This window comes from Eschscholzia californica, unplaced genomic scaffold, assembly GCF_041429995.1.
Source record: "Eschscholzia californica isolate CP2 unplaced genomic scaffold, dmEscCali1.0.p SCAF_4, whole genome shotgun sequence".
Classification (NCBI taxonomy): domain Eukaryota; kingdom Viridiplantae; phylum Streptophyta; class Magnoliopsida; order Ranunculales; family Papaveraceae; genus Eschscholzia; species Eschscholzia californica.
In genome coordinates this window covers 12,474,358-12,618,536 of record NW_028238461.1, presented here as the reverse complement: position 1 = coordinate 12,618,536, position 144,179 = coordinate 12,474,358, and the positions used below count along the sequence as shown (strand labels likewise).

Sequence of the window (144,179 nt, the reverse complement as noted above, 5' to 3'; positions counted from 1 at the left end):
TCTAAGATTTAGAGTTTGAGTGTTGCATTGGAGATGCTCTAAGTTATAGTCACAAAGTTGAAGCACATTTCTAATTTTTTGTCATTTTGGGCTTTTGTTAATTAATTCAACTGAACAATCAAACTAAACCGAACCAAGTTAAACTTGGCCAATTGGCTTTTTTATTAGCTCGGCTTTGTCCGAAGATTAATCAAATTATCACTTATTGGCTTGACTTCACCTTAATCCAAGATTATCTGCAACCCATCATGGTTCCGTAGTGCCCCTAGTCTTGGTTTCCACATTGGTTGTCATGAAAATCAAAATCCAGAGCATTTTACCACGACATAATACAATAAACAGAAAGGTAAGACATGACAAACAAATACATCATGGAACTCATTAGAAACAATAAATCAAACCAAGGATGAGTAAATTGAATCTAAAATTTTGAGGTATCTAATTACATCAACTAATGACAAACTAGATATAACAAGGATCTAGGAAACTCAAATAACTACGTATCTCGAAAGTAAAAATTACGAACGAAACTCTGAGCTAACGACGAGGATCAATGTGACAACTCCCGGTTTTTTTTCACCTAAACAAAGAATAGGTTGGGTTAGAATCCAAAGATTTCCAAATACCTATTTTTTCCAATAAACCACCAACAAAAAAGTAAAGAATCGAACTGAAGAAACACAATATCATAGTCAAATGATATCAACACACGTTAATCAACAGAATCAAATCAAATCCGTTACACAATTGAAGAGATTCATGCAATTCAATCTCCCTTCATAGGTTATAACCAATTTTGAGGTTTACTGGATAATTTCACTCAGGCATCCATGTTAGCGTCGACTTTATCTTCTTCAATAATTACGGGACTCTTTCAATTACGTACCCGAACAAGTCGTGCAAACCCATTAGTCACTGTACATCATTTATGAACAGGAGCTATTCCAACCTCAACCTCTAGTTGATAAATTATCCCTAAACGTTCATGTATGTGGTCTAAATGATAGTATAAGAATATTTAAATGAATATTGTGTTTGCAACGATCACCAGATCGAGCCAACCACCAATTGATACTAGATTATAATCGTTAATCCATATAAACATTCAAGACAATGGTTCACTACGTATTCTAATATCACATCAACTTTATTTGCATCGAGACACATATCGAACCAACCATTTGTAGTTCCGTGTTTTTATGTTAACACCTAACTCCGACTTCCAATAAATAGCCTAATTGTGTGGCTAATTTGTGTTTGCTAGCTTTTAGGTTAACATCTAACCATTTCTACCACTACCCTTTGGTGTAGTGGTAGCCTGGTAGGACATCCCTCTTAATCCCATGAGGTCTTGGAATCGAGTCTCGGAGGAAGCAATTTATCACCAAGATTTATCCCATGTAATTTAGGCACTAAATAAAGTATATTTTGTCGGGCTTTAGGCTTTTTGTTGTCGGACTCTAGGCCTTTTTAATTATTGGTTTAACTTAGGCGGTTATCGTCTTTATCACATCTTAATGATGTATCAATGCCTTGTATTGACTGAAGTAGATCGTAGTCGATTTCTCAAAAAAAAAGACTTTCCATATTTATCATTGCTATATTCTAGATTCCCTAATTTTTGGTATTCTACTTTATTGTTTATTTTCTTTTGTTTCATTTTTTTTCTTAAATTAATTATTTTATTGAGATAGATTTCATTTTCCTTCTTTTTAACCCTTCCAATTTCTTTTGTTTTTTTTCGCCTTAAATTAGTTATTTTATTTTTAAGGACACAAATTTTTTTTTAAATAGGATATTTTATTTGTAAGGACTATATTTTAAATTTTAGGAAGGGTTTCTAGACAATATCCTATATTAAAAATGATGTTTGTCCCACTTAGCATTTTTTCTCTTTTGTTTTATTATATAGATTTAACTATTCTATATATCATAACTAGTTTTAGTTTTCTTGGTTGATAAATTTGAACGCTAATTCTTTTTTTTGAACTCGACATGGCTTGACCCATTTCATACTAACGGAATTGGGATTTAATGATTAAGATAATCTCAATATGGGGTATGTATGGTAATAAAATATCTACCTCCATCAATTATTGAGACATATATGATAAAATCCTGACATATGGAATTGGGAAGGATATGACCCGTCTCAAATTAGCCTCATCGACATCCCACATTACCATAATCAAATCCCAAAATTGAAGGAATCCCATTAGTGAGGTTTAAGTCCATGAACCCCCAATTTTCTTTTGAGTTATTTCCCAAATAATCTCTAACTTTGTGATCAGCTTCCTGCCTAGCCCCTTACTTTATCAAAAATACTCAGAGGACCCCCTTTTTCAGTTACCGTTATAACTCCGTTTACTAGTCATCATTTCTCTCTCTTCCATCTCATCACCTCTCTCTACCACCTCATCGTCTTCACCGACGACCTTCAAACATTAAGAAAAGAATTTTTTTTTCCTCTCTTCTTCTCTCTCTCTCTAAAAAAATAATTTTTTTAACCTCTCTCTCTCTCTACAGATCTAGAGAGAGAAGACCATTGAAGGTCTTCACAGACCTTCAATGGTCTGTGAACAGATCCTTTCAAGGTCTGTTCACATACCTTCAAAGGGTCTGTTCGCAGACCTTCAATGGTCTTCTTTCTCTCTCTCTCTAGATCTGTAGAGAGAGAGAGTTTATCAAAAATGTTTTATTTTAGAGAGAGAGAGAGGAAGAGAGAAAAAAAATAATTTAATGTTTGAAGGTCGCCGACCGAAAGATTGGCCGGCCGACGACCTTTGCCGGTGAAGATGATGAGGTGGCGAGAGGATGCTGTGGTAGAGAGAGGCGATGAGTTGGATGAGAGAGAGGTGATGACTAGTTAACGGTGTTATAACGGAATCTGAAAAAGGGAGCCATCTGGATATTTTTGATAAAGTAGGGAGTTAGGCAGAAAGCTGGTCACAGAGTTAGGAGCTATTTGGGAAATAATCCTTTTCTTTTTGTTGCAACACTTACGTCTATTTCAAAGAGTTATTACCATGAACCCTCAATTTAGAGTCTACAAGTAGGGGCGGATCCATTAGGGTGCGGCCGCACCCCCTCGATCCTCCCAAAAAAATGTAGTAGTATATATGTAGGTATATATAATTTTGTATATAATGATGTGTACAAATGACATGAAAAAGGCTTTGGCTTAGTGGTTAAGACACAGGGTACATCATCTTGACATTAAGGTCATGAGTTCAAGTCCCATAAGCATTTTAATTTTTTTTTGAAATGCATGTGTCTTTAAGTGTATATCAAACTGAGCGTGAACGAATATATTATAAATCCTATAAAATTCAATTCATCTACCCTAAACTCTATAAACTTTAACATTTGATGAAGCTTTTGTTGCGTATAACAAATGAATTGTCACGAGTATTACAAAGAAAATACCAAGATATTGTGACTGCCATGAATTTTGTTGAGTCATCAAAAGCTAGAATCCAATATGCACGAGACCATGAGTGGTCATCATTGGTCTAGAATGTCTCTACTTTTTGTGAAAAAGATAATATTGAAGTTGTTGATTTTAATGGTTCGTACATAGTTCAATGGAGAAGCAGAAGGAATGCACAACAAATTACAAACTTTTATCACTATCAAGTGGAGATTTTCAATACCGTTATTGATATGTAACTTCAAGAATTAAATGCCCGTTTCACTGAGAAGAATACCGAGTTGCTCTGTTGTATGGCATGTTTGAGTCCATCTAGAGATTTTGCCATTTTCAACAAAAGTAAGTTGATGCGTCTTGCTGAATTTTATCCGTCAGATTTCAGTAGTGTTGACACTATGCTACTTAGTTCTCAACTTGATAATTACATTTACGATATCAGGCAAAATGATGATTTCTCAAAATTAGATGTAATTGGAGCTCTGCTAGAACATTGGTGGAAACTAGGAGGGATAAAGCATATCATTTAGTTTATTTGCTTATCACTTTAGCACTAACTTTGTCGTTTGTAACTGCCTCCGTTGAAAGAGTTTTTTCAGATATGAAGCTAGTTACACGCTTAAGAAACATGATGAGTGATGCGTGGCTAAATGATAGTTTAGTAGTCTTTATTGAACAAAACGTTTTTAGTGAAATTGACAATGAGTCGATTATGCAAACATTTCAAAATATAAACTCTCGTAGAGGTCAATTGCGTTTGTATCGTTGATGTATCAATATAATTAATGAATATAAGTATTTTATTAATTATTGCGTTTCAAAAAAAAAATTATGGAGGTATATAAATCCACACCCCCTAACTGAAAATCCTGGATCCGTCCTTGTCTACAAGAGAAAGATTTTTCTAGTTATAATTGTTCCTATTTTGTTAATAATTGTACAATTTTCTTCTAAAGAAATCTTTCTCTTAAATAATTTGAATTTGTTAAAGAATTAATGGTTTTCCTAAGAAATATCTTTTCCAAAATAAAAAATTATTAAATAATATATTTTTCCTATTATAATTATTCTAACTTTATAAAAATAATGATTATAATTATTCTTAATTTGTTATTGTTTTTTCTATTAGAATGATTCTTACATCTTAAACATCATATTTTTTCTTAATTTGCTAATTTGTTGAGACATAAGATCTCTCATCTTTTTATCTCATGTATTAAAGTAATTCAAAAAAATTTAAGTTTAAAATATTTTCCTATAATGTACCCCATTAAGAATATTTTTTTATGTTTGATTATTTTTCAATTGGTATAATTAGGGAAGAAATAAAGTTTTGATTTCTTCAAAGTAGAACGAATTTATTATTTAATAATTCTAAGATTTAGAAAAATCATCACAAAATCAACCTTAGGTTATGTTTGTTATCTCTCACTTTCCGACTCTCACACATCTAAATCAAAATCTGAAGTTGAATCGTCTGACTTAAATTGACATAAAATCAACCTAAATCAGTCATTCATAGAAATCAGACATGATAAGCCAACAAAAACAAATACTCCAGCTTGCTACTCGTGTCAATTCAGACGGTGAGTCAGACTTCACATCTGACTTTGAAAATCACAGACAAACACTACCTTATTTTACTCGTCTTTGACTGATTCATTTTTAAATTATTCTCTACCTTTCCGCCAGTATTTAAACGTTCACTTAGGCACCAAGAAATCTCTCTCTTTTTTTCGCACTGAAATGAACCTTCTCTACTTTCTCCTCAACCCTATCCGCACCAAGAAATTCTAGGGTTTCTTAATCAAATTAGGGCTTAAAAGATCTCTCCAGTGGACGTAATTTCATCATCTTAGCTTCCGATTCGTTAATGATCAAACAGAACAACTAAAACGGGTATGATTTTCATCTCACTTCAATTTTCTCTATCCAGATTAACTGATACGAAATTGTAGGATAAGTGTTTGTTGATTTAATTAGTTTGGTTTATATATTTGAAAATTGGTGATTGTTAGGGTTATTCTGAAAAAAAAAAGAGAAATTTTATTTATTAGATATTTGTGTTTTTTTTCTTGGTTTGGTTGTTTGGAAATTGATTTAGTTTCTATTTCCCCTATTAAAAGTTAAAACCCTAATTTTGTTGTTGTTATTCATGGGTAGGGTAAGAAAGAAGAGGAGGATGAATAAGATTAGTTGTAGTGGAGATGATGATGGTCATGTTAATGGAACCCCTAGTTTTAATATTCTTGGTGATGATATAGTGAGTGAGATACTAAGTAGACTATCATTGAATAATCTCATGGAAGTCATGTTGGTATGTAAAAGATGGAAATCCTTGATTAGAGATGATTCTGAATTTGGGCGTTTACATTTCGGCCGATCGGAAACTCCAGCAAGTATTAGCACCCTACTTTTTACTTCAATTCCGTTGAGAAATACTGTCTTCTTCAAATTCGGAGATGAATCAGCTGTGGTTCCTAGAGAATTGGATTTGGGTCTGACTGATCTTCAAAATATATCGATGTTGAAACCCATAAATGGGTTGACGTGTTTTGTTCGTAATGATGAAGGGTCTGTTCTCATTTACAATTTCACGACAGGGGTAAGAACATCGTGGATCAACACAATTACAACAGCACCTATTGATTGTAAAGCAATTGAATGGTCTTACGGATTTGGGTTCGATCCAACAACTAACAAACACAAGGTTCTCTGTATCTGCAAGAAATATAGAAAAGGAAGCCCTTCTAATCCTTTCCTGACGGAGTTTGATTTCGTTTGTGAGGTATTGACTGTAGGTGACAATGTGTGGAGAAAAATTGATGAAATTCCACCACTTGAAATCGCTGGCGAGTCTCTTTATGCGAATGGTTCGATATATTGGACAATTAATGATCATGACCATCCCCGTCCAAAATTCATGTTATCTTTTGTTGTTGGAAGTGAAAAATTCAGGGTGATCAATTTCCCTAATTCCGCTGGTTGGCCTTTACAGTGTTTTCATTTGGTGGAGATTGATGGGTGTGTAGCTCTCTTAAACCGGCCATCTCGACATGATTCTGAGAATTGGATCACCTTGTGGATTTTTAATGATGATAACAATGACGATGAGGAGAGGAGCAATAAGGCTATCAGTCGTCGATGTTGGAAAAGAGAGTCGATAAAATTGCCTTTTTCTTGGAAAGGAAAACGCTATTTTGCTTTTCAAGCCATTTCGGGTACAAACCAGATAATCCTGAAATCCTTTGATGTGCCGGTAAAACTTGACTCTTTTCATATTTATGAAAGGAACAGTAGGACTAACGAAAACGTTGAAGTTACTGGAGTCCCTGAATTGGAGGCACCTTGCTTTGGTTATAATATTACAACTTTCAGGCAAAGCCTTTTGCCTGTTAAGAACAAGCAGATACAGATGCCTGAAGTCAGCCAACCGCAGGAGATGGAGTCAGTAGGAGATATTGAAAACCTTGCTATCAGTTGCTAGATATGGTAAACTTTTGATCATCTTTTCTTTTCTGATCTACATTTTTGAGGTTGATATAGGTTATATGAATAATTCTAGTCATCCATCTTTCCTATTTTATGTGGCGAAATGTTATATAAACTTAACTATTACTTTTGAATGCCAAACGTTATATGTTTTAATTTCAGTTTGGTGTATTTTCGGTATATACTAGTCCACCGTATTTACTTGCAATCATTGGAGACATATATTAGAATAATACAATGCCCTTTAAATGAAACTATAAGTTTTATACTTTATTACTTATTCAATAGGTGTGGCTTCTAACAGTACTTCTAAGTGGAACAAGGACACACGAAGATCTAAGTGCTAATTCTTTTTTAGCATTCCCAATTCAAATAGTAATCTGAATAATCTTCATGTCTAATTTACTTGTTAAACTTTGCTATTGAAATCGTTTAATCCCTTGGTGTTTTATAACTCTTCAACCTGTTGACAACAATGTTCAAGTTCTTCCTTTGTTTTCTTCTTTTTTTCTACTCTCCTTTCCTTTATCTCTAACTTCTTTGTTGACACGAGATTATCCGTTTTGGACTTCGATTATAGTAAGTTCAAACTGATTGGTCTCGTTTAAGAACAAAACATATGATATATTTTGTAAAATGCAGAAAAATAAACGAATGTGATTGGACCAGGAAGTATTTTGTTTTTAGCTCTTTTTTCTACTTTTGAGTGCAGGTACCTGGCAGTGGTTCGGTTCGGTTCGTTTCGTAGGTAACCGGACATATCTGATATACAATCTTAGTTTTAGATTTTGAAGGAAGAATGTTGTCTGTTCAGAATAGGAAGCAGGAAATAGAAGCAGATTTAGTCATTTTCGCTGATGATTACAGTTCGGAATCAGTTCCGGTAAGTAGCAAATGATTCAGTACTCCTTTTTTAGGTTAGGTAGGAGTAAATGAGTCTCTTTGAAGACTCTATTATTGCTGCACTATTCATACATTTTGAAAACATAAAAATATAGCATACTTGGTACATTCAAAGGTGAAAACAGAGAACCCTAATTGGAGTTGTGGAAGCTTTACTCTCTCTCTCTCTCTCTCTGCAAACAATTTCTTTTCCCGAATTTAAGACTAAATATGGGAAGCTCTCTTTTGGATTATATGTTGGTAATACCTTTTGAGATTTGATACTTGGTATTTTTCTTTTGATTAAAGAATTTTATGGTTTTAAATAATCCTCTGTGAATTATATTGATGCTCTGTTTCTTGGCTTACCGGCCGAGTGTTTATTATTACACTCTGCTAAATTGGTGGATCTGAGACAGATCATCCATAGCAAGTCAGCAATGACTTAGATGGTGTTTGCTTTTTTATTATTCCATCTGATTTGGTTGAGTCTCACTAGTTATGGTCAGGGGTACAATAGTCATTTAAATTACTTCCGATAATAGACTGCTATATTGAGACTTATTTACGTCTGATTCGAATAAACCCAAAATCAGTCTGAACGGCCATTCATATTGGTCAGCACTTCAGATGCATGAATCATTTGAAGCTAATTAAATTGAAGTTGGGCTTAATTGGTCCGTTCAGCTAAGTCAGATCTGAATTTTACAAAATAAAAACCACCTTGTTGATATGATAATCTTTTCATACTGAAAGGTAAGTTAGCATCTGAATAGGTACTTAAAAGATTGACAACCTATTTACAGTAGTATATAAACCCAATTTGAAATAATAGCTATCAGCTCTTCTTGATCTTCTAAAATGTGCCTGTTTCTGAGAAATACGTACTCTGAATTCCGCTGCTATTCTCACGAGCTTCCGTATTTGAAAGCTCAATCCCCTGCAAACCCATGATTAGCAGCCATACATCAGAAGCTTAGATTAAAAACCTAGATCTGTGCTGAGAGAGAGAGAGAGATGCTCACTTGGACGGGTGTAAATGCTAGGCTCTGAAAGCAATCCTGAGGTAGTATTACCACTTCAATAGTGCTTCTTCCCCTTGAACCTGAAAGCAGTAAAGGGTGAGGATTTGGTTAACGACCGATGCTAGATGTCCATAGTTGTGAACTTAGTAACTCTAGCAAACAGATGTCGGAAGGCATGAAATAGGTTATTTGAAAAATCAGAACGTCCTTGATTAAGAAATCAGATAGACTAAAAAGAAGAAAAGTCGAGAGTAAGAAGAAAAATAGTTTTTTAATCGAGGCGAGGTATTCTTCTTTCCTTAAGACAATTGACGCCCTGTATAGTACCAAACAATTACCGGCTCTGGAAAAAACAGAATTCCTTTTGGAGTTCATTTGGGTCCTATAAATAGGTTTCGAATAGACACATACATTAGAGACATGGTTGTTGGTTTTAGGGACGCATCTGTTGAAAAAGCAAAGTGATGGTTCACTTATTTAGCAATAAATCATGTCGGCTGCGATTTGGGCGATCAGATCACGCTCAAAAGCACGGAGGAAACACCTTCCATTAGATCGATCATACATATGCCGAAACTAGCCCGAAATCTGAAGGAAATCAGCCGTTGGATGGAGATTCGGGATGATGCAACTCCATGCCTAAAACGAGCTTGACGCGATCCGTTGGATCTGGTGCGTTTGCACGGAGCAAACGCGAGCCGTCCGATCTGGACGTGTTCGCTTGTCCTTATTGCGATTTAGTCCCTTAATTAATCAATCTTCGTCCAAACTTCAGACTTAAATATCTCATTCATCCGGAATCGGATTCGAGTGACTCTTAGCTCAAAACTTAAGAGCTCGACGAGATGAACGTAATGTCGCGCTTCGTTTCTAAGTTTGACGATTTGAACCGGTCTGAAATCGGCTACGATTCCAACAATCCCCCACATGAATGAGTATTCGAGAATTCCTATCATGCAGACTTACTAGACTGACACACTGACACTAACAGAGGTTAGAGGCGGAATTTCGCTGCATCGGGATAGATAGTTTGCGGCTTTGAATCTTTTGTAGTGAGTAGCCATCGGGTTTACAAAGACCTTAGTGAACTATGTCTTGAACTGGGTCCCATGAGTTGGAAACCAACGAGTAATTATCACAAAACTAGCTCCTTACTTTCAAAAGTTCTTGGTTGTGTTCATTTCGGCCCTGAACAACTTGGTTTTCATGTGTGTTCTAGAAAAGTCGGTCGTTACGACCTTCTCATAGAACCGACATCAGTTCGCACACATATAGGTCATCCGTAATAAAGTATCATTACCTCACGTTAGAATCAAGTCTAAGTTTTCGGATTCATTAAAAGCTTAACGCTTAACCTCTCAATGCATACAACACTGATTTCATCCTTGGAATGGGTAATAGATAAATCTGTTTCGGTGTTACGATGGAGTCAGTATATAACTTTAATTTTCCCGTTGAACCTACATCTTGATATCTCCAGTCACATACATAGGTTGGGTTTCCGTTATGAATTTACTCATTTATTTTAGGCAAAAGTCTCATTCCCCTTGATGCAATTACTAACTCTCTAGGTAACCTTTATGTAAATGGATCTGCTAGGTTATCCTTAGATTTGACATAATCCATTGTTATGACTCCTTCTGAGAGTAATTGCTCTACGGTGTTATGTCGTCGACGGATGTGTCGTGACTTACCGTTATACATTTTACTACGTGTTATTGCAATAACTGCCTTATTACCGCAGTGTATATTTATTGCAGGCACCGACTTAGTCCATATAGGAATATCTTCTAGGAAGTGTCGCAACCACTTTGCCTCTTCTCCTGCTTTATCCAGAGCAATGAGTTCTGAATCCATTGTCGATCGAGCTATGCATGTTTGTTTTTAGGATTTCCATGATATGGCCGCCCCGCACAGTGTGAATACATATCCACTGGTTGACTTGGTATCATTAGTATCTGAGATTCAGTTGGCATCTGCATATCCTTCTAATACTTCAGGATATTTGGTACTCCGTCCGTCCCATTTTGTTTGTAGTTTTGGGGAAATCAACTTATTAAGGATTGTTATTTATTGTTGACAAATATAAAGACTTTTTCTAAACTACCCACACGTAATATAGAGTATTTCATTAAATATATCATTGGTAGAAATGTAGAACCAAATAGAACCTTTGAATGTTATTCAAACTAAAGGGTAGTTTTGGAAGTTTCATCATTTTAATAATTAAATGAATGTTATAAAAGGAAAGTGAACAAACATTTTGGGACATCCATAAAAAGAATAACAACCAAACAAAATGGGAGAGAGGGAGTATAGAATAGCCCATACTCTTTAGACTGTCTCAAATGCTTGAGTACCCTTACTATAGCAGTCCAATGTTCTTTACTCGGATTGCTAGTAAAACTACTCCTTGACCACGGTTTTTCATCAAATGCACGGTCGGATCTATCGGCGTCCGAGCCAAACTCTTATCATTCTTGCTAAATTTTTCTAGAATTTTCTCAACGTAGTGAGACTGAGATAATTTTATTCCAGAAGAGCTTCTAGAGATTTTTATTCCGAGAATGACTTCAGCTCGACCTGAGTCTTTCATGTCGAAATTCTTCGAAAATATTTGCTTAGTTGTTTTTATGACATCTTTATTATCTCCCATAATAAGCATGTCATCTACATACAAACATAGGATTACACATCCTTTCGAAGTGACCTTAGTGTAGACGCACTTGTCACACTTATTTATTTTGAACCATTTTGATAACATTGCTTGATTAAATTTCAAGTGCCACTGTCTAAGAGTCTACTTTAAACCATATAGCGATTTTACCAGCTTACAAACTTTCTTCCCTTGGCCGGGTACCACAAACCCTTCTAGTTGAGTCATTGTAGGGATCTCTCTATATGTATCTAATACATCTAGTTGCTAGTGATGTTAGCGGAATCTCAAACATCTATATCTTTAACACTAGGTTACCGGGATCTATACATGAACATATCAATGAACTAGAATAGAAAGAAGATTACCTTAATCGCTTTCCCACGAACTAAATCCCGACTAGTGTTCGGAAGATAAGAGCCCCAATTGTTGCTCCTCTACTTGAGACACCGAGTGTATAACTTGAACTCCCTCCTTTCAGTCAGCTAGGACCTTCTTGAAGGTTGAGACGAAGAACTCCTTCTTCTTGACTAGATAGTAGAGAAAACTTATATTATCTCTCTCTCTCTGAGATGTGAATACTGAACTCTTTTCAGTTGACTTTTTTCTCCTCAAAAACCACACACACACACACACACACACACACACACACACACACACACACACACACACCTTGTTGTATGTTCTTCTTCTTTAGGTTGTCTAATTAGGTCCTTATATAGAAATCCCTAGAATAGGTAATAGACCCAAACTAGGATTACTAAAGTCCAATTATAAGTATTTTCCCAAAACACCCTGTACCCCTTGCTTAGGTCGGCCATCACATGGCCGGCCCACCTAAAGCCTCCCCGGGTCTTCTTTTAAGACCCGGATGTGTTCGGACTCCTCCGAACTAATTGGTCTTACCTATAATGGATCCAATCCACTCATATGTCATCCAGTCACTAGTTAATTCTCTCAGTTCAACCCATCACTCTTATGCGTAATTAAAATTAATCAAATTATTTTAGTATTAAATTAAAGATGTAATTTAAAAATATCAAACTAAATTTAACATTTCTTTTCAAATAAAATTATGAAATTTATTTAAAATTTAAGATGTAATTTAAATATTAAATTGAAGATGTTCATTTCAAAAGTAGCGAAGTAAATATGTTATATAAAAATATTAATGTAATTGTGTTTATTCAAAATTCATTAAAAATGTGAAACTGAAATTAAATTTATTGCTAAATTTACGATAAATAGAAGTTTTTTTTAGATAAAAATAAGTTAAATGAGATAGGAGACTCATGAGAGCATTTCTAGATGTTAATTTAAAAAGTATCAAAGTAAATATTTATTTACAGGGGTAGTTTGGTCTTATTAATAATAAATATATTTGTAATACTAAATTAAAGATGTTAATTAAAAAGTATCAGAGTAAATATTTATTTACAAATATTAAACTAACTGTGTTTATCTAAAATTAATTGAAAATCTAAAATTAAATTTAATGTATTGACAAATAAAAATTAAATAATATAAAAATAAATCTTACAGAATTAAGTTAAGATGACATTAAATTTAATATTATTTGACAGTCATGTGATGTCGAATATTGAATGTAGTAGTTAACATTAAATATTAACAGTTTAATTCAAAGTATCAAAGTTTAATTAAAATTGAGCATACATTTTTAATATTAAATATTAATTCATAGTATCGAAGTATTAATTCAAGATAGTTTTTTAAAAATTATTAATTCGTAGTATCAAAGTGTAATTAAAATTGATCATATATTTTTAATATTAAATTAAAGATGTTAATTTCAAAAGTAGCAAAGTAAATATTTTATTTAAAATATTAAAAGTAATTGTGTTTATCTAAAATTTATTAAAAAATGTGAAATTGAAATTTAATATGTTGGTAACAAAATCTGAATAATATAAATATAAAACTTACAAAATTAAGTTACGATGACCTAAAATTAATATTATTTGACCTTCATGTGATGTCGAATACTAAATATATTAGTAAAAATTAAATATAACAGTTTAATTTATAGTATCAAATTTTAATTAAAATTAAGCATGTATTTTTAATATTAAATATTAATTCAAAGTATCAAAGTATTAAATCAAGATAGTTATTTAAAAATACTAATTCAAAGTATCAAAGTTTAATTAAAATTGATAATATACTTTTAATATTAAATTAAAGACGTTATTTAAAAATAACGAAATGCAAACTAGAACAATGGTGAGTCTCAACATAATATAGAGGGGAGGGTAAAATGATAATTTCCGTCATTTTCCCACTCCAGACCTAAATAGAGATGATAAGTGAATAGACCTAACCCACAACTCCCCCTTCATACAACTCTCTCAAAAAAGCATCATAAATTTTCCATAGACCAAAAAAGCAACACGAATGAATATTGAATGACTTTATCAAAAAAAAAATGAATACTGAATGGAGACTATGACAATTTCAACAAAAAAAAGAATGGAGACTATAATTTTTGTACACAATCCTTTATTATGAAGCATATGAAATGGTATAAGATGTCGTAGTGTATACGAGTCATTTGTTTAATTTGTTACCATAAATGTGTTGTAATTCATTGAATAAGAAAGAGAGAGAGAGAGGGAGAGGGAGAGAGAGAGAGAGGGAAACCATTTAGAGAGAAAGCGATAGTTTTGTTTTTATTCGTAACTAAATGACCAGGGGGTGGTTTAGTTTGTCAAAGTAACCAAATGTCAGAGGTGAGGATAATTTGGCCCATCTTCCCACTCGAGACAGTATAAATAGAGATATAACTTAACAATTACCTAACCCACAACTTCATATAACAACTCTTACTCTCTCTCAGTCTCTCTCTCTTTTATCAATTACAATGTCGGTTAACGAGGATGGAAAGTTTATTTGTAAGAAATGTGAGTTTGAGAATAATAAAAAAAAATTTGAGGGTAAGGTGGTAGTGGAAGAGGTTGTAGAACATGCTAGGGCTCATGTTGAAGCAGAGAAGGAGGAAAAGGCTAAAGAAGAAGAAAAGAAGAAGATGCGAGCTCTAGTGGCAGTGGTAAAGGTGACATATATGTTTATTTTATTTAGTGATGGTTTTATGGTTTTATGTAATAAGGAGGTATATAAATTTCCGGTTCACCAAAGAAAAAGAATATATAGATTTCAAGGGGAAAAAAAGGTATATAGATTTCAAGAAAAAAAAAGTAGTAGATTTCAATATTAAATGGTTATATAGTTTTATTATTACTCTATATATATATATATATATATATATATATATATATATAGTTATTAAATGGTTATATAGTTTTCAAGAAAAAAATATATAGATTTCAAGGGGAAAAAAAGGTATATAGATTTCAAGAAAAAAAAAAATGTAGTAGATTTCAATATTAAATGGTTATATAGTTTTATTATTACTCTCTCTCTCTCTCTCTCTCTATATATATATATATATATATATATATTTTCGAGACTCTCTTGAGTCTGTATACTATAAAGGTATCTGCCCCCTGTTCCACAACTACGAATTTGATTCCCCATCCGATTATCCAATCTAACCCAAAACTCACTATATATATATATATATATATATATTATATATATATATATAGTTATTTTCCTAATAGCCCCTAATTTTGTGACCAGCTTCCTGCCTAGTCCCTAACTTTAGCAATAATTTCCGTATGACCACCTTTTCCGTTATCTTTAACTTTCTGTTACTCTCTCTCCTCCATCTCATTTTCTCTCTATGCCACATCATTTGAGCACGCCACATCATCATCATCATCTTCTCCGGCATGGGTCGCCGGTCGGCCAAATTCCGGCCGGCGACCTTCAAATTTTTTATTTTTAAACTCTCTCTCTACAGAGAGAGAGCAGACACATTAAAGGTCCGTTCACAGACCTCCAATGGGTCTGCAAACAGATCCATTGAAGGTCTGCGAACAAACCTTCAATGGGTCTGCTCTCTCTCTCTCTCTTTCTAAATCTGTAAAGAAAGAGAATTTTTTTTTTTTTAATTATTTTTTAGAGAGAGAGAGAATAAAAAAAAAATTTGAAGGTCGCCGACCGGAATTTGGCCAGTCGGCGACCCATGCCGGAGAAGATGATGATGTGGCGTGCTCAAATGATGTGGTAGAGAGAGAGGAAATGAGATGGAGGAGAGGGAGTAACGGAAAGTATAACGGAAAAAGGTGGCCATACGGGAATTATTGTTAAAGTTAGGGGCTATTAGGGAAATAACCCAATATATATATAGGGTTATTTCCCTAATGGCCCCCAACTTTGTGACCAGCTTCCCGCTTGGCCCCCTACTTTACGAAAAATACCCATATGGCCCCCTTCTGTTATAACACCGTCACTCTCTCTCCTCCATCATGTTTTCTCTCTCTGCCAAGTCACGCCACATCATCTGTTACGCCACCTCATCATCTTCTCCGGCATGGGTCGCCGGCCGACGACCTTAAAATTTTTTTTCTCTCTCTCTCTAAATTTTTTTTTTTAGAGAGAGAAAAAAAATTTTGAAGGTCGCCGGCCGGAAATTTGGCCGGCCGGCGACCCATGCCGGAGAAGATGATGAGGTGGCGTAAAAGATGATGTGGCGTGACTTGACAGAGAGAGAAAACATGATGGAGGAGAGAGAGTGACGGTGTTATAACGGAAGGGGCCATATGGGTATTTTTCGTAAAGTAGGGGGCCAGGCGGGAAGCTGGTCACAAAGTTGGGGGCCATTAGGGAAATAACCCATATATATATATACATATGATTAGGGTCCGTTCATGTTACTGTTCTTGTTCATAATCTTTAGCGGGTGTCCTACTTTTGTACTTTGGCACGTTCATGTTACTGTTCTTGTTATATAGTTTTATTTATATATAATTAGGGTTCGTTTATGTTACTGTTCTTGTTCATAAACTTTGGCGGGTGTCCTACTTTTGAACTTTGGCATGTTCATGTTACTGTCCTTGTTATATAGTTTTATTATTATTATTATTATTCTCTCTCTTTCTCTCTCTCTATATATATATATATGGTTAGGGTTCGTTCATGTTACTGTTCTTGTTCATAAACTTTGGCGGGTGTCCTACTTTTGTACCTTGGCATGTTCAGAGGATGATCCACTGCGTTTACGAAAGTGGTCTTCCGTTTATGAGAGTCAATTAAGCTTTTATTGTAGAATGACCATTACTAGAAGATTTTACCTTATTTGAAGTTGGGTCTCTTGTGTAATTTTTAGATTATAATATTATATGTTTGTTTTTTGGGTCCTGATAGTTAGTGGTACTAGGAGACCTGGGCGAGAAACAGCGAAGAAAGTGAAGCTATGACCATCTTACTTGGTCTTGAATGGGCGAAAGAACAGAACCACAAGTCAATAATTATAGAAAGCGACAGCATAAACTTTATCAAGCACATTAAAATGAAGTTCATGATGAGCGTTACCTAGATAAATTTACAGATTTCTTTCCGCAACATTTAGATTGATCCCTAGAAAGCAAACAAAATTGTTTGTGAAATGAGGCTAAAATACTTTGGCAGAAAATAAATCTATTGTTTTCTTCTCATTAAAGAGAAGGACTAATTCACTTCTACGCCAACAAAAAACAATTGATGTTGTTTTTCCATTGCTTGTCAAATTTATTTCTGGCCAAAGAGCAAGTTGTGACTAATTCAACCACAGACGAATCTAGTCTATCACAGAGAAGAAATCCGAAAGACATGTTCGCCATTAGCATCTTAACTACAACCTTCACAAAGATTGCAAATGAACATATCAGTTAAAATATTTATGAAAACTCAAAGTTCAATGATATAGTATTTTTGTGCACTTTTTGAGGCATGAGTTATTAGTCACACATCTCTAAATATTTTTCTAAGAACCAATGGGTCAAATAGAGTAGAAGGAACAACTTTTGATCCTTTGTAAAGCGACCATTATTGCTGCACGTCCAATTTATTCAACATATACGAACAAAACAACAAAACTTAATAAAGCATACACAACCTAAGATGATACCATTAATAATCATCAATGGTAGAAACACATGAGGTGCTAATTATTGTTTCTATAAAATATTGCTTACCATTTGAGGGAAATAATGTTGGACAAAAGTATAAAGTATCAATGCATAGGACAAGACTTTTTCATCAATATCTTAAGAACCCATGAATTATAAAAGCTGGTAGCATAGCATGCACATCAAGCTCAAGAGAAAATTGAAGCTACTTTTCATGAACGTATTAGGGTGTTGTAGACCGAATTATATCTCAAACATTAATAAAATTAAACAACTAAGAATCGTGTACCTAAAGCCTTCGCTGAACAAGTAAAAATGATTAGAAAAGTCCGGATTAACAAAATAACAGATTCAGAATAAGTGCATAATCGGAAAAAAAACTTACTTCAGAAGATATCTAGATGATGGTTAAATCAGTATAAGGTGTACTTTATAGATATCTGTAGTTGAAATAATTTATTTGATGAGGACGAGCAAATATAACTGAAATGATTTCGTTGTAGGAATTTGAAGAGTCAACGAAGATAAGGAAAGATATTATAAATTGAATCGTAATTTAAGAATTTGTAACTGAAATCATTCTTTTCCAGAATTTATATCCAAAATTGAATTACCATAAATCTTAGTAATGAATATTGAATTAGTGGGACGTTGATAAATTCAAAGGTCATGATTTGAGCTGAGATGAAACCAACGACCAAAATTTATCATTTGAAGAGTCAATAAAGATTAAGAAATATATTATACATTGAATCCGAATTTAAGAATTTGTAACTAAAATTATTCTTTTATGGAATTGGTATAGAAAATTGAATTGAAAAATTAATTACCATAAATCTCACTGGTTAATGAGACGTTAATAAGAATGACCATGATTTGAGCTCACATGAAACAAACGACCAAGATTTATCACCTTTTCTTACATTATTTCATTGAGAGAGTGAACAAATTTCCAGTTTTTTAGGCAGGTAATAAATCCAAAAGTCGAGATTTGACAAAAAACACAACGAACGACCGGATTTATCTTTCGACTTGTCCCAGTCAGCACAAAACTTTGCGTTTTAAAATTATTCTTTTGTGGAAATGATATAGAAAATTGAATTAAAAAATTAATTACCATAAATCTCACTGATTAATGAGTTAATAAATTGAATGACCATGATTTGAGCTGAGATGAAACAAACGACCAAGATTTATCACCTTTTCTTACATTATTTCATTGAGAGGGTGAACAAATTTCCAGTTTTTTAGGTAGGTAATAAATCCAAGAAATATATTATACATTGAGTTCTTTTCTAGCATTGTCGGTGGTTTCTTCCATTAATTGCAGCAACTTGAGTCTTCTACTACAATATGTTATGAAGAGAACCAAAAACCACAACGTGTATAGTTTACGGATTGAACTTCGTGGGGTGAATTTTGGGCTATGACTAGTTCTGGTGCATCGGTGAAGAGAATTGTAAGTTGTTGAAGAAACTCCCAATGGTTTTCCATGGCCACACACTCGATCTTGAATACGAAAAGAAGACAACAAAAGGATCTTAAAGATCAACAAAACATGCCTTAAAATACCAACAAACAAACAACCTTTATTAGAAACGAAAAGGGAATCCGGCGAAGGGAAGACCCTACGCCAGAGAAGCAAAAACTATTTTAGATCTCTATTGGGTTATGGGGAGAGAGAGAGAGAGAGGGGGAGCGGTTTTTTGACCAGGTATCTCCTGCTCTCTCACTTTATATTAAAATAAGTAAAGACCCAATGTTGAAAATTTACGAAATTATAATTTTGTAAATTTCTTTGTGTTTAGCTTTTCATGTGTGATTTTATGTAACTGTATTTTTTTTGTAACATGTAGAAGACAATAATGTTGGAGTTCCTGAAGTGGTAGGGTAATTGACAATAAGGTAGGAGTTCTCGAAGATAGTGAACCAAACATTGAACCACCAACCTTACCAACTAGTGCCCCTAGTAAAGAGCCCGTGAAGGCTCCTGAGTCTGAAAACCCACTCATTGTGCCTGAGTCATATGTTCCTAGAGCCCCGTACCTTCAGCGTTTGATAGAACCAAAGAAGAAGACTCAGTTTGAGGAGATAATGGAAATGTTCAAACAAGTTAGTATTAACATTCCATTATTAGATGATATTAAACAGATCTCAGCTTACGCTAAGTTCCTTAAAGACCTATGTACTAGAACGCGTAAGATGAACGTGCATAAAAAAGTCTTCTTGACTAATCAAGTGAGCTCTATTATCCAACAAACCCTATAAGTACAAAGACCCGGGAAGTCCTATATTACCATGCACCATAGGGGAACATGAGATCGAACGAGCATTATTAGATCTAGGTGCTAGTGGTAACCTTCTTCCTTACTCGGTGTACTTACAGTTAGGTTTAGGAGAAATGAAACCCACTTCTGTAGTTCTCCAGTTGGCAGATCGGTTTATTAGGCGACCACATGGAATAGTGGAAGATGTTTTGATAAAAGTTGGTGAATTCATCTTTCCTGTAGATTTCGTCATCTTGGATACCGAACTAGTTCGTGATACCTAAAGTCAAATTACCATCATTTTAGGACGACCATTCTTAGCTACATCTGATGCTGTCATATACTATAGGAGTGGACTCTTAAGATTGTCTTTTGAAAACATGATTGTAGAGATGAACATCTTTAAATCTAGACTTTTCCATGATGATGTTGATGATTTTAGCTAGCTGAATCTGATAGATATGTTCGTTCAGGATTCTTTACCTGAGACTTTATCCGGGGATCCTTTAGAAACATTGTTGGCTCATTTTGGCTTAGACTTTGATGAGGATGGAAGTATCAATGAGGTAAATACTTTGTTGGATTCTACCCCATTACTGGATACTGATAAGTGGAAAGCGAAAGCTGAACCCCTCATTTTGTCCGAGCCAATTGACTCACCATCTTTCGAGACAAATCAACTACCATCCACCAATGAATCCAGTGGTCCTTCTACCCTAGAGTTGTCTCCATCCACAAAAAAACCACCTTCCTAAGAATTGAAACCCTTGCCTGATAACTTAAAGTATTCGTTTCTAGGCCCATCTGAAACTTTACCTGTCATTATTGCTTCTGAGTTAGAAAAAGAACAGGAAATTAGACTGCCAGATGTCCTTAGAACCCACAAAGAGGCCTTAGGGTGGTTAATAGCTGATTTAAAGGGTATAAGTCCTTCTGCTTGCATGCACCATATCTACCTAGAGGAAGATGCTAAACCGTCAAGGGAAACGCAACGTAGACTTAACCCTCACATGAAGGAGGTTGTTAGAGTTGAAGTCCTAAAATTATTAGGTGCGGGTATTATATACCCTATTACAGATAGGACTTGGGTCAGTCCTGTTAAACTGCACCCAAGAAATCAAACATTACTGTTGTCAAGAACGAGTCAAATGAGTTAATACCCACCAGGATGACCATTGGGTGGCGTGTTTGTGTTGACTAAAGGAAATTGAACACGGTCACGAGGAAAAACCATTATCCTCTTCCTTTCATTGATCAGATGCTAGAGAGACTAGCTTCGCGTAGCTACTACTATTTCTTAGATGGCTATTCTGGCTATAATTAGATTCCAATAGCCCCTGAAGACCAAGAGAAAACCACTTTTACCTGTCTATTTGGAACTTATGGTTATCGTTGGATGCCTTTTGGGTTGTGTAAATGCACCCGCCACTTTTCAACGATGTATGATGAGCATATTTTGAGATATGGTAGAGAGGTTTCTCGAGGTCTTTATGGATGATTTTTCAGTCTTTGGCTCGTCATTCGATCAATGTCTGCATCACCACACTTGTGTTGGTTCGATGCAAAGAGAAGAACCTAGTTCTCAATTGGGAGAAATGTCACTTTATGGTTCGCTCAGGAATAGTCCTAGGGCATGTAGTTCTCAATTGGGAGACATGTCACTTTCTGAAAAGGGCATTGAAGTAGATAAAGCAAAAGTTGAGTTGATAAAAAGCCTCCCAGACCCTAAAACAGTCAAAGATATTCGGTCGTTCTTAGGACATGGTGGATTTTATCGACGATTTATTAAAGTTTTCAGCAAGATATCTAGACTTCTTTGTAATCTTTTGGCAAAAGAGAACAAATTTGTCTTCGATAGTCCTTGCTTAGAAGCCTTTTAGAAACTCAAGCTTCTGCTTACTTCAACCCCTATTGTCCAACCTCCCAATTGGAGTACTCCATTTGAGATCATGTGCGATGCATCTGATTATGCTATTAGAGTCGTGTTAGGTCAACGTGAGAATAAACTTCTTCATGTTATATACTATGCCAGTAAGACGTTGAATGATGCACAACTAAACTACTCTACCACTGAAAAAGAATTGTTAGCTGTAGTGTATGCCCTAGAGAAGTTCAGATCATATATCGTTGGGTCTAAGGTCATCATATTCTCTGATCATGCTGCATTAAAATATCTCCTTTCTAAAAAGGATGCAAAACCTAGGCTGATTAGATGGATACTACTGCTACAAGAATTTGACATAGAGATTCGGGACAAAAAGGGTTCCAAAAATTTAGTAGCAGACCACTTGTCTAGAATTGTAGTCGAGACTGTAAAAGACAAGTTACCCATGGGAGAGAGTTTTCCTGATGAGCAACTCTTTAGTGTCTCCAAATTACCTTGGTTTGTTGATATAATAAACTATCTTGCTATTGGTCAAATAACCAAACACTAAACCAAGCAAGATCGTGATAAATTTTTATCTGAGGTAAAACGGTTCTTCTGGGACGACCCATACTTATTCAAGTATTGTCCCGACCAGATCATTAGGAGATGTGTTCCTGATGAGGAACAATCGAAAATCATTTCTTTTTGTCATGATCATGCATGTGGAGGGCATTTTAGTAGTAAAAAGACGGTTGCCAAAATTCTACAATGTGGTTTTTACTGGCCGTATATATTTAAGGATACCCATGCATATATTTTTGGCATGTGAACGATGCCAAAAGTTGGGAAGCATTTCACGTAGGAACATGATGCCCCTTAATCCTATTTTGGTAGTTGAGGTCTTCGATGTGTGGGGCATCGATTTCATGGGTCCCTTTCCAAATTCATTTGGAAATCTGTACGTCCTAGTTTCAGTTGACTATGTGTCTAAATGGATAGAGGCGGTTGCCTGCAAAACGAATGATCACAAAGTTGTGATCACTTTCTTAAATATGGTATTACCCATAAAGTGTCTACCCCATATCATCCACAGACTAGTGGTCAAGTCGAGGTGTCGAATAGGGAGATTAAACACATTCTGGAGAAAACGGTTAACACCAGTAGGAAGGATTGGTCTTTACGACTAACCGATGCACTATGGGCTTACCTTACAACGTTTAAGACCCCTATTGGAATGTTCCATGTAGACTAGTTTATGGCAGAGCATGCCACTTACCTGTTGAGTTAGAGCATTAGAGCATATTGGGCTATCAAGCAATTGAATTTTTCGCTTGACAAGACGGGTAGAGAGAGAAAGTTGCAACTCAGTGAGTTGGAGGAGTGGAGAAATGATGCATATGAGAGTGTTAGGTTATATAAGCATAAGATGAAAATGTTACATGATAAAATTATTTTAAGAAAAACATTTTCACCGGGTCAGAAAGTTTTATTATATAACTCACGTTTGCATTTATTTCCTGGTAAACTCCGTTGTAGATGGTTAGGGCCTTTCACGGTCAAGTTTGTGTATCCTTATGGCGCGGTAGACATTGAAGACAAAAATAGTAGTGTGTTCAAAGTGAATGGACAACGACTAAAACCATTTTTAGAGATGTTGACCGATACAGAGGATGTTCTTATCGAAGATCCTGTCTATCCAAACTTATCCGCTATGATCAGTTTCGTCTGGCTGAAGACGTTAAACTTAGCGCTTTCTGGGAGGCAAACCATGCATAGGACTTCTGAATCTGGTAACATCTTTCCTTAATCATGTTATTTTGCATAGTTTTCCGAACATTGAGGACAATGTTCGGTTTAAGTTTGGGGATAGGGGATTGATGAAATTTCTGCTAAGTCCTTATTATAAAAACTTGAAAGGGTTTAAAGTTTTTAAATTTTTGGACTGAAAAAGTAAGTCTAGTTGTTTTTGTTTGTTAATGGTCATAGAGTCTAGTTGGTTGTACTATGCTTTTACTAAAGGTTTTTCCATAAATTCCGAGTCTTAAAGTTGTCTGTGCACTAGCCATGTGAGTGTTAAATAGGTGAAGAGTTGACTCTTTTGAGAAAACTTAATCGATCATTAGTGGAGAATTAACCTATGTGAGATTCTGAGCCTTTCTTGTTGTTTTGAGTGATCTCTTCTGAGCTAATTCCGAGTAGAGTGAAGAGCTACTCAACCTCGCAATATTCATTAGAGCTCAGTTGATCTCTTGAGTTTAAATTTAACAACCACCATGGATGTCATCAGGAATGCAAACCTTCTCTTGTAGCCTGAGAAACTTGAAAACAGTGTCAACTCGAGAGAGATAGAAAACTCATCCATCATTTAGAACCTTGGGAATAAGGCATGAAGCAAAGTGAATAGAATTTTACCCAAGGAAAGAATAATGTAAAGGAAGTCATTTTTGTGTGTTTTGAGTTTTATTACCAGAAGCGTATCGAAAAAAAACAAAAAAAGGAAAAAAAGAAGAAAGTGTTTGATTAGTTTTGTTTAAGTGTTTATCCCCTTAATTAGTTCTTGGAGATTTGAAGACGTCGAGTTCTCAGGAGTTCCGGTCACATCCTCACTAGTGTCTATCGACCTCTAGGAAGCATTGTTAGATAGTAGATCAGGTGAGAAGAGTTGGTTAGCTTCCCCATTCCATATTAGTGGTTGTTTCCTTCTTTGAGATCAGTCGTCCACAAAATTTTAGTCCATCTTTTTCATGTGTTGAGTTTTCCTTCATATTCATACCAACACATAGAGTGAACCATTCTTGAGTGATTTTAATTTTTGTGTGTATGACCGTGAGGCAGTAGTCGGGGCGAAAAGTATTGAGAAAGTAACCAAAGTCTTGTCTGTTCTGAACCGAAATGATACTCATATTGGCTGGTCACGTGCACTTCGAGTCTTGATTACTAGTTAAGGAATTTTTAGCATTTGTATGGTTCGGTCGACTTAGATTTCATTTCTATTAACCTTCGAAAATCTACCGGATAAACATTTTTAGTCCATATCATATTTAGACCCTTCTGGAGTTTTTTGAATTTTGTGGGTATATTCACTGCAAACCCTCACAAGACAAAACTCGTCCTCTTGGGTAACCTAGAGGTTTAACGGCTTGTTGCACGGGTTAAGTGCAATCGTGGTTCCTTACGAAAGTGGTGAATTGGGTTAAGTTGTATCTTTCTGTTTTGCTCGAGGACTAGCAAAATCTAAGTTTGGGGATGTTTGATGAGACATGAAAATGTCCCAACTGAATCTCTTAACTCGGGTCAGTTAGTCCAATTCGAGCAGTTACTCTGATGAATTCTGTGTTTCTTTTGTCCAGGTGTCTTTTACAGAATTGAACTCGGAAAACGGATAAAATCAGGAGAAAGACAACTTGAGGGCATTTTGGTCATTTAGAAGTTAGGGTATTCTGGTCAATATTGATGCTTGGATGAGAAGCAGAGCCCAAGACGAACCTAGAGGTGAAAACGGAAGTCGAATCGGAGTCCGGATGAGAGAGTTAGCTCAAGTCAAAATTTTATTCAAAATCAGTTGACCAAGTCATCTAGAAAACACACATGGCGCCTATCTAGCAGCTGGATGGAAGCAGATTTGATGTTGCTGATGAAGGACGCGGTACACTTGTTGGTACATACGGGTGAGATTCGGGATGCTGACCTAGCAACAGTTGGGTGCGACATGGCACATGGTACTAGATTGCTCCCTTACACACGTCAGATTGATCCCGTGTATGTGGCTCCTGTCGTAGTTTCTGTTGGCTGCCGCGGGAAGCATCCTATCGTCGCCACTTGCCTGCAATAGTCAACCGATCAATACTCAAGATTCTTGGGTTGCTTCTCCCTTATCCTCTCCTTCTATTTTTCAAAAAGAGAAATTAAAACAGATAAGGGAATGAATAGAACGTAGACAGTAGAGAGAGAGGAGAAGATTTGAAAAGAGAGACTGAAGGGGAAGGGGATTTCATATTATCAATCCCAAAATTCGGTTGAGAGTTGAAACAGAAAGAAGGAAAGGGATAAAGAGAGATCTGACGAGTTTATCTTGGATTCGATTTGGAGATTCAATTTGTTTTTTTTTGTCTATAAAATAGAAGGAGAAGCAGAGAGAAGGGTATCACGTTTTGGGATAACAGAAAAGAGGGGGCCATTATGATCGAACTCTCGGTTTGAAAGAGAAGATTATCATTCATTTTCTTGATTTTTCTCTTTGAATTTTTTTTTTCTTTGTGAGCGAGAGATTACAGAGAAAGAGAGAGAGATTGTAAACAGTAGAGAGAAATTACAGAGAGAGATTTATATTAAGTTCATGTTATAAACTCATTTTCGATTGATTTCATTAAGATAATCACTCTACTCGGTTATATTAGATAAAAAAGAAGAGTTATAGTAGAAAAGAGAGGAACAGAAAGTTAGAGAGAGAAACAGAAAGATAGAGAGAGAAACAGAAAGTTAGAGAAGACGAGAAAATTATTTTCCTACAGAGAATTCAATTCTGAGAAGACGAGAAAATCATTTTCCCTTAGGGCGCGTTTGACGGTTAGACAGGAAAATCAGAAGCAAACCATTTCCAGCAAGAATAAAAAGTTATGTTTTCTCCTCCCTTTGCTTCTTACTTTATTTTCTGAATTTTATTATATTTTCCATGAGTAACTAATTTTTCTATCTAGGGTTTTAGATGAAGTCCATAATAATTAGTTTTACTGATATGATTTATACGTGAGTTAATCAATTCTTAGAACGAATTTCCTATATTTTAAATTCTTATTGCTTTTAAACGATGATATATTCCGGGTTTTATACCATTAATGTTATAAAACCCGAGTTAAATATAAAATTGATTAACTAATGCAAATACCTCATATTTAGAATTGATTACATGGATGGATTCGAAACCCTAGGTTCCCCTTTTCTGAACATCAACTTAATTGTTATTTAAAATTTATTTGCTATTTTTATATGAATCATCCTACCATCAATCCTCTTTTGAAATCTTACTAGTTTTAAGGTTAGAAATTGAATTTGACTAAGTCTCTGTGGATCGATCCCATCTTACCGGGAAATTACAACTTGACACCCGTGAACTTGCGGGTGTAGACCTATTTAGGAAAAAAATTAGGCCCATCACACAACCATGTCAACTGTGAAGAAGGAAACAACTAAGTCAATAAAGTATCATGGCATTCAGGAATGTTTCTTCTCCTAAAGGGTTGAACATCAAAAAAAAGATTGTCTCAATTCTAGTCACTACTAACTTCGCAAGCTCAAGAAAATCAATGTATAAACTAAAACTTGCATTCGACTAATGGTATTAAAGTTTAATCTATATACCTTAAGGTTAGTGGGAGCAAGTGTACATTTTTAGTCTTATATGTAGATGATGTTTACTTGCAAATAGTGATTTGAGTTTGCTACATCATACGCTATGAAGCAATATAGTAATGACACAAGCAATATAGTTGAGAAACTTCGTTTCTCGCCTCAAAATCGTCGATATTATAGAGAGACATTTATAGATCCTTTGTGATGATTCTGCTACGGTGTTCCTCTCATAAGGTAATAAGAGTGGGAGCAGGAATAAATGTATCGACATAAAGTATCTCTTGTCAGAGGAAAGTTAAAGAACATAAAGTGGCCACTAAGCATATAAGTAATAAGTTAATGATATTGCATTCCTGTAACTAAGACATTGCCGGCAAAATTTTTCTTAGATCATGTACTGCAGAAGGATCTTCTTAACTTATTTAATGTTTGACTATGTACTTTCCTCGACAATTTGAGATGTTTGGTTATTACGGATAGATCACCATATTTGTGCACATAAAGAATAACCATCTTATATCCAATGTGATAATAAAGGAGGACCTGAGTAATTTTGTCAGAAATTACTCATTCAGAAGTTTTGCTCATCAAGTGCTTAGTTTGAGAGCATAATGCATTGTAATACATGGAAGGGAGTATTCACTTATCAGAATGTGATCGCTATGATTCGTGTGATATGTTCTTTAATTAAGAATGAGTGGTATCCCAATCTAAGTGTTTGTTTGGCGATACAGTACATCACCCATGTACTTATGAAATATATCATGTGGGCTAAGTGGGAGAATATTGGACACGTCTCTTTGTTAGAGACTAAGGGTGGCCCACATTCCTAATTTTCCTCTTTCTTGGCTTGACCAATTTATTGATTTGAATTCAATAAATGCTTACATACATGGATATTAGGAACAAAGATTTGGGAGATAAAATTGGTTGCAATAACTAACTCACTACCCCCTTCTTCGATGAAAAAGAAGTGGAAATAATTGCAATAACTGAAAGTCCCTAACCCCTCCTATATTACTGACCCCTCCTATATTACTGCTTATGTCTCTCCATCATTAACACAACAACTTACGGAGAGGATTAGGGTTAGAATACTTTCAAACTTTTATCTTACAGTTTCAATTTTTGCTTAATCAACAATGGCTGAAGGTATGTAACTTCCGCAACTATATTTAGAATTTAATTTTCTAACAAATAACAGTTATTATATACATGACAAGTAAAATAATATGTATTTGTTATGAGATAGGAAAAGAAAGAATGCATGGAAAGCCCAAAATCTTGGCCCAAATAAGAAAAAAGTTACCCGCAAAATTAATGTAAAAAAACTCATTTTTAACATTTTTTAAGTTGTTGCCAACATTCATAGTTATGTTCTTAACAAGACAGTCATATTTTTCTATAACCCACATTTTATCTTTTTATCTTTTTATCTTTCTATGTTGACAATATGTATAAATATGTTGTTATAAACTCTTGACAACTTTTTATAAAATGTCGACAACATATATAATTGTCGTGAGTTGTTATAAAATGTTTACGTATATATAATTATGTTCTTAACAACATATATTATGCATTAACCAAAATATTATTTTTCAGCTAGTAGATTTGTCAAATACAAAATATAGTATGCATAACATTTTTTGCAAAAGAAAAATTAAAAAGTGGGTTAGTCTAAATTTTTGTGAAAGCACTACAAAAAATGCAAAAACCATTTCTTTTCACAAGAAAGATCGAAAAACGTTTTAGCCAAAGTGTTAATGTCAGTCAATGTGTTTGTCAAATAAAAAAGAAGAAAAACAAAATAATTTTTGAACAAAAGCGAATTTGTTCAGAAATTTACAAAATTGTTGAGAGCAAATAGAGATTTGTTCAAGAATTTTCAAAAATATTAACGTCGATTTGGGTGAAAATTTGCATTTCGGGGATAAAAGTGTACTTTTACGAAATAACTTTTCTTTACAATATTATTCAAGTTTTGGCTTAATTTCCTATTATCTCCCAAATTTTAGGTTTTATAATTATCCTCTCGTAGAAAAATGTCCCAACAACCAGTAATGATTATGAAACATAAACCAGAAAATCCGAAAACTTTCAACCACCACGGAAAATAGTATGAGATGGAGAAGTAGTACAACAATCAATTTCCTCTTACGTAAATTTATGTCTTGTTGTGATTGTTTTTGTTTGTTTTGAATGATCTATCGCGTTATGACAAAATTACATAAAATATTGAAAACTGATACAGTAGCTAACTGTTTGGGCAGACCTGAGACAGATTGCTGATGTGGTAGAGTCACGTCAGCAATCTTGCCCAGCTGGTCAGACCGCCAATTTCTTCATTGAAACTTTTTATATAAGCCTTTAATGTTTTTTCGATTCAGATTAGGTCCCTCAGTGATGTAAATCTCTCAAATCATAAAGGGAAAACTCTAGTTGAACCCACGCAAGCTCTTCCTGCTCATACCGCCACAAAAGCTCTTCTTGTTGTATCATTTTATTCAGCTTCTCCATAGTAATAATCTTGCCTAGTTGGTCAGGTTGTCAACTTATTCACTGCAATTTCTTGGTAAAGGCCGTTGATGTTTTCTCGATTCAAATTGGATCCGTCCGTCTAGAGCATCAAGGGCCTTTACCAAAAGTCGCAATGGAGAAACTTACAGTCTGCCCAACTGGACAAGATTGTCATCTAAAATGTTATATGATTTTCAGAAACGAACCAACGCTCTAAAGATCAAACCGACAATTATAATAAATTGAAAGAAATATAGTAAAAGAGAGCGAAAAAGGAAGTACACCGACCATATAACCTAACGGTCAAATGATAACCACCAAAACAAACTGAATTCTAGTCCCATAATGATGATTAGGAGTAATTAGTTGGAGACTAATTAAAGAAGTCAACCATCCCATATTTAGACCTTTAGGTATGAATTTCAAATCAAACAACACTTTCATTACTTCAATTCAAAATCATCACAATCTTTTTCCTTTAATATACCCTTACTCTTTTTTTCTTTTTTGGAGATCTTCAAGTTAATGAGCCAATTGTTGATTTTTTAAATGATTATTAAAAAGATATCTAACCTTGGGAAAACGCAAGATAAACGTGGGACCTCAAATTTCAGAAAGAGATTGCTTTTAGGTGAAAGGGTGGGGTTTTCATTGGCTTTTATGATGAGGAAAGAAAACTAATAATAAACAAGTACCCAGAAAGATTGGACCTTTCTGTTTCTTTCTTCACTTATTACTCTACTGAAACCAGAGAAGCACAAAATAAAGCATGAGTTCTGATTGAAATGATATTTTTCTGTTTCTGTTAATGGGTATTGGGTAGGATAAGAAGCCATTAAGAAGAGATTAAAAAAGGTGATAGTAGATACTTACTACAGAAGACATTTGAAGAAAAGGGTAGTACTTAATTTGCTGTTTTTTTTTTCAAATTTATTCATGAAGATGGATTTTTGGGGTTAGGGTTTTGATGAATGGTTGATTTGAGAATTTGGGTTTCTGAAGTTAGTGTTACAAGTTAGAGGTTTGGGGTTTGGAAGTTTGAAGGTAGAAGGAGAAGAAGAAAATGGAAGGTGGAGATGAGAGAGGGATTGTTGAAGAGAATGTTAGGTTAGTTCAAGTAGACTCAAGATGGGTAAATGGAAGTGAAGCAGATTCAGAGTCTCTCCCATGGTCATTAATGGGAGATGAAGATCTCAGAGAGGCACAGGGGTCTATAAGAAGGAGGCTTGTGAAGAAACCTAAAAGAGTTGATTCTTTTGATGTTGAAGCCATGGGTAGCTATGATGCTCATAGTCTTCATTCAAAGGTACTAATTTTACTTCTTCTAGTTTTAGTACTTCATTTTCTCTTATGGGTAAGTTTAGCTTGTGTTTAAGTAGATTTAATAGTTGATTATGATATAAAATTTGAGAATGTCTTTTGATTTTATAGTTGTTATATTTCTCAAATTGGGTATTTAAGTAACTTAGGTTTTGGTTAGCACTAATAGGAGGTTGGTTGGAATGGGCTAACAATTGGTTAGCAACCCTTTTCGGTTTCTTTTGAAGATCAAGGGGTTGGATCAAAGGAACCTAGGTATTTTTAAGATCAATAAAGATATGACTTTTGGTTCTTCTCGGCCGAAAAATAAAGTGTGTTGATATATTCAACTATAAAAGAAGTTACCCTGTAAAAATTCACACATGAAACCATTCCTAGATTTACAAATTGATCATAACTGTAGAAGAAAAGGAAGATAGCATAGAGCTTGAACATGTAAAGAAAACCTAAAATTTGGGTCAAGGTCTCCATCCGGGAGAATCAGTGTTCTTAGAAGCTCACACTTCATTTTATTATTTTTATCGACAACAAAGCCGTCAGAGGGGTTTACCATTTAACATTATTATGGGAGTGTCGAGTTTTATATAAAGAAAAGCTAAATTCCATAGTTAACACTGACTAGTTAATTGTAAACGAATTGGGGCATAAGGATGTTTATTTGCTCGTTTAACTCATCTTGAACTCGTAGTTCGCAAACAGATTTGCTTCTCCCTTATCTTTTGTTAAACCTTTCAACTCAGGACCTCTCTACTTGGAGCACTTTGGCAATGGCATTTCAAACACTCGGTGTGGTTTACGGGGACATGGGTACAAGTCCATTATATGTATTTAGTGATGTTTTCAGCAAAGTGGAGATAAAATCGGAGATTGATGTATTGGGAGCTCTATCACTAGTTATGTACACAATCGCTCTCCTTCCATTTGCAAAATACATTTTTATAGTCCTAAAAGCTAATGATAATGGCGAAGGTAAGATCCTCTTTATCCGAATGAATTTTGCTAACCTTCTTGTATTAACATAATCTTAAATATTGTTCTTTGTTATTTTCATTGTAGGTGGCACATTTGCTTTATATTCATTAATTTGCAGGTACGCGAAGGTAAATCTACTACCAAATCAACAACAAGCTGATGAACTGATCTCGAGTTTCAAGCTCAAACTACCAACCCCAGAGTTGGAGAGGGCACTATTCATAAAAGACAACTTGGAAAAGAAACAATCCTTGAAAACAATCTTATTGTTGTTAGTTCTGTTGGGAACTTCCCTGATTATAGGGGATGGTATTCTAACCCCAGCTATGTCAGGTGAGTTCACGCTTTAGGTATATGACTTATAAATCACATATATAAGAATCAAATATGAAAAATAAGATGAGGGTAGCTAGAGGTATACCAAGCAGAAAGTGTTTTCCTTGCCTATGTTTGGCTTGTTAGTTTAGTACGACTCTCCGTACTTTTAATGCTATATAATTTGCCATACACAAACCAAAAAGAGTTTCCCTTGCCTATTCTTGGTTTGTTAGTTTGATACTCCCCACTTTTAATGCTATATAACTTGCCGTATTGACTTAACGATTTGGATTTTAGGCTATGGATTCCATGGGATTTGAACTCTATATGAACTCTTTCAGCTACTTTCTGTGTAGCTACATAAATCCGTGCATTTGGGTGTCTGGGTGTAAGCAGGCACATTACAAATTAGCAAAAAGACATCTAGGTAGATATAGAAATAGGCATTCAGCATCAAAATGATATAGAAGATTATACAGCTAGGAAGAGTAAAGAATAGAATACGAGGTTTCCCTTGGTTGGAGTTTCATTTGTCTCAAATGTCTATTGTTCATTTCTACTGAAATCTCTCCATCTCTATTGCCCACCTTTTCTTTTCTCGTACTTCTTATTTTGTAGTCAGAAGAATCTTTTGTCAGTTTAACGTGTTCCATTTTTGTTTGCAGTCATGTCGGCTGTGAGTGGATTGCAAGGTCAAATTAAGGGATTCGATACAAGTGAGTAATCTCCTTTTTCTTTTTCTTTGAACAATCTACGACCTATGCCAATACTCTTTGTTGTGGATGAACATATGGAGTCTAGTGCGGTTAAGGATGTCTATTTCATTTCCTCGTTTATAGACATTCAAGTTCCCAATATATTCTAGACATCTTGTGAAAAGTTTCTTCTATATGATCCCTAAAATACGCAAGTCTACAAAAAATGTCCGCAAAGACGCGAAGTGTCCTTATGCTGATTTTCTCATTTGGATTAACTCCGATCTTAAACAACAAGGTCCAATTTCCTACAATATACTTATGTAAATACTATTGGTTGCAGATGAAGTGGTAGCTCTGTCGATTGTAATCCTAATTGGACTATTTAGCATTCAAAGGTTTGGAACCGGCAAAGTGGGTTTCTCGTTTGCTCCTGCATTAGCTCTTTGGTTCTTCTGTCTGGGGTCTATTGGGATATACAACATACTAAAGTATAACATTACAGTTGTGAAGGCGTTTAATCCTGCCTATATCTATTATTTCTTCCAAAGGAATGGTCGAAAGGCTTGGTCTGCTCTTGGTGGTTGTGTTCTTTGCATTACAGGTTCCTCTTACCGCGGAAACACCCACACTTTTTAGTTACATTTACCATTTGTTTCATTATGAGACTTTTCTAAACATTTTGGTTCTATGGTTATATATAGTTGTAAAACATAATCTTATTACTGATTTACTCTGCAGGAGCGGAAGCAATGTTTGCCGATCTAGGTCATTTCTCTGTAAGGTCAATTCAGGTATTCTTCTTCCCATGTTGCTTTCTTTCGGTCTTTTGAGGTATTTGTAGTTTTTCTTTACGATTATCACAAGATTAACAGATTATCCTTTTATTCTGAATCTATTCGTTTTCATTTTCAGATTGCCTTCACATGTGTAGTTTTTCCATGCCTTCTTCTAGCTTACATGGGTCAAGCTGCATTTCTTATCACAAACCCATCTTCGGCAGGAAGAATATTTTATGATTCCGTCCCAGGTTAAACTTCAACTCGAGTAAAGGATTGTCGTATTTGCTTCTTTATTGTTTTAATGTTTGAATTCTTGTCAAATATACAGCTGGTTTTTTCTGGCCGGTCCTTGTCATAGCAACACTTGCTGCAATGATTGCTAGTCAAGCGATGATATCTGCAACATTTTCGTGCGTCAAACAATCAATGGCTCTTGGTTGCTTCCCTAGGCTAAAGATAGTCCATACTTCCAGAAAATTCATGGGTCAAATCTACATCCCTGTTATCAATTGGTTTCTGATGGTCATGTGCATCATAGTTGTTGCCTCGTTTCGGAACACAACTGACATAGCCAACGCCTATGGTAATTATTTGTTCACCGAAAAAAGCATAAATATTTACACGTCAAGGTAGTTGAACAGGTTCCACTGTTTGGCGTATCTGACCATGTAAACGTCAGTTTGTGTAGCATTACGCTTTCTTCCAAAAAGGCAAGTGAAATGATGCAAATCGTCTTATTTTCGCAGGAATCGCCGAGGTTGGTGTCATGATGGTAAGTACCATCTTGGTAACACTAGTGATGCTTCTAATTTGGCAGACCAACTTGTTTCTAGCTCTATGTTTCCCGCTCGTGTTTGGGTCGATAGAGTTCATCTACTTATCTGCAGTCATAACGAAAATCAAGGAAGGGGGCTGGCTTCCACTAGCTTTAGCGTCATGTTTTCTATGTGTTATGTACATATGGAACTACGGAAGTGTTTTGAAGTATCGTAGTGAGGTAAGAGAAAAAATGTCGACGGATTTCATGCTCGAACTTGGATCGACTCTTGGAACTGTCAGAGTACCCGGGATTGGATTACTATACAATGAACTTGTTCAAGGTACTCCCTCAATTTTCGGGCAATTCTTACTAAGTCTTCCTGCAATTCATTCCGTAATCATATTTGTCTGTATAAAATACGTTCCGGTTCCTGTTGTTCCACAAGAAGAACGGTTTTTATTCAGACGGGTTTGCCCGAAAGACTACCATATGTTTCGTTGCATTGCCCGTTACGGGTATAAAGATGTTAGGAAGGAAAATCATCATTTCTTTGAGCAACTTTTAGTCGAAAGTTTGGAGAAGTTCTTGAGAAGAGAAGCTCAGGATCTAGCATTAGAGAATATCATAGAAGAGTCAGAACTAGATAGTGTTTCAGTTAGCTCAAAGGACAATGTTATCTCTGGAAATGAAGTTGAAGAGCTTCGAATTCCATTAATGGGTGGTCAAAGAAGAGAAGAAGGAGAAAGTTCTATCTCTAATGAAACTATTACGTCGTTATTACCTTCTAGTGTCATGTCATCCAATGAAGATCCGGCTCTTGAATACGAACTTTCAGCCCTTCGAGAAGCCATTGATTCAGGATTCACATATCTACTTGCCCATGGAGACGTGAGAGCGAGGAAGGACTCTTGGTTTGTTAAGAAGCTAGTTATAAACTATTTTTACGCATTCTTGAGGAAGAATTGTAGAGTCGGGGCAGCAAATTACAATGTGCCTCATATGAATATAATGCAGGTCGGTATGACATATATGGTTTAAGTATACAGTGAGCTTATGATCGCTCGTTCTTCAGGATATCTTCCGTCATTTGTGTCGGGTATGGACCTTTTCTGTAATACTTTTTACTATAGATAGAATGAAACTGAACATCATATTTACTGCAATATTAAGACCGAATTACTGTCATGTTTCAATTTTGTCCTTTCAAATATCATTTTTCGTTGAACTTCACTGGCATGTTGTTAGATGGCTTTGAAATCCATGAGATGATCTTGTATAAAATCCAAAATGATCCTAGAAAATGAACTCATTCATACCTTACCATGGAAATTTTATAGGCACTACCGACATTTCTAGGTCCAACCTCCATATAGCTTGGTGGAAAGAGAAATTGACAAGGAAGTGTTGGAAGTACCCCACAAGTATTATGTGGTTATATTCATATAGAATCACCAGAAAGGTTATGAGTAGAAATTTTATGTGGTTGGTCGTGCCAACAACCCTAGATTGGAGCGGTAAGAAGTATAGTCTTCCACCTAAGAGGTCAAGGGTTCCGAGGCACGCTGAACATTAAAAAAATGTGGTTTGTCGTGATTCGTAGAATCGCATTTCAATGGATAGAATCATGAGAAGCGTGAATCCGCAAGTCACACGTGATATTTTTTTAGAGTCTCTGGTTTTTCTTGTTCCCCAAAATTATGTGATTTATCGTGATTCGCGCTTCAATGAACCAAAACCATCAAAAGCACAAATTACGACAAACCACCTAAAAATCTTCTAGAGTCTGTACTTTTTTTTTTAGTTTCCCAGCACTTTTCAAGTGTCCAAAACACTTGAGGGGGTGGGTGTGGGGGCTTAGGTCAATAGTATTTCATTGTATCTGGCTTCTTATTGGAGTAAGATTGAGATAATAAACAAAATACCATCTTAACTAAAAATTTTCATGGGATTATATAAAGTCTATAGTACCAAAATTAGGAATTTGTCAACTTCATAAGAGAAATTGTTGCTGAAATCACCTTTAAGTGGATTGCATCATAGGCCATGCTTCCACTTAATTAACCACCAATTATATATTAAGAATGGCATTGCTTTTTATTCTTTTTTTTGTTTATTAAATGAGATCGTTCCTATTATTGGTATTATCATTAGCTGTCGCTTTTATTGCACGTAATTAATAGGAATTCTCAAACCCATTTGCCTTTTCTTGAACAAATTAAAGATGATGAAATCTTTTGAAGAAAAACATTAGTAATATATTTAATTAAGGAGTAAGTGAAATTAGTGGAAGCTTAATTCAAGGAAGAGTTACTTATTATTTAACAAAAAGAAAGATAGAAGTGATTTCTTTTTCCTAGGTTCTTTAGGGGAAAGTGGTCTCTCTAAAGTGATCATCAATACATACATGTATAGTAAGTAAATATGACATTCATTTACATATTCTATCTTTTAGAAGAATCCAAATGTTTCATTAATTTAGGATAAATATGAATCCTTTACCAATATCAATACTATTAGACGAAATCTAAAGAAGCATAAATTAAAGTTGGAAAAGTATTATTAGAGTCAGAGAAGCAACAAAAATTGCAAGAAGAGAAGAACCAAAGAAAAACGAAATTAAAGAGAAAGGAGATAAAGAGAGAGAAAGTTTAAGAGAATGCAACTTGTATAATGGCCCCCTACTTTGTGACCAGCTTCCCGCCTGGCCCCCTACTTTATGAAAAATACCCATATGGCCCCCTTCCGTTATAACACCGTCACTCTCTCTCCTCCATCTCTTTTTCTCTCTCTGCCATGTCACGCCACATCATCTGTTACGCCACCTCATCACCTTCTCCGGCAAAGGTCGCCGGCCGGCCAAATTTCCGGCCGGCGACCTTCAAATTAAAAAAAAAAAAAAAAAATTCTCTCTCCTCTCTCTCTCTCTAAAATTTTTCTTTTCTTTTTTTTTTTTTTTTTTTTTTTTTTTTTTTCTTTCCCCTCTCTCTCTCTAGATCTAGAGAGAGAGAGAGGGTTGATCCGTTCAAGGTCTGAACAGACCTTGAACGGATCTGTTCAAGGTCGTTCAGACCTTGAACGGATCTGTTCAAGGTCGTTCAGACCTTGAACAGGTCTGAACAGACCTTGAACAGGTCCGTTCAAGGTCCGAACAGACCTTGAACAGATCCGTTCAAGGTCTGTTCGGACCTTGAACGAGCTGTTCAAGGTCTGAACAGACCTTGAACAGGTCCGTTCAAGGTCGTTCAGACCTTGAACAGATCTGTTCAAGGTCTGAACGACCTTGAACGGATCAATCCTCTCTCTCTCTCTAGATCTAGAGAGAGAGAGGGGAAAGAAAAAGAAAAATTTTAGAGAGAGAGAGAGGAGAGAGAAAAAAAATTATTTTTAGTTTGAAGGTCGCCGGCCGGAAATTTGGCCGGCCGGCGACCTTTGCCGGAGAAGGTGATGAGGTGGCGTAACAGATGATGTGGCGTGACATGGCAGAGAGAGAAAAAGAGATGGAGGAGAGAGAGTGACGGTGTTATAACGGAAGGGGGCCATATAGGTATTTTTCATAAAGTAGGGGGCCAGGCGGGAAGCTGGTCACAAAGTAGGGGGCCATTAGGGAAATAACCCTTAGAAAAAAGGGTTATAACTGGATTCGAAAAGAGTTACAAAAATATTCCCCTTGCCTTTTAAATAATTTTAATATTTAACCAAATAAAATACAAATGCATATGCTTTCGACCAAACAAATGTAATTTGTCTTTTGAACAAAATAAAGACTTGAAATCCTAAATAAAAAAAATTAAAAAGATTGCACGATGAATAACTAATACTCCGTAACAAAGTAAAGAATTTGATTTCTCACTAGTTTTGAGTAGTAAACTCAAAGACTCGTTATTGTCTTTGGAAGCAGCATTTTTGTCTTTTACAGTTTAGAATTGGCTAATTCATCATTAAGTTATTTTTCATTTTATCTTTCAACAAAAAAAAAAATGAAAAGAACTATTTTCATTTTGTCATTGAAGTATGTGTGGATAATATCAAACGTTCTAAGATTACAGATCACTTTAACAACTAAAAAGAATCTAGTTTAACTTTATTGATACAAGTAGCTAATCAATTGTTGGAAATTATAAAAAATCCAATGCTTGTATTTGAAGATTAACTAAAATCTCATACCCCTTTATCCAAACATTTTTATTAGGTCAAATTTGAACAAAATTATAATTTAAAAGTGATGGTGTTTGATAATCTATGTCACACGTGTAATACGTGAAGTAGCCGTGTCATTCATAGGGAGCAATTTTGACCGTAATAAAAATAAAATCTTATTATTAGGTCATCAAGAGTCCACTTTTCCGCTTGTTTCTTTTTCTTTCTAACCCCAAAATTCTTGGGTAGGACTCGACGACTAGGTAGTATGGGACGAATTTGGGACCCACTAAACTTAGATTCTTCTAGCCACTAGATTCAAACTTCCATTCGAAAAGTCCAACCAGAGCTTGCATCCATTTACCGTGGTGTCGAGCTTGGGTGAAATTTTTTTGAATATTATTAGGTCATCAAGAGTCCACTTTTCCACTAGTTATCAAATTGCCATGGCCTCTAAGACAGTAAGTACTTTTAAATAATAATGAGTTAATTCCTATATGGCCCCCTACTTTGTGACCAGCTTCCTTTATGGCCCCTTTTTTTCGTAAATTCAAATATGGCCCCCTATTTTTAGATAAATGTCATTACTACCCTTCTTAATTCTAAATTTAAAACAATAAAAAAAATTATTTCCACCTCACCCCTCTCTCTCTCCACCTCATCTCTCCCTACACCTCATCTCTCCCTACACCTCATCTCTCCCTACACCTCACCCCTCTCTCTCTCTCCAATTCACCTCTCTCTCTCTCCAACTCTCCTCTCTCTCTCCTACTCACCCCTTTATTCTCCGGCAAGGTGACCGGCCGGAAAATTTTCCGGCCGGCCACCTTCAAACTTAAAAAAAAATATAAATAATTTCTCTCACCTCTCTCTCTAAATTTTTTTTAAAAAAAAAAAAATCTCTCCACTCTCTCTCTCTAAAACTCCGGCGAAGGGGGTTTCCCTTCGCCGGAGATCTGTTCACGAAAAATAAGAAAAATAAGAAGATGAAGAAAAACCCATCTTTTTGTATCCCCAAATGATGGCACAGGAAGAAATAAAAAAGTAATCTTTGAACCATTATAAGCATAAAGTTGTGATTTTGAAATCATCATCAGCATCAATATCATCCATTAATGGAAGATTTAGATCAAAGGGAAAGGGTTCACGAAACGAAGAAGAAAAGGAGATAACTTTCATATCCCCATCTATAACAGAAGAAGAAGAATCACAATCACTATGACATTCATCAGTATTAATCGGTGGAAGTCTTTGCCTTTTGTTAGTAATCGGTGGTGCTAGAGAAGAAAACCCAGGACCACTAAATGATTCAACAGTGCTACTTAAACTACTAACTGTTGGTCTTTGAATCTGAAGTTCTTGTTGATCGTTAAAAGGAAGATTAGGGTTAGGGTTAATAGAAGGTGGATTTAAAGAGGGGAAATTGATTTTAGCTTTAGGACCACGGAGATTTATTGCAGCTTGGTCGTAAGCAATAGCAGCTTCTTCAGCTGAATCAAAAGTACCAAGCCAAACCCTAGCTTTTTTCCATGGGTCTCTGATTTCAGCTGCGTATCTACCCCATGGTCGTTTCAATTTCTTCTACACATGACATGTGTTTGTGAACAGATCTCCGGCGAAGGGAAACCCCCTTCGCCGGAGTTTTAGAGAGAGAGAGAGTGGAAAGATTTTTTTTTTTTTTTTTTAAAAAAAATTAGAGAGAGAGAGGAGAGAGAAATTTTTTTTTTTTTTTTTAAGTTTGAAGGTGGCCGGCCGGAAAATTTTCCGGCCGGTCACCTTGCCGGAGAATAAAGGGGTGAGTAGGAGAGAGAGAGAGGAGAGTTGGAGAGAGAGAGAGGTGAATTGGAGAGAGAGAGAGGGGTGAGGTGTAGGGAGAGAGGGGTGAGGTGTAGGGAGAGATGAGGTGGAGAGAGAGAGAGGGGTGAGGTGGAAATAATTTTTTTTATTGTTTTAAATTTAGAATTAAGAAGGGTAGTAATGACATTTATCTAAAAATAGGGGATCATATTTGAATTTACGAAAAAAAGGGGGCCATAAAGGAAGCTGGTCACAAAGTAGGGGGCCATATAGGAATTAACTCAATAATAATTCAGATATGTTTTTTCTCTTTCCATCACCACCATAACCACTTAGTACTCCTGACATTTCTCTTTCCCTTTCCATCATTTATCTCCTTTTCATTGTTCCGATAGAGAGATAGATTCTCTTCAACATAAACTCTCATTGCGTATGGTAAGGTTTCTTTGAATCCCTCTTTGAAGATTTGAGGGTTTTTTTCGAAGGTTTTAGAGTTTCACTGAAAACTCTCCTTGAAGATTTTAAGATTTCGCCTGAAGATCCTCTTCGAGAGTTGTATGGTTTCTCTGAAATTTTTTCCCTTCGTCTGAGACGAAAAGGGTTCCGGCGAAGATAGCTCTGCTTCACGCCGAATAGTGAGAGAGAGAAAGATGGTTGTGATGGTCGGAGGTGGTGTCGGGAGGGAAGAGAAAACCTGAATGTTTTTTAAAAGGTTAACGACGACCCTTTATAACATGAAAGAAGAAAAAGTGGTGGGAGTTGGGTGGCATCCAAAATTTTTCCATTCAAAAACCTTGGATGCGCATTTTCAAGATGTCCTGAAATTACGACTCTTTATTTTATGTTGGGTTTAAAATTAAAATGAAGCAAAAATCAATTCGAAACAGCTATCCGGAAAAATTAGACATACGGTCCGGATAAAAAATAAACAATTTGAAGTATGATTCAAGTTCCATCCAAATTTGATCTCACAGAATTGCAAGTTTAACTTAAAAACAAATAGAACGTCATTATCTAAACTTTATTATTAACTGATTTCTAATGGTTCAACATCTTTTACGAATCTATTTTTATATTATTATATTATAATAAACCCTCGAACTTCAAGGGAACTTTGATCTTAGCAATGGTCGGTGAATGGGTGGTTATTTGGCCGATCTGTCAGAAATTATTTATATCGAGATTCTCATCTTTTCATATTAATGGAGTCTCCTGAAAAAATAATTAAAACAATAAAATTTGAAGAAGAGTCTTTCGTCGAAACAGCACAGATACTCTACCATTCTCTATGTTTTTGGCCTTTTGGGTAGTAAAATAATGTTTGTTTATTAAATTGTTTATTCACATATCTAATAAGTTATGAAAACCTAACCTAATTCTATGAAAAAATAGAGGACCATTCACTTAATAGTAGATTTTTTGTCTCCTGTGAACTTTTTTTTTTGGTGAAAGGTCTCCTGTGAACTTTGTCAAAAATTCAGTTTGGTGAAAACCATGGTTCTTTATTTAGAATAAACAAACTTTATATATCTTGCTCAAGAAAAAAGAACAAAGTTGTTACATTATTACTTTTTATTGTCATTTGAGTTCAATGTTAATTAAAACATTGCTTAAATCATGTTTTTTTAATGAGTTTTTGAAATTATAATGACATCAGACTAGCTAGTTGCATATATCATTTTCATGCCTGTATTTGTGATGCTTTTGCACTAGTTGTGATTCATCCACCCATTCAAAACATATATGTGGTCCAAATTGTGGGGAGTATATAGTTTCATGGTATTTATGTCTAAATTTATTAGTTTTATGGTTTTGAATTTGTTAGACCAACCAATTGAATATGATTTACTCTCAACAAAAAAAGCCAATTGAATATGACTGTCAACAAAAAAAACAAATTGAATATGACTGTATGAGTGGAAATAAATTGGTTGTTGGCTTTAGTGGGCAACCGTATCACTAGAGTTTATAGACAGACATTTGATAGCCCAAGTGGTTAATAGGATTAACATAAATTCTAAAATCATGTTTATTGAATCTGGGTCATTATTAAAAGTATAAATAAAGAAGTTTAATTGGACTTTAAACTCAATTTTGTAAGGGTTAAAGTCTACGGTGTATCATGTTTATCACATCTTATTTGATGTATCAATGTAATTGTAATGACTATTGTAGTCAATTTCCACAAAAGAAAGATAGATAGAATGAAATTTTAAATCTAATTGTGACCCAACCAAAAAAAGTATATTGACATTATATAGAAACAGTAAGTTATAATATTGTAACAAATGAAATTATAAATTTATAAGAAATCTATGACAATTTGGATAAACAACCATTCGTAAACTAGTGATAGTTTTAAGTGAAAACAAGGCTGGAGAAAAGTTTCATAAAACAAAAATTTGTTTAGGTTGAGATGACATTTTATATAGGTGTTAAAAAGAGAAGTTTATGTAGTCCATGATCTTTTTATGGCTTTCAACAAAAAAAATGATTTTATTTTGTTTCAACAAAAAGAAATGATCTTTTTAGGGTTTCAACAAAAAAAAAATGATCTTTTTATTGTTCTCACCCTTAGCATCTAGAGCAATTATTTTTTATACAAAGTATCTGAGGAATGTCCAAAATATGAATCCTAAACAATCAATCCATTATTTTTTTCGTACACATTAATAGCACAATAAGTCAACTATTACCACAAAATAGACTAAAAATCTAAAAGAATACAAAATTTGAAATGTATCAAATAAATCATTTTTGCATATACTATTTTTTGAGGTTCGTCAAGAAAACCATTTTTGCATGACATTGTTATCTAATTGCATTGAAGAAAACATAAATAACCTTATACATTTACTATTTACTAATGAATTTCAGGCAATTTGGTTTGTGCTACGTACAAAACAGACCTATTCGTACGCATATCTACACTTTCACTAAACAATCAACACATTAGTGATACATTTGTGTATTTGTACGAGCTAAAAACAAATATGAAAGAGAAATAGACTTTTTACTTATTTTATATTAAGTTTGGATCTTAAACCTAATTTAATTTTCGTTTTGGATTTTTTGCCTATGCGCCCTTTACTAATATAGGTGTTTGAATGGAGAAGTTAGAACTATAGACCGGCGACTACCAAAGTTGTTTTCTCTGATTTTGATTTCTAAGATGTCTGGTTGACAATTGATTTTAAGAACACAAAATTCTTTTTATGCTTTATCTTTTGCCATTTCTCTAATCTCAATTCACCGAGAAAAAAAAGTTGTACAAAAAGAGAATTTTGGACAATAGAGGAGTGCAAATGTCAATGTCAAATCTTCTCTTTTCCAAACCTTCTTTCTCTATGCATAATTTGGTCCCGTTTTTCTTCTCACTTAAACAAGAAATTAGTTTTCAACATGATTAATTTAATTTTATAGAAAGTAAATTATTGACAATTTGGTTCTCATGAATACGAACATAGTAACATATCATTCTTATACTGCAACGAGAGTATTCCCTATAACCTATACCTAGTAGGCGTGGACAATTCTATAATCTCAATCTCTGTGATAAGTATGAGAGATGTAATCTTAACCTTAGAGATAAGTTGGTACAGTGTAATCTTAGTCTTTAGACATAAAGATAACTTGTTTAATAAAACAACTCAGTCGGTTATGGGAGGTATAAGTCTGACCGTCTATTTTTATTGGAAGTTTCATAAAGATCACATCCGACGGTTGATATAAAATATCTTTCGTGTAATCGACTAAAAACAGAAGGGTATTAGTGTCAACAATGAATTATTTTTGAATATTCAGTTACAATCTCCCTAAAATAACTATACTCACGAATCTTCTCTCTCACGACTCTCACTCCTATATTTCTCTCATAAGAGCATCTCTAATGCAAAACTCAAAAAAAAACTCAAATTGTCCTATGTATCAAGGCTCAATTGAGTTTCTCTTTCTTAGATGTCAATATTGAGATCCTCAATTCAAAAGACATCTCCAATGCAACACTACAAAAACTTAAAAATAACCTAAGTGTCATTTCTTAGATGGTTAGATTTGTTTTTAATGTTGAGTGATCAATTGAGATCCTCAAGAGAAATCTCAAATATTGAGTTTCTTCTTGAGATATCTCAACATTAAATGATGTCACGTCATTTGAGATCCAAATTCAGTGTTACATTGGAGAGAGTTTTTTTACTAAAAAAAACTCAAAAGTTCCTAGGCATACGGTTATATCTCTCTCTCTCTCTATTGATTAAGTGAATTTAAATTGACTGCAATCAATTTGTAGGGAAGAATTTTGAGAATGTTAGAGGTAAGTTTTTCATGTTAAATTGTAGTTTAAATTCATTTTTCTCCTCCTTGAAGGCGTTAGCCAAAAGGAATATGTCGCGTCCGTAAGGCGGCGGATACGTTTTCTAAAAAAAAAGATAACCCTCTTTCTTTATTATATAGATATCTTTAAAGATTGGTTTGATACAAAAATGACAACCCGTTTTAAAAGTGACCCATTATTTTTACTATACGGGTAACTATATCAATTATTTTGAAGAATTCTAGTATAAATTTGGGGTAATTAAGATCTACTTTATTGGAATTCTTGCATTTTCCTACAAGGTAGCTAAATTTTCGATGTTTGATAGAAGAAACTTTTATTCTTCTTTAATTTTCCTTCACTCAAGACTTTTACTGTTTCTTTCAACAAAAAAAAAGACCTTTATTATTTTACGCCCTTTGAAGTTTCTTTATTTCTTCTCTCATATGATCCAAAGTCCACCAAAACAACTTGAAAGGGACATTTTTGACTTTATGAAACAAAAGGTGAGAAAACCATTCGACTCAGTACAACCTTGACTCAAATTGAGTTAAGAGTCTTGTAAAATCGTTTTCATGTTTAGGGCTGGTTGGACACTAGAAGACTCTCAGAGAACCCATGGGGACACATTATTGTGGATTTTGTGGGTCCTCCTGTTGTACCCCTTGTGTATATACATAGTCCACAAACTAAGGAGAACACTAAATTTCCAAACTTTTAAGTCGTATTTTTCTCCAAAAGAAAATATATTTCATAACATAAAATCCTATTAATTTGAGTCACTAATAGAAGTTTTCTTGAGCTTCACATTGATTTCTAAACATCTGCACTTATCTATTAATTTGTGTAAGTTATTGTATCACCACACTTAATGAAATAAAATCCTTTTAATCTAAGACCTATTCCATAATATTGTCTATAGTGGATAATTAATGATAGACATTTGGTTAGGTATGAAATTAAAAATTTCAAAGCCATGTTTTCACAGTTGTTAAGCATATATCAATATAAGGTTGTCATCTTACATTTTTAGGATAAATTTTAGATTTTGGTGCATCTTTTAAAACATTTTATTTTAGCATCTTTGAAATTAAAATCATTTTGGAAAGTTGAAACCAGACAACAATTTGATTAATGTTGTGAAGATCATTTCCAAGATTTTGTTTGTTCTAATTATCCATCTTATTCTATCAAAACAAGTTGTCAATGTTTTTATCTCAAGATATACTATGTCCACTGTCTTCTTCTTGTGAAGATTATTATAATAAGAAGTCTAATTAAACATTAAAAAAAATTAGTGTCGTTTCAAAAACAGCCATGCTAATCTATCATCCCTTTTCCTACATAACATTAGGGTTCACATTATGAGACAAGACAAAAATACACTCTATTTTTAAACAGTAAAGGTTCAATTTTAACGATACCAATTTAAATTTATCCCTAGAAAGAGAAAGATTTAACGATACCAATTTAAATTTATCCCTAGAAAGAGAAAGATTTAATGTTGTAAGATATTCGATTTTAAATTTTTCCAAATTATATAAATTAATGCTAAATTGTTGTTATTCTTTTTTATGAATTATTGCTTTCCTTTTAAGATACTTTCAATGTGATTGCCCCTGAAAACCCTTCTAGAATTTGAGTTTTGGACTAGACAACGATTTGAATAATCTTGTGGGGTCATTTCAAAGATTTAAGTTAACAGTTTTAGCTTTGCAATGTTCTTTTCTTGGTTTCTTTTCAAATAGAAAGGTTCAATTAGAAAAGATTAAATAATTAGGCTAAATTAAAGAAATATTTGTGTTAATTCATGAACAATTTTCATATAAAACTGGAAAACCAAATCATAACTTTGTAAGTTTAATAGCGTTAGTCAAACGAAGACAGGCCGTGACTTAGTAAGATTACTAATAAAGCATATCAAGCCATTAATAATTTTTATTTTAACTAACAAATATTACAATCAATAACTCTTAAATCTAGTCGACCTAGAGATTATATACACACTGATTTGAGAATTTCGGTCCAGTAATACTTGTCAGGGTACTTTGAGAAATGGCCCTCTAAGATTTTTTTTTTTCTCCGTTGCAAGTATTACCCTCTTAGATTTTGATACCCCAACAGGAAACTGGGTCGAAGACTCAATTTTAAATCTTTTTAGATAAAAAGATAAGTTATACTTTTTTAAAAAAGACCTAATTTTATATTTTTCTGGATAAAAACTCAAATATTTGTATTTTGTTTGGTTCAAAACTCAATATTTTTTACAAAGTTGTTGCAAGGTGTTAAAAAACTGTCGCAAGGTGCTGCAAAGCTGTTACAAAGTTGTCGCAAGGTGTTGCAAAATTGTCGCAAGGTGCTGCAAAGTTGTTTCAAGTTATTGCAAATAAAAAATGCACATGGGGAGCTGAAGACTAAAAAAGATTGACTGATTCTTTTTCAACAAAACAAAAAATTTATAGGGAGTTTTGACCAAATTTTCTTACTGGCAAACTTATTCTTTTAAAAGCTTTTTTGCCCTTGTATAAAGTCGAACCCGAGTAGTCTTTTATTCTCTTCTCTCTTCCCGAACATCACACAGAAAAATCCAGTCATCTTTTCTTTGATTCTACAAACAAATACGGATATTTAGGGTCCGTCTCGCGTCCTTATAGAATCTCCAATGCAAAACTCAAAAGTATCCCTATTCGTCCTATTTGTCGAGGTGGCGAAAATAGAGATCCTCAATTCTTGTATGTTTCCATTGCAAAACTCTAAACTTTTTTAATTTACGTATTTGGCATTGTTATTTTTGTAAAAAACAATTAGTTATTTCAGAAATATGTGAAGACTTGAAATCTATTGGTTGAAATTTAAATATTAATGAGTTGGACAATTAGAGATATCTCAAGAGGACACTTTATTCTAGACTGCCCTCTTGAGATATCTATATTCTACCCTCGACACATTATCTTTGAAATCTTAGTTGAGTTTTGCATTTGAGATCATTTTTAAGAATAACTCAAAAATCCTTGTGGCACTCCGAATTTCTAATATTGTGTTTTGCATTGGAGATGCTTATCAACCGAGAACTACGAGAAAATAGAACACCTTTCAGTAGTATCAATACCGTCACATGGATGGTAAATGCATGAATGTGATGTACAAAAAAAAAAATCTGCGATTCCTAATGGAATAGGTAACAAAGCGACTTTGCCGCTTATTGTTACTAAACCACCAGCTCTCCAAGTCAAGCTGGTGTTTTTATGTTGAACCAGGGATTGTCGCGCCAGAGAGTATCTCCAATGCAAAACTCAAAGAAAATCTCAATTAGTCTTATTTGTCGATTTCCAATTGAGATTCTCAATCCTATGTGGCAAAAATAGAGATCCTTAATTCTGGTATGTCTCCAATGCAAAACTATAAACTTATTTTTTTTTTACTTGTGAGTCATGCATGGTTATTTTTGTAAAATATAATTAGTTATTTCGGAAATATATGAAGACTTGATTTTTATTAGTTCATATTCATATATTGATGAGTTTGACCGTTAAAGGCATCTCAAGAAATATCTCTATTCCATCATCAACACGTCAACACGTCATCTTCGAGATCATAGTTAAGTTTTGCATTGGAGACAATTTTTTACAAAACAAAAAAAAACTCCAAAATTCCTACTGCTACCTAGGCTCCACCGGTTTAAGAGAAAATAAGAGGGTATCCAGAAATGCTTCTATACAGACATGAAATTCTAAGGGTTATTTCCCTAATGGCCCCCAACTTTGTGACCAGCTTCTCGCCTGGTCCCCTACTTTACGAGAAATACCCATATGGCCCCCTTCCGTTATAACACCGTTACTCTCTCTCCTCTATCTCATTTTCTCTCTCTGCCACATCATCTCACCTCGCCACATCATCATCTTCTCCGGCAGGAGTCGCCGGCCGGCCACATTTCCGGCCGGTGACCTTCAAATAAAAAAAAAATTCTCTCTCCTCTCTCTCTCTAGAATTTTTTTTTTTTTTTAAATTTCCTCACCTCTCTCTCTCTAAAACTCCGGCGAAGGGAGCTAGGTCTGTTCGTGAGCAGATCGTCTGCTCACGACCAGACCTTCAAGGTTTTTTTGTGAGCAGATCCGGTCTGCTCACGACCAGACCTAGCTCCGGCGAAGGGAACCCCCTTGGCCGGAGTTTTAGAGAGAGAGAGGTGAGGAAATTAAAAAAAAAAAATTTCTAGAGAGAGGAAAGAGAAAATTAGAATTTTTTTTATTTGAAGATCGCCGACCGGAAATTTGGCCGGCCGGCGACCCTGCCGGAGAAGATGATGACGGGGCGAGGTGAGATGATGTGGCAGAGAGAGAAAATGAGATAGAGGAGAGAGAATAACGGTGTTATAACGGAAGGGGGTCCTATGAGTATTTCTCGTAAAGTAGGGAGCCAGGCGGGAAGCTGGTCACAAAGTTCGGGGCTTAGGGAAATAACCCAAATTCTAAAGAAAAAGAAAAATGGTACCCAGTGAGTTAATGACTTGGATCCTACCGATTCTGCAAAATATATTCCTACTTGTTTGAGTTTCATGACCATTTTTACCTCCAAGAAAAGTTTCCCATTTGAGAACAAATAAAATCTCCCTTCCCTTCAACAAAAAAAAACAAATAAAATCTCCAGTGAGAAGAAAATTCAACACCAAAACATACATACACAAGACAACACAGTCTCTCTCTCTCTCTCTAAAAATATTACTCCTTATACTCCAACTACCCTCCACGTTTCAATTGATTTAATTCTAACATTGGGTTCCTCTGAAAACTGGAGTTTGTGATTTGAGTTTTTCATAAATTGTGTCATTACTGGTTGTTGAACTGTTGTTCCTACCCATTAACAATTAATTCATTCTCTATCTAAAACCTTCATTAATTTGCCGTTTTCTTTAGTATTCATATCTGGGTTTATTTTTAAATCACTAAAAAAAATCACAGTACATGGTTTTTTCTTGGTCTTGAATCATCTAGAGATGGATCTTGAAGGTGGGTCTTTCATAAACCCTAATAAGGTAAGATGGATATTCACTAATTTCTTCAGTTTTGATGTTTCTTTATCAGTTTTTTACTTCTTGGGTTTTCAAATCTCTGTTTTTTTAATCATGGGTAATCTTGATTATTGCAGAAGGAATCATGGAGAACTGTATTAACTTTAGCTTATCAAAGTTTGGGTGTTGTTTATGGAGATTTGAGTACTTCACCTCTTTATGTATTTAGGAGTACATTTTCTGAAGACATTGAACATTCAACAACAAATGAAGAAATTTTTGGGGTTTTATCATTCATATTCTGGACTCTTACTTTGATTCCTTTGATAAAATATGTGTTTATTGTGCTAAAAGCAGATGATAATGGTGAAGGTGGTACTTTTGCCTTATATTCAAAGCTTTGTAGGCACGCTAGGGTTAGTTTTTTGCCCAATTCTCAATTGGCAGATGAAGAATTATCAACTTATAAGAAAGATGGGATTGATCAAATTGGGACTAATAGTAATATTGGGTCTAGGTTAAAATTAACATTGGAGAAGTATAAAGTATTGCAGAGGGTATTACTTGTTCTTGCTTTGATTGGAACTTGTATGGTAATTGGTGATGGAGTTCTCACACCTGCAATTTCTGGTACTTTTGATTAGTTCATGTTTGTTTTTATGTTTTTGATTTGAGATTCTAATTTGATTTGGGGGGTTTTCTTTGTTTGCTAAATTATGTGTTTATGGTCATTTCTGCAGTTTTTTCAGCCGTCTCGGGTCTTGAGGTTTCGATGGCGAAAGAGCATCATAAATGTAAGATCTTTGGGGAAATTTCTTTTACCCTATCATTTATGTGTTTTCAGGATTCAAATTAGCAACCAAATAGTGTTTTCAAGTTAATTGTTGGGTAATGGGTATAGATCCTAAGTCCTCAACCTAAAACCATATTAAACTTCACATAAAAAATTGCTGCATATCAAGCTAGAAGATGAAGTTTTGTTCTTCATATATATATATATATATATATATACTAGTACAAGAATTTTAGGGATTCAAATTGAAGAATTAGAAATACAGATTTTTCTAAGCAGAGGTATTTTTTTCCGGTTTCAACAAGAGGACTAAACATAAATCAGATTTGGACCATTTCAAAAACCTAAACAAGTTTCAACTTTCTAGTCATTTTCATTTTTAAGTAATTTAGTTGTTTTAATTCTTAGACACAGAAATAGTCATATAAAGATATTGTGGAAGACATGTTTGTAAATTGTAATATTAGATGGAAAGCGAAATTGATGTCATCAGGTAGGAGTAGGAGTCGATGAAGTTGGGTAATGGGGGATTAAGCAGCTCATGATAGTGCTACATCGACTCTCTACTTGACTTCCTTGACCGTTCCTTCATTTCATTTAGGCAGTTGACTAGGAATCTCGAAGATATCAAGATCAATACATGACTACTGACGGTCAATTAGGCAGTTGACTAGGAATCTCGTGCTTTTGGCAACGGACTCAGAGTTATTCTTTTTTTGCAGATATAGAGGTCCCTGCTGCCTGTGTCGTACTCGTGTTTTTGTTTGCTCTCCAACATTACGGCACCCACCGAGTAGGATTCCTTTTCGCGCCGATAGTCTTAACATGGCTTTTCTGCATCAGTGGTATTGGTATATACAATATTGTGCACTGGAATCCTCAAGTTTATAAAGCATTATCCCCATATTATATGTATAAATTCTTGAAAAAGACTCAAAAAGGAGGTTGGCTTTCGTTAGGTGGAATATTGTTGTGTATTACAGGTACATTATTCTTTAATAAATTGAACTTTTACTTCACACTGTTTATAGTTGATCTTAATTTTTCGACTATTTCTTTCTCGTTATTGCAGGTTCAGAAGCTATGTTTGCCGATCTTGGACACTTCTCGCAGCTATCAATTAAGGTATGGAATACAATTCTCTTTCATTTAGGAGACGAACAATCTCACTCTAGCTTCATGCTGAGAAATAAGATGGGAATCCATTTATCTTATCACCTTCTACATCTATTGCCGCGATGGAAAATGAAGGGGTTGAGCCTCCACATAAGTTTTTTATTTAGCAAAAAGGCATAAAAAATGACTAAGTCTTCATATCTCTTTTAGTTCTGCCATAGAGAAGTTCTCCCAGGACTACTAAATTTGTTCCTGACAGATGATCGCCATTTTTGCAGATCGCCTTCACCGCCGTGGTTTACCCATCCTTGATTCTTGCCTATATGGGACAAGCTGCTTATCTATCAATGCATCACGACATGGGAATCGACTACCCCGTTGGATTTTATGTATCTGTACCAGGTATTATGGGTTTTCCATTTTCGTCCTTATTTTATTTTCTTTCATCCTGATTTGTTTATAAACGATGAATATGAGCTAATCGGAAGTACGTGATTGTAACATGTCAGAGAGAATAAGATGGCCAATTCTAGTTGTGGCTATACTTGCAGCAGTAGTCGGAAGCCAAGCCATCATAACAGGAACTTTCTCAATCATCAAACAGTGCACAGCCTTAGGTTGCTTCCCAAGGGTCAAAATAGTACATACTTCATCTAAGATTCACGGTCAAATTTACATCCCGGAAATCAACTGGATTTTGATGATATTATGCTTGGCTGTGACAATTGGTTTCAGAGACACAAGACGCTTGGGTAATGCTTCAGGTAAAAATAATACGATAACAAGCTATAAAATCTTATATCAACTTTTCGATTAGCTAGTCTTGATAATTTAGGGCTTACTATTTCTTTAAACCACAGGGTTGGCTGTTATAACTGTCATGCTAGTAACTACGTGCCTGATGTCTCTCGTTATTGTCCTATGTTGGCATCAAAACGTTTTTCTCGCTGTTTGCTTCATATTCTTCTTCGGCACAATTGAAGCACTCTTCTTCACAGCTTCTCTCTTCAAGTTCCTCGAAGGGGCATGGGTTCCGATTGTAATTGCTTTCACTTTTCTTCTTGTCATGTATGCCTGGCATTATGGGACGCTTAAGAAATTCGAGTTTGATCTTCAAAACAAGGTCTCCATCAACTGGCTTCTCGGGCTTGGACCCAGTCTAGGAATTGTTCGGGTTAAAGGAATCGGGCTTGTCCACACTGAACTCGTTTCGGGTATACCAGCAATCTTCTCTCACTTTGTCACTAACCTTCCAGCCTTCCACCAAGTACTCGTCTTCCTTTGCATTAAATCCGTTCCTGTCCCATACGTTCTGCCAGAAGAAAGATTTCTTGTGGGCCGGATTGGTCCGAAGGAATTCAGAATCTATAGATGCATCGTTAGATATGGGTATCATGACATTCACAAGGATGATTTAGAGTTCGAAAAGGATCTTGTTTATAGTATAGCTGAATTTATTCGATCAGGAAAACAAGAACGAAGTCCAGGATCAGAAGAATCAGATAAAACCAGCGAGAAAATGACAGTAGTCGGAACATCTTCTTCACATACCGAAGGCCTCCAAATATGTGAGGATGAGAGAGAAACCAACGGAGTTCAGTCGACAGAGATACAACCTCCGTCACCAATGCCAAGAAAAAGAGTGAGATTTGTGTTGCCAGAAAGTCCGCAAATAGACAGGAACGAGCGAGAGGAGTTGCAGGAACTAATGGAAGCAAGGGAAGCGGGAATGGCGTTCATTCTCGGGCATTCTCATGTGAAAGCGAAAGGCGGATCAAGTTTAGTAAAGAAATTGGCTCTTATTGGGTATGATTTCTTGAGAAGGAATAGTAGAGGACCTACTTATGCAGTAAACATTCCTCATGCTTCAACCCTAGAAGTTGGAATGGTTTGTCATGTTTAAGTTTTGTTCTTCCTTGTTTTATGCATCTTTTTATCATGCAAATTTCTCTATGTTTGTTTGTACATCATATAGGTCAAACCACAGATTTCAAGTACTATTTATTGTGAGATCATTAGATTTGCATTGACAAATCTCAAGAAAAAGAAAGTTTTAGATTCGATCGATCAACGATCGATTTTTTGTAGGATGGTAAAGAATATACTTATAGATCAATATTTGAAAAGAATAATGCCTCTCATTTTCTTGTTAAGTTAAAAGATTTATGTTGCAGATACATTTTGCCTGGCAGCTCATGGGCTGTTTCAGACTCTGTCTATTTGTATGGCTAGACGAAGAAAAATTTGGCAGATTGACCCATGTGGTTCCTCTTAATTTATCTCATGGCAGCTCTACGGCAATCACTCCACCGCCTCTGCCACCACTCCATCAGGCTGTCCATTAGCACACCTCCATAAGCATTATTCCACGACCACTGGAACAACTTTATCAACAAGACTGACCTTCATTCCACCACTATTATCACTGCCACAACTGTCACCACAGCACCACTTCCCACCACCAGCACTTGCCACAACCACCACTGCCACAACATAACCACCACCTCTAATCACCACTACCTTTGGACAAATCCACCACCACTTATCACAGCCACGGAATGTCTAGGCAACACCCAATTTTAGTTTGGAGAAATCTTTTCTGTTTTCTCTGTGAAAAAACCAATCGAACACAACATTTCTCTCTCTTCTCTCTCCTTCCTCTCAACTCTCTATGTCTATCCTCTCACTTAGGCAACATCCAATTGAAGCCAGCCTTCAGTCCTCTGCTGGGGTTGCTCTCCTTCGTGTTGGACGAAAGGTCTCCGAGTATGAAAAACTTTGTCCAACACGAACAGTTTCGAGGCCTAAAAATCTTCGTCCAGTACGCAGAGGTTCACGGGGTTCCCCGTTCATCTGGTTCCTTTCTGTGAAGGGGAACAACGACAATCCCAAAGAGAGCGATGTCGAGGTGGTTGGTGGCGCTCCACGACAAAGGTGTGTCAGAGGGGCACTTTTACAAAAAGAAGAAAGAATCAAAAGTTCCAAAATGAACGACCTTTTAGATTTGTTGCGATCTAAGAAACTACACAACATCTCCTTAGAATTGCTCCTCGCCGACAACAGCTTCGCTAGTTGGTTATGCATCTACTACAAAAATCTGGAGTCACAGATTCAACTCACGGTGGAAGTGAAATCCATTAGTTATTGACTTGTATTAAAAGGCATAAAAGATAAGAATAAGCTTTCACGCCCTTAAGATGGTCACATGGCCTTTAGTGTCCAAGATGTCTTTACAGGTGGTTTATTATCGAATTTGTTCATTTCATGTGTCTATTATCGGTGTATCCATACTCTATATTACATGTAACTGCTCTTGGAGTCTATAAATATATAAAAAGACAATTATTGTTTGTGAAACAAATTTTTTCTATCGGGAACAGGATTGGCATATATTATTCATTTCCCATATTTTATGTTTGGAATTTTTGCAATCCATGTGGGAATCCATATTTTTGCCTCTAGGTGTCTCCACCACCAGAATCACCACCACAACCAAGATATTTTGTAAGAAAATTTAAAGAAAGGTTTTAAATTAAAAAAAATTACTCTGAAAAGCTTGAATTTAAATATCATTACCTGTTATTTTCTTCATTTGTATATTTATTTTATTTAATTTTAAAGATTTTATTGATAATGGAATCTTAAGAATCCAAGGATTTAATTTTGTTGTCAATGACTAAATAAATATAGATTCTATGAGAATTCTTGAGAAGTCTTATAACTAAATAGATTTCTTATAAATAAAGAGATCTCTTATTAATAAACTAAGCAAAATTTCAAAGGATGTGTTTCTTATGATTTCATAGGAAAATGTGATTAGTCACTTGGAAAAATATAAATGATGTTTTATTTATCTGAACATTATTTTTTGGGTGCGCTTTCTTGTTTTCAATATTTGAAAATCTATACAAATCCTGAGATATTCGGTGAAATATCTAATTGTTTTGTACACAAAGTTGGCACTCAAAAAGTATAATTTCCTCGCTAAACTTTGTAATATTGGAAGACAAAAATATTTACTAGCTAGTGATAGGTATAATTTCACAATTGACTTTATTTATCATTATGAAAAGATTGACTTTATGTAAATAACTATTTTATCCATGATATTATCATTTGAAACTTTTAAATTTTGTGTAGCATCTTGTACTCAACTATTTATAAAATGACAATTGATAAGCAAAAAAACAATAAAATTTTATACTGCAATTTTAATGTGATGAATGAAAGTAGGATAGAAGAATACAATATATTTTACAAAATATACCCACAATGTAAGCAAACCTATTTATGTTCTATAGTCTGTTGCGATTCCTTGAGCAAAATGAAATTTGATGTTTATAATAAAGTTTTTGATAGAAAACACATAGAAAAAGAAGAAAGAAGCAAGAGCTAGTTCAAGACATAGCATTCCTTCCCTCAAAAAAGGATTTGCACATATAGTGAAAAATAGGTGATAGGCGCACAACAGGTCTGACTATGGGCACGACACTTTTGTAAGGGATGTCGTGAAATATCTCAAAAAATGGAGATGGAAATATTTAGAGTTATTTCCCTAATGGCCCCCAACTTTGTGACCAGCTTCCCGCCTGGCCCCCTACTTTACGAGAAATACCCATATGGCCTCTTTTTTCCGTTAACTTTAACTTTCCGTCACTCTCTCTCCTCCATCTCTTTTTTTCTCTCTCTGCCATGTCACGCAACATCATCTGTTACGCCACCTCATCACCTTCTCCGGCAGAGGTCGCCGGCAGAGGTCGCCGGCAGAGATGGAGGAGAGAGAGTGACAGAAAGTTAAAGTTAACGGAAAAAGGGGGCCATATGGATATTTCTCGTAAAGTAGGGGGCCAGGCGGGAAGCTGGTCACAAAGTTGGGGGGCCATTAGGGAAATAATCCAAATATTTATTATGATTATTCCTTCTGCAAAAAAAACTTTTCCTGTCCTCATCTCATCTTTAATAGCACCAACAATTCTATTTCATGAATACATTTTTTTTTTTTGTTGAAAATTTCATGAATACATGAACCATTATAAAAAATCATTGAGATAATACTACTATTTTGGTTGCAAGGAATACAAATTCATTGGAGACGAAAGGGAATACAAGATTTTGTAAATTAGATGTGACCCACTGATTAAGAGACAGTACACAAGACTTGGTTAGTCTTCATCTTTCCACCATCACCTACACTTTTGGTCGCCACCGGCCCACCGCCACCTCTCACTTTCTATGTATCTCTTCTCCTTCTCATCACTTCTTTCTCTGTTTCCGCTAAGGGGAAGAAAAGGAGAGGGCAGAGAGAAATGAGTTTTGTGATGGCGATCAGAAGTTGTGGCGGCCCGAGATAGAGGTGGATGTAGTGATGATGACGAAATCACCCCAATCTTGTACTATACACCTCAAATCATTAGATTTAAGCCTTAGTTAACTAAAAAAGTTTATATTTTCCCAGAGGGTGCTTTTAGAGACACCGGGCCAAAAGACTGTTAGCATCCGTAAATTTTAATGACTTGGGTCAATGACCATTGACCCGAGTTCTCTATAAGCACCGGTTTGTAATGTTGGTGTTTTTCTTCTAAAACAAAACCCTAGGTCGAGGCACTAAGAAAATTACTACTTGAAAAGATAGATCATGTTCTGGTAAACTCCCTGGAGATGTACTCAGTAACCCAATTAAATCCTCCCTAACCCCTAAATCATTGCCATTGGGACTCCTTTGAAACCCTAGATTCCGGCTTTCTGGAGAATATGATGCAGCAAAATTATGACTTTCTTCCACAGTAACATGACTTTTATAAAGGAGCTTGAATTGAACCAACCCACTTCCCCATATTTTGATTTGAGTTTTGGACCCCATCTTCTATCACATATGGAGAACCAGAGCTTGCTATTTGAATCACAGAGGGAAGATAATCGTTTGGAATTGTACAACAAAATGAAGTAATCTCAGGAGGTGATAAGAATGAGAGGATGCAAAATTGAAGTCTACAGGGAAAACTGTGAACCTAATTGCTGCTTCAACTGATAGACTTTCTTCTTCATTTCTAGAACATTGATGATTCAAATTCGCCATTTTGTTCAGAGAAGGTAAACTGAAAATTTTATCACTTTGGAGAAGAACTATTGATGGATTGAAGAAGAGATTTTAGCGAGAGAGAAAGAAAGAGAAGTGTCGGAAGTAATAAGAGTAGAAGAAGATATCTGGGATCAGAAGGGAATCGTTCTGATTCTTCATTTTGTGAGAGATGGATGGAAGGGTTACGGTTAACTCCACTTGACCGGTGCCTACATAGTTGGACGGTGCTAATAGAGAAAGGAGCGGTTGGGCATGGTGCTAATAGAGATGGATGCTAACAGCATTTTGGCCCGGTGTCTTTAGAAGCAAGATTGCCTTAGAAACGATATTAAAATTGTAGGCAAAGTGGGTGCCCATAACAGCACGAGTCGACAGAAGAAGAGCTCCCCGAGTAATATTGACTTTACCCATGAATGTGGTGGGACCCACAACAAATGTGGAGTATTGGATAAGGACAAGCTGCCACCTAATTTTTTGCCACCTCATCCACTAAGCATGCGTCTATCAGATAAAGGGGGACCCACAATTAACGCGTCCACATCTGTTCTCTAACCAAACTACCCAATTATATCTGACGTGGCAAATCTGACCTAATAAATTTCAATGACGTGTATTTAATCTTAACTGTTAATCTTACGCGGACAGACATTTAAGAACGGACGGTGTTCGTGGCGCACGACTATCAACACACGTTTACTTTGTGATTGTGATGTGGAAAATAGTGTGTCAACGAGGAAACCGTTGAAATTCTTGGCTGGCTCAAACTTGTTCACCCCCTTAGTTCACTACTAATTACCAAATGTGTCAGATCTTAATTTCCCTTTTGTTTGACGGTGACTAGTGGTGTTTATCGTCAACAACCCTTAGTAGGAGTGATAAAAGGTATAATTATCAAAAGTGTCAGATCTTAATTTCCCTTTTGTTTGACGGTGACTAGTGGTGTTTATCGTCAACAACTCTCGGTTAGAGTGATAAGAGGTATAATCTTTCACCCTAGAGGTCAAGAGTTCGAGACACGCTGAACAATTCAAAAAAAAAAAAGACTAGTGGTGTATATTGTGTCAAACCGGTCCGCTCAATAAACACCACTACCGTGACACATGCCAACATATCTGAGGTGGCCACAATAAGTTGGGACGTGTTTAAAAAAACAAGAAAACTTTCCGCATTACAACTAAAATGATTTTTTCGTTTCTACAAAAAAAATCAATTAAAATGATTTTTCAAAATATAACTTAAAAGTATCTCAAACTCATTTTTATTTACTTCTAGAAACTGATTTTTAGAGAGAGAGAAAGCCAAGCATTTGATTGTCTTTCCAGCAAAGGAAGAGCTCTTTTGCCGAAATCCCCTTCGATTTTGGATGGGGAGATGTCCTTTTAAGTTATTTTTTGTTTTAGGTTTGAATTAAAAGTTGTTCTTTTCTCTCTGAGAGAGAGAAAGGTCGATGCTGTTATCACCAGAGATGATGGACAAGAGAGACCCACAACAAATGAAAGTGTACTTTTAATTTTAAGTCCTTCTCTTCCCCTCATCAAACCCACTTCTCTTCACAATGTGAATCATCTTGTTTCATATATCTCTCACAATTGAAAGGCAGAGAGAAAGTAGTCGAATAAGAAGTGAATCTTAACAAGTAGTGATTAAAGATAAAGCATACATATGATGAAGCAAATAGGGCGTCCGATTACCTGGCTAATTGGCAGACCGATTTATAGTTGTTAGAGATTCTCATTTCAAAATTCCTATTGAAGCCAGGAGGATTATGGAAGACGAAAGGTCGAGTAAATTTTATGTAAGAAATTTATCTTTTACTTTTACTCCCTCACTCACTGTAACTATTGCGAAAAAAAAAAAATGTTAATAGTCTTGTAGAATTATGAGTTTTTGAGGCAAATTACTACAATGACATTTTGGATGACATCTTTGCATACATAAATGTAATGTGGGCACTTTTCTTTTTTTGATAAAAATGGCTTTAGTCTTATTTATTCATTCAAATTTTCAGCTACGAATACATTTGAGATTAAATCCAGTTGTAACACAAAAAAACACCAATTCTAACACTCTTACAATGCATTGTGAGGGATTTAAGTCCTCCACTGCTTAAAATGTTTAAGCATGAAAGCCTCTTTTACTAGATAATGAGTAATCTTATTGTGCTCTCTAGGGGTGGTTTTTAGCTAACCTCAGTCCCATTGAAACCGCTTTTGCTTCCGCCTCAAGCGCATTTCCTGTAATATAACACTCCGTTTCAGCAGTCATGAATGAGTTGTTACAGCTTCTCATAACCACATCTGATGCCCCCTCTCCATTTTTGTATGATCCATCCACATTCACTTTTACTTCATCTTCCATTATCACACCCCTTGTTGCTCTATGTGAATTACTTTCCACATTAGTACAAGTGATGTCCCCATTTTCCTTTAAGTTAGTTTCATAGACCACACACAAGTCAATTGCCTCTTTAATGTGGACATTATATATGAGTAACTATATCTTTAATATGATTCTATTCAAAATTTTCAGCAATTAGGTATCACTTATACATGGTACAACAAGGCTACACCACCCGCTTCCTGTGACTCTCACTTGAACTGCATGTGAGAGAAACAAGAGTTTCTTTCTCTACGTGACTGAACATGTGAGGAAAGAGATATTCTTGTTTTTCTCACATGTGGTTCGAGTGGGAGACCCAGAAAACGAGCTGAGTATACTTTTTATATACAGTATCCTATCAGATTTATGTGCAATGGAGGCATGATTAAGATTCGCACCGAAGTATTTCGCATATACTGAAAAGTTAGCTGAGTAGTTCACTAGATCACCTATATGATACTGCATACCCAAAATTTCATCTATAGTCTTATAGGTTATTGGACGGAATTCTTCTTCTTCGATTTTTTTGGTACTTACAAAATTAATGGGAGGTTACTCGTGTGAGTGACTGTTTTAATTTGATTTTGGATCTATTTCTATATGATTCATTCATATTCATTATTCAAACATGTCTGATTGAGACAATAAAAGAAGCACCACCTAAATGTGGTGTTACTAGACTTTTGAAAGGGGAATTGCTATCTATTCCACCTACTTTAGATGTGTGAGGGTCATGATAAACTATCTGTGTGGTGGAAATGTAATAAAATTCAATAGAAAAATGAGCTGAAACTTTCAATAATAACAAGTCAGACACACCTGGACAAAGAAATTTTAACCCAAGAGTGTAGGAGGATCTGACTCAGGTCAAACAATCCTATCTTAAGTCCAAATTATTTTCAATTAAACATGATAGTTGACAACTTATCTTATTGGATCAAATGTTCTTTCAGTCCTACCTCACCAATATTTATGTCTCTCTGTCTCCACTCTTTTTCGATTTTATTTGTATCTCGCAATATTGACTCCATCTTTAACAAAATTATATGAAATAGTTCGCGTTCTAGTAGTTACCCTTTCTAAATCCCATGAGTAAGAACTAAGAAGTCATAAAATATTAAACTCTCTCGATTAACATCCTTCGAGAGTCATTGTATGATACTGATTACTTCATGGAAATACAATATGAGGATTGGATAAACACATATTCCTTTAATTACATAAGCTAAATCTCACGCATATTCCACCTCCACCAAGAAAACCCATGCATGAGCGGTCGAACTCAAAATCGAGATGCAGATCTCAACTCACATATATTCAAAACTCGATATATTTGACAAAAATATGTCATAAAATTTGACATTAGTTATTTCTTCAATAATTGATTGCTTGAAATAATGGTGTGATGATTCCGAAAGAGAAAATAAAAATCATGTTCTTTCATCTTTATTACGAAATTGAACGTTACTATGTTTGTGTTTGTTTTCTTTTCACATACAAAAAATTGAGATACATATATTTGTGCTCGTCTAGAAAACGTTTTAAGAACTGTTTAGAAAGAAAATATTTTTCCCTTTTTTTTAATTAGTTTTTTTTTCAAAGGCCACTGGAATAAGGGCTAATTGTCTGTATAAGCGAAAGGTCGCAAATGAAGTACGATAAATTCAGGGACTATGTCGACTTTAATATTATTTTACTTAATTTTATAATGGTTAATAAGCTTTAACACATATTAGTTCATAATAAAGTATACATATGAAACCAGTCTCAAATCTCTAATTATCTTCTTTTGACCTAAATTAGTTGATTAAATATTATAAATTTTGTAAACTTACTTTTCAAGGACAATATTGGATGATAATCTTGTTTAATGAGCTAACTCCAAAACCTTATTTACTTTTGAATGCATATAATATTAACAATATCGTGGCAACATCTTTCTAACGGGTTATTTAGATATTGTTAATTTCATAATTTAATTAGTATATGGAGCACTTCTCATTAGTTTTAGTACTAATCTTTCAATATTGTTTAGTTGTCTTACATTCTTAGTGAATTTGAACTTGTCGTTGTTATCTTCGTTATCTTGGTCAATTTGTCAAATAGAAAACCACTGTCTAGGCCCAGATATAAATTTTCGATTATGTCTATTTCCCAATGTATCTTGTTAATATTTGGAGTTTGGGATGAGCTCCTTTCCATTGTTTATAATGTATAATATCACAAAATTTTCAAGCTACATTGAAAGATAGTGCAAGTTGAGTTATAATATCTTTCAACAAAAAAAAAAAAAAAAAGAGTTATAATATAGTACTAAATTATTAGGTACAAATACATATTTTATGGGCTTACCAAAATTTCTAGTTAGGGTTTGGCTGTCCATGAGTCTTATCATTTGATTTAAAAGGCTAGGCGGTTTGGGGTATGCAGTTTGGTTGAGGGCATAAAGATATTAGGTCAATTTAGTTTGTTACATATTGGCTAGAGAACAATTTTACGTTAAAGACAAAAAAAATGTCATCCCTATTACAACATCTAGAAGTATTGAGACACTTAAAAAAATTGCGTAAGGTCGTAGGTAGTGGTGAGTTGAGGGTGGTGGTCGCCTGGGCGGATTTGGTGGTTGGTGTCAGAGGTAGTGGTGAAAATGAAGAAGGGATGAAAAAAGACTTGTTGATTTTTGGGTCTTAACATTAGGTTGTCCTCAAGTCAATTTAGACAAAACTAAATTGTTGTATAGCTTTTATACACTGGATCCAAAACTCTATGCCCCATAGCACCCAAAAACCACGGATCCAGTTGTCTGTGTCAAACTTGCGAAAGTCTAAAAGATATAGATATGTCTTTAACTTAGACTTACAACAAATTGGGTGTTATCGATAACATAATAGAATACAATGATCTCTACTTTCTAAACACCACCACTACTCGACCACCACCAACACTATGTTTCTCCTTTGTCCCTCTCCCCTTAATTTAGAGATAGTGAGAGAGACAATGAGAGAGACGGAAAAAGACTGAGTGAGCGAGAGAGAGAGAGAGAAAGAGCACGAGAGAGCTTCTGTGGTGGTGGTGGTGGTGGTGGTGGTGGTGGTGGTGGTGGTGGTAGTGGTCCCAATGGTAGTAAAGGGGTAAGAACAAACTCGTAAAGTTTTGGGACTTCAATTAAATTTGCTCCTTAATTATATTTTCTCACCCAAATTCTTATATTCCCCTCAACTTTTGTATGCTCCACCCAAAGTAGTAGACATTTGTTTTACCAAGATTGGATAACCATTGGGCCCATTTAATACCTTTCACGTTATCCAATTGGATATTCCTAATCCTTTTAAACTTTTATGTAATTAGATGTAAAAACTATGTCTAATTAGGTAATTAATCCTAATCGGTTTAACTAAATGAGTAAATCTCTTTCTAAACCGTGGTTAGTTGTTAACTCAACCATAAAGACTTTTTTCTAACTTCAACTCTCTTCTCATATATAAATAGTTTTTCCTCATTTTATCCTGCATTTCGTTTCTCCGTTGAACAAAAACGCGAAACCTCAATTTTCCGACGGTTTCTTTGTCATCAAAGTGAAATATCTCGCCGGATTCCGACTAAATATTCGTTCTAACTCGCTCAAAAATCTCACCTGAACCCTAAACCTTGTAAGTTATATTGGTCAAAGCTTCATCACTTTTGTGATCTTCTATTAGTCGGTGCGTTATTTTCTTTTACTCAAGTTCTTTTTTTTGACGTTGTACTTTGAATAATTGAATTTAGGGTTTTCACTTTGTTTTGTTTCGTGAATCTGAAGTTTCGTGATTTTTGTAGGAGATGGATCGGTACGTTGTGGTAGAAGTTCGGTGATCGGCTTTTATCTTATTTTATTTCAGGTGAGATCTTCGTTGTTGGATTCTATGTTCTCTCTCTGGGTTTCTTTTGAGATTTTGAGATCTCAAATCTAGGTTTTATTTTTATTCATAGATGTTATTGAAATCTCGATTATTCTGTTTTAATGTTCTAGTTTGAGGGAAATTTAGTTTTGGGTTCATTAACGATGGTGACAAAAAAAAAGGCCTTTTTGGGGTGAAGTTAGGAATCAGAATTTCTTACCAAAAAAGAAGGTTCATTTATCTCTTAGAAAGAAATCTGGAAGTATCTTTTCTGAAGAAAGGAAAAAAGTTAGGGTTTCCCTTAGACCTTATCCTTTAAATTAGTGAGAGTGGGTTTTTGTTTATTCCTTGGGAGATTAATGTCATTTTCTATCTCCACTTAGAATTGACATTGTTTCTGTAGATGGTCAAAAGAGATAAGGAGAACATTTGACACGCATGATTTACTGTTTCTGAATTTATTATAAAATATTTTTGATGTGAAAGTAAAATGCTTATCTATTTTGGTGTTTTGATTTGATTCCGATCTTTAATTAATGTAAGATTGTAAGATAATATATGCGTTAGAAGAAATTTGGGGGTGGGTTTTCTATATGTAAGACAGAAATGAGGATAAAGTTATCCTATACCTCGGCTTAGAGGTGTTTGTCCTTTAACCATGTCCGGTGGACACTAAACAGACAGAATATAGTACACGTGCAGAAACACCAAGTAGCTGCTTTCAGCACATGTAAGCATATGTATGGGTGCGATGGAATATGGCAGGTTGAACAATGTTCGTAGCTTGTTGTTTTGATGTGTGTGTAGTCTATTTTTGTTCCATATTCTTAGGTGTCCAACGTAACTTCCAGTGCATGTATGTGGAATTAACCACTCTAGCTTTTCATTCCATAAAAACTCTGTTAGGTCCACTTTCACTTGTGAAGGAAATTTATGGATGGAAACAGAGCATGCCTTGTAGAAGAATAATAGGACAGTATAGACTGTACATTATAACATGAGATGTTGAGGACTCTCTTGGTCCATTTGGTGGGTTAGATTTTCTCTTCTTTGATTTTTACAAGAAGGTAAACCATTTTTTTTCTAGTGAAGGGAATGTTTTTCTACTGTTCATTAGGTCCTTGTTATATGATTTGTAGTTGTCAATTTCTTTTTATGTTTATGAGCTTGTCTTATGTAGGAGACAGGACAGTACATGTATATGCTGTTGTAAGAATGTCTCCTGTCCTTAATGGAAGTCCAGGTCTTTTGTTGTATGACTTACTACTCGTGCACTATAAGCCCCCTGTATGTCTGCTTATTAACTATCGATCTAGTTGGTACTGATACTTGTGTGTGCCATATGATTGCAACTTTCAGGGTTATTTGATTTTTAGTTCTTGTATTTGTTGGTAATAAGGTCCATTTCTTTTCAGGAACTCTGAGAGATCAACATTTTTTTAACTAAGGTATTTGTGGTGGAGAACAGATTGTCAATCATAAAGTTACTCTGCATTTGCTTGGCTTGATATCAGGATTGGCAAATAATTCTCGGAAACTATGGTTTCAAAATCATGTGCAAACATTTTGGACATGGCTTCTGAGGACCTACTGGATTCTCCTCGAGCATCTAGATCACTTCCACGGGTGATAACTGTTCCTGGAGTTATATCAGACTTGGAAGGTGACGAAAATAATGATGGAGAGTCAGATGCTCCTTCAAGTGTGTATCGTGAGCGAAAAATTATTGTGGCAAATGCGCTACCCCTGCATGCTGAAAGAGATGAACTAAATCCTAAAGGCTGGTCCTTTAGGTTGGATCAAGATTCCCTTTTGTTACAAATGAAGGATGGTTTCTCATCAGAAACTGAGGTTATTTATGTGGGTTGTCTGAAGGTTGATATAGATCCATGTGATCAGGAAGAAGTCGCGCAGAAACTGCTGGAAGGTTTCCGGTGTGTCCCGACATTTCTTCCTCCTGACCTTCATAGAAAGTTCTATCATAAGTTCTGTAAGCAGCAGTTGTGGCCCCTTTTCCATTACATGTTACCAATTTGCCCAGACCACGGTGACCGCTTTAACAGGTCACTGTGGCAGGCTTATGTTTCCGCGAATAAAATATTCGCAGATAAAGTAATGGAAGTAATTAATCCCGACGAAGATTATGTTTGGATTCATGATTATCACCTAATGGTCCTCCCAACCTTCTTAAGGAAACGATTTAAGCGAGTGAAACTTGGGTTCTTCCTTCATAGTCCATTCCCCTCATCAGAAATCTATAGGACTCTGCCGGTAAGGGATGAAATTTTGAAGTCACTGTTGAACGCAGATCTAATTGGGTTTCATACATTTGATTATGCACGACACTTCCTTTCTTGTTGTAGTAGGATGCTAGGTCTTGACTATGAATCTAAGCGAGGTCATATTGGTCTTGAATACTTCGGACGCACAGTTTACATAAAAATTCTGCCTGTGGGTGTTCATATGGGCCGACTCGAATCTGTGTTGAATTTTCCTTCTACACATACCAAAATTAAAGAGATTCAAGAAAGGTTTGATGGTAAAAGATTGATTGTGGGTGTAGATGATATGGACATTTTTAAAGGCATAAGTCTAAAGTTATTGGCTGTGGAGCAGCTTTTGCAGCAGCACGCTGAATTACAAGGGAAACTAGTCTTGGTTCAAATTGTGAAACCAGCTCGTAGCACGGGGAAAGATGTCCAGGAAGCAAAGAAGGAGACTTATATAACTGCAAAAAGGATCAATGAGACTTATGGTTCTCCGGGTTATTCCCCAGTCATCGTGATAGACCAACCTATTCCTCTTTACGAGACAATTGCATATTATTCTGTTGCAGAATGTTGCATAGTAAATGCTGTGAGAGATGGGATGAACCTTGTCCCGTATAAGTACGTAGTTTGCAGGCAAGGCACCCCACTTATGGATGAAGCTATGAATATAAGTGTGGCATCACCTCGAACGAGCATGCTTGTCGTTTCCGAGTTCATTGGATGCTCTCCATCTTTAAGTGGAGCAATTAGGGTTAACCCTTGGGACATTGATGCAGTTGCTGATGCCTTAAGTTTGGCCTTCACTATTCCCGAAGCAGAGAAGCAATTGCGACACGAGAAGCATTATCGTTATGTAAGCACCCATGATGTGGGCTATTGGGCTCGTAGTTTCATGCAAGACTTGGAGAGAGCAACGAAGGATCACTTCAGTAAACGCTGCTGGGGCATTGGTTTTGGTCTGGGCTTTAGGGTTGTTTCTCTATCTCCAAATTTCAGGAAGCTGTCGATTGAGCACATTGGCTCTGCTTACAAGAAAACCAGTAGGAGGGCAATATTCTTAGATTATGATGGCACTATTGTGCCAGAGAACTCTATTCTTAAAACTCCCAGTAAGAAAGTTATATGCATTTTGAACGACCTCTGTAATGATCCCAAGAACATTGTTTTCATCGTTAGTGGAAGAGGGAAGGATTCTTTGGGTAAGTGGTTTTCTCCATGTGAAAAGTTAGGTGTAGCAGCTGAACATGGGTACTTCATAAGGTATGCTCGCTCTTTCCACTTTTGAACATTCACTTTCCCACTTCTAATTTTACTGTGATTAGTGAAGTTACTAGTTATCTGCTTTTCTTTTTCGTAGGTGGGGCAAAGGCTCTGACTGGGAGACCTGCAACTTAGCTGCTGATTTTGATTGGAAGAGAATGGCAGAGCCTGTGATGAGATTATACACAGAGACAACTGATGGGTCCTATATAGAAGTTAAAGAGAGTGCATTGGTATGGCACCATCAAGATGCCGATCCTGATTTTGGATCCTGTCAAGCCAAAGAACTCCTGGACCATCTGGAAAACGTTCTAGCAAATGAGCCCGTGGTTGTCAAGAAAGGTCATCATATTGTCGAAGTTAAACCCCAGGTCATTATTTCATGCATTTTACTCCTATTTATCTTCCTCCTCTCAGGTTTCCAAGTTTGTTATCCCTATGGTGTTTTGATGATCAACTATTGATTTTCAGGGTGTGAGTAAAGGTTTAGTTGCAGAAAAACTTCTCTCGACTATGGTAGATCGAGGGCAACCACCTGACTTTGTGATGTGCATTGGAGATGACAGATCTGACGAGGACATGTTCGAGACAATATCAAAAGCAATCTCATGTCCGTCTCTGCCAGTGGCTCCAGAGATATTTGCATGCACAGTAGGGCAAAAACCAAGCAAAGCCAAATACTACCTAGATGATACAAGTGATGTTGTGAGAATGCTCGAAGGCCTCACTAATACTTCAGATACAAAACCTGCATATAACCCTCATGTTCAAGTTTCATTCGAAAGTGTTTATTGAGATGCACAAAAGCGAAATGGTGTTCATATGAAGATAGAGTTGCTGCTTCTGTATAGACGGGATTTCTTATTACGCTTCTCGAGGAGGAACTCCTACTCGAACGTTAACTTAACTTGAAGATTCATATCGGGGTTTAAGCGGGTCAAAAATATGTTTCTTTTGTGATGACAATATGTTTCTTGGGAGCTACTTAGTTGAACTCATTTTCCGCCTTGTAGATGCAGACTGGCCCGACTGGGAGAATCAACATTATTGAAAGATATACCAGGTTTGTGTTCCTCAACTCTCTTAGTTAGAAGTTTATCTCATATTCAGCTTGTGTTTTCCTTTTTTCGATGTCGAGAGTCTGGTGTTATCGATGTCGCAGATGATGCCAGGTCCAATCAAATTTGTATAGTACACTTTTTCTTATACATAAAATGGTTTCAGGAATGAAAAACTGGAGAAAATTATCTTTTACTTGGTTGCGTGCATTTTTAGTTGTTAGAGTCCCAAATGGGTATAGAGAATTCCTATATATACTATCTCAGAGAAGATCTTAGAGCAAGTCCAACCCCAGCCGGGCTGAGGCCAATAATTCAAATTATTGGCCTCAGCCCCCCGCTCCAAGCCCAGCCGCTTGGAGCGGAGGCTGGGGCTCGGTGCTCAGTCGCCCCTAACATTAGGGGCGACTGAACACCGACCCCAAGTGACAACGGTCACTTGGGGGGACAGATCTGGCCGTTGGTTTATCCAACGGCCAGATCTACCCTTTTTTTTTAAAAAAAAAAAAAATATTAAACAATTAAAAAATTAAAATAAACTTAAAAATCAAAATGCATTTTTGTAATTCTAATTAGTTTGAATTTTTTTTTCAAATTCTAGAAAAACTTAAATATTTTAGTAATTAAAATAAATCCCACCAAATGTTGGTCCCCGAATAAATTTTTTTCGAAAAATAGTTCAAATACGTATTTTATATATACATAAAATCACACACGTTTTTCGCACACCAACTAAAAGTGCACACACGTGTTTCCCACATGAACAAATTTTCGGCCTCAAGAGAGGCTGGGGTTGGAGCTGAATTTTAGAGGCTGAGCTGAGGCCAATAATTTTAGGTGAAAAAATGGTTTTTTCGGCCTAAGACAGGCTGGGGTTGGACTTGCTCTTACTGTCTTATCTTTCACGTGGTATTCGATTAGTAATTAGTAGAACGACCGCAAATATAGTTAAGTTTATCTATTTGTGCATCGTTATTGGCACTTTATCATACCGAGTAAATAAACCCGAAACAAATATTTAGTTGATATGGAATTATAGATTGGGTTGGTTGGGTTTGTAAATGTAAGATCAGAAGGATATGAATGTCTTGAATACATGTGTCTAGTCTTGGGAAACTACTCTTTATCTTCTTGATTTTATGACCTTTAAGTTCATATTTTTTGTATATTGTATGTACATGAAATGGAGCAAAAGAGCAGCTTTGGTATAGTCTCTCATGCTTAAATGTTATCTGTAGCACTATTAGGTGCATACTAATCTGAATCCTACTTTTTTCACGAAAAGCATTCCTACATTTAATCGCGAGTCTAATTTGAATCTAATCTTTTAAACCAAATAGGTCCAAAATCAAACTGAATAGAGCCATTAGATGAATCAGAACTTCTGAAACCTGGCTTGAGTTGATCGAGATTTTGATCCAGATTTTGATCGTAGTTGGGAACCTTGGTTTGTCCGCAATCACCCTAGTTGCAGGGGACCATATCTCTTACACATCTGGCCAATGGCAATGTCAAGAATCTACCCTATTTTAAGATCAGGGTGATTGAAATATTTCATGCAGTCTTGCCTTCTTGGCATAGGACCACATTTTCTATGTAATTTGTCTTTTTAAAAAGAGTTATTTCTTTTCTGGCCCCCTACTTTGTGACCAGCTACCTTCTTGGTCCCCCTATTTTTCATAAATTCAAATTTGACCTCCTATTTTCAAGTAAATGCCATAACTACCCTTCCTAATTTCAAACTAAAATATCAAAAAAAGGGATATTTCCATCTCATTTATTTTCAAGTAAATGTCATTACTACCCGGAAGTTTTCTTTTTCAAAAATATTTTTATATTTTTTTTGATAGTTTTATTTTGAAATTAAGAAGGGTAGTTGTTGCATTTACTTGAAAATAGGGGGTCAAATTTGAATTTATGAAAAATAAGGAGCCACGAAGGACACTTGTCACAAAGTAGGGGGTCAAAAAGAAAATAACTCTTTTAAAAATTGGCAAATGAGATCTCCAATATATATGTCATATTTTCTCTCCATATTTCCTATTCTTATTCTTTTTATTTTTGTTTAAACATTTTCTCTCTCCAATCCTCCTACTTTTCTTTTCTAAAACATTATCGCCTTACATGTTGTTGGTAAATTTTTGATGAAAAAGATGGGTTTTCAGATAGTCTTTCAAAAAGATAGAGAGGGCAAAAATATAATCGATTTCAGAATATTTGTATAGAGAGGAAAAATTTACAGAAAATTTTTTAGAGAGAGAGGTAGAATTTTCAGAAAAAATTTAGAAGGGGAGAGGAAGATTAGTTTAGAGAGAGAGGAAAGATAATCAACATTCATGGTTCTTTGAAGGTTTTAAAGAGATAAAGAAAACGAAAAGAGAGAGTTCGCCATGTGGGATCTCAAAATTTCGGCCAAAAATTTCGAATTTTCAAATTAGGGGCAAGTGGAGAAGAAAAAAAAATGAAAATCTGGAAACAATGAGTTGTCTGACATTTGGACTGAAAACTCATTTCTGACCGGGAATGGACTGCACACTCATTTCCCCCTAATTTTGGATCCCTCACTCATTTTTTTCGTATATACATTGTGGGTGTTATTAGTTGTGGGTATATTACTTAAATCTTAATTTATTTTTCTTTTTAGAAAAGATTTTTTTTGATCAAATTTTTAGAAAAGATTTGATGGGGAGATGCCATTGTTTAAGATCATCAAATTTAATACTATTGGGTGGTGACGTGCTGTGATTGAAATAATGGGGATTATGATCACGAACTTATAATTGGAATATATTAGGAAAAAAATGTAAGGTTAAGGATGTAATTATTCCAAAATTCATGGTGTATATTTACATTATGTCCTCAAATGTGTGGAGAAGAATAAAGGAATTCTCCTATTAGGGTCCGTTTGATACGTGTGAAAATAAGGTGGGAAAATCGATTTTCGTACGAAAATCGATTTTCCGGCGTTTGATTCAACCAAAAAAGTGTGAAATCAGTTTTCTGATGGAAAAAAAGGTAAGAAAAAGATCCAAATTTTTTTCCCATCCTCCACATGTGAAAACCGTTTTCTCACATCTCACCAAATTACACGCTCTCTCTCCTTCCGTATCCACCCCTCCTTTCTCTCTCAAGCTTTCAATATGTTTCTCTTTCCCTGTAAACCCAAATCAAACAGTGAGGGCTCTCTTGTTTTTGTTGGATCTTCATAGTTTAGATGAAAATGAAGGAGACTATGTTGCTGGTGTATGCATTAAGCTACCAAAAAAAGTTGATCCTATGGACAAGGATTCAAAGAACCAAGTCTTGACAATGGCTTCTCTTTGCCACTCCAATGAAGCAAACTAACATTACCAACATGTGAAGATTTAAAATTTCCAACAATATTATCATCACCAAACCCATATTAACAATCAATTTATTTAACTTCACCACCAAAACCTAATAAAAATGGTGGAAGTGAGATAAAGTGGATTTCTTCCATTAAAAACCCTATGTTGAAATTCCATCCAACTTTCAATTCTTCTTTTATACTGTAATTCCATCTCTAAGTTTAATTAGATCCCTTAGCATTAATGTGTTGAAATACCATGGATTCCTTCCATTAGAAACCTTGGATCTCTTCCATTAGAAACCCTAGGTTTCGTCCATTAGAAATCCCAAAAAGAAATCTTCAATGGCTGAGTAATTAATTAAGTTTGGGTCGGACTTTAATTGGGGATGTTATAAAAGCACCCACTCTTTTTCATCAATTAGCGTCCATTTTTTTGTGTAAACAGGGTGCCAACATCGATAATGGGAGTGCTCTCAGAGTTTTCTTCAAATTTTCTTATACTCTATCAAACAGCTAAAAATGTATTGTGATAAGAAAATTATCATTTTCTTTCCCACAGAAATAGAGTGATTTTCTTACTCAATTATTTTCACATGAATCAAACGGACCCAAAACAAAAGGAAGAAGGAAAAGGAAAAGCCCCTCTTGTGACCACCATTGTTCCATTTGGAGTCTCTCACATGTTCTTGGATTAAAGAAGGAAACCATTTTTTGGATGTATGTGTATCACTCCAATATACAAAGACCTAGACATGGGTCAAATGCCATTGAATAATAGGGAGGTAACATGAACAAATCACGTGTCCCTTGCTTTAAACAAATTATCAATTCTTCATATGAGAGGTAGACTGCTTGTACAACTAAGTAGATATGCTTCTTACAACAAAAAGAAAAGAAGTACACCAAGCTTGATTGGACTTGCTTCATATAAGTTCATTTAACCTGTCAACCCAAAGAGGGAATTCTGCATATTAAGATGTTGGGGTATTAGTGTATTGGGTTATTTAAATGTTGACTCCCTAAGTTATTTTACATATTAGGACTACACTCTCTAAATGAAAATATGTATAGCGTTAATCTTCATTCTCGTTTTTTTCGTTGAATATTAGTTAAGTAGTTCACGTGCCAACCACATGCATAACTTATGACAACAATACCCTTCATGAAATATCTAAGTTCTTTTAGGACCCCCTCCCCCCCTTCCAAAACAAAAATATGTTTAGGGTTGATTCTTATTATCAGTTTTTTCGTCAAATACCAATTAAGTAGTTTGTGTGCGGTTTCGTACTCCCCTTATTTTTATAGGTTTTCAGAGATAATTTTTATATGATGGAACATTCATCCTAATCTGACAGCATATGAATCTAAGATCTCAAATTGTATAATGCACACAAAGTGATTGATCCATGAATTCGAAGTAAGTCTAAGAGCTCGATCAGATAAACCAGAAATATCAAGGAAAAGAGGTTATCCAAAGTCTGAGACGGGTTCGACCCGTCTGACTAGATATATTAGATAGGTTACCGATGACAAGCATATAAAAAAGGCTTACCCCAGTATCTGGTTGTCAAATAAATTTGGTTACTTAGAGAGATTGGAAAAGGTCCCTGACTCTCAGATATATAACTGTTAGATACAAAGTCTAATCCTTCGTTAGTTTTAGACTGGTTACTTATAACATAAATAACGCAGCATGTCGTTGGCACGCGAGTCACTTTACTGATGTTTGCCGGAAAATCGAGAATGAGAGTCAACCCCACATGTTTTTATTTTGGGGGTGTAGTCCTAAAATTGCTAAAATAACTGGGGTCCAATGCTTAGGGTGTGGCAGTATTGTGAAATCACTTTATTCCGAAACCTAGTTTTTTTTAATGAAATATATTCCGAAACCTAGTTGGTTATAGGCTTATAGCAACAACATATAAATGATTCAAAAGACATAGGTAAGTTCATAAACATACATATTCACATTCCCATATAAAAAAGTATATGTGGGTGTCCAACACTTTGGTAATCCTCTTTAGTATTACGTACCCCATATTTGATTCTCAAAGCCACATGATAAGCTAGGAAATAGAAGAAATGAAAAAAAGAATGAGGAAAGATAAAGAGGAAAGTTTAATTATACACTAAAGAAGTTTAGAGAATATTAATCACACTTAAAAGGAGAAAAGAAAATTATTTGAACAGTCAAAGAATTAAAAGCTACAAATGAACACAATCTACTTTTTGTAAACAATTTTCCTAATCTATTTTCCTTTTTAGTTTCTCTCTACACACAAAATAAACAATAGTATCACTCTCTAAATAAATAGAAAAATAAAATGAAATTATCCTAAGATATTGAAGAGTGTGAAGGATTTGAAACACTTATCCAAACCCCTTATTTTTTTTTTTCTGTTGAAGCCAAACCCTTATCTTATAAAGACAATATGAATCCCAAAAAGCCATTACTATTCTTTTGAGAAAAAGAGGCCAATTTAATAGTAATAACAATTTATTTTTTCTTACCTTGGCCATTATATATGTTCAAAAAAACAATTATATATGTTTTTCTAGAGACAATTATTGTTATTTAATTTTACTATTTGCCTAGACGATGTTATAACATATTTGTAGAAGTCACGTGATGAAATCTGGCTCAAATAGTTATGTTATACCTCAAGCTAATCGTTCACATTTGTGAGTGATATTATTGGACAAACATATTATCCAGTTTTAAATAAGTGGTTGCTTCCTGAAAGTGAAATAGAAAAATAAATTAGTATTCTTTTGTTTCCTCTACACCCTCCCACTTTTAATATTTTTTAGTTTCTTCATCTCTCGTCTTCTCGTCCCACCACCACCATCAACTCTGACGCCACCATCACCACTATCAACTCTGAGCTACCACCACCACCACCTTCAACTACAGTTGTCGCCACAATCTCTTTCTTCCTTTCTCTCTCTCTCTCTCTCATTCGCTCTTTATTTTCTCTCTTTTCCCCTCTTTATTTTCTCTCTTTTTTCTCTCCTCTAGATGTGGTTGTATGATTTTGCCAGACGATCGTCTGCACAGACCAAGGCGAAGCAACTTTCGTCTGATTTTCCAAACGAAGAGTTGTGACGAAGGGATTTCTCCTTGCCGGAATATGGAGAGAGAGAAAAAGGCAAAGAGAGCGATGGAGAGAGATAAAAAGATGAGAGAGAGATAGAGAAAGAAGAAAGAAGAGGGAGATGAGAAGAGATAGAAGTGAAAAAGAACTCCAACGCTAGCATAGAGTTAGCCGATGACCATTTGCTACCGACGTCAGAAGAAGGTTGTGTTTGGAAATTTTTTTTCTATTTCCCCAAACACATGGACTTTCCTCAGCAATGTATGTGAATCAGTCTCATATCAAAATACCATGTGTTGAATTCAAATGGTAAATTTTTTTTTGTTGCATCAAAAAAAAATGCCGAAGTTTACTTTGGAAGATATGTAAATCTCTATATTTCTTTTGCCAAAAAAAAAATCACTCTATTTCTTTCGACAAAAAAAAAAAAAAAGTCTCGCTATTCGAGTTACAATCCTATATGTTAAAATAAAAATGTTTTCGAGTGAGAGTGCATTCAATCAAAATCCTCTCTAAAAAGAACCTAAAAAACTGTAAGAAATTTGTGTAAGGCGGTAGTCAGGACTCAGGACAAGTGTTTAACTAGATCCAAACTAGATTAATAACAGTTTTTTAAGTACATTATAAACAGAGAATATGATTCTTTCTTTTATACTTGTTCTCTCTCCTCCTCCTCTCAGTCTTTCTCTCTAGTGCTACCTTTCTCTTTCAACCTCCATTAATCTTCACCAATACGCTCATCATCATCTTTCTATAATAAACACTTCCTACCCTCTGTCTCTTTCACACTCTCTTCATCTATTCTACTGTCTATTTCCATCTCTCCTTTCAAAGTAATAAGGTTATCTTGTTCAGTAAGCAGCTGCAGCAATCTAGATAAAGAAAAAAGCACAGTTACCCATATCAGAATTTAGGGTTTCTTTCATTATACATAGTTTCAATTTTCTTTATCTACCACACTTTATGTAGTTTCTCTAAGGATTAGAGTGATGGGTAAAAATGGGTTTGTGTTGGTTCTTATTTTTATGGTTTTGTTTAGTGGATTTTCATCAGCTCTAGCTACTACTCCTGCAAGTAAGATTTTTTTATCATTTTCTTTTCATAGTTTTGATTTGATGGTCAATTTTGTTTATGAAACCCTAAAGTTTTGATCTTTTTCTGCAGTAATTGTTAGTAAGTTTGTTTCAAATGCACTTACTCCATTAATCAAATGGCTATGGTCACTAAAAACTACCACAAAAACAGGTAAAATGTCTAAAGAAAAACCCACATTGTTGTTTTTGATTGTTCTTCTTTTTTAACTGAAATTGATTTTGATTTGTTCTTTCAGGAGTTTCTACTCGTTCTATGATGAAATTTGAAAGTGGGTATAATGTTGAAACTGTTTTTGATGGAAGTAAGCTTGGAATTGAGCCTTACTCAGTTCAAGTTTTACCTACTGGGGAGCTTCTGATTTTGGATTCTGCTAATAGTAATCTCTACAAAATCTCCCAACCCTTATCTCGTTGTAAGTTGTACATTGATTTAAACCCTAATCATAGCTTGATTGTTGAGAGATTTCTGAAAATACCCATGATTTACTTTTCTGATTTTTCCCCAATTTTGTGGGTTTTGATCAGTTTTTCATAAGATATTAGGAAATTTCTGTGAAGACCTAGATCCTTATTTCAATTTCTGTTTGCTTTTATTTAGAATCAGATCAAATCTACTTTTTGTATAAGTACATAATGAGATCTTTCAGTTCAATAGTTTCTTCAAAACCTAACTCCATCTTTTTTGAAATTTGTGATCTTTTACTTTACTTTTTGAAAATTAAGATTCTGCAATTTCTCTCCTTTGTTAATGAAGAAGCTTCTAACTTTCCTGTTCATTTAGAATTTATGACCGAATTATGTTTTAGTTCTTAGCATTTGCTTTGATCTTTGTCTCGTCTGATTCGGATTGAGGGGTAAAATGCAGATAGTAGGCCCAAGCTGATTGCCGGTTCACCAGACGGGTACTCAGGACATGTCGATGGGAAGCCAAGAGATGCAAGACTAAGTCATCCGAAAGGGTTAACAGTTGACGATAGAGGGAATATTTACGTAGCGGATACTATGAACATGGTGATCAGAAAGATTAGTGAAACAGGTAGATAAGTAGAATTTGATTTCTAACCCATTGATAACCGATATTTTCTCCATCATCTTTCCACATTTATATGTATTCTTGAGTTGTTTTCAGTAATAAGAATGTGTTTTAGGGAGATATGAGTTAACCCGAGATTTCCTTGTTATTGTGTAGGGGTTACAACAATTGCAGGAGGGAATTGGGGAAGAGGAGGGCATATTGACGGGCCAAGCGAAGATGCAAAGTTTTCAACGGATTTTGATGTGGTTTATATCGGAAGTAGTTGCTCTCTCCTAGTCATAGATAGAGTAAACCAAGCAATCCGAGAAATACAACTCCAATACGAAGATTGTGGTTCCGAATATGGAAGTGATTTTCCTATAGGTAAACTAAATTTCTCCAACTTTCATTATCTTCAATGTTGTTTATTGATATCGGAGATGGGTTAGATGAATAATGCAAAATTTTACGTTCTAGGGGTTGCTGTGGTCGCTGCGGCAGTGTTCTTTGGCTTTATGCTAGCATTGCTTCAACGGAGAGTAGTTTCAATGTTTACCACTCAAAATGTAAGTACTCAAGTCTTATTTCGCCTTTCTTATTCTTCTCCTTTTGCCATTTGAGTATATCTTGCTACCCAAGTTGCAGAAGAACTTACAAGTTCTAATTTGGTCTCATAGGATCGGATAACTTCTAATAAAGTAAACTTCCCACCAAGTCCGTACGAGAAACCATTGAAACCATCTTTAAGGCCTCCACTAATTCCAACCGAAGAAGACGACCAAATGAAACAAGAAGAGGGCTTCTTTGGTTTAATGTGGAGGCTTGTTGTCATTTCATGGTCGGCGACAGGAGAAATTCTTGGAGGGTTGTTCACATTTAGAAAGAAGATTGTCAATCATCAACAACAATATCACTACCCACAGAAACACCATATTCAGAATGAGTGGCCTTTGCAAGAAAGCTTTGTGATACCGGATGACGATGGACCACCTTCACTAGAAGCTAGGACGCCAAGAAAGACATATGCTTTTATGTCCAAAGACGCAGAGAAAACGTACCCGGCCCGTCAGAGTCGGGCTTACTATAGCGGGCCGAATGGTGATTTTCATCCGCAACAACTACAGCAGCAGCAACACCACCATTACCTACAACAACAACAACAGCAACAACAATATCATCAGCAGCAACAACAACAACAACAACAACAACAACAACAACAGAAACAACATCGACATCAGCAACAACATTATCCGTCAGATTCAAAGACGTTCTATGAACAGAGCAACGAAACAACCAACGAGATCGTCTTTGGGGCAGTCCAAGAACAAGATGGACGAAAAAAAGCAGTAGTAATAAAGGCTGTTGATTATGGAAATCCAATTTATAATCATCACAATATTCGCTCTCGTATAAATTACATGGGATATAGTAGTGGATACTAATGATTTGTACTACTAAATATGATAGATTAAATATATGGTTTTCATAGTTATAGGATAGAGCTTAATGTGGAATTTTGTAGCTCCTTGTTTCAATGTTGTAGTTTTTTCTATGAGCATCTTATTAGTGTTCTTTGGGTTTCACTCAGTAAATGAATGCATTATATCTTAGGTGGTGCTTTTTTTATCTTTTGAATTCAAATAGAAAATTGGACTTGAGATTTCTATTCACTCGAATTAGATTTCAGAATGTTTTGTATATTTCTCATGAGATTTCGATTGCGTCCGACTGATTTTGGGCCCATTTCAGTCAGACATAAATACGCCTCCACTAAGAGTCGTCTTTTGAAATAAATTGAGATGGCTATTGTATTTCTGACAAAAACAAGTCAGGGATAAACAAAATGTCTCTACTAGGCGTAAAAGCGTAACATTTCTCTAATAGGCGTAGAAGTGTAAAATTAAAAGCGTAACATTTCTCTACTAGGCGTAGAAGCGTAAAATTTCTCGTTCAATCGCAATCAATTAGGACCCAATGGGCAGTAACACAATAATTGTTTACTGAAATATACATCAACTTGTCTGCCATCTCCATCTCACAACAAGGTCAGATTGGCTATGGACCAATGAGTCCATGGGCCACCACCACTACCAAGATTCAGTATAAAAGTTGCAACACTCAAATGGTCTTTGGGAGGAGCCCATCAGTTCCCTTTTGTGCAACTGTGGGGGGGACATTAGTCATTTAGAATCTACCTCAGCCTGAAGCTTAGAGAGAGAAAAGGCGAAAAGTTTAGGGAGAGAGAACGCATTTTCGGGTCAACAACAGTTGACAAGAGTGGTTATCAAATTGATTTCGAATTCGAGACACAGATTCGTACCTCTTAAAGTATGCTAATCTTCAAAATAAGAATGCATCCTACCAAAAATTACTTTGGGCATAGCCAACTCCAATTCATGGAGCCAAAAACACTATTTACACCACTATAGAAAGGGCTGCTTATATAACTCCCTTGGATGAGGTTTGCCACTAGCAAAAAAGGTGCCTATAAAATTTCCTAAAATAAACTTATTTTATTAATTATTCTTCTCCTCTCTCTCTCTCTCTCTTCACTCTCAGATCCAAATCTCTTCCTGCATTTTTTCCAAATTCCTTAATAATCTCTCTCTTCTCTGTTAGATTTATCAATTTCTTTCTCTCTCTACACATTGACATTCACATTTGAATCATCTTCCCAACTGTTCGTCTCCTTTCTTTTTCTGTGGATCTTCATCTGTTCTTTTCACTCTAATTCTGATCGAATCAAGGTAACCAAGAGCTTCCCAATGGATACAGTCATGAATTCTTTCTCTTCTGGAACTAGGTTAAGGTAAGCAACATCATCTCCTATCATTTCATTTCTTCTCGTTAGATCATTTACCTTATTATCTGTTTTAAGTTGTTTGTCATTTTGATCAGGAACTATGAAACTTAAGTACTGAACTACTTATGATTCTAATTGTGCCTTAATTCGAAAAATTAGTGAAATTGATAGGTTTTGTTGCAATGAAGTGTTGAGATTGGGTGTAATTTTCTTTAGGAACAATATCAAATTAATTAGCTCTTACCTAATTAGCTAAACTTCACCAAGATTGAATGTCGCGATCTTACCTAATTAGCTAAACTTCACCAAGATTGAATGTCGCGATCTTTGAGACTAACACGTGTTTCTCTTTTGGGGACGTGGAACATATGTGATTTTAAACCTATCGGTCGTGGGTCTAGCTCTCATACCATGTTAAGTTTGTTGGCATCCAATTCAAAACCAATAGCAGTGAGTGTAGAAGACGTAGACATTATATTCTTGGTTACTAAATCATTCTTCTACCATGTGGGACTATTCTCACATTTGATTGTGGCAGACTGGTAGGTAGGTAGGTAACCATATATCAATTCTCCATATCACAAACATGCACTCGATAAACACCCCATGCACACTCAAATGTTGAACATCAACCAGGCTCACGGCCACAATATCCGTTACTAGTGTCTCTTTGGTCACCATCTTGAGATGTTGGTGCCACCACCTTCACCGTCTTTAGCACAGCTTATGATCAAGAGATGGGCTAGATTCAAACGGAAACATTATGTACTGATTTTGTTAGGTATCAAATTATTTTGGACTAGTCATTTTGTTTCTCTGTTGTTGTAGTCTTGTAGAGACTAAAAGGACATAAAGATGTAACTGACTTGAGTGAGAAAAGAAAAGAACAACTAGGATAAATGCCAAAAGGAGTTGCATACAATGTTTGGAGTTTCCTCAAAGATGGGAGAAGAAGGAGAGAAAGTTTTAGATATAGTAGTAAATAGTAATCCTAGGTGCTCCCTCCTAGAGACAGACAATATTAAGAATTTTAGAGAGAGAAAGAAAGAATCGGAATTATAGTAAGTAGAAAGAGAAAAGTACTTCACTTCTTACACATTGGGTCATAGAATAGTCAAAAGGGTGAACCTAAAAAGCATTGACCAAACCCAAAACTAAGAGGAAATGAAAAATGTTTTGGCCCCTTGTGGTTGGGGTCTAGTGCGAGCGCGCATCCCACACTCCTCAGCACAAGGGGCTTGCCACTCTACAGTTTGAGGAAGCATGTGACCTAGATATTGGATCACAATGGACCTCACTGTCTGATCAAAGCCCTTGGTAAACCTGTGGGGTATGTGCTATTCGTAGAATCTAAACATTCAGACAACTGAGATCGCGATTAAAGCAAACAGGTTAGTACTTGCTTCCTTAGAATCGAACGTATATTACTCCAAACACCCTTAAAGCAAACAGGTTAGCACTTGCTTCTTAGAATCGAAAGGATATTACTGCAAACACCGTCGGAGCCCTGATTTCTTGAGTTGAAACCAAGGAAAAAGAGTTTGAGAAATCCTTTGCTAAAAAATAACTTTACTACTACTTGATTCCAGAAAGATGTAGACCGCCTTACAAACTAGAGAGTTTCCCTACTTACAGCATTTTAGATACAACCCTTCCACTTCTCTAGACAGCTCTCTACATGACCTAGACACTTCATTGATATTTAGCATTTAATATTCTTTGACTAACTAGACTATTAACTAGACTGTTCCAGACACTAGAGAATTTTTACCATATTCTAGAATCATTTGCATCAGCGACGGGCTTGCTCAATGTGTTAGAACACATCAGACACTGGGATTAGGAGTCAGACTCCGTAGACTCGTCTTCTCATTAGGTGATCATCCTTGTGTGTCATGATATAGACTGACGTCAGTCAATACCACAAGCCACATGTAGAGTTACGTGAAGTCTCCTTTGTATATCTCATAAACAACATCATGTGACTCTTCGTTGGTTTACTATAAGTAATTATGATTGATGCGTGTGTCACAAGATACTTACAATGCATTGTAGGACATAAATCCCGACAATTGGAAATAAATAATACAGTTTTTAAGGATAAATCATACGATTTATTATGTACTTCTTGATATTTTCTTAGATTCCTAGAACTTCTTGAAGTACGAGTTACAATAAAGTCTGGCCCAGTTCTAGTTCCATTATACCAGAATTCCTAATTTATGTTGCAAAATAAAAGATCCATTCCTAAGACAATATCTGTGGCTGCATACTTCTTATTATAGTACCTTGTAGCTGCCGAGGCTTCTTTCATTTTTTCGATTAATTTAAATTAATATTGAAAATGGAGAACTGTACAAGATCCCATAGAGCTCATTTTCTCTACGGAGAAAGCAGATTTGGCATCTGTGGTCATTACGAAAGCTATAGTGTTAAAGCTTCCCAATTCCTAGCGAAGTCCATGTATGATTTATATTTAGCCCAGCTACCCCCTACTCCAGTCTCCAACTATACAAAATATTCTGCACAACTTCTATGATCCCATTTGTCGTTACAGATTCCCTTTGAAGATTGCCATATTCTTTCCTTCCAAATAGCCCATATACTAGAGGCCTAGAGGGATTAATCTCCAGACGTGCCTTCCCATTACTTATTTGCCAAAGATGTTGGAACACATCAATTCTTGTTGCCTATGATGTATAACAATTTATAGTGCATCCACGAGAAGTAACCATCATTGTTTAGAGAGAATAGCTAAGAACAGGCATTTCACAAAAAAAAAATGATTATGATGCGCAGATAATAAAATAGTCATACCATATATGGAATGCGAAAGTTGAGCTAGTATCATTGGTACTGGTTCAGGTGACGGAACACACGTAGAACAATAGTCAAGATCTGTATCTCGTTTCTGTTTTCATGTTTTCCTTCTAGAGACTAGGGACACATAACCAAATCAAACTTTTCTGCTCCAGTTAACATATGAAAGCCATATTCTTCGTATATGCTTGTTTGTTAGTTTGTTGCTATTTACCTGTTCTAATACCATAAAATAACAAAATGTCGTGTTTCTTTCTACTGAAAGCTAACAGCCTAATACTCTTCTCAACATATTCTTATCAAATTAATAAGATGCACCTTTACTATCTGTGTCATTGTAGGGACATGATTCGGGCTATACGTGCTTGCAAAACGGCAGCTGAAGAGCGTGCTGTTGTTAGAAAAGAGTGTGCTGCCATTCGTGCTGCAATTGGTGAAAATGATGATGATTACAGGCATCGTAACCTGGCAAAGCTCATGTTCATTCACATGCTTGGTTATCCCACACATTTTGGTCAAATGGAGTGCCTGAAATTGATAGCCTCTTCTGGATTTCCTGAAAAGAGAATAGGATATCTTGGCCTCATGTTGCTACTGGACGAGAGACAAGAAGTTCTCATGCTGGTCACGAACTCCGTAAAACAGTACGCAGTAATTAGCAGACACATGTTTCTTCTATTATACTTTTTCCCTTGTGAGTGTATTATGTTAATGTTCAAAACCTTGACATATGTGCAGAGATCTCAATCACTCAAACCAGTACATTGTCGGTCTCGCTCTTTGTGCTCTTGGAAATATTTGTTCAGCAGAAATGGCTCGTGATCTTGCTCCTGAAGTTGAAAGATTGCTTCAAAATCGTGACCCGAACATCCGGAAAAAAGTATTATTTTCTACTGTTACAGAGGTTTCTTAAAGCAGTAAGCCTAGGAATAAATTGCTAGGAATTGAAGACATTGGCACTTTGGCCATTAAGTCATGGTCAAAGGTGACTTATGTCATTATCAATATCAGAAGGAAAGGTTGGGTGGTAGTGGTTTATTTGATGGTGTCTTCTTTTTATTTAAGAGATCTTATGCTCTTGAATTTGTTTATTTACTAGAGGATGGAAATCCTACTATGAATTTGTCCTTGTATTTGTTTTCTAATGCTTGGCGAATGTTCTATTTCTCAGAAGAAATCTTTAGACATAGGGATCAGGTCCCATTGACTCATGGCATTGGATGTCCATCACCAATGATCATGAGAACTCACATTTAATTGTTTATTGGCTGATTTTTTGAGGATGATTTCTCGAACACATCCTTGCAGAAAACTATACTTCTGCAAATTTTAACTTAAATTTACTGGTACATGTGCTGCCCTAATTTGCAGCCATTTTCTACAAGGGCATTTCCTTAGGGTTGAATGAATTTTTATGTTGATGGTGCCATCATGAGAAGATCAATATATGCTAATTGCAGCTTTTAGTTCATATTCACTTTGGCTGAATGAATATGTTAGTGTTATATGTCCTACATGAATCAATGGATTGCAAATTATGTGTGTTCTGTTGTCTATATTACTACCCTATGGTATGGTTTCACTTGTGTGCTCTTTTTTAGTATTGCTTTCTATTGGTAAAGCAAGGTCGTGTAGTAATTGTTCACCTTACATTTCTTAAGTTATGAATAGATTTAGGTGCACCCAACAGTCTCCCAAAATTTGATTCTAAATTTGGCTTTCATTTTCTTGTTGCTCTACTTATATTGCCCTTTTCTTGTCCTTTCCGATTGCTTGTTGACTATGCATTTCTTTTGTGGGTTTAGGCAGCTTTATGCTCTATAAGGATTATAAAGAAAGTCCCTGACCTGGCAGAGAATTTTATGGGTCATGCTGCTACCTTACTTAAAGAAAAGCATCATGGAGTTTTGATTACAGGAGTTCAATTATGTACAGATCTATGCAGAGAAAGCACAGAAGCCCTTGAGTACTTTAGAAAGGTGACTCTCTTGGTCTGGTTGACATGCTTCCATTTCGTCTGAGTTACCATCCTGCCTTTTGCACTTGGTACTTATTCGTCGCATCAAATACAGTTTCTAGCTATGCAAATTTATGCAGAATATTGATGTCTTATGCTGGTAATAGAATTATATTGATATCCTGGCTCATAATTATAAAAGTTGTTCTGATGTTTTGTGCAATTTAGCTGCGTAGCGCTAAAAGCTTATGTCTGGCTTCTGCATCTCTTGGGTAGCGTTGCCTATAACGACTATAAGTTTGTCTTGTGTCTACCTGCACATAGGAATTGATGTACTTTAGTTTGTGAATCTATAAAGTATAAACAGACAACTAATACAACCACGTTATTGACTGACTGTGTGACATGTCGTTGCAGGAACATTATAATGCATTTGACTACTGTGAAAAGTAAATCCCGTATATTGACATTTTCTTTGAAATACGTAGGCTGGTATAAAGCTTTCTTAACTTACTAAGATGTAGAGTTGGAACCAGACTCTAGTTGCCCGGATCAACGACTAGGAAAGAGTATTTGATAAGTAGCTGTTCAGTTGCCATATATAATCTATATTTATCAGTAATTTCTACAAATATATTAATGTAATATGAAAATGACCCAAAACAACTCAAGTCTAGTATATCAAGTAAAATATAATATTACAGCAAAATGGAATAATTATACGATTTACACTAAATATCAAGTAAAATATAATCTCTGATGCAACAAACCGAAATAATTACAATTATTCATATTGATCAAAAGAAGAAAAGATGAAAAGAAGTATGATAATAACTAGTTCGAGATGAGTTTAGACATCTACTCAGCTAAGTTGGATAATAGTCGTGAATTAAATCGATTTGAGAACCTTGGTGGCTGAGTACAACCACTCGAGTCGGTGAAGTTGACAACTACCCGAGTCGGTGAACTTGACAACTACTTGATGACCTATCAAGAGTAGTCAGTGACTTTAAATGGGTTGTTTATATATTAGAAGTAGCTTTTCTAAGTGCTAGAGTCGTATGTTATAGCAGTTGATACTGGAGACTTCGGTTGGTTTAATTGAAATCTCTTTTTCACAAAGTTTCCTTGAACAGGAAGCTTTCGATATGTATGTGACTTGAGAATAGAAGAAAAGGATTTGATCTCCTTTTGTTGCTTGTCAAGGTATATGTAATATCATTTCCGTAAGAGCATAAAACATGATTCTTGCTAGAAATTAATCCTTGACATGCATCCTTAAAATAGTTTTGGCTTAGGTCTATGGTGTAGGTCTTATATCCAGAAGGTGTCGGACTTGACCTAGTAGGAATTTTATGACAGAACGCTATGTCTAGTAGCTGAAATATCCTTTGGTTTAGGTGATAAGCTGCTATGTCAGCTTGTATGCATCAGACTCCATATTTCTTTTGTGGTCGGAGTAATTTCATTTGTACCTTATTTAACTATAATGAGACGCTGATTTAATGCCAATACAGATAAATGATAACGAGTAAGATGACGTATCCTTTTTCTCTTTATGATTATAGAAGTGCACAGAAGGTGTGGTTAAAGTTCTCAGAGATGTAGTGAATAGTCCATATGCACCTGAGTATGATGTTGCGGGGATTGCAGATCCTTTCCTCCATATTCGATTGCTTAGGCTTTTACGAGTATTGGGCCAAGGAGATGCTGATGCTAGTGATTGTATGAATGACATTCTTGCCCAGGTATGTTTCTGCATCCCTTTTGTTTCGTTGCTTATCGCCTGTGAAGCTTTACTTTTTCATCTAATGAAGAGTTGCACTGCATTTATTATTGACCTACTACCGTAAACTGTTAACAGTAAAGAAAAATTAGGAGGTTCTATCCGCTAATCAATAAAAAGTTGGGAGTGAGTTGTGTTCTTTTAAAAAGCTATGCATTTATCTCCACATGCAATCACAATATTTATAGTATGAAGTATTTCAAGAGAAGATATTAAACTGCAAAGAAAGTACTAAGCAGAGGAAGATAATAAGATGCTTGAACGACAAAAATTCAGGCATACTAGGATGTCAAGTATGTATATCAGGAGCTTGACTGAGAACAACAAACTTAGGCGTCTGTCAGGAAAAGACATTCATATAATTAGTCATATCTTTCTAATTATCTTATTTCTTAGTAACTAACTAACTATACGTTCATTTTATATTGATAGAGCCCTCTCTCTTTCTTTTGTGTGATTTTCTGCACACAAAAACGCCCCATCTTTTTATTTCTTTTCTAAGTGCGATGCTGTGCAATTGTGTTAGTGTTTCCGACAGTATGAGAAATATTTATACCCTGTTTTCATATTTTCAACTAACATGCAATTATCATATGTTTACAAATTTTTGTTAGCCCATGTAGTCCCGTGAGTGGTCCTTGACCTATGATGTTATCAAGTGGCATGAATTTAAATTAGAAGGAAACATGCATTGAGGTGTTTATCAGTTATTTGACTTTCATATTGCGTTGCGAGGACTGAGGAATATAAGTTATACGAGTTAAATAATTCTATGATTATTGTTTGTTGATATGCCAATTTTTCTCCTTCCACTTCTCTTTAACATACTGGTGTCCTCTTTTAGGTTGCAACAAAGACCGAAACAAATAAAAATGCAGGGAATGCCATTCTCTATGGATGTGTTGAAACTATTATGAGCATTGAAGACAATAGTGGTTTGCGTGTCCTTGCAATTAATATTTTGGGTAGATTCTTGTCAAACCGTGACAACAATATCAGGTCAGCTTTTTGTTTTAAAAATTATGTTGGGATATTTCTTATTACTAGTGTCTTCAAAATTACTAGTTCGGCCCTCAATCTGTAATTGTTTATTTAGTGATATTAATTGATCTTATTTACTGATAAAAATGAAGTTAGGTATGGTAATATCTTTTATGCAAATAAAGATGGGGCTAGTGGCCATATGTTGTTTCATCGTTCCCCTTTAACACCATTTCTGTGGCAGATACGTTGCCCTGAACATGCTGATGAAGGCTATCCAAGTAGATGCTCAAGCAGTTCAGAGGCACCGAGCAACAATTTTGGAGCGTGTAAAGGTATTATATGTGAACCACTGGTTCCTCAAAAAATAACCACTAAAGATGGTACTGTATTTTATTATTTCAAATGTCCACTCATGTATTTTGACTATTTTATTAATATATTCTTGAAAAGGTAAAAACTGTTATTAAATAATCAGAACAGCGAGTGATGCGAAATAAAATTTGGAAAATTATCAGATGAAATTGTGAAAACGTATAGTCAGAAATCCAGGTTCCATCCTAGGAATCAGGTCATCTGGTTTCTTTTTGTAGTTTTACGGAAGAGGCAATACCACAATATATTGATGGTGGTGTTGGGGCAACACTTACGAGAAGCAAGCCACCAAAAACAAGTGACAGAAAGAAAAAAGCTAAAGGCAGATGAGTGCACATACATATTCCCCCATCTAAGAATCAAGTCTACTGCATCCCAGCTTTCTAGAAGATTTGTGTGCGAGCTCCATAGAAATAGCAGAGTTAAATATGGATTCTGCTTACAGTGTTCTCGATATGCAACTCATGAAATATTCTGCTACATCTCTCAAGGCAGAACCCACTATCAAATGGTTGCTTACTGCACTTGAGAAATGGCTGCTGGAAACACTGGAGAGACGAAGCATTTCGCTCAGTAGTTGGTGAATATAACATGTTACCAGTAATCTTCAAAAAAGAAATAATGTTATTTTAGGCAATTGACTGATTGATTGTCTTACCATGAGACCTTTGGTTTATTATAACCATATACATATTTTTTCCTAATATACTGGTTCTTTATGCCTAGTTAAGGGTGCAATTATGACGTCAAACTAGTGACACTTATTTTCAATTTGAGTTATGAAATTGAAGATATATAAGATACCAGAAAGAAGGCTTGCTGTTCATGGAGAGTTAGTTATTGTGCATCGTTTGATCTGCTTGTGTCTTCTTAGGATTCAGATCCTTCAATTAGGAAGCGGGCTCTTGAACTCGTATATCTCTTAGTAAATGAGAGCAATGTGGAGCCTTTGACGAAAGAACTCATCGACTATCTGGAAGTAAGTGATCAAGAATTCAAGGGAGACCTTACTGCCAAAATTTGCTCCATTATTGAGAAGTAAGTACAAAATTCAGTCTTCTTTTCAAAAATAATAAATAAAGTGTGTACATTTTCTGTTCATTCACACACAATCTTAAAACTGTATACCCGTTAATGTCTTCTGTGTATAATAGAAAAACGTTCGGCAAAATAAATAACCTAATGACTTATGATTGTGCCCCAATTTGGCCTTTGTTGTGACGCCCCAAGCTTAGCAAATATCGATATTGTCCCCGCTTTAGACACCCAGGCCCAAGCCCAACATGTACGGAGTTTTGTTCTTGGAAGGCTCCACGAACCCACCCAAAAGTCCTTGACAGTTACTAAGCTTGAGCGCACCTATAGCCCAGGCTCCGGACACTCTCGCAAGAGTGAGGACTGTCAATCTTGCGAGAGTGTCCAGAGCCTGGGCAATAGGTGTACTGTCAAGCTTAGTAAGTGTCGAGGCATTTTGGGTGGGCTCGTGGAGCCTTCGCCAAGAACAAAACCTCGTAACTCTGGGCTTAGACCTAGGTGTCTAAAGCTTGGACAATATAAGGCTGGGGGTGTCACATTTCTCCACTCACAGTTTGAAACCCAGTACACATGTCGGATACTGAGACTTAAATACTTGTACCCGTAGAAAGAGTAATTTTTATGCTGTGGCACAACTCATATTTCTGAGGTTTGTTTTATGCATGTTAGCACCATCTCATTTGAGGTTCTATTCTTTGTTTAACAGGTTTTCCCCTGCAAAAATATGGTATATCGATCAAATGCTAAAGGTTCTATCCGAGGTAGGCATTGCTGATGCCTGATGAGACATGGAAATTTATCAATTTTCAATTTATTCTCGTTTTCTGTTTATCAACTCACTAGTCAGTCAAAACAAGAATGTGTACCCTGATATGTAATTCCCTTCTTTTATCAACTTTATCCTATTTCAAAAAGTTAATGAAACCATTTGTTTCATTTACTACACGCTAGTTTCAGAAACTCCCTGTTGCATGTGCTGAACTCTCTGTTCAAGGTTTAAAATCTAGATGCTACTGAATGTTTAAAAAAGCGTTTTTACGCCTTGATGCGGTTTTCTTTGACAATGCGAGGCGGTGCCTCGAGGCGGTAAAGAGGCGTAGCTTCAATCTTATATATTTTAATATATGTCTATAACTTGTGCAGTTTGTATTTCCATAACACTTCAATCCTTGATCAGATAAATCCACCGCTATGGTTATTTACTTGTTTTTATCTTAAGATCGCTGCAAGTTCTTCACCTTCAGCCTTAACTATTCTGTGCTAATATGTCAGGAGTTTTCCAATATTACCCGTTTATTTTGTGATAACTTGCAGGCTGGAAATTTCGTGAAGAATGATGTATGGCATGCACTTATTGTTGTGATAAGCAATGCTGCTGACTTACATGGATACACTGTGAGATCTCTTTATAAGGCATTCCAAACATCAGGTGATCAGGTATTTAACATAAACTTCTGAACTAAATGGCGTAAATAGTATGTCACTGCTTTTTCTGATCTGGTTCTTTTAACTCATTTCTCAGGAAAGTTTTGTTCGAGTGGCAGTTTGGTGTATTGGAGAATATGGGGAAATGCTTGTTAATAATATAGGGATGCTGGATAAGGAGGATCGCATTACCGTGAGTGCAGTCTTCTCCATGTCCGCAAATTAACTTTTGAGACAGTTATTAGTTAACACTTTTGGCCGTTTGGCTATTAGATAGTTGGGCTTGGGACGGGGTACCGACTAAGCGACAACCTTAGTTATAAAGGCAGTGCCTAGTTTTTCTAAAACACTTGCGTCCTCATTTCTGTACCCATGAGAATGCATTATCAGAATGTATATCTTTATGTGTGTGATTCATATTACTCCCGTCATCTGCTGTCATGAATCAGGTTTGCAGTATTTTATTCATTATCAGATAAAATATATTCGGTAGAGTAGATTACATCACTTGCTCAGTACTTAAGACTACAAGTGTACCGTGCATGGGGAAGCAATTTCATCAGACTAGTCATTGGTTACTCCTTTTTCATCTGTGATATTCCTTTAATGAAAATGATTCAAAACAAGGTACCAGACTCAAGTTTTCTGAAGCAGGTAACAGAATCTGATGCTGTTGATGTCTTAGAGATTGCCATGAAACGACATACAACAGAGGTTGATACTCGGGCAATGTCTTTGGTTGCTCTCTTGAAACTCTCTTCGCGTTTCCCATCTTGTTCAGGGTAAGGTCTCTCTTGTTTTACTACCACCTCTTCTCGCTAATTGTCTGGTGTACATGCCTTTATTCTTGTTATGATGTTTTATCTCTTTTTCGAGCATGATATTAACAAAAATGTGTACATATGAATGATATATGGAGTCATCGACAACATGTACATTTATCTGACACCAGAATGAGGTGTCCGCACACACACACACACATATATGTATGTATGTTTGTCGTTGTTATAAAAATCTTTATTTATTTTTTATTTTGGGATCAACCAACAGAAAAGACATTAACCTAAGTTGTATTTTTTTCCTAATACGATTTTGTGCACATAAAGATTTACGTACGACATCTTACATTATACCCACTGAATTGAGCTGTCAGTGTCGAACACGAGTATTCAGTTTCCGATGCAGAAAAGGAAATAGTAAGAGGAGTATCCAGTTACGTTTTAATGTATTTATGCGAGTCTCACCATAATCTGTACCCTTTCCCTTGATCTTAAATTATTTATGCATATCTGTTCTTAATTTTTTGAATCGAATGTCGGGAAACAGTGGTAGCTACTAGAAATAATTATGTAGCTTATTTCCAGTTAAGATATTATGTCAGTATTAGAATTAGGAGAAATAGTGCACATTTTCAGGTTGTAGAAGGAACAGCCGATAATTTAATTTGATAGGTTGGTTTTGCAAAATCCATATATATGGCTCTTAATTTCAAGGAGAAGAGAGGAAGATATGAAGGTTGGGTTCTTACATCAACTTGAAATCACTTCACAAGAATCCTTCCATATTTCCATATCTATTTAAGTAATGACATTAGACAGTTCAGATTTAAGTAATTACATTAAATACCTTTAGATCTTTTCTACGTAACTGTTTACAAACTCCCGATGTAGATTATAACCACAATTTTTTGAAAATGGAAACCCTAAAGAATGAAAAATCTCGACAATTTCTCTGTAACTTACAAAAAATGAAAAAAACGTGTAATTAACTTTCAATTTTTTTCTTCTCAAAATATTTGTAACAAGAATAGCTTATTTTAAGCGTCTTTTATCTATCTCATCGTCTTTTATTGATTTTTACATATTAAAAATACAAAGTACTGCCAACACTAATGATATATTACCGTGTCGTAGTACGCTTCCCAAGTGTTGGTGACAGTAGTCATGAATCATTTGAAGTGGTGTTGCAGCGTTTATTGCAGGATGCATGATCCTTGTTTTCATGATACTTGTAGGAGGATAAACGATATTATCGCTCAGCACAAAGGAAGCCTTGAGCTTGAATTACAGCAGAGATCCATTGAGTTCAATTCCATTGTTGGTAAGCATCAGAATATCAGGTGAGTTACTCGTTTTAATTTCACATCATTCTATAGTGCCTGGTTGTGTAAGAGACTAAGAGTGAATCTTTTTGACTTGCAACATCGCTGTTTTTTTTTTCAGATCTGGATTAGTCGAACGAATGCCAGTTTTAGATGAGACAACTTATAGTGGGAAGAGGCCTGGTTCTTTGCCAACAACTGTTTCATCACCCACAGGAGCCTCACTTAATCTTTCAAACGGAGTTGCCAAAACCCCTCCTGCTCCATATCGTGATTTACTTGATTTGACTTCTGATGATGTACCTACAGTAAGCTCTTCAGGCAGTGATTTTCTTGACATTCTTGGGTTAGACATGCCCCCGACCACGTCAGGTATTCTTTTGCCTGCTTTCATGTAGTTTCATCTGAATTGAACCATCACTTCCTTTTCCTTCCCTCTAAAATACTGTTGTTGATCATTGACATTTACATACTCATTTGCAAAACTATACCTCTTAATCATATTCACTTTGTGATTTTGTACAACATAGAGAACGCATTATTCACTTTGTGATTTTTACATACGCATTTGTGAACCTATACCTAGTTTTAGGATGTAACAACAGTCGACCAGCTGCATAAATGAAGTTTTATAAAAGCGAAAAAAGCAAGTTTCATGTTTCCGCTACCTGTAATGTTTCCCCCTATACAAAACTACTTTTATTTTTGTAATTTTTCAAGAATTCATGTGTCTCTAATCTTTTTTCTCATAATATGCAAGCTGTCTAGACCAGCAAGTTGACAAGTTTTTTGTTTTCATCTTTCTGTTAAAGGTACAACCCAGGCTCAAACAAGTGGAATAGACGGTCTACTGGATATCCTATCCATTGGATCATCTCCTGTACAGAATAACGTATCAACACCCGATATATTTTCCACCTCTTTAAATAACGGACCTTCAATTACTTCACCGGAGAGATCTCCATCAACTTCTCCATTTTCTCCACAAGTCTCTTCTCCTTTAGGAGCTACACCAATGATGGATTTATTGGACAGTTTATCCCCCACCATTTCATCGACTGACACCACTTCTTTTACAGACATGAACTTTTCTGGTTAGTACGACCTCTTCTTACGATATTCTCATAGGTCATCTTGCAAAGTAATTTGATAAATTTCTCTTCTTGAACAGGAAAAAACGAGTCAGTGGAGCAATCTATAGTTGCTTTCGAGAGTAGTTCGTTAAAGATAATGTTCAATTTCTCAAAGAAGCCTGGAAACCCACAAACAACGTCGATAACTGCTACTTTTACAAATATGTCGTCTAATGTTTATACCAATTTTCTTTTCCAAGCTGCAGTTCCAAAGGTAGACAGAAGTTATATTTGGTCATTGGTTTCTCAATCACCATTCTTCATATACATAGTTGCTAGTCTTTTTTTTTCTTTTATGAGTAAACCATTTGACGTATTTGGTTTGTCCGATCTACAGTTTGTGCAACTGCAGTTAGAACCAGCGAGCAGTAATACGCTTCTAGCAAGCGGTAATGGGTCTGTCACACAAACTATGAATGTCACTAATACCCAACAAGGACAGGTATGGAGGTTCCATTAGACCTCTCTCTTATATGTGTTGTGCTATCTGATCTTTCGTAGTTGTGGGATTATATTTCTGATTTTGGGTAATTTCAGAAACCTCTTGCGATGCGGATAAGGGTAGGGTACAAGGTGAACAATGAAGATGCACTGGAACAGGGTCAAGTCACCAACTTTCCTCCTGGTTTATAATGCTCCCTGACCATTGTTTGTGCGAACTTTTTACGTTTTGTTTATATACGTTGTCATATAATATTCCCATGAAAGAGAGTAGTAGGGATGGGTTCCTTTTCCGCGCATAGGGGGGAGGGAGAGAGAGATTGCTTGTAAGCCATATTCAAGAAAACCTGAGGTGTTTTGTTGGGACAACTGAGCCTCCTTGGAAGCTGGGGGAACCTATATATGATTCTTGTAGTTCCATAAGTTGGAAAAATAGTTTGTCAGTTCCACATTTTTGTATCTTGTTCCACATTTTTCTACTATGTAACATGGAGTAAAAGCTCTCTTCTTCCTTTTGGTTCCGTGGACTAAACATTTTAAAGTTAGGGATTTTCTTAACATGCTTCCTATGCCCAAGCTAGACAATGCTTCCAAATAAGGAAAATCCAACATATTAACAAAAATAATTGAATATGTGAGGAAGGAATAAAATTTGACCGAAATCCAATGTTAATGGTTTTTTCTTCTCTAAGCGGAATCTGGCCATCCACATGAGGTTTGGATACTTTTCATCGTCAAACACCCAAAATTGGAGTCCACATCTTGGTGTAGGAATTGAACACCACTCTTTAATACGGAAGTCCTAGATTTGACCCCGTGAAAGAGAAATCTATGATTTATTAAACTTGGATACGTGAAAGTATAGGGAGATTAGATGTAATTTAGGTCCTTTAGGATAGTCTTAAGCGTTCTGGATGTTCTACCATCAAATTGTTAGAGTGCTTATTCAAATTATGAATCTTGAGGTATTATTGTATTATCTCTTCACAATGTGTCACTGCGTTGATAACTCATTGGTCTAAGTCAATAGAAGAAAAAAGCTCAAAAGTGCAGTGGGGCAGCCGACAGAGTCCTTGAGAATAAAAATCTTAGAGAGATGCTAGAATCACAAAAGATTTTGACAAAAAAAGTTCCCAACTGATGTGGCGGTTGTGATTTTCATCTTTCAACGGCCTAGATTTGGTCAAAGTTTGAAACCACACCCGCCACATCAACTGGGAACCTTTTTTTGTCAAAATCTTTTGTAACTTTATCATTTCCCAAAATCTTATTGTTAATTGCAACTTTTCTTCATATCGTGCATTAAAGTTGATCTTAATTCTAATTAGGTCGCAATAGATATTTCTTTTTCGTTTTTGTGTTCGTAATAGATATGATAATATAATGATATAGAAACAACAATCCCATTTAAAATCCATTAGATCTCATTCGATCATTCATTAAATTTTTTGTTATAAGTGGTATAGTGCCATAATCTTTTAGATCTATAGGACCAAAACCGTGTGGGGCAATCTATCCCACAATAATCAGAAATGATACCTAATTTATCTTGAAGATAAGAACGAGCATCTAGGGGCAATTTTAATCATTCTAAGGTCCAAGTAAAAGAGTTAGTTCTAATTTGATCCTCAATTTCTAAAAACTGGAAATTTGGCCCTTATATTTGTTTAATATTCTGTTTTGGCCCCAATTCTGAATTTGCGGTAGTCTTTTTTAGTCAATTTTAACAGTCAATTCAGTTCTTATTTTCTCTTATTTAAAATAAATTTCTCTCTATAATTTTTTGATTGTCTTAGTGATCCCCTGCAATAGTCGACCATCTCTTTCCCGCGACCTTCGACCTAATTTTCTTTCAATTGCTTTTCTTCCTGTCACCACTATCATCACCATAGGAGAGAGAGAGAGAGAGAGAGACTGATGGTGGTGGTGGTGGTGGCAATTAGACAAAGAATAGAGTGAGAGACAAATTAAAAACAAAATTATTATTTTTGGTTGATGGTGACTGGTAATGGCATGGTCGTTGCCGACAACCCAACAAGGTGATTAAGAAAGAAGATGGAGCGAAAAACTACAGCTGACTAACGAAGACTAACGGAATTACAATCTTAGGGGTCAAATTAGAACAATAGATAAATATGTGGTCCAAATTGGAATTAACCCTTAAGTAAATCCAATTTTTAATAGTGGTGTCAACCCCAAATCCCATTCACTAACTAGTATTTTAGTCCCACCAAACCCTCCCTTTATAAATCCCAATTTCTCAATATAAAAACACAGACAAAAGTTCTACAGAGAGAAAGAGCTTCGATTTTAGGGTTTTTGCTGCAACAAGAAGACAAACCCCAATTTTGACTCTCTTCACTTCCATTTCTCTCTCTTTTCTCTCTCTCTATTTCAACTTTTTCAGTGGCGGAGATGAATTTTCCGAAAAGTCAATCAGAAACTGACGATCGAGTTCTCGAATCAGGTGAAGATTTATCAGAAACTGTTTTCTCAAAGAGAGGTTGTTGTTCTTGGATACCGTTTTTCGGATCAAACAAATTAGAAACAGTCGGATTAGTTTCACGAAATTATCATCATCGAACAGTTTCTGATTCCGATGATAAATGGTGGAAGAAAGGAATAAACGCTTTGAAAAAAGTAAGAGAGTGGTCTGAAATAGTAGCAGGTCCCAAATGGAAAACTTTTATCCGGCGATTCAATCGGAAAGGAAGAGGCGGAGGAGGAAGTAATAGGTCCGCCGGTCAATTTCAGTATGATCCGTTGAGTTATGCTCTTAATTTTGATGAAGGCAACGGAGGAGGAGGACAAACTAGTCTTTTGGATGATGATGATTTTGCTTATCGTGATTTCTCTTCTAGGTTTGCGGCGTTACCGGTTTCTGCTAAACCTTCCATGGATTCCGGCAGAGATGGACCTTCGTTCATCTGAATATTCACCACCAGTAAACCGGCGATTTCATTATTGTGGGCCGATCTGATGATATGACCCGATTTGTAATCGGGTCGACGCTAAAATACGCTCCGCAATGTGATTTTGCTAAATTACGCGCCATTCGTCAAATGCGCGGTGGAATTGCAACCGCGCGCATGTTAGTAGGCTAAAGTGCACGTCTTTGCTAAACGGCGCCACTAATATGCGCCTATTTGATGCAAAATTTTGGGGGATCTGTTTTTTTTATATTTGGAGTTTGATATAAGTAATGAATTTGTATAAAGTGAATGAAGGAATATAAGCAAATGAGTTGGGATGATAGGGAGAGATCAACAAAAGGCCAATAATGAGAAAGGGAATAGTTGGAAAGTTGTTTACGTTTCTTCTTTAATTTTTAAATTTTTGATGTTTGTTGCATATAAATATCTTGATTTTAATTCAATTTTTGTTCATGGGTTTGGGTAATTCTAAACACTTTGTTATCCATTTTGTCTTTGTTTTGATTGGTATTTTCCAACATTTACAAGTAATATTTGATGCTTTGATGGTGATGGTTGTGGTCCTTTCTGATTTAGATATGAAGTTTGGTTTTACTATAGAATAAACCTAGATTAAAAGCCCATTGTGTTCATGACAAAATAACTCAGACGAATCAACTCAGGCAAGCGAGACTCAGGCTCGTTAGAGCCAGACAATAAAAAACAAACACTACCTTAGACTGACCATGATCGCTTTACGCGGTCGTCAAATTATGTGTTGAATTAGCACGAGACAATGTCGCCTATTACCCGTGCGGCATTTATGCTCAAGACCTGCTTAAGTCGAGCACAAGTCTACCTTTACCTTAAGTTGCCCAACTACTACACACTGACTCAAGCGAACTAGTCAAGTCTTTTGGTGGTAGAATCACCCAACTAGACCACACTTGTACTTTGGTGGAAGGAACTCTTCTATTGTCTTAAAGATTCTCAAGTACAAACTTACAGGCAGGCTTCCCAAGTCATTCAATTTGGATCTCACTTGTTTGGATCACTTCTTCGATGGTTTACAAATGAAGGAGTTCACCCCTATTTATGTTAAAATTCTCACCCAATGGATGGTCAAGACTAAAACACGTGTCTACAATCTAATGACTAGTGTAGAGATTTCTATGGAAATCTCTAGATTTCTTCTGGAGTGCTCCTAGTTCCTCCACAATTCTCTTCGGAATTCCTTCCTTGGCAGCTCATTAGTGTGAAAAAAATGCTCAAGTCCATTTGCTAGGCTCAATGTAGTATATTCTTGAGTTATGTAACCAATTTAAAGGCTACCATCAAGAAGATTCACATATGCCCATAGTCCGGCTCATTACTTAGCCAAAATTTTGGTGGCGTGACAGTATGTACACTTGCACCCTGACAAAGTGTGTTGAAGGATTAAAGTGGGTCGGGTTCATCCCAACGTCCAAACTCTATTCTCATATGAGGGCATACGTGTACAGATGGCCGGGCGGAAAAGATACATTATCAAAAGCACATCATATCTAAACCTAAACACATCTTTCAAGCCCCAAAAGTTGTATATATGCATCAACTAGTTTAGATGGTAGGAGATTTAAGTACATGCTCTATGTCCCAAGGTCAATTTCTACATTCTCCAACAACATAGTTACCTTCTTGTTTAATCTCTGATTTTGCTTTTGATAGACTTTATATTAAGCAAAATATCACCAACAATCCATGGAAAGCTCAAGAAGTTCTTACCATCTTGACAATATCTTGGATGATAAGTTACATGGTACCATGCCGACGCCATCTTGGTATTTTCGTAGTCCTTGCAGCTACCATGAAACCATTCCTTGGCTTCTTTCTTTAAGTTCTTAACGGAGTCCAAAACTCGGTCCTTCATATCCGTGTATCGCCTTTTATCTCGCAGCAAATACACTGATAAGTCCCGTAGATTCCCTGTCAACATTTCTTCTTCCATTTCGGCTCCATAGTACTTCATTAAAGCACTTAGTCTTTCTGCATACATGTTTTTGTGACTTTCTGCAGTTTCAAGAAAAGCTTCGAATCCTTTTACTTCAAGATCATGATCATAAACAAGTGCGGTGCTTAATTTTGACTGAATAATATCTGGGTCAACGCTCTCTTTTCGGTCAATAGTTGATCGGTAGAGTTTACCCAATACTCCGGACGAGATGTACGAGGCCCTGTCTTCCCTCTCCATGAAATCTGGATACTCGTTTGGTCTTAGTTGCCTTGGCATCTCTGCTGGAGCTCCTGTCTTGGCAAAATCAACAGCCATAGAGTGCAGATTGGCCAACTGCCGACATTTCGTGCTTCGGGCCTTTTCTGGTTCACGATCTGCATGCACCAAGTGTGCAGTTGAGATCATGCCAAGCGTATCATTTATCATGTAATCGACGAAGAATTTTTGGATTTCCTGCAAGTTTTTTGAAGGAAGAGAATAAGGTTTGTTAGATAAGACCAAGGAATGAAATTTCGATTTCGATGGAAATTTCGGTCGGTCCAAAAGTGGACACGTTTCGTGGAAACGTTTCGGTCTGTGTGGAAATTTTACAAATTTGCGGAATAATAAAACAGTTCTAAAACAATAAGTTTAGGGGATAAATTGAGTTATTTAACTCTATTAGTACTAAAACAGTTAAGCTAAGTGTTTATCTGCAATTAAACAGTTAGTTTAGGGGGTACATTGAATTATTTATCAGATGTAAACCTAAAACAGTTAGTTTAGGGTCCAATCTGCTATAATAGTAATAGTTAGGGGGCTAACCAGAAATAAAATATAACATACTTGTATTGTAGTAAAAATTGTTTTCCCCTTAAATACAACCCTTAGTCCCTATTTCTAAGACTTCTCGACCGAAACCGACTGTTCCCTCTTCCTCTCTCTCTAAAATCGAAATCTGAAGTTAAAGATCACCTAAAGAAGAGAAGAATATCTTGAAGAACAAAAGATTTGAGAAGAAGTAGTCAAGAAAGATGAAACAAATTAACAAAAAGGTAGAAGATAAACGACTAAGGTATTATATGAGTTATGATTATAGAATCTTTCGAAACCCTAAACCTAAATCTCTGTTTCGAAATTTCGTATCAGATTTCGGTGGAAATTTCGTTTCGGTGATGTGAATTTAGGACATGTTTCGGTCATTTCGACCGAAATATGTCGACATTTTATTCCTTGGATAAGACTGTTTTAAAATATTTCATAGTTTCAATAAATCACGGTGAAATTGTTTTCAAGTTAATATTACCTCAAGAGTAACATCATGATCCAGTACTCGTGGTCTCCGTGCAATGTAGTCCATGGGTGTATCACTTTCAGACGGGATGAGATTTTCGTCCCAACTCACAAAATACAAGTCACCGTCTAGATCACCTCCAGAGCATTCATTTGGATGAGGCCTATACATGAAAAACCATTACATGATTAGAGAACACCATTTACCTAAATAAGCTCATAACTGTATAGTGTGGAAACCCATTTTCTTAATAGATTCCATATCAGACACGGTTCTCTATCCCAAACACGCCGAGACATAGTTTATATAATATGCTTTCAACGAGTTCTGCAGTTGACTTAGCATAAATCGATTTCATGAAAATAAGAAGATTACGGTGATAACATGAAGCCCAATACACCAAATTATATACCTCTATCCCATTTTGCTCTTTATTGAAACAGGAGAGACAATTAAAGAACAAGAAGTAATACAAATACCATACCTTTCTCCCTTTTGAGGGAAGACCAAGCAATCAACCATATTCTTCTCCTCTAAGTCCGGTTCATAGACAGCCTCAAGCACTCTAATATCACCTGGATGAAGGCAAGGATTTTTCGTAACGACGACCTTCCCTACTACTATGGATGTTTTATCATCGACCTTCTGAAAAAAGGATTGAGAACCACATTGAAGTTCTGCTCTTGTCATTGACACACGGATAAATACTTGACCATAGCTTAACGTCTCAGTTTCATCCAAACAACCCATCATGACCCTGCCTTTGGGTACAAAGATTCTGCATCTACTTCTTATATCAGAACACTGGGTCTCATAATGTGCTCTAAGAATCATAAAGAGGTATGGCTCCGAGTTTGGTTCATAACCCTGAAGTAACATTTTTACTAGGATATTCTTAACTTCACCTCCATTCATCCCATTTAAAACACTAAGAGCAGCCTCTCTACTTATTAACATTTTGTCTAGAAGATCAATTTGATCATGTTGCAATGACAAAAAGTGTTCATCCTCGATCCCCAAAGTAGATAGTAGAGAGATAATCTCTCGGTTCAAATAGCATGGCATGAACTCGGTCCAACTAGTAATATTGAGCATTCTACTATCTGACTCAAACTTTTGCATACTTGGTCTCAATGATAATTTGTGAAAGGAATTACGGTCAACGGCTATAACACCTTTATAGCCACCATATCGAATTTGGAAAGCTGATGGAACGTGATTGAGCCCACACTTCTGAGCTACTTGTTTGGCAAAGAAGAGAGAAATTTTACCTATTCCATCTGAGAAACAATAGTTAACACCATCATTTGTAGCTTCAACGTCGGGAATCATTTCTACATCTCGAGCAGGAACATTAAGTGTCTGCACTGAAGAACTAAACAATTGACCCATTCTTGCAGCACACTTGGACACCGTACGGATTTTGTTGAAACAACCCATCCATTCCCTAATGTTTTGTGAGTTAACTTTATCATCAGAAGCAAACATCCAAATCGAACTCGAACGAAGTTGGCTTGCCGAGAAGGCTAGAAACTCAAATCTCTTACTGCCTATCACAAACCCATCTTTGAGGATTGACAACACCCGGTGGTATATTCTAGTTCTATAGGGTTTCGAAAAGATACCTTGCTCGATAGTTGTCGTGATGGCATCGGACGGAAGTTTGCTCCAGTCTTCCTCGACAAAGGAAACTCTCATAAAATCATTAGCATATTCGGCAAAATGCTTTACTACATAATTTGAGGTTTCCACTTCAGGACCCAAACAATAGACCTTAGTCGGTGTAATGAGGACTCTATGACAACTCATTAGATTCCGTTCTGCCAAACTGTTCCGCGGCGACTGATACTTTTGATGCCCATTCTGGCTATCTAGGTGATGCTGGACAAAAGAGACGACATCATAGCTAGTTGATTTCACATTGTGCAACTTTCGGAGAATTTTTAACACTATTTCCACATTTAAATGACTAAGAATCTCAATCAGCTCGCTGGTCACTGCAGTTATGCTAATTTTTTGGGCGTGAACCAGAGAATTAAGCAGAAAAAGAACCTCATATGACAACTTAGAATCTGATGGACATCTTACTAGAGGTACTAGTTCATCCGAGGCAAAACAAGATCGGTCCAACTTTTCTAGAGTCAAATTTTCCACCTGTCCTTCATAATGTGGGAAACTGGTAAGAATATCTGAAGCTAATTTCCCCTTCTGAACTTGCCAAAAGAAAGAGGATGACTTCCCAATTGACTTTAACAACGAGATATCTGTTGTCCGAACCCAAAGGAACTCAAAATTTTCCTTACAGATGAAGTATCGATCTGAAACAATATTCGGGGATGTAGTAGGTCCAAAAACTTTTCGATAGATCTTTGGAGCATGTTTGAGCTGAAAAAAAAAATTCAGGTAAGATGTTTCGCAAGAGTATCTACTTTCAGATTTAAAATGCGATCACGAGTAGCAAGAAGCAAAATTAACATTACATGTAGAATAACAAACAAAAAAATAGAGGCACAATAGAGCTACGGTCGACACTTTCTTTTGTATCGAAGATTAAGTTGTCAATTTTAATGCCATTGCCTCTGGATCAACTCTGATACTTTTTTCATGTTTTAAATTTTTTAATGATCGATACCTTTAAATGCTAACCAAGGGATAACACTAAATAAGCATAAAATCACCAGCTAAATGCAACTAAAAGTTTTCAACGAAGTGCTATTATTGATTCATTCTTTTCAGTAGTACAGCAAAGGCATACTATGCATATATTCACCAAGGCGGGCGTCTGAGTGAGGTAAGGGGGTCAAGAGTTGTAAAATACGTACTATGTTCATAGAAGAAATTCAGATACAATCAACAACATCAAATAACAAACCAAAGAGAGACAAAATATATAAGCCCCCTCGAGGAACCTATTATAGAGATCAAAACTTTTATTTTCATAAGATCATTTATTCTGTGTAAGAACTTTTCAGGCATCAAAATCCTTTATTTATCTGATTGGGATCTACTTCCAAGATGTTAACTAATTATAGGAGAGCTAGAAAGCCCATGTGCTATATTACTTCGTATTATTTCCACTTATGGATGTTCTAATTGAACTTTGTAACATCCCTAAAACAGATACACACACACACACACATATATGTGTGTGTGTGTTTGTGTGTGTGTGTGTGTAGAATAACATTTCAAGAACATCTATATATATATATATATATGTACATGTATATTGTATTGTAGAATACCATTTCAAGAACATCCAACACTAAAACAAAAATATAAAAATTTTAAACATCGCCTGCAAATCAGTATCACAAACATTTCTTTCCTCTCTTATATTTAATGTCTTAAGCTATTCTTCTTTGCATTTTTATGTTAATTGGTTATCTAAGCGTGAAAGAACTACACAGAGAAATGCCATGCTAACAAGAAGTGAGAACCAACAAAACTACAGCATCCTAATAAAGCATCCCAATTGTACATAAATTCATTATAAGTTAAGTGCTTCGTCTATGGCTTCTTTACGTAAACAACAATATCGGCTCATTGCGTTTTGTAATTGGAATGTAAAACTTAAATCCCTTAACAAGTAGACATTTATATTTAAGTTTTTTTAGTCAATAGACTCATAAGTCAAAAATAAAGGTTATTACTTTATTTACTTCTAAGTGGATCAATTAAGTGTAGCTCTAAACCAGGAACAACATAATGTTTAGGTCTAATAGCAACCTAAACAACGCAATTTTCGTTGTTCCAGAGCTTGGTCCATAGTTTACTAAATGATCAGCCAACCTTTAATACCTTCTAAGATAAGTGCAAAATTCGATCCCAAGTCCATAATGTACACCTAAACTAATTTACATTTTTCCTTGTGATAGATACACATGCACGCGCGCGCACACACAAACACAAACGCGCCCGCGCACACACAGAGACAAAAAAATTATACCTTGAGAAGAACTCCATTTGAATCACCTCCATCCATAGAACACCCAGAAGAACTAAGGATATCCCCAAATTGAATGACTAGTTTATAAGTTTCACGATCTTGAGCTACCCAAATCTCAACCCTTTTTCTTTCAGGCATAATCTCCATTTTTTGAGTTTCCCATGACTCCAAAACATTTAACAGATCATTCTGAGCTAAGAAACCCACATGCAAAACCCCAGAACCAATCCGATGATGAACCTCACTAGGTCTAACAGTGATCTCTCTAAAAGAAGGTAAAATTGAGAGATGGGTACCATTAAAAACTAGTTTTCCTTGAGAATGAAGAAGATTTACAGTGTTAACTATATCAATAGTCTCGAATTGAATTCGACCCATACCTTTTGATTTCCAGTTTTTTCGCTCAGTGAAGATTTCAAGGGCATAAACAGTGTCTTTGCCTAATAATTTCTCGAAGAATTGGTGAAGATCTTTAGCAATGGCTGTTAATGGGATGTTTGAAATTCTTAGAGTAGTTGTTACTCCAGCCATGGCTGATGATGGGGTATAGAGGAGAGAGAAAAAGGAGTGATTTTTTTGGGGGGTTTTACAGAGGTTTTAGCTATACTCGACTCTTAACCACTGATGTTTAGCTGAATCCCTTGTTAGTAAAAGTTGAAGAGATCAAAAGGAACAACTGACTTCAAATAATGATTTTGGTGGAATGAGGGTTTAGTAGGGTTTGGAGATGAAGTTTTTGATCTGAAAGTCGATCTCGTTAAACGGTTAAGATCAAAAAATAAACAAGGGACAGGGATAAAAAGACAGTCGATGATGTTTTGCGGGAAAATAAGAAAAGACCCCAAAATTATACCCCAAACATACCCTTCAAGTTGTCGCACGGTAGTCAACAGTTGGTAGCCCAAATGGTTCCAAGGTGTTGACATAAACTCTAGAAAACTCTGGAGGTCCTGGTTCGAATTCCAGAGAAGGTGGAATCTTTGATTTATTTGAATTGGGATTGTTAGGGTATAAATAATGTAGTTGGGCTTTAGACCATTGTTTAGTTGGATTGTAGGCCCGGTTCTGTTAGAGTTTGAGTGGGCGGTTATCGAGCTTATCACATCTTTGATGTATCAATGCATGACATGCCACATTGGCTTAGGTAGGGTGTAGGTTTGAGAAATTCACCCTCTCTTCCATTTGTCTTTTTATTTTCGCTTTCCTTTGTTATAATCTTTATAAACTCGACTCGAGGATAAAAAAAATTATAAACTAAAAACTTCCGAACTTTTTGTTTTAAAGTCTAATAATACTTTTCATATATATATATATATACATTGTTTTAATTTGAGTGGTTTTCAACAATCTAAGCCGAAGCTAAATCAAATCGATTTTAGCTGATTGGTTTTCAACCACGCCACTACCCACTACCGTGTGGTTCAGTCCGAAAATCAATTAGTTTGGTTTGATCGGTTAGTACATTTTTTGTTCACTTCTGTACCTAAAACCTTCTCATGTGAGAGGGATGTCGACCTGTTAGGCGTGGGTCAAACTCGTCGGTGATCTGTCTACATTTTCTCATGTGAGACGGTTATTTATATTATTATCAATAACCCCACTCCTTAATTATACTCTAATTATACACAACACCCAACCCCTTTTGGATTCTTCTACCAACCATCTTCTTAAATTCTAATAGTTTGTGCTATTAGTTCCGTTTTTCAAAATCAAGATCTTGGCTTCTCCCTCCCTCTCTATCTCTCGCCTCAATAGGCAAACAAGTTTGACCATTATTAAGCTTGTATTTTGGTGGTTACATCTATTTAAGAGTTATGTCTCTGTGTGTCTCAAACTATTGATCTAGAGAGTGGAAACCAACTTGATAACTATTCAAACTAAAGGTTTTTGACGACTTAAAAGTAAAGAAGTTAATCAATAGATAAACGAATTTTTTTTAAAAAAATTAACAAAAAAATGTTTTAAAAATGGATAAAATAGTATGACTGGAAAGTGGGACAAATGGTATTAGGCAGGCATATGGGACCAATGTGAAGTAGATACACACAAGTAGCAAATATAAATGACTTAATGGAGGTTCAGAGGTTTAGAACTCAATGGTGTAGCCAAATGCTCAACCAGTGAACTCTAGGTATGTTTGAGTTTACCATCTGTAGGAACTCTAGGAATTTCAGCCAAGCCGGTCTTCACATAGCTCCACATATGCATACCACTCCAAATTTCTTAATATCCTTTCCTTGTAGCAATTCCCTCCTAGTCTTCACTCTTCACAACTAAACCCTCATCTTACCCGAAGGAGGGGAAGAAGGAGAAGAAGAAGTTCATGGATAAAAAAAACTAACGATCGAAAAATTATTATAATTTGGGTACAAACAAGGTCAATCGAAATCTGGTCTCTAGAGGAAACATACATAAACCACCACCCAAATAAAATGGGCTAGTGAACTTCTCTTTCATCTCTAGACTTCGCTTTAAATCCCGAACATCTTTTCTTTTTCTTACTCGTTTTGAGGTTAAGTTCTATATCCAACATGAATGCCACTCCCACGCTGAGTTAAATCTTAGGAAAATGTTCAATGCATGTTTATTTTTTAATACAATTTCTACAAATTAGGGCCTATTAAATATAATTGCATCTTAGTTGCATTCGACTAAAAAGTTGTGCCAATAGAACTATACTATGATTCTATTAGTATCCGAAATAATTTTCTGTCTATCACGGAGTTGTACTTGAGGATGCCTCCGTACCCCAAAATCATGTTACTCAATCTTGGATTCTTAAAATACGTACATATATAATATAAACTTAAAATGGTGATTTTCAAGGAGAATGAGGACACTTTTTTACTTCTATATAATATAGGGCACCCTATAATATATTATATTTTTTTTTTGTTAAGAGATATATTATAAGAAATGGGATAGTTGTTGTATTGTGAATGAGAGAATCAAAGGGAGCTTAAAAAAAAAGCAGTATGAACATATAAAAATATGGAAGATAAGATCTAAAAGAAAGAAAAAAAAAGGCAATTATAAAATAATAATCCTTTTTCTAATTGAGTTGTAATTTGTACTCAAACATCCCTTTTACTGTCACATTTTGTATTCTAATCAATAATCCCACCCCTTAATTATATTCTAATTTTACACAACACTCAAGACCTTTTGGATTCTTCTCCTAACCATCTTCTTAAATTCTAATTATTTATGCTATTAGTTCCATTTTTCAAAATCAAGATCTTGGCCTCTCTCTCTCATCTCTATGTCTTAGCTCAATTAGGAGACAAATTTGACCATTATTAAGCTTGTCTCTTGGAGTAGGTAAACTATTTCATCCCCAAGTCACCCATAGAGAGTAGAGAGAGAGATAGAGGAAAACAAGAAAACTTCACATGAGAATAAGATGAAGTTTGAAAACAGATTGAAATGGTGTTCAGAGTTGGGAACTCTAGAAACCACCCAAGGTGGTAGGTGATAATCAAATAATAGTAACCCCACCACCAAATCTACCACTAAGAAAATAAAATCAACTAGTTTTGACTTTTCAGATCATAAATCTGACTCTCATTACTAAGATCCTTGGAATCACTTTTCAAGGAGCACCAACTAGACCCACCACCACCATCAATATCCAACATTCCAACTCAACCCAAATGAGAGGACACTCTATTAGAAAAACAAAACCTAAAGAAAAAAAATGGATATGCATTTAGAAAAGCAAATAATGAAAGAAACCCAACACTCAAAATATTGGGTACACAACTCATATAAACTAATTGATGAAGAACACTACATATGAGTAAGGTCCCACTATCTTTATTTCCGAAACCAAATCATAGCCTAATAACGGGTGAAAGAAACTCATATATACACAGATCTCTCACATGAGATATTTGCGTGAGAGTCGGCCACTAGCCGACTCTGCCATGATCCACCGATGCCTAAACACATATTATTGATTCTTCTTTTTATGAGATTTACAGATGAGTCCCTTCTAAAAGCATGAAAAGCTTAAATGAAAGGACAAAAGAGAGAAATATAGAGGTCTAGTTAAAGCTTATACTCTTAGGTGTTTTACATCCATTCAAAATTAAAGTACATTAACAAAAGTATGGAAAAGAAACAAAATTTCAGACTAATTTGCATCCCCAAAAAAAACTAAACATCAAAAAGAAGAAAGAAACATAAACCAATTTGGATTAATTGATTGAATGAGTTTAAACAAGAAAATACAAGATAGAGTACCTTCATCATAAGGGAAGTGTTGTTTTTAATCCTTGATTAGTTCTTCTTTCATTTTCAGTACATGGAAGGCCAATATTGAGAGAAGAATGAAAACCCATATGAGAATCCGAAGAAGTATTTGGGTATTTGCCCTTCTTAGACCAAAGCCATATCTTCGAAACTGAGAAACTTTCACCTTTACTAGCACTACTCAATTTCTTCCCTTCTATATGATCGATATCGTTCGAAGAATTCCCATTCTGTCTCTCTCCTCCTCTAACTAGTACTCTTCTTTTCGAAACATTCAGAGAATCACTGGTGTCATCTCTATCGTGGGATAAAGCAACTTGGAGAGTTGAATCAGCTTCGACATATTGAAACGAACCCATTGAGAAACATCTTCTAGCATCTAAATTTCGACTACTTGTTTCGGCTTCTCTCTCAATGCCTACTACTCCTGTTGTTGTTGTTGCTGCTGCTGTTGCTGCAGCTGTTGCTGCAGCTACTGGCCCTGCTTCATTGTTTACATTTCTGAACTTTCCAAGTCTCACTGGGTAAACCCTTTTCTCGCCGACAATTTCATCCATTTCTATTGGTTTCTTACCAGAAGAAAACCCAACTTCACAATCAACTTGTGATCCATCTTCCTCCCTAGGTTCATCAAAATCGAAAACTGGGTTTTCAATGGAAAACCCAGAAGTGAAAAGGGTTCCTCTACAAAGAGGACAAGTTGAGTTTGAGAGAAGCCATGTATCTATACAGTTTATATGAAAAGCATGACTACACATAGGAAGCAATCTAAGTTTATCTTCTTCTGAGAATTCACAAAGACAAACAGGACAATCAAATGGCTCTTTGAGACCCATAATCTCTTTATACAAGAAAACAGGAAGGGCATCTATGAAAGCTTGATCAAGACCTGAATCATGAAGATGGAAGAGTTGTTGAAGTTGTCTTTGAAGAACATCAGAACCTGACATTTCTGGGTATCTGCCAGATTGTGAGTTTGATGAAGAAGATGGTTGCTTTATAAGGAATCTAACAAGTAGATGAAGAAGACCAGAAATAAAAAAGATCACAGCTAAGATAACTATAATAAAAAGAACAGCTGGGCTGATTCTCCCAGATGATGATGATGATGATGATGATGATTGTGGGGTTGAATCTTTCTGAAAATTAGTACTATATGGAGATGAAAATGATGGAGAAAAAGAGGGAGGGGGAGAAATTACAGAATACATAAGAGATGGGTGATTTAAAAGGTAATACCTTTTCTGGATTTCAGATTCAATCAAACCCATTTTGGATTTTGGGTAGACCTCAAAACCCCATCTTTCTTCTCAACTTACTGTAATCAAACAAAAACCTAATCTTTGTGCTCAATAAGCTCAAATCCTATTAACCTTTTTTCATGCATTGAGATTGAGAAAATGGGTAAGCTCAAAAACCCATCATTTCACTTAACTTACTAAGATCAAACACAAAAACTTCAACAACTAAACACAAAAAAAATGCATCTAATCAAATGGGTATCAAACAAATTTCAGATTTGAGTGAAATCAGTTAATCAAAAAGACCAACTTGATCTAACAAATACCTTAGTAAGATAAAGAGGAAAGGAACTAATAAGAGATGGAAGTAAAGGTTGATTTACCTACCTCAGATTGAAAGAATCCCACCATTAAAAAAAGACCCAATTTCATTTCAATTTGTATAGTGATCTTTAAACAGAGTTGAAGAGGAAACCCTAAAGAACATAAGAGACAAGATGAATTTTTATTCTCTAGGAGATTTATAACTTCAAAAATTGTTTTATAGTGGGAAAGAAAGAAAAGGGTGTGTGGGGAAAGAAATGGGTAGTACAGTAACTAATAAGCTTCCAAAGTGCTTGAATGAAATGTTGGGAGAGAGCCAAAATGAGTAACAATGGCAAAGGGGTATATTTGTCTTTTCACAATGATCTCTTTGGCCTTTAGATTTGATGTACCAATATCTTTTGAATGAGAGATTTTAGGGGTAAATCCTCTTTCAACTTTTTCAGAGCAAGGTTTGATCTTTTGGCATAATTACATATCTCTATGACTCTACCAATTTATGTACCACTAAACTAGAAGATGCTATTGCTGCCACTAATGAAGTTGTCAAATTCAGATATAATAGCAATTAATCAGCCACCAATAACAGATAATACAATTAATTATCCAACCTATAAAAAATTAATTAGTCCTTATTTATTAGTATAGTTTTTTTTTTTCAGGGGAATAGGCTATTGTCAAACTTTATTAGCTCGCAGAGCAAACATCCATATTGGCTAAATTGGTCGTCAATTGACTTATAATGCATCTAGGAGTATCATAAATCTCCAGAGTCTGATTCAGATCAACATTAAAGTAATCTTTTGCTAACAAGTGTGCTACTATATTTGCTTCACGAGGACAATATTGGAATGTACTACTTCGAAGATTTTAGACTTCACCTTGAATTTCCATAATGATCGCTCTAATTTCCCATGGAGACTCTTCCAATTTTTTGGACACAAGCATGGATCACATTCATCGCATCACCTTCCATTACACACTCATACTCCGGGAGCTTCATTGCCAAATAGACCGCCAACCTAACAGCTCTAGCTTCTGCTTCCATAACTGATGTTGCTGCCCAACTTTGAACCAGCGCCATAACAAAAACTCCGTTGTTGTTTCGGCAGAGTGCTGCTTACCGCTCTGCCACGAAGAAATGATGCATCAAAGTTGATCTTCAACTTGTTCGGTTGTGGTGAATCCCAAAATCGTTGAAGTAATCGAAGAATCGAGTCTGACCTGTTATCTGAGTTGATTTCAGTACCTGAGAACTCTTGTAACATGATTTGTGCCTCTTGAATGATTCGGTAAATGTTTGGTTTAATGTTCTTATTTCGGGCTTTACCATGCCACATATATTCTTAAGTCAATGATATTCTTCTCTTGATCTTCCACCAGCCATTTACACACTAGTGATTTGAAATCTTCATCTCCATCTACCCTTAAATGTAAGGGGTAACTCATCTGTAGCTCCCTCGATCCCCTACATTTTGGAACAAATGGTCTATATCTACCTTTGAGACTTGTAGGTTAAATTTCAAAGCTCTGAACAAAAGTTATAGTTGTAAATCCAAACTAACCCAAAACAAATAGTATATGATTATACAAAATAAACATCATTTTCTTATTAATGTTTTCCCTCGCATAACATTTTATCCTCTCATTTCAAAATTTATAATTTATATTTGGTTAGGGTAACCTTTATAGCAATCACAGTTTATAGCTAACAATTTCTTCATTTCGATTAAGTCATAAAAAGATAACAGTACAACGTATTATAGCTAACAATTATACAATTAATACTATAATTATTTACGATCGTGTTAATTATAGAGTAACGACAATAATTGCACAAATTACTGTATTATAAAATTTAGGTGAAACATACATTGGAAATGTGAGTAAATTGTACAGTATCACTAAAATAGCACACAATAAGGCAGGGAAAGCCACTTATAATAGGTCACATGGAATAAATCATATTGGGTTGGTCTTGGTTCTGTTTGTTGTAGGTAAAATGGAACAATCAAACTAGCTCCAATCAAGCCAAATATGATTTAACCCTAGGGTATAATCAAACTTTCAATTGCTTTAAATAAGCTTAATATAGCTTGCTTGTTCTTCAATTGCTTGTCCTAAACAGATGGTTTGGGATACAAGATAATTTGTCTTGTAAGTCAATTATATTTTTGGTTTGATTCGTACTTCTTTATAAACTAATCAGGATTAAATTTTATTAGAACTCAACCAGTACGAGTATCTAAAAACTTTACAATGTAGACACACTACTAAATTTAAACAGAATTAAATTTGTCATAAATACCAGAGACTATTATTTTAAGCCCATAAACGAGTAAAGAAAGGATGTAACCTGTCGGTACGTGATTAAATTGGTTTAGAAATTTCCTTGAATATACTGTATTAAATATATATATATATATATATATACATATCTTGAATTTTTTTCCAATGGTTAGGTTAGTGTCTATATCATTAGAAAATTGGTTAACACCCAAACTTTCACCTACTCTAGAATCTAGATCCAGATCTTTCCAGGAGTTTTGGATACAAAGAGATGGAGGATGACAACTTGTATTTTGTTTGTGTTTATTTATCTCATTTTCATTCTGAAATTGGAACTAAATGCCTCCCTGTATTTAAATGAGGCCACTAAACCAACATACATGACTCCCCAAATAAGAGTTTAGACAAAAAAAAAGTGAGAGTTTATCTACGTATGCTTACTCAAGTAAAATTGACAAAACTAGACTTTCGTAATTTGCTGAAGTCGTCACTCAGAGAAATTCGTGTATAGAAAAATAAACTTGCATTCGTTTTAGAAAAATAATTGTGGAAACAAACTAGACTTTCGAAATAAAATTTATACATGTTTGCTTGTTTCTAGAATTCACATTCCTCATAATACAAATTTTTCTTATGACATCTCCAAAGACAAATTTATATTTACATTTTCAAAATTGGAGTTGCATACTTGCATTTCCAATACAAAAATGTTAAGTAAAAGCACATAAATCAAAGCCTATTTTGTATGAATTTTCTCAGAGTATGTTTTCTAACACAAGTTTTATAGAAATTTAGTTCGACATTCGTAAAGGGGTAATTTAGGATTTTACATTTTCACAAAAGTAGCATTTTCTCTGTCCCAATTCATATTTAATAGTATAGTGACTTTAACCAATTGGGAGAATTTGGTGTTCAGAGGATACTGTCCTCTAAGTGCGATCCTAATTAAAAAGCTACAAGCTTTATTCCTTCCTTTATTTTGCTTTATATGTTATGAAATCAAGATTCAATTCACAAAAGATTCCAAATACCACAACTAGTTCTCCGAGTAGTTCGCCTATGAAATATACACCAACGACTAAAATTAGACATATAAATTACTCTGCTTGTGAATTTACCTCACTAGAACCTAGTTTCATACTTGTAAGAGCTCAAATATCACTCTATATCATGAATATACAAATAGGGGTTTATACTTAGATGAATTCAATAGGTAAGAACGAATACCTTCTGACTTATTTTGAGGTTTAACATCACAGACAATATTGTCATTGCATTTTTTGATGTCATGACATAAAAAATGTTGTCCTCCTCAACATGAATGGTGCAGATTCACTATTTCATGGGTCGGAAGGGTTAGTGAAGCAAGAGGTATAGGAGCAGTCAACAACCCTTAGTTGGAGTTGTAAGAGGTTTAGTCTTCCAACTTAAAAGTCTTGAATTCGAGGCACGCTGACAATAAACAAAAAAAGAGGTATAGAAGCAAAATTTTAAAAACTTTACGAGGGTCTGCAAGTTATGGTAATACGATGATAGAGTTCTCATGAGGTATTGATACGAATTTTTGACAAATAATATGCAAACTTCCATGTTCATAATTGATACGGATTTTTGACAAATAATTGCAGTAATTCGAATTTAAAACGGATTATAAAGTTACCCCTTAGGAAACATTCGCTCCGAGAAAGATTGATAACATCTAAACATAAGAGACCTGCCATTTGAAATAATGTACAAGTCACAAGCTGTAGACCGTTCTCAGGTTGCCAGGAATGATCCAAGGACCTGGTGGGTGCTGCCCGTAATGAGTTTTGGGGGCCCATATTCTCTATCTCAGTCTTGAGCGGTCATTGGGGTCGGGCCAGTGGGCTTTTTTCTCAGTCCAATTTCAGATGCTAGAGAAGTACTGCACTAGCACAACTGCAAAAAGAAATTATGGTGCAGAATAATTTTTCTTCGATCAAAAGCTCATTTCTTGTGCTGCACCCACCTAACGTACGATATCGAAAGCTATCATGAAGAACCATGACATGAAAGACAATGTACCGCCTAACGAACTGCCGGTGTCCCTCATAAGAAAAGGTTTTTCATGATGTAAGACTGATAAAATGAAAAATGAAGACCGATGTTAGGTAGTGATGTGAACCGATCCAAAAGACAATATAAAGGCCCAATGTCCACTCATAGGTGATTAGGTTCTTTCTCCTTAAGTTATATACTCTTAGAAGCATTCCCATTTTGGCACTTCCTAAGATAAAGACAGTCCCTTCATGTTTTCGATAACCTTTTTCTATCTTGATTAAAGTTTCTTTGACAAAAGGATTTCATTTCTTAGGCTCTTTCTCCGAAAGTAATATGTTACTTACTATATAAAAGGCAAACAATGTCTTGAAGATAAGATAAAAGAATATAAGAAACAAACGTTCATATAGCCCGAAAGTTAGTATGTATTTACATATGAGATGTGGCGTTGGTTATGATGTCTTAATCTAGATATGTATAAGGCCACCAAATACTTCGAATAATAGCACTCTGGTTTTCGAACTATATATGTGACTTCAAAGAGTGAACTATACGACGTGTGAGATGACATAAACCGTTGTTGATGGGCACATGGGAATGCTCTAAGAGACACTATAAAAGTTATACAAAATTGAAACTCACATGGACATTACATACTTCTCTGCTTTTTGTAAACACTTTAAGGATTTCAAGCACATGAAAATTCTCATGGAAACATATCATCAAACAACACGAAACAAATTTCGGGTTAGGCGCTGTCATCCAAATACCAATGAAACACCACTTTGAAGGGGTAGAAACTTTGCAATTAATGGATATATATAACTCAATTCAAAATCAGGCAAACCCATGTTTTAAATTGAACAATAGTTAGAACAAATTCATAAAACACAAACTAAAGAAAATCTGTGAAACCCCAAATGTGGAAGAAACTAAATCATCATTTCAAAACACAAAAATGGAGATATGGGAAGAGGTAAAGGGAAGTAAACTTGCTTGTGAGAATTAGGTGATGAATGAAAGTGAAATTCACGAGAAGTATAAAAAATGAATGCGTATGAACAAGTACTAATAAAATATGGCCGATGATACAGTCACGGGGACACAAGACTTTTACCAAAAAAAATAGTCGAACAAAATCGATTCAATTGACTTTATTATGTTAAAGAAAATCTAGTTTTAAAATTATAAAAAGACTTTATTAGGTCATGATTATGATAATCACGTCAATGTGTAAACACATCTGACATTGAAATATATTATCCATTTATCTGTTAAGTACATCAGTGACATTAGTGGTTTTCGCATTTTGCCTTGATATTTGACAAAACGTTTTCTAATTGTGTTTTGAGTTTTTACATTGTCTTTTTAGACTCGTAATTATCTTGAATGATATTGTATACCGTCGGTATATTGAAGATGTGTCACTTACAAACGCTCCTACTTACTCGAAAGCTTTCTTAAGAAGCTTGGATAGAATTTCTACTACTAGAATGACGATATATGGGGATAAAGAGTCACCTTGCCTTAGCCCTCTAGAATTTTAAAAGCGTGAACGATTTCCCACTTATCAATATATACCAAAAATCTTAGCGTAGGGATACACCACTTTAACCATCTTTTTCATGGCCGCTCAAAGACTCAAAGTCCATCAACCTTAATAAATAATCAAGACATTCCAGCTTACATGATCAAAAGCTTTCCCTATTTCTAATTTGCAAACAAAACCTAGTTGTTTCGATCTAATCCATAAACCTATATATATATATATATATATATATATATATATACTCCCTTGCATTTATAAGGTTATCAATAATTGGAGTCCTTCCTTTCAACCAAAAAAAGAAAGAATTTGAGGCATCCGACATAGGCGCCTTAGTGGAAAAGGCCTAACTTAATATATCTCTATGACTCTATCAATCTAAGAATTGATCCTCTTCTAGTCTGTCCCACTTTTTTTAATCTCTTCTTCCTTGTGAACAAGCTAGGATTCTTGTTATCTAATGCTTACTTTACGCCAATTCGTACGCCACCAAAAGCTAATTAGTTCTTCAAAGGGAGGATGCTCAATCCAACAATTTTCAAGGCGAAGTTAAACTTTTCCGTGTTCAACTTGACCACAGAAAAAAAAAGTAATTGACGAGCTTGATCAGATTTTGTACGAATTAGAATATGTTGTGTAATTTTTATCATATGACCGTGAGTAAATTTATGAAAAATTCTATAATATTTATATAGATTACTCGTGCAATTTTATATCATGGTTGTTGAAGATAGCCATTCGTGGATCATGTATGAAGATTTTTTTTTTTTTGAGCCATTCGTGGATCATGTATGAAGAATTGTCTAGGTCCATTTACTTTTCCTATTTTAAGGAATTAAAACTTTGCATTAGCATAAAGAAATTTGTTGCAACATTTTAAGTGCATGTGGTTGTAGCTAGGGTTCATGTAGGGACGAGTATGGTCACCTCACATGCATGCTACAAACGATATGATTGACAATGACCACACCTATCATGAAACCCAATAGTCCGTCTCATAAGTCCTCCAAGGCTCCAAACAAATATGAGCCATTGTTAAGTTTGTGGCCATCCAACTCAAAATCAATTGGCTATGAGGGAGAGAGGACTAGACTTTATATTCTTAGTTGCTAGATACCTATTGTCCAATGTGAGACTATTCTCACACGCACCCTTACGTGTAGGGTTCTTCGAACCTAACACGTGTTTTTCTTCGGGCGACGTGGAACACGTGTGCCTTTTTACCTATCACGTGTGGGCCTAGCTCTGATACCATGTTAAGTTTGTGGTCATCCAACTCAAAATCAATTGACTATGAGTGGAGAGGACCTAGACCTTATATTCTTAGTTGCTAGATACCCATTGTCCAATGTGAGACTATTCTCGCAGCCATAAAAATGGTCATTACCTTGTAACAGAAAAATGATTATATTTAAAGTGTTTGATCCAAATTACATATTGTTGGAACCTCAAGTCTCAAGATATATAATCACATCCCCCATCGAGATACCAATATAGTAATCTTTGTTTTTTTTTTTGTGTAGTGAAGATGGGACTCTGAAGTGAGAATGTTATGTTTGAGGAGGGGCTTTTTTAGAGCCATAAAACATGTCTGCATTGTCTTTAGGCACTCTAAATTTACTCTTGGCCTATAAATTTGGGGTGCCTATAAACACTTGGGCTGATAATTACAGATGGGAGTATCTATAGGCACCCCAATATCTTGGCCCGCTTCATTTTTCGCACCCTGTGGACTGGGGCAATCCGATGGCATTCTGGACTTCCATGCTGTGTTTGAACAACACAGACTCAGACCAGTCTGAAGCTCACAAGAAGTACCAAGAGAAAAATGGGTTAAGAGCAAAAAGACTACATGGTATGCCTAACCCTAACTAAAAATCTAATAAACAAACAACATTGAAGAGAAAATAGGTAGATAATATAAACTCAAAAAAGAAGAATATATAATATATAGATCCCTTAATACACACACCTAGCTGTTCTTTAACAAAGACAAAAAAGAAAGTACACCCTAGAAATTAATGACTTATGATCTCCAATATGTAATCATACAAAAAAAGTATAAAAGGAGAATGAAAAAAATCCAACACAAGGCCGTTATTACAAGATCATGAAAGCTAGGTAGCTCATACCCATGTCTTGTGTTTAGGGCTTGGTGAAAAAAATAAGAGATGAAAAAAAATTGGAACTAATAAACATATTTCTTCATCAATATGGCCATAAAATAACAATATTATAGTATGGTTTAAATTAAAAAGGCATAAGAGAATTCGACGAGGAAGAGAATCCTATTCTTTGTTTTCCGATACAGAATAATAGTCGGTCTCCTCAGTAGAGAGATATACATGTTATTAACGGACTAAAGTGACAGGTTTTCGAACTATATATTCAAGAGAACATCATCATGATGATCATGGTTTGTACAAATTAGAAAGAGATTGAAGTACATTGACTTGAAGTTCCAAATGCAAAATATAATTTGCAGTTTGTAAAAAAAGCCTATCTGGTTTTAACCCTTTCCCACCTGGTATTAACCTTTGTAACCTTCTCACTTTCATTCTAAGTGACCCATTTCTACTATTTGATGATCTCCTTGTTGATCTCCTCTTGTAGTGTGATATCTTATCCACCTTATTTCCTGATTTACTCAAACCCAAGTCCTCCATTACTGAATTGTAGTGAGAGAAAGAGTGGAGAGAGAGAGGGAGAGAGAGAGAGAGAATGGTGTGGGGTGGTGTGGGTGTTTACTACTTGGGAGATAGAAGATGAGTTTATATATAGAGAGAGAGGGGGAAGGGGAATAAGAGAGGTCCATGAAAATGGCAGTTGCATGTGCGTCAACGCCTAATATTACATCAACTAGCTTAGCTAGCTAGGCTAGCATGTAGTGAGGGATGATTTCTAGAGAGAGAAAGTGATGTGGTTGGGGTTGGGAGTCATATCTCTCTCTCTTTCTCTCTCTAATTACTTTCTCTTTCTCTCTCTAAAATGAAACTTGTTCACTCTCCATCACACACGCATTGTCTGTTGTCGTTTCATTACATGAATGAAGAGGAGGACCACGTAGAGTGATTTTCAGCCACCTGACATGTCGCACGTGTCATACAGCTCACTCGCACGTATACACCAGCTCACCCTCCCTCTCTTACAATTTCCATCTCCCCTTCACTCACCCTAGCTTATTAGGTTCATTCCATTTTGCCCCCTCAAATGACCAGCTAACCAAAATAGTACCTAAAAGATGAGCACCTACTTCTAATATGCCCCCCTAAAATATCTTCCTGTCCACTTTTCCGTTAGGCACAAAAAACACTTCTTATTTCACTCTTACTACTTCTCTCACTTTTGTGTTATCTTCATCTTCACTAATTCCAGGTTTGAATATGATACTAGCTCGATGTTAATTCAATTTCTTTTTCTTTAAATCGAAAAGAGAGATGTTCTCTCTTTATCTCTTTGATAGGTCGAACAGAAGGAGAGAGGGACCACCATCTTGTTGGGGTCCCTCCTTATAATTAAAGGACTCCTAGTTGGAATAGGATTTCCCTTATTCCTTGTTTGGGGAAAAAATAGAAACTTCTATTTTTTCAAGCCTAAAAAAGGAATTCCTATTTCTATAGGTAAACCTCCTTATTTATCATTATAAAAGGGAGTGAAAGGGAAGAGATTATACACAACAACTTCCAGAACAAAGAGAAGTCAGAGAAAGAGAGATTTCTGAAGTGGTTCTTTCAAGAGAGATTGAAAGAGCAGAATATTGGTTTGAAGAAAAGAAGATTATTAATCTTGTGAAGCAATTTAGTTTGTGGTTATCTTCTTCAACCTTTAGTAATCTAGGATTTGTTCAAATCCTAAGGAGTAAGAGATTTTATTTCTTTGTTCAGTTTATCCACCATAGGTTTGGTGAAGAGTTGTCCAAGAGTGTTTCTACACATCTTGAAGAATTGTGTAACCCATTATTTAATTATAGTGGAAGATTTCTGGACTAGGTCCCGTGGTTTTTTACCTTCTAGTTTGGAGGGGTTTTTTGCCACGTTAAATAATCTTGGTGTCTCTACTTTTACTTTCACATCGTTTATCTTCATATTACTGAACAAGTTAATTAGGTTATTTTTCCTAACAAGTGGTACCAGAGCTAAGGTTGGATTTATTGTTCAGAAATATGGAAGTGAATACTAATCGCATGATTAGTTTAGATGGAGAAAACTACTTGATGTGGAAAGCAAAAATGGAAGATTTGTTATACTGCAAAGACCTAGCTGCACCCATTGAAAATCACGGTACAAAACCGATGAAGATAGATGAAGAAGACTGGAAGGTATTAGATCGTAAGGTTGTTGGATTTATTCGACAATGGGTAGAACCCAGTGTTTTTCATCATGTATCAACGGAGACTTCCGCTTATAGTCTATGGAGGAAATTAGAAGAATTGTATGATCAGAAGACAGCTGCCAAAAAGGCTTACTTGTTCAGAAAGCTAGGAAAATTACAATATAAAGAAGGAACCTCAATTGCTCAACACTTGAATGAGATGAAAAGTCTAGTAAACCAGCTTTCTGCAATGAAGTTAGTTTTGGATGATGAGTTGCAGGCCTTACTTCTTCTAAATTCTTTACCAGATAGTTGGGAGACATTGGTGGTGTCTCTTAGCAATTCTGCTCCTGATGGCATAATGCGTATGAATCACGTAACAGGTAGTTTGTTGAATGAAGAAACAAGAAGGAAATCATCGTCAGACGAGTCTCATTCAGAGGCACTTGTTACAGAAAGACGGGGGAGAGGTAAAAGTAGAAAACCTCATAACCGTGATAAGTCAAGGGGGAGATCAAAACCAAAGAAAGAAGTTAGATGTTTTGGTTGTGGAAAAATGGGTCATTACAAGAGTGATTGCAGGAAACCAAAGAAGGAAAATAAAAAGGATGATGAAAAACAAGATAATGTTGCGGCAGTTGCCTCAGGTGATGACATTATCTTACTCTCAGGTTGTGGAGACACTTGCTTAAGTATGAATGAGTCAGAACCAGAAACAACATGGTTGGTTGACTCAGGTGCTTCGTATCATGCTATTCCATGTAAGGATTTCTTTAACTCTTACAGAACTGGTGACCTTGGCAAAGTCAGGATGGGAAACTTAGGTTTCTCTAAAATCGTAGGAATTGGAGAAGTGAAAATCGAGACGAGCACAGGGAGTACATTGATTCTTAAGAATGTGAGGCATATACCAGATCTTCGATATAACCTAATCTCTACCGGAGTATTAGATGATGAAGGGTACCACAGTCACTTTGGTGATGGAAAGTGGAAGCTCACAAAAGGGTCAATGGTGATAGCAAGAGGGACGAAGTGTTGTACTTTATACAGGACTCAAGTAAAACTGTGTAAAGGAGAATTGAATGCCGTTGAAAAAGATTATTCCACTGATCTTTGGCATAGAAGACTCGGGCACATGAGCGAGAAAGGACTTCAAATCCTTGCTAAACGACAAGACTTACCGAACATAAAAGGTATAAATTTAAACACTTGTTCTCATTGTTTAGTAGGAAAGCAACATAGAGTTTCCTTTCAAAGGAATGCGTCTGAAAGAAAATCCAGTGTTTTGGAGCTCGTTTATTCTGACGTTTGTGGACCTTTAAAGGTCAAAACACTTGGTGGTGCTTTGTATTTTGTTACTTTTATAGATGATGCTTCCAGGAAAGTTTGGGCATATGCCATAAAGACCAAAGATCAGGTACTTGCAGTTTTCAAGAATTTCCACAACATGGTAGAACGGGAGACAGGAAAATCATTGAAGTGCATTCGCACTGACAATGGAGGAGAATACATCGGGTCGTTTGAAGAGTATTGCAAAACCCATGGTATTCGACATGAACAGACAGTTCCCAAAACTCCACAACAAAATGGTGTAGCAGAACGCATGAACCGCACTATTGTGGAGAGGATCAGATGTATGCTCTCAGAAGCAAAGCTGCCTAAAAGCTTCTGGGGTGAAGCAATGCGTACTGCATGTTATCTGATTAATTTATCACCTTCAGCACCATTAGATGGAGATGTAGCTGAGAGAGTGTGGGCTGGGAAAGAAGTCAGTTATGAACACTTAAGGGTGTTTGGTTGCAGGGCTTTTGTGCATATACCTAAAGATCAAAGAACAAAGCTTGATGATAAAGCCAAGCAATGCATTTTTTTAGGGTATGCAGATGAGAAGTTCGGATACAGGTTATGGGATCCAGTCGATAAGAAGATTATTAGAAGTAGAGATGTGGTCTTTCTTGAAAATCAAACCATTGAGGACTTTGGGAAAGTTGAGAAGCATGAGAATCATAGTAATGATCTTATTGATCTAGATCCACATATCTCTTCTAAGGTTATGCATGATAATGCAGGTGAAGAACAAAATCATGAAGATGAAGCTCATGAAGATGTTCCTATGGGTGATGATGTTGAGCAAGGAATGGAAGTTCAACATGAACCACCAGCTGAATTGAGAAGATCGACTAGAGATAGAGCACCATCTACCAAGTATCCTCCACACGAGTATGTGATGGTTACAGATAGTGGAGAACCACAGTGTTATGAAGAAGCCCTAGATGATGAACACAAGAAGGAGTGGTTGAAAGCTATGCAAGATGAGATTGAATCATTGCATAAGAACAACACTTTTAAGTTGGTTGAAAAACCTAAGAATAAGTAAATTCTTAAAAATAAGTGGGTTTTCAAAATCAAAACCGAAGAAAGAAATTCACAACCACGGTATAAGGCACGCCTAGTGGTGAAAGGATTTGGGCAGAAGAAGGGTATTGATTTTGATGAGATTTTCTCTCCGGTGGTGAAGATGTCCTCGATACGGTTAGTATTGGGATTGGCTGCAAGTATGAACCTAGAAATTGAACAACTAGATGTCAAGACCGCTTTCCTTCATGGTGACTTGGAGGAAGATGTGTATATGGAACAACCAACAGGGTTTGAAGTTAAAGGTAAGGAACACTTGGTTTGTAAGTTAGAGAAGAGTTTATATGGGCTGAAACAAGCACCAAGACAGTGGTACAAAAAGTTTGAATCATTCATGAAGGATCAAGGGTATCACAGGACGGCTTCAGATCATTGTGTTTTCGTTCATAAATTTCCTGATGGAGATTTGATTATACTTCTACTTTATGTTGATGATATGTTGATTGTTGGTCAGGATGCTAATAAAATTAGCAGGTTAAAGAAGGAACTAAACAAGTATTTCGATATGAAAGACTTGGGTCCAGCAAAACAAATTCTTGGCATGCATATCTCTCGTGATAGGAAAGCTGGAAAACTTTGGCTATCACAAGAAAGATACATTGAGAAGGTTCTAGAAAGGTTCAATATGGACAAAACAAAACCAGTGAGTTGTCCATTAGCCACTCACTTCAAGTTGACTCGTGATCAGTGTCCATCAACTAGAAGTGAGAAAGAAGAAATGGAGAAAATTCCTTATGCTTCAGCTGTAGGAAGCTTGATGTATGCAATGGTGTGTACAAGACCGGACATTGCATTTGCAGTTGGAGTAGTAAGCAGATTTCTTGCTAATCCAGGCAAAGAGCATTGGTTAGCAGTGAAGTGGATTCTGAAGTATCTTAGAGGTACGTCTAAAGCTCGTATATGTTTTGGTAATGATAAGCCAGTATTAGTCGGTTACACAGATGCAGACATGGCAGGAGATGTAGACTCTAAAAGGTCCACATCAGGCTACTTATTTACATTTTCAGGGGGAGCAGTGTCATGGCAATCTAAATTACAAAAGTGTGTAGCTTTATCTACTACAGAGGCAGAATATATTGCCATTACAGAATGTTGCAAGGAGATGTTATGGGTGAAGAGACTGTTAGAAGAACTTGGTATGAAACAAGATAATTATGTTATTCATTGCGACAGTCAAAGTGCCATCCACCTCAGTAAGAATTCTAGTTTCCATTCAAAGTCCAAGCATATAAATGTGAGATACCAGTGGATCCAAGATGTTCTTGAAGAAAAGGTGTTGAAGATCGAGAAAATCCATACTGACGACAATGGTTCAGATATGATGACAAAACCATTACCCAAAGGCAAACATGAGCTATGTAGCAGTGTTGCAGGTTTGGGGATGGTAGGTCCATCTTCATAAGTCGGGAGGGGGAGTTTGTTGGGGTCCCTCCTTATAATTAAAGGACTCCTAGTTGGAATAGGATTTCCCTTATTCCTTGTTTGGGGAAAAAATAGAAACTTCTATTTTTTCAAGCCTAAAAAAGGAATTCCTATTTCTATAGGTAAACCTCCTTATTTATCATTATAAAAGGGAGTGAAAGGGAAGAGATTATACACAACAACTTCCAGAACAAAGAGAAGTCAGAGAAAGAGAGATTTCTGAAGTGGTTCTTTCAAGAGAGATTGAAAGAGCAGAATATTGGTTTGAAGAAAAGAAGATTATTAATCTTGTGAAGCAATTTAGTTTGTGGTTATCTTCTTCAACCTTTAGTAATCTAGGATTTGTTCAAATCCTAAGGAGTAAGAGATTTTATTTCTTTGTTTCTTTGTTCAGTTTATCCACCATAGGTTTGGTGAAGAGTTGTCCAAGAGTGTTTCTACACATCTTGAAGAATTGTGTAACCCATTATTTAATTATAGTGGAAGATTTCTGGACTAGGTCCCGTGGTTTTTTACCTTCTAGTTTGGAGGGGTTTTTTGCCACGTTAAATAATCTTGGTGTCTCTACTTTTACTTTCACATCGTTTATCTTCATATTACTGAACAAGTTAATTAGGTTATTTTTCCTAACACATCTCTCTCTCTGGGTTGTAAATTGGACAGAGAGAACCTTTCTCTTTCGTAAATTGAAGAGTGAAATGTATCCTCTCTCCCACTCCGTTGTTGCGATTGACAACTACAGTGGCGACGACGATGACAACGATGATGAATATGGTCGACAAAGAATTTATTGAGAGCTAGAGAATCATAAATATTAAAAGAAATGTCATAAGAAAAAATGGGTACATAAAGAAAACTAATTAGTGTCTCAGGAAAAGTTGACAAATGGTGATTTAGGGGGGCATGTTGGAAGGTGACGGTCTTCAAGAGCCATTTTGATGAGCTGATCAATTTTAGGGGGCCAAAATAGAATTTACCCATTCATGTTTCTTGGAACAATATCTACCTGCCGTTAGTAATCCTGGAAATCCTTTGGCATGTGCAACGCACTTGCTCCTTATACATTTCCATCTCCATCCACCTATTTTTGAAGATGGAAAGAATTATTCATAAACCAATATTATTGCATATTATCAATAATAGTACAAGTTCGATAACGAATTTTCACAAATTTTACTTTCAAAGTAACTCCTTGGACAAAGTGACTAGTGTGACACATATTTATAAAGAAAGACGGTAAGTTGGCATGTACATGGTTGATGATTTATGGTGAATCAGAAAAAATACATCGTCTATCACATGCGTTTTGTTTGTTGTCACATTTAGAATAGATGTGCTACCGACTGACTAAGTTTCAAAATGGGGTACGCTCTATACTTTGGTGTTTTATGATAAACGATTTTAAATTTGGATCAAATGACCACGATATGAATAACTAGTGTTTAATTATGTGGTCCTTGCTCTATATATGTTTCATGTGGTGGTTTTGAATGAAGACAAAGAGTATACCTATATCATGACTAGCAATATACACATGTATATATATATATAAATATTATCATTCTCTAAATTAACAATATATGTATGTAAATATTAGTATTATTTTCTAAATGGTTATTCGATTACTTATCAATTTCAGACCCAAACCCACTTTTAAAGAGATACACCGAAGACTATTTTTTTAAATTAGTAGATCTGAAGTCTGTAAATTTGCATTCTGACTCTCTGCCTTAAATAAAATTTAAAAGTAAATAACCTAATGAGAAAACTCGACTTCGCAAAAACCACGTCAGCATGAGTCCTCAAATTGTTTAAGGTTTTAAATTTTATTAGTACTAAAATAGAAAGAATTTGGGAAATTGGATCTTCCTCCCTACTATATTGATTTACTTGTACTTAGTATTGGAACCAATTATGACCCCAACGATTTTGATCTCCTTTGTCAGATTTTTTTGGGTACTTTAACAATCAATAAAATAAAATGGAAATAGGTGAGAGCCCATAACCAATTTTGTAATAGGATTTTCATCTGCATGCAAATAATTAGTTGGTACAAATTAAATAAATAATAGAGATTATATTTATGTAATGTTTCAAAATTAACACACACTCGTGTGAACATTCAATGATAAAAGAGAAACCCATGTGGTTGTTCATGTGATTCTTTTTTATGTATTATACCCACAAGGAGTTCATGTGGTTTGTCTATGATGGCAACATGTAAACCACCAATACCCTCTCTCTATATTTATGGTGTAAAGTAAATTCACATCAACCTAGCTCTTCGCAAGGTCGCAAGGATTTAAACACATTTTTCTAGTGATATTCCTTAAAAGCTAAATTAGTAGAAGATATTATCAACACTTTCGACAAGTTGGTCGATACAATCCTATAATACATTGTTGGAAATATAGGGTTGGATCAATGAAAAGTATTATCTCTTAGAAAAAAACAAGAATGGAGTTTGATGTGTCATGGTATGGAGGCCACTGCCTTGAAAGTGATTTCGGTACAACCTCGGTGCAAATTGTATGATTCCGAACACTTCCCAAGGATTTACCACATCTACCATCTTCCACTGCACTGAAGAAGACAATATTGGAGAAGCAGAAAATCGACTTCGATATTTAGTTGAAGATGAATCCTTCTTAGTAGTTGTGTGTTTTTCTCTTCTGGTTTTGGTCTTATTTATAGACCAAGTAAACCCTATTAGGGTTTCCCAGAAAACGTGGAGAAGAATAAGGAAGTCGTGAGATTTGAGGTTATCTGTTACTTGTTCCACAAGGAAACAAATAATAGAGTTTTAGAAATAATAAATACCAAAAAGTATTTATTTTATTCTAAATTCCCCCAAACTCCAGAACTCCCAAACCCGACCCGACCCGCCTTGGTCAGACCGACTATTCTCCTCAAGTGGGACTATCGGACGTAACGGCTTTGGAAGCCATTTATCCAACAATCCCCCACTAAAGGATTACAAAGACTTCTAAATACCGAGCCTAAGTGGGACATGTACTTAAGTGTTCAATATCTTTCGATTTGAATTGACACATAGTGAAGTGGGGCAACAACAAGAATAAAACAACCAAGTGAAATGATTCTTGAACTTGGAGATTCTTAGTTGAGACCCCCACAACACATACGATACCCGGTGACTTTCTACGTTCTCCGCGATTCGTTCATGTTCATTTAGTAGGCCCTGAACATACCTTGGGTCTAATGAGTTTTTAAGAAGACTGCTGTATGTCTTCCATAGAAGGCGGCCTTCCACCCTCGGGCTCACGTAGGTGATTTCTTTAAGTCTACCTCAGTGTAGACAATGACCCCTCACTCGGGTCATGAAATCATTAAGAACTTTGGAAAGTTCATCCTCATCATCATCAGCAGCTATATATCCATATAGTCCGTCTCAATAGGACAACCATTATGGTAATGGATATATCAGCTATCGGTGCATTCATCAAGTCCTTCTCAATAGGACCACCACAAGGGCTATAAATGCATTAAGAACTTTTATAAGTTCATCCTCACATTATCGGCAACTATGTGTCCATCGAGTCTGTCTCTGTATGACCGCCATAAAGGTTATGAACACATTCATCAATCGGTGCATTCATCAAGTCCGTCTCAATAGGACCACCACGAAGGGATATGAATGCATTAAGAGCTTCATGCTCAACCTTAGGTCCAACTCTGACTTGCTCAACGAAGCTCTGTACTCAGCTAGCTCTGCTCCACCCTATAGGAGTAAGAGATCAGCCACACAGGTTTTATCTCATCTATCTCGACGTCTCGAGAATCAATCTCCTCGTGAAGCCTTTCGGAAGTGGGTCTGTCAATTTCTGGTCAGATCACACATCCTTTAGAGCTATCGCACAATACTTCAGCTTACGCTCTACTGCAACTTGCCGTATCCGGATGTGTCTCATTTCGCCATTGTGAACATTATCCTTTGATATCACAATGTTCGCATGTGAGTTACTATGAAAGGAGATATAACATCATCTCCTTCCCCCACTGTGATACGTCTTCCTAAAAAAAACTTCTCAACCACTCAACATCCTGACCTACCTAGTCAAAAGCAATAAATCCAGACTCCATAGTATAGCGCATTGTGCATGTCAGTTTGTAAGACTTCAATGCCACAACACCTCCACCAAAGATAAGATTATAACCACTAGCTTGAACAAACTTCATCGTTGTTAATTACTCAGTTAGCATCACAATAACATTCCAAAGCTGCAGAAAAATTACTTTACTGCAAACATTAGGTTAATAATGCCTCTTAAGTACTTAAGCAAGCGATGAAGAACATTTTAGAGTTCCTTACTAGGGTTATGAGTATATCTAATGAGTCTGTTAACCGCAATGACAATATCAGGTTAAGTGTAATTTATCAAGAACATCACATTTCCCATGATCTTAACATACTTTGGTTAGGAAAAACATATTCATTCTTAACTAGAGCTATGTCAAGGTCAAATAGAGTTCTCGCGTGTGTCACATTAAACGAGTTGAACTTTCTTAATGTCTGTTAACACAAGGAGATTGACTTAGAGAGATGACATTTGGGTTTTTCTTGAACTTAACCCCCAAGAAGTCATTTTCCTCTCCTAAGTCCTCTATCTCAAACTTAGATGACTTAAAGGTTTTGACCTCATTCACATTATCTCCATTGGCACCAAAGATAAGCATGTCATCAACACACCAACAAATGATGACATATTTGGACTCACGCTGATTTGAATAAACACACGAGTCTGAGTTATTCATAGTGAAGTCATTGCTTAGCATGGTATCATCGAGTTTCTCATACCATTTCTTAGGTGCATGTTTTAGACCATAGAGAGACTTCTTCAGTCTACACACCTTACTCTCCTGACCAGGGATCACAAATCCCTCGGGTTGAGACTTATAAACACATAAATCTCCTCATCTTGATCTCTATTCAGGAAGGTTGTCTTTACATCCCTTTGATGTATTACTACGTCATGTAAAGCAGCCAACTCAATGAGAGATCTCATTGTAGTAATTTTGGTCACTAGAGAGTAAGTGTCGAAGTAGTCAAGTCTCTCTTCCTGTGTAAAACCTGTAATCACTAGTTTGGTTTTATACTTATCTATGGTCTCATTAGCACGAGAAATAGACATCTCATCTACAGATATCCATATTGTCACATACCAATAATTATACTGTTTAGAATAAACACAGGATTCAAAGTTATTCACAGTAAAATTATTACTCAACATGGTATTATCAAATGTCTCATGACATTCCATGTGTGTCTGTTCTAGACCATGTGAGGACTTCTTCAGTTTATGCATCTTACTCCCTTGACCAATAACCACCAACCTCTCAAGTTGAAACATGTAAGTTTCCTAGTTAGGTCTCTAATTAAGAAGGTTGTCTTGACATCCACTTGATGAATCACTAAGTCATTCAAGACAATCAAGACAAAAAGTGACCTAACAGTTGTGATTTTTGGCCATAGGAGTGTAAGTGTCAAAGTAGTTAAGTCCTTCACTCTGTGTAAAGCCTCCATTCACAGGTCGAACTTTATACGTTTCTATGGTCTTGACTAGTCTTAACCTTCTCTTAAGCAACCATTTACTACTAATGGATTTACACCCTTAGGTAAGTCAGTCAGTTCCCAAGTGTGATTAACTAAGATAGAGTCTAGCTCACTCTTCATGGCCTCTTTCCACAAGCTTTAATCTACTGAAGTGTTGGCGTCATGATAAGTCTTTGGGTCAGTCTCAGTTAAGAAACTAGACTCAAAGTGATCATTCGACCAGTCTAAACTTGCAGAAGCAGAAAAGCAGTGACGAAGTCAGCGCCTCATGATAGAGTCTAGCTCACTTTTTATGACATTTTTCCACAAGCTTTCATCTACTGAAGTTATGGTCTCATGATAAGTCTTTGGGTCAGTCTCAATTAGAAACTAGACACAAACTGATCATTCAGCCAGTCTACACCTTCAGTTAGAATAACAGTGGAAAAATCAGGCAAAGTTTTCTCTATCCTACGTCTCTTACGTTTCCTAAGTTCTGTTCCAACTAAGGTGTCATCAATGGCAGAACTAGAGGGAGGCATACTATTAGGCATCTCAACATGCAAAGGTATGCTAGTAAGTGACTTATCATGCAAAGGAACATTCTCAACAGACAGATTCAAAAGAAACACATGCTCAAAAATTCAGCATCTCTAGATTCAATCATAACATTATTGTCTAACATGAATCTATATTCAACACTGTTATGAGCATAACAAACAAAACCAGAATCAATAGTTTTGGTCCAACAGTGACTTTCCCAAAGTCAGGTCTACCCACATTTATTAGACACCCCCACACTCTTGAAATTTCAGGTTAGGTGTAAAACCCTTCCATAATTCAAGGTTGTTTTGTCTAACACCTTTATGAGGTACCATGTTCAACACGTGGCAGGCAGATACAATTGCCTTCCCCCACAGGTCCTCTGGTAGTGCTACCTAAAAGCATGACATTCTTCAAGTTCTTAAGTGTCATCTTATCCCTTCCAGATACACCATTTTGTTGTGGCGTATAAGGGGCACTAAGTTCATGAATTATTCAATGTTCCTCACAGAAAGTCTTAAGGGTGTTAGCGCTATACTTACCACCCCTGTCTGATCTAGACCTTTTCTAATTTCCTGTCCAGTTGGTTGTCTACTTCAACCTTATATTTCAGAAACATCTCTTTTGCTACATCTTAAGCCCAAGAAGGGTAATCTCTCGTGTACCTATAGCAATCATCTATGAAGTACTTTTTACCTCCCTTCTTTGCTAGGCAGTTATTGATGTCAGCTAAATCTCTGAGTGCACTAGTTCTAATAATTCTATCAATCTAGTTGTGACATGCTTAAAAGGTGAATAACATGTTTAGGCTTACAAAAACATGACATCTAGTGTGATCATCAAGATCGTCTACACTTATACGTTCACCAATTTTCATATTCTCAAAATAAACATAATTAACATGTTTTTATTCTACCATGTCACACATAAGAATATCGAACGATATAGCAGGACTAGTGATTTTATCATGCAATTTCAAAAGTTGTTCTCAAATATTAGAAAATACTCACAGTACTTTAACTAATATTAAGTGGAACGAGGTACCTGAAGATAACTGCCCTGGCTTCAAGGGGGGTCCCGAACACACTGAGTCTGGATGTCCAGCTTTGATCCCTTCTCGATTAGGGTCTCAATGTCCGTCATCCGCAACCCCGTTTTCCCTTAGTCTTTAAACCACTATCCCTAGGGACTAGGGTTGTTCTTTAAGAATACTCTATAGAGTATCTTCAAAATTCAAAGAACTAGGAGGCTTCATCCCTTTTCGCTTCGTTGCTGTTTTAGAGAGAGAGCATCCCATGACTTTATCTCTCTAGTTTGTCTTCTTTCCTCAATTCTCTCTTCAACCGCCATTAAAGCACAGTACAAGGAAAATGAAAGCTGAAATCAAAGTCATCAACTAAGAAGGAAATAAGAACATAAACCAAGTACAACAGTACATGATATTAGACCAAAAGTCCTAGAAAATTAAAAGCTAATTTAAAAGGACTTCCCTGGGATTTGTTGACTCTTGTTCACGGCGCTCTCCTCCTTCCAGCAGACAATCAGGTTCCTATAGTAGTAAACAAAGGTGCCCCTCAGCAGGAATTGCTTTCCCAACAGCGATGGTTGAGTTTTCCCATGGTAGAAGATTGAAATTCCCTTTAGGAAGGAATCTTCTTCTCTGTTTCTAACAAATACCACCATGAAAGTTAAATCTGAGCATTCTATCTCTAAGATTAAACACAGAAACAAAAATCAGATCAAGGGATAGATTAATGTAAAGGAGGCGATCGGAAACCCTGAATTTCCGGCCAAGAGAATATACGCATTTGTTCCTGAACTCTCAAATTCTTGTCGTTGATACTCTAGACCAGTCCGGCTAGATTCAACCCTTTCGCTGCCTTTACCGGACCGGCTAGATCACCTGAAGTTGCGCTGACAATCCCGTGTGATGTTAGCTTCTCCGATTGTAAAGACGATTTAGAGTCGTCCATGGTAAGAATTCAAGTCGGAGAAATTAACGATTGGAATTTCTGAGTTAAGAAGACCTTTGACTCCAATCTTGTGACTGTCGAGTTCTTGATTTCTTGAAGAACCGACATAATGATGATCTGTCACGGGGGTTTCAACAACTGGAATAATATCACATTGCTTTAGTTATTTTCTTGTTGAATTTTCTGATACTGAATTTTCCATTGCTGGATTTTTCTCTTTCTAGATTCTTCACAATAAATATAGAAGCAGTATATAGCCCTTAGAAACTCAAAACCAGATTTGAGCACAAAGAAAGCTTTAATCCCAATTCCCACGACCTTCTTCCTCTGAGTGATGATGCTATTTATTACCACTGGTATAAACTCTTTCTCTCTCTCTAAGATAATAAAAAGGTGATGAATGAGGTTCACTATATTATCAAATAAAGAGATAAGGTACAACAACTGCCCTAGAAATTAACCAGCTTTCTTTAAACTCCCTTTCTTAACAACCAAACTAGCACCAACGAATTTGCTTGAAGTTAAAGTTCAAACCGAACATCCCTACGGTAAATCAAAATCAAACAGAAACCCGAGGGGTTAGTTAGGTTCATCAACCATTCTTCTCTTTCTTCTTCCTCCCGTTGATTAAATAATAATTCCATTGATCAAGGAAATCACTTTCAAATTGTTGGAAATATAGGGTTGGATCAATGAAAAGTATTATCTCTTAGAAAAAAACAAGAATGGAGTTTGATGTGTCATGGTATGGAGGCCACTGCCTTGAAAGTGATTTCGGTACAACCTCGGTGCAAATTGTATGATTCCGAACACTTCCCAAGGATTTACCACATCTACCATCTTCCACTGCACTGAAGAAGACAATATTGGAGAAGCAGAAAATCGACTTCGATATTTAGTTGAAGATGAATCCTTCTTAGTAGTTGTGTGTTTTTCTCTTCTGGTTTTGGTCTTATTTATAGACCAAGTAAACCCTATTAGGGTTTCCCAGAAAACGTGGAGAAGAATAAGGAAGTCGTGAGATTTGAGGTTATCTGTTACTTGTTCCACAAGGAAACAAATAATAGAGTTTTAGAAATAATAAATACCAAAAAGTATTTATTTTATTCTAAATTCCCCCAAACTCCAGAACTCCCAAACCCGACCCGACCCGCCTTGGTCAGACCGACTATTCTCCTCAAGTGGGACTATCGGACGTAACGGCTTTGGAAGCCATTTATCCAACATACATTATCAAAACAAAGAGTTTTGTTACAACGTGGTTTTAGTATAATTTGTTATAAAACAACAACATATCCACGAGAGACAAAATGTGGTTTCCCTTAAAAAGGTTTAAACAACCTCTTACTGACACGTTTCAAAGTTGTGAAATCTAAAACTGACAAAATCACTAGCAGTCCGAAAGAATGATCACTCGTACAATCCTATAACAAATTCAAATTATTACAATCTCAAGCGATAAGACACAATTTGTTTCAAAATTTTTTTACCGACTAGTTTTAAATTTGTTTGAGTTAGATATAAAGTAGGTCTAAATTGAGAATCATTTAGAAATTTAAAATGATGATGAAATAACTTACTCAAAAGGGCACAGACACATGCAAATTAGGTTTTAACATGCACATTGAGGTGGAAGCATGGGGAGGCCAACTCATTAGTTGCTTCTCTTATTAAATGGTTCTTGGACAAAAGAGAAAGATGAAAAGGCACACTATAAATGGAAGAGAGATGCTAGAATCACAAAAAATTTTGACAAAAAAAAGTTCCCAGCTGATGTGGCGGTTGTGATTTTCATCTCTCAACGGCCTAGATTTGGTCAAAATTTGAAACCACACCCGCCACATCAGCTGGGAACCTTTTTTTGTCAAAATCTTTTGTAACTTTATCATTTCCCTAAATGGAAAGGAAGACATAACGTAAATTGAAATTAAAAACTACTTGGAAAGGTTAGCCTGTCAAGATAAGATTTTGAATGGTTTTGACAGGTTTGTGTACTAGCTAGGAGTTTCTCTTTCTCATACAAGGGGTAGAGAGAGAGATAAAAAGGAGATTGTTGTCGGGAAGTGAGAGGAGGTGGTGGTGGTGGCTGTGGTGGTGGTGGTGGCATGAATGGATTGGTGGTGGTGGTTAATGAGTGAGCCATGAGATCAACCAAACTTATTAGCTGGAGTCTTGAAACAAGCTGCTAGTTGGGGGGGATAGTGGTGGGGAACGGAACGCACATGCTTCCACATGAGTTCCGTTTTTTTCTTCCTTATCTGGTGTGCCTCTCTCTTATTTCTTGTAGGTCCCTTCTTTCAATCACTACCCTTTTTGCCACTAGTTTGCTATTTTCTTTGGCTTTTATACAGTTGGATATTATGGATGGTATATATGGTCACGAACAATGAATAGTAGAAAGGGATTGCTACATGTACAAAGTCTTTGACAAAATTCTTGACTTAATGACTCATTTTCACTAAAAGACAAAAGTTGATCAAAGTTTTTCAAAGTTTGACTTTGATCGGGACTGTTCACTTAGCATTTTGTCAAGCATTTTGTCAAAGCTTCTTTGTACATTTAGCATTTAGAATAACCAAATATTTTGTTTTGAAGTCAGGGGAACCATTACCATTAATAAGTGATAAAATCACGTAGCTTACATGGATGATACATCATTCTTAATTCTCTCATCTGAAAATTTAATGAGAGTTACATACCTTTAAATGCAAAGTGCCACATGAAGAGAAATAAATTGGACTAGACACAGACTCAAACAAAGACCTTAAAGGCCGACAAAAGATCCTAAAGATCGTGAATAAAAAGACCCTAAAGGTCGACAAAATAGTACAGTAAAACTAATGAAAGAACCACCGCCTTGTTGCCGGAAAACTGTCACCGTCACCGAAAAACCGCCGCCGACACTGGAAAACCGTCGTTGCCGCTAGAAAACCGCACCACAGACTCCACACCACCGCCACAACACCATCACAAATCACCACCACTACCAGAATCACACCACCACTACCAGAATCAATCCACCAAATATTGAAATCATCTCCTAGGTTTTGATCAATTCACCATTAAATAATCCAATAATGTTGTGTTTCAAACTTCAAAACCCTCCAAATGTCGTTGAAACGAAATTTGTTCCAAAAATTCATCCAAATATCGGTTTCTCACTCAAATTGATAAACTTCTTCCAGATGCAGATCTTCACTTCAAAATCAAATTAGAAAAGAAAAATAAAACCAAGAAAAAGAGAGACTTGAAGTTTCTTTGAAGAAACTTGTTAAAAACAGTCAGATCCTCTTCTGTTTTCATACGATTACAGTTGAGCTATTGAAGGAATTTTCGACCAGATCCCGGAAAACATGAGAAGAAATTGTTGTTTTGAAGGTAATGGAAACTTTAATTGACATTGTTGGTGTAAAGAAAACAATAGGGTTGAAGAGATTTACGGTGAGAGGGGAGGAGAAGATGGGAAAGAGGTCGCACCATCACGAAATGGATTCACTGTAAAAAGAGGGGGAGAGAGAGGGAGAAAGGACGAAACCCTCGCCGGATCTGTCGAGGGTTTCAGAAAAATCGGTTACTGGAGTACTTGGAAAAATAATAATAGAATAACCAAATATTAGATGTGATTGATCCTTTCATTACAAAATAATGGCTGGTACACAGAGTCACTCTAGTTCAAGTCAATTCAATGCTCAGGATAAAGGAACAAGTAAAAGAAATTAGAGTTAGATTAATTTTTGTTTGGAGTACACCTGTTACGTAAATATGTAGATTTGAGTGTCGACGGTAGATCACCGACTGAAAATTTGTAGTGATAAGACATTGGTTTGATGATAGCCCCGTGGAATGGTCGTGATGGAAAAGACCATCTCACGTGACTGTATCTATCTAAGTCACAACTCCACCTGGTGGGACTTTATTTCGATCTATAGTATTCCCCCGCCTCAGACAGGGGCATGGCAAGGCTCAAGGTGTCAGGGTTACTTTCGCAGACTTCTCTACTCTGCCTCTCTGATTAGGGCATGACTCGGCAACAGAGCTAATTCGATTTCACCTTTTCGCTTGGCTAGAGAAGAGTTCAAATGCCAAGGAGTTTGTGACGACCTTCCAACAATCTCTCTAGTTAAAGTTGAACTTAGGTGGCCGAGTTCTTTCTTATTTACCCCTCTGATGCCATACCGAGGACTTGCCCGAACTTTTGTGAGACTTAGCACGTGTCACTCAGGTCAATCTGCTGACTTCTTGACAGGGTCGACCCTGACCCAAAGCCACCAAAGATGTGGCTTTGGACCTCCAATTTTAAAGGGCCACCTGATTCAGTTTGCAGGATTTATTTTGTTAATTCTTTACAACAACCAACAGTTAGCACGAAAGCGGAGTTAGTAGATCAGTCCTAAGGCCAACCCGGGCCCATATCGAGCAAAGCATCGCTTTGGGCCACATAATTTTGGAGGGAAAATTTTCATTTGCAACTTTACAAAATGAGAAGTGCCTGAAAAAGAATTTAATTGAGTTAGGCCCACTTTAGACTAGAAGGTTTTACCCTAACGTATGGGCCTAAGTTTCTCCCGTTAGGTTCACATGCACTTGAATTCCTTTTTGAAATAATTTATTACAATTTGGCCCTGAATTGCAACCGACCGTAGAATTTAGCCCTATATTTATCTATTGTTTAAATTTGGACCCAAAAGTATAATTCCTTTAAGTTGGCTAAATTTGGCCAAAACTCCCTAAAAACTTTGGCCTTTGGTTAAAAAGGATTGGACAACTTTTTATGGGCTTCAGCTCCCTGTGGCATTTTTGTAAATTATCTAATATAGGGAAAAGACAAAACTGACCTTATTGCAAACTAGTTTGCAAACCAGTTTGCAAACCAGTTTGCAAACCAATTTGCAAAGCAGTGCAAACTAGTTTGCAAGGCAAACCAGATTGCAAACTAGTGCAAACCAGTTTGCAAACCAGTTTGCAAATCAGTTTGCAAAGCTTTGCAAGGCAAACCAGATTGCAAACCAGTTTGGAAATCAGTTTGCAAATCAGTTTGCAAATCAGTTTGCAAATCAGTTTGCAAAGCTCTGCAAGGCAAACCAGATTGCAAACCAATTTGCAAAGTAGTGCAAACCAGTTTGCAAATCAGTTTGCAAACTAGTTTGCAAAGCTTCGCAAAATCAAACCCTAACAAAATAAGTAACTAAGAAGTAAGATTATACAAAATGTGAGGGTTTTTGGAAAATCTGAGGGTGTTTCTAAAATTTTCCTTTATACAAAGGTCAATTCAGGTATACAAAATTAAGGGATTTTTAGAATTGTCCTTCAAGCCTATTTCCAAACTTTTCATGGTGCCTAGAAGGAAAAAAAGATAACTTGTCTTTTTGACAAAAAAAAACAAAAAATTGGGTCTCCAGCCCAATTTCCTGTTTGTTTTTTTCTTTTCCTTTTTACTCTTATCTTTTCAATATATTTTCAATATGAAAGACAATATCTTTTCCTCTTTATTCTTTCTACGTATTATAACTAGTTTCATGTCTAAAAATGACTCGCGCAACATAGTGTAAGTCCGTCATTTGTTGGCACGTCTCGCAAACACACATCTTTCTCACCTCTTATTTTCTTTTGTTTCTCTCCTTCATCTCCTCTTTATGTCAACCTTGTCCCTCTTTCTACAACCCTAAATAATTTAAAGAGAAATCATCGGCGAGGCTCTTAAGATTTAAGTCAATATGAAAGACAATATCTTTGATTTTTTTTTCAGTAAAGAATGATATTGATACTTTGAGTGAATATACTACACGTAACTTGAACTAACTTATGTACGAGGAATGAAAGAAAAATCTCATTAATGAAGAACACAAGTTTATCAAAGAAAATTGAATGTCGTTGATTGAAGTTGGAAAGGCTTCTTGGTACTAACTACTAAGGTCCCATATGATTTTTTATGTAGGTTTAGTCAATATATTTTGTGTACGTAAATATATACACAAGAAATTTAATCGATTTTTCTTTTGATACTAGTTAAAAGTCATGTGAATATCTTCCAAACTTCAATTATTTGTCGAACTATACATCTATGTGTTAACTTGTGCAAACCTATTTGTTAATATTGCATATACATGACTTTTGCAAGCTCCATCATGTTCACATACATCGAAACATACATACAAAATTCATGCTAAAAAACGATTGATCATTTATGAAGAAAATGTTTAAGGAGTTTTGTGGTATATACATATATAATATGGCAACACGTTAATATTTAAGTTGAGGCCTCACAAAAATCAACTCAAATGATTGGTTCGTACACTTCTTTGCAACTTAGCTGACCAAAGTTTAAAACCCACAAGTCCATGGGTATATAACCCAAACTAATGTTAAAAAAGGGTTTATGGTCCAATCTTCTCAAAAAATAGGTTTTTAGTCCTTTTGCTCTTGGGGCTAAAAACCCTTAATATATTAGACAAAATACCTTCCATGTAACTAAATAAATTTCGCGGGATTTTTTAACGTGGGGCCAGACCGAAATTCAAACGACATATTGTACCGTGATTCTGGTTTAAAAAGGAAAAAAGGATATAATTTAAACAAGATTTTCTCTCTCATCTATCATCTATTTTGAAACCGAATCAAAACTTTCCCCTTACGATTAGTTACCAAAACCCTAACGAAATTTCAGATTTGGAAAGAATATATTTTCTGAGATCAATTAGCGTGATGTGGGGGTTAATATTCGAAACGTATATATCACTTTCTCTCACTTAACTTTTAGATTTGGAAAGAGTATATTTTTTGGGATCAATTTAGCGTGATTTGGGGGTTAATATTCGAAACGTATATATCATTTTCTCTCACTTAACTTTCAGATTTGGAAAGAGTATATCTTTTGGGATCAATTTAGCGTGATTTGGGGGTTAATATACAAAATGTATATATCACTTCCTCTCACTTAACTTTCAGATTTGGAAAGAATATATTTTTCTAGGAACATTACAACAGCATTTGTTTTCGTTTTTACTCATACATAAACACACATCGAATACAAATTATGAAACAATCACGTAAATTATGTGTTATTTATGACGAGGAAACCATCATTTGTCATGTATACAACGTAATTTATCAAATTTATGTGTGTCATGTTCAATAAATTACACATAATTTCTTTTACATTACACATCGTTTACATTCTGTTACAAAAAAAACGTACAAAATATTCTTTGGTTCAAAAATGGTGTCCATCCATGTACTCTCCATTTGTAGTCTTGAACAGGACAAACAACAGTTACACTATATTGTCGAAGAACATATCGAAATGCTTTTGTACCACCATGAAACAACTGACCAACTTCAGTAAATATTTTATCCCAACCATCAGATTTTAGTTTTGTGGTCTTACTTAGATTAGATGATTCTGTAGGAAATTCCATAAGTAATAGCAAAACTACAAAAAGATAACATATACATTTGTCAACAACACATATAATTTACTGGAAACGACATGTATAATGGAATAAATTATGCATACTGTTTGTTAAACTTCACAATGTGTTAAGAGACAAACAGAACTTTAGTTTGAATCACAAGGTCACTGTTATGTGAAAAAATATGTATAATGTGCAATAAATTACATACAATTTTTGTAATATTACACAATGTTTACATTCTGCTACAGTATAATTGTACGCAATCTTCAGTGGTGTGTAAAGCGCAATAAAGTACATATAATTTTTTGCACAATACACATTGTTTACATTCTGTTACGGTAACATCATACGAAATTTTCTATGGTACAAATGTGTGATGTTCAATAAATGGACATACTTCCATGTAAATTTCACATTGTTTACATTCTGTTACAAAAAAACGTACGAAATCTTCTTGTACAAAATTGTGATGTTCAAAGTACACATAATTTCGTATAAAATTACACATTGTTTACATTCTGTTACAAAAAAACGTACGTAATCTTCTCTGGATTAAAAATGGTATCGTTACCGGATCTGATATCAAGAGATGGTCTAAACATCAAGATTTGTAACCTGAATCTAATGAAAAATAAAATAATATATGGATATAAACATAACATAATCGAAGATAATGAATTAGTAAACAAGGATTTAACATTAACATCATAAATCGGTTATGAAGATCTTAGAGAAAGAATATCATGAATAATGATGAATATCTGAGAAGATGATACAGACATGAAATCGATTATAATGAAAATCATAAATATTGTTAAAGATGATGATGAAAAACATTAGAAAGAAAGATTAAACTTGCTACTTTAACCTCATAAGCAACTGTAGATCTTAACAAAGGTACGAACCTGAATCTTTTTTATGGAAATCGAAATAAACAATGGAGTTTTCAGCTGATTTATTGGATTGGAATGAGATCTGAAGCTTCTTCAGAAAGAGAATGAATATAGGTTTCGATTTTAAGAAGAGAAAAATTCGGGTTTCCGATTTTAATTAGAAATGAAGATAATGGTTTCGGTTGTTAAGATCGTGATTGGAGCGAAAAAGAGGGAGATAAAAATGGAAACCGAATATTGGTGGATTTGATTAAAACGGAAGTGTTTCATTATATATAAGGTTAGATTAGGTATTATGAAATTATAAGCATCCTAGAATTTGGGTTTTATCTCAAGATGGATACAAATGGACTAAATATCTATTTGTTTGAATATTTTGGTTAATAAAACCATTTGAAGTTTAGAGTGGATTAAATGTGTTATTGAGGGTAGATTTTTGGGTCATAAGCCAAAAATTATTTTCTTGATAACCTTTATAAAGTTGGCTTCGGACCTCGTACGTAGCAGACCAGCCCTACTTCTTGACTTGTCAAAGTTAATCAATAGAAAGAAACGTTAGCTTAATATGTTGATTCACATATAAAATTACTTGAGTACCTACATTATGTGTGAAACACGTGAGAAGAGATTGCAGAAGAGAGTAAAGAATTCGAAGACATCGGGTGCTTTTGAAATGAGAAATAAGTAAAAAATTCATTGGGTGGTATAGAATCCAAAAATAAGCAAGAGAACTATAACCAACATGGAGGAAGAAAAATGTTATATACACTTCTCGGTCTTACCCAATACACTCATTATAATTCACACTTACACTTAAACCTATCTTTACTCTAAAACACTCACTTTTCCTATACACGCACATGTTGGTCAAATGCGTTGACTAGTTTCCGCCGGTAAGATGAAATCGATTCTAACTCAAACTATCGAAAAGATTAAACTGATATGTAACATAAGGCATCAGTACTTCCATACTAACATATAGCAGAGAGGAACACCCGAAGAGAATTAATAATTTTTCTTCAGTAAAATAAAACTGTTCCTATGCTCAAACTATCAGAAAGATGAACCAATGTGAAACATAAGGCATCGGTACAATCCTACCGATTGATTACAGAGAGAAACATTTGAAAAGAATTTTAATAAGTTTCAGTCGGTAAGATAAAACTGATACGTTCCACTACATATCGGTAACTTCATGTCGACCTATAATGCAAATATGTCGGACCAGTACCTCCTATAACACACCTTTATGTAATTTTTGGCTAACCAAGAATAACACTACTTTCACTGAAAGAAAAAACTTAACGAAGATTCATGAGATGTTTTATTTATTTTTAGTGGGTGATTCTTCAATCTTTGTACGTTTCCATATTTTCCATGATTCCCTATTAAAACACAGATAAAAAGTTTCAATAATTTGAGTGTGATTTTAGAGGAAGATAATTGTTTGATTTCAAGATGTTTCTATCAATAAAAAAAAATTATATTCATCCCTCCATTTTGGTCCCTCCCTCAACCCTTCGCTTATGTGGCGACATATCACTTGAGTGTGGAGCAATTGGAGAGAGAATGGTGAGAAAACGTACTCCAATAATATGTCGCCACAACAGCGGAGGGCTGGGGGAGGGACCAAAATGGAGGGGTGAATAGAATTTTTGTAAAAAAAACTTCAAGTAGGACTGAGTTAGTGAGTGTGGTTAATGGAGGAATTCTTAGGTTTTGGGAGTGGTGGAAGATTTCAGGTATTGAACATTTGTTCAATCAGCTTGGCCAATATTGATTTGGTGGTAAGTGTAAATGAAATTTGACTCAATTAAGGCAAATTGATCAAGCCAACCAGAACGCTCATCATGAGGCACTTTGCATTTAAAGGTATGCAACTCCCATGATGTTTGAAGAGAAAAATAATTATGATCATCCATGTAAGAATTGTGATTCAATCACGTATGAATGAATATGGTTCGCTTGGTTTCAGAAAAAAAAAAAAAACCAGAACGTGTGGCAGGTAAAAATGGTGAGTGTATCTAAAATTTTTGGGGGAGGAGTTGCTAGTAAGGTGCCTTCCGACATGTTGGTGTCTGTAGAATCGTCAGAACCAAGGAACTAAATCGGCAGGGGTGCCTGCAGAACTATATGAAGTTGATTGGTGTTGTGGTGGTGATAGCAGACATTATTGTGGTTCCCATTGAATCATACTTCCTCTCATAAAAACTATTTCTGAGATAGTCTTCATAAGTTGGATAAGAGATGTTGGTGCCCGTGGCAAGGGAGCATGTGTATAGGCAGTGGGCAGGCTGGACTAGGGTTTATAATGTAGGAATAAGGGTTGTAGAGGTGCAGTGCTTAGTGGGGGTTGGCTGTGCTACTGTGTCGCTGATGAAGGTGGCGGTGGTTGATTAATCTCCGTTAGCTAGTCGTTGAGAGCATTTCACCTCTTTAGTACTGACAAATTGGAAAGGCCAAGTCTTTGTCACAGTTTCTCCCACTCCATCATAGTTGGGGTTTCAAGCCTACAATTGATAAAGACGCTAAAACAATACTATGACTAAGAACAACACTAACCATGTATCAATCATTATGTTCGCATGGGAATGCGAATTCGTGACTATTCGTACTCTGGGTTGAACAAGATGTGGGAATGGGGTGGGGTTCAATTACTCATGGACACCTTAGGTTTAGGCTTGGGCGTTCCTAGAAGCACTATCTAAGAACGACGGACTTAGCGGGCAAAGTTGTGTCAAGGACATTCTTGAAAACCTTGCACAAGTACATAATCCACCATGGTACTCAAATACGACGGGCATAACAGGCTTCAGACGGTCCAAGTATCCCAACTTACCTTAGAAAATACACAAAAATAGGAAATGTTTGAAAGCAACAAGGGTTTCATCTTCCACTTTCAAAATATAATTTGTATTGTTCGGAGAAGCTTCATCACTTCATTAAATCTTCAAAAAATTTACAAGAAATGGTCTTTAGACATAGAATTAGTGCAGTATCAAGCATCATATGAACACCATAACTATCCCCCACAAAGAAACTGCACAAGGGGGCTCATAGACTTTTGGTGTCAACCAAGATTGACAGCACTCAGATGGGGCTCAAGGGGTGTTGTAGCAGTAACCGGGGGCGCCTATAGTATTTAAAAAGAAGGTTTGGACAGGAGAGGGAGAAACGGTGAGGGGATAAAAGCCTATGGGCTGGGTTGACCCTTTATTTGAGTTTGTTGGGTCTCTAGATGGTCATATTAGACTATGGGAAATTTTAAATGCACTCACCATTTTGTTATATACACTCACATCTAAGATAATTTTTGTCGAAGCCAAACGAAATGTGAGTGTGACAGGTATAAATGGTAAGTGTATATAACATTTCTCATTAGACTAGCCGAAGTCTCAAAAAGCACAAATGGGCCACTGTTTTCCTTAAGCCAACAAGTTGTTCCTATATGACTTGGTCCAAAGACTTGGATAAAGCCTTCCCTGGTGAACGAAAGAAAGAGTGAAGGAACAATCAAGTGAGTAAAAAAGATGGAGTTACAAAGAGCGAAAGATGGAGTAAGAGAGGGAGATATAAATTGAGACAGACAGCGGCCAAGATAACGATGGAGAGAGAGAGAGAGAAGCAGGTCGGCGACAGAAGGTGCCTGCCACACTGGACACTCACATTCATCGTCGTATCATTATATATTGTATTTATCTAAGGATACTTTATAGTCCTACACATACATCCATGAAAAAGTTCCATATCCGGTAGGACCTGTATTCATGAAGTTATTGCAGTTTTTAATGTATACAGTATGAACTTCCTTATTCGAACCTCACTTATCTTAACATTTTTCTGATGTAGTTTTATCTATTTGCAACAGTTCTTTGTGTCTGAATTACATATCACGTTCATGCTCTAGCACTCTGAGCGGTTACTCCGTTAGCATTAACGAAAGATACAATTAATCTTTTTTACTTGACTTTTCCATTTCAGGAGGGTAACTCAGACCTCGGAAGCCTTTTGATCAATACTCA

The 144,179-nt window shown here is 35.7% G+C and overlaps 8 protein-coding genes, 1 long non-coding RNA gene and 2 pseudogenes across 13 annotated transcripts; 7 read left to right on the top strand and 4 right to left on the bottom strand.

Annotated features, from left to right (window-relative positions):
* The first annotated feature begins 4,986 nt into the window (after positions 1-4,986).
* On the top strand, positions 4,987-8,130 carry LOC147542804 (F-box protein At4g19940-like). Its single transcript, XM_086638494.1, has 3 exons — positions 4,987-5,326; positions 5,591-6,919; positions 7,632-8,130. Exon 2 carries the CDS (start codon positions 5,610-5,612, stop codon positions 6,912-6,914), a length of 1,305 nt encoding a protein of 434 aa, XP_086494620.1. The 5' UTR covers positions 4,987-5,326; positions 5,591-5,609; the 3' UTR covers positions 6,915-6,919; positions 7,632-8,130.
* A 21,682-nt stretch (positions 8,131-29,812) lies between these two features.
* LOC147542803 (Potassium transporter family protein) lies at positions 29,813-35,546 on the top strand. Its single transcript, XM_086632736.1, has 10 exons — positions 29,813-30,369; positions 30,406-30,820; positions 31,575-31,803; positions 31,891-32,139; positions 32,790-32,840; positions 33,163-33,423; positions 33,561-33,613; positions 33,735-33,849; positions 33,930-34,184; positions 34,348-35,546. Exons 2-10 carry the CDS (start codon positions 30,578-30,580, stop codon positions 35,397-35,399), a joined length of 2,508 nt encoding a protein of 835 aa, XP_086488862.1. The 5' UTR covers positions 29,813-30,369; positions 30,406-30,577; the 3' UTR covers positions 35,400-35,546.
* A 3,929-nt stretch (positions 35,547-39,475) lies between these two features.
* Positions 39,476-40,722, bottom strand: LOC147542802 (ethylene-responsive transcription factor 3 pseudogene; annotated as a pseudogene).
* An 8,383-nt stretch (positions 40,723-49,105) lies between these two features.
* LOC147542801 (potassium transporter 6-like) lies at positions 49,106-53,647 on the top strand. The gene is made up of 8 exons (XM_086632735.1): positions 49,106-49,636; positions 49,750-50,242; positions 50,353-50,406; positions 51,128-51,388; positions 51,478-51,530; positions 51,800-51,923; positions 52,031-52,285; positions 52,382-53,647. Exons 1-8 carry the CDS (start codon positions 49,598-49,600, stop codon positions 53,422-53,424), a joined length of 2,322 nt encoding a protein of 773 aa, XP_086488861.1. The 5' UTR covers positions 49,106-49,597; the 3' UTR covers positions 53,425-53,647.
* A 9,647-nt stretch (positions 53,648-63,294) lies between these two features.
* LOC147542800 (putative alpha,alpha-trehalose-phosphate synthase [UDP-forming] 9) lies at positions 63,295-68,641 on the top strand. 2 transcript variants are annotated; one of them, XM_086632733.1, is made up of 5 exons: positions 63,295-63,629; positions 63,796-63,857; positions 65,273-67,387; positions 67,485-67,758; positions 67,859-68,641. In XM_086632733.1, exons 3-5 carry the CDS (start codon positions 65,397-65,399, stop codon positions 68,180-68,182), a joined length of 2,589 nt encoding a protein of 862 aa, XP_086488859.1. In that variant the 5' UTR covers positions 63,295-63,629; positions 63,796-63,857; positions 65,273-65,396; the 3' UTR covers positions 68,183-68,641. The 2 variants fall into 2 exon arrangements, with proteins under 2 accessions (XP_086488859.1, XP_086488858.1); XM_086632732.1 differs by having other exon boundaries at positions 63,295-63,680.
* A 6,383-nt stretch (positions 68,642-75,024) lies between these two features.
* On the top strand, positions 75,025-78,606 carry LOC147542799 (uncharacterized). Its single transcript, XM_086632731.1, has 7 exons — positions 75,025-75,945; positions 76,036-76,116; positions 76,202-76,378; positions 76,831-77,001; positions 77,155-77,364; positions 77,458-77,546; positions 77,658-78,606. Exons 1-7 carry the CDS (start codon positions 75,861-75,863, stop codon positions 78,420-78,422), a joined length of 1,578 nt encoding a protein of 525 aa, XP_086488857.1. The 5' UTR covers positions 75,025-75,860; the 3' UTR covers positions 78,423-78,606.
* Positions 78,607-79,111: 505 nt separating this feature from the next.
* LOC147542798 (AP-1 complex subunit gamma-2-like) lies at positions 79,112-94,288 on the top strand. 3 transcript variants are annotated; one of them, XM_086632729.1, is made up of 18 exons: positions 79,112-79,789; positions 82,945-83,247; positions 83,342-83,483; positions 84,409-84,582; positions 86,129-86,308; positions 87,191-87,345; positions 87,572-87,662; positions 88,577-88,740; positions 89,444-89,498; positions 90,052-90,174; positions 90,260-90,355; positions 90,817-90,944; positions 92,177-92,281; positions 92,385-92,635; positions 93,076-93,357; positions 93,435-93,610; positions 93,734-93,838; positions 93,934-94,288. In XM_086632729.1, exons 1-18 carry the CDS (start codon positions 79,746-79,748, stop codon positions 94,027-94,029), a joined length of 2,670 nt encoding a protein of 889 aa, XP_086488855.1. In that variant the 5' UTR covers positions 79,112-79,745; the 3' UTR covers positions 94,030-94,288. The 3 variants fall into 3 exon arrangements, 2 of the variants coding, with proteins under 2 accessions (XP_086488855.1, XP_086488856.1); XR_015223124.1 differs by having other exon boundaries at positions 79,356-79,789; positions 93,076-93,361; XM_086632730.1 differs by having other exon boundaries at positions 79,524-79,789; positions 82,945-83,254.
* A 1,835-nt stretch (positions 94,289-96,123) lies between these two features.
* On the top strand, positions 96,124-96,909 carry LOC147542797 (uncharacterized). The gene has a single exon (XM_086632728.1). It carries the CDS (start codon positions 96,253-96,255, stop codon positions 96,766-96,768), a length of 516 nt encoding a protein of 171 aa, XP_086488854.1. The 5' UTR covers positions 96,124-96,252; the 3' UTR covers positions 96,769-96,909.
* A 1,401-nt stretch (positions 96,910-98,310) lies between these two features.
* Positions 98,311-104,948, bottom strand: RDR2 (RNA-dependent RNA polymerase 2). Its single transcript, XM_086632727.1, has 4 exons — positions 103,962-104,948; positions 100,500-102,400; positions 100,028-100,178; positions 98,311-99,195 (listed from the first exon to the last, which is right to left on the bottom strand). Exons 1-4 carry the CDS (start codon positions 104,490-104,492, stop codon positions 98,431-98,433), a joined length of 3,348 nt encoding a protein of 1,115 aa, XP_086488853.1. The 5' UTR covers positions 104,493-104,948; the 3' UTR covers positions 98,311-98,430.
* Positions 104,949-107,990: 3,042 nt separating this feature from the next.
* On the bottom strand, positions 107,991-110,236 carry LOC147542795 (RING-H2 finger protein ATL46 pseudogene; annotated as a pseudogene). Its single transcript, XR_015223122.1, has one exon. The product of XR_015223122.1 is annotated as an RING-H2 finger protein ATL46 pseudogene (transcript).
* A 7,322-nt stretch (positions 110,237-117,558) lies between these two features.
* Positions 117,559-133,539, bottom strand: LOC147542794 (uncharacterized). The gene is made up of 3 exons (XR_015223123.1): positions 133,433-133,539; positions 124,419-124,866; positions 117,559-119,129 (listed from the first exon to the last, which is right to left on the bottom strand). It is a non-coding gene; the product is annotated as an uncharacterized LOC147542794 (long non-coding RNA).
* Between the last annotated feature and the right edge of the window lie 10,640 nt (positions 133,540-144,179).

Excerpts from the sequence above, each read along its gene's own strand:
- LOC147542804 (XM_086638494.1), top strand. The coding sequence starts at position 5,610 with ATGAATAAGATTAGTTGTAGTGGAGATGATGATGGTCATGTTAATGGA.
- LOC147542801 (XM_086632735.1), top strand. The coding sequence starts at position 49,598 with ATGGATCTTGAAGGTGGGTCTTTCATAAACCCTAATAAG. Across the intron at positions 50,407-51,127 it reads GGCGAAAGAGCATCATAAAT|ATATAGAGGTCCCTGCTGCC; the intron begins GTAAGATCTTTG and ends CTTTTTTTGCAG. Across the intron at positions 51,924-52,030 it reads ATTTTATGTATCTGTACCAG|AGAGAATAAGATGGCCAATT; the intron begins GTATTATGGGTT and ends GTAACATGTCAG.
- RDR2 (XM_086632727.1), bottom strand. The coding sequence starts at position 104,492 with ATGGCTGGAGTAACAACTACTCTAAGAATTTCAAACATCCCATTAACA. Across the intron at positions 100,179-100,499 it reads TTCCCTCAAAAGGGAGAAAG|GCCTCATCCAAATGAATGCT; the intron begins GTATGGTATTTG and ends TTTCATGTATAG. Across the intron at positions 99,196-100,027 it reads ATCATGATGTTACTCTTGAG|GAAATCCAAAAATTCTTCGT; the intron begins GTAATATTAACT and ends AAAAACTTGCAG.
- LOC147542799 (XM_086632731.1), top strand. The coding sequence starts at position 75,861 with ATGGGTAAAAATGGGTTTGTGTTGGTTCTTATTTTTATGGTTTTGTTT. Across the intron at positions 76,117-76,201 it reads AAAAACTACCACAAAAACAG|GAGTTTCTACTCGTTCTATG; the intron begins GTAAAATGTCTA and ends TTGTTCTTTCAG. Across the intron at positions 77,365-77,457 it reads TGGAAGTGATTTTCCTATAG|GGGTTGCTGTGGTCGCTGCG; the intron begins GTAAACTAAATT and ends TTTACGTTCTAG.
- LOC147542803 (XM_086632736.1), top strand. The coding sequence starts at position 30,578 with ATGGAAGGTGGAGATGAGAGAGGGATTGTTGAAGAGAATGTTAGGTTA. Across the intron at positions 30,821-31,574 it reads CTCATAGTCTTCATTCAAAG|GACCTCTCTACTTGGAGCAC; the intron begins GTACTAATTTTA and ends CTTTCAACTCAG. Across the intron at positions 33,850-33,929 it reads ATTTTATGATTCCGTCCCAG|CTGGTTTTTTCTGGCCGGTC; the intron begins GTTAAACTTCAA and ends TCAAATATACAG.
- LOC147542797 (XM_086632728.1), top strand. The coding sequence starts at position 96,253 with ATGAATTTTCCGAAAAGTCAATCAGAAACTGACGATCGAGTTCTCGAA.
- LOC147542798 (XM_086632729.1), top strand. The coding sequence starts at position 79,746 with ATGGATACAGTCATGAATTCTTTCTCTTCTGGAACTAGGTTAAG. Across the intron at positions 83,248-83,341 it reads GTCACGAACTCCGTAAAACA|AGATCTCAATCACTCAAACC; the intron begins GTACGCAGTAAT and ends ACATATGTGCAG. Across the intron at positions 86,309-87,190 it reads TGAATGACATTCTTGCCCAG|GTTGCAACAAAGACCGAAAC; the intron begins GTATGTTTCTGC and ends GTCCTCTTTTAG.
- LOC147542800 (XM_086632733.1), top strand. The coding sequence starts at position 65,397 with ATGGTTTCAAAATCATGTGCAAACATTTTGGACATGGCTTCTGAGGAC. Across the intron at positions 67,388-67,484 it reads GAACATGGGTACTTCATAAG|GTGGGGCAAAGGCTCTGACT; the intron begins GTATGCTCGCTC and ends TCTTTTTCGTAG. Across the intron at positions 67,759-67,858 it reads TTGTCGAAGTTAAACCCCAG|GGTGTGAGTAAAGGTTTAGT; the intron begins GTCATTATTTCA and ends ATTGATTTTCAG.